Source organism: Hippopotamus amphibius, chromosome 5 (genome assembly GCF_030028045.1).
Source record: "Hippopotamus amphibius kiboko isolate mHipAmp2 chromosome 5, mHipAmp2.hap2, whole genome shotgun sequence".
Lineage (NCBI taxonomy): Eukaryota > Metazoa > Chordata > Mammalia > Artiodactyla > Hippopotamidae > Hippopotamus > Hippopotamus amphibius.
The window spans coordinates 111,924,893-112,050,263 of record NC_080190.1 but is presented as its reverse complement, the minus strand read 5'-3'; the positions used below and the strand labels follow the sequence as shown (position 1 = coordinate 112,050,263).

Below are 125,371 nucleotides of genomic sequence, written 5' to 3'. Positions count from 1 at the left end.
ATTTACTAATTCCTATTTTCTAATTGTTTCTGCTATTTTTGTTAATTCTCTCATCCTAATTTCCTTGGCATTTGTTTCAAACATTTTGAACTTAATGCTTAGTTTGTTTTCTCATTCTCTCATATATAATAAAGGCTATGAATTTGCTTAAGATGGATAGCTGCATCTCATAAAATGTTACTCCAACCTTTCTTTAAAGAGTAGTCTGCAATCATAACTTTTTTCCCATTGGCTATTTATTTTTTATTTTTTGTAATTTTTAAAATTTATTTATTTTATTGGCTGTGTTGGGTGTTTGTTGCTGTGCGTGGGCTTTTAGTTGCAGTGAGTGGGGGGCTACTCTTCGTTGTGGTGCACAGGCTCCTCATTGCCGTGGCTTCTCTTGTTGTAGAGCGCGGGCTCTAGGTGCTTGGGCTTCAGTAGTTGGAGCACATGGGCTTGATAATTGTGGCTCACGGGCTCTAAAGCACAGGCTCAACAGTTGTGGTGCACAGGCTTAGTTGCTCCAAGGCATGTGGGATCTTCCTGGAGCAGGGATTGAACCCATGTCCCCTGCATTGGCAGGCAGATTCTCAACCAATGCGCCACCTAGGAAGCCCTGGCTATTTATTTTGATGTTTAAAAACTTCAGTAAGTACTTCTGAGTATATACCTAGGGGAGTTAATGATGCATTACATGGTTTAACTTTTTGAAGAACCACTGAGCTATTTTCTACAGTAGCTGCACCATTTTATATCTCCACCTGCAACGTTGAGTTGTAATTTTTACACATCCTGATTAATATGTTAGTGTCCATCTTTTTTATTATTAGCTATCCTAGGGGGTGCGAAGTATCTTCTTGTATGTTTTTTGAAAAATAAATATTTATTGGCTTCGTTTGGTCTTCATCGCTGTACATGGGCTTTTTCTAGTTGCGGTGAGCAGGGGCTACTCTTCCTTGCAGCTCAGGGGCTCTAGAGCACAGGCTCAGTAGTTGTGGCACACAGGCTTAGTTGCATGTGGGATCTTCCCAGACCAGGGCTTGAACCTGTGTCCCCTGCATTGACAGGTGGATTCTTAACCACTTTGCCACCAGGGAAGTCCCTCTTATTGTGGTTTTGATTAGCATTTCCACAATGCCTCATGACTCGAGCAGATTTTCAGGTATTGCTGGTCATTTGTACATCTTTGGAGAAATGTTTGTTCAGAGACAGCTATTATTTTTCATGAGAACACCAAGAACCTAGTTCAGCAACAACAATCTTGAACCCAGCTTTCCTGCCTTCCCATTCAGTATTCTTCCCTGCAAATAGGAGATTAGATGATGTGTAGACATCTAGTTAGGTTCAGACAAATCTTTTATTTCAATATTAAGACATAAAACTTAAGAATCCAGTGGAATACAATTGAGGTACCACCTTTACACAAGAGAGCTTGATTCAACTCAACATTTGTTGAATGCCTACCATGTTTAAAGTGCCCTGCTACAGACTGGGAGAGAATGAGATCAACATCCCCTCAAAATATGAATTCTCTCCTTTATTCCTGTTGTCTTAAATCCAGTTTTTAGAGGATAAGGCAAAAATTGCCACTAAGAGAACAGAAACATAGTTGCATTTAAGAACAGTTGCATAAATTGTGGTTTCATTAGCTCTTGGCTTTCTGTAACTTTAGTATTGCCATTCCACCAAAGTACCTACATGGATTCAGCTCTTTAGGAGTATAGGTTTTCACTGAAGAGTTCTTTCGGTATTTCAGGATGGAATGGTACTTTATCAGGTAGATCATCCTCTTGCCCGTAACACAGAAACTTTTTTTTTTTGGCCGTGCTGCACAGCTTGAGAGATCCCAGTTCTGTGTCCAGGGACTGAACCCAAGGCTGGGCAGTGGAAGTGCCAATCCCTAACCACTGGACTGCCAGGGAGTTCCCTCAAACTGTCTGTTAATATGATGTTGCAGAGAAACCAAACTGCTGGAGGCACAATGCTTAAACCTTGTCTACTTTAAACAAAGTAACACAGATGATGTCTTACATTGTAAGATAGCAATTTTATAAAACCCATTTGAATCACAACTTTGATGCAGCTTTCTTAAATATGGTTTTGAGACATGCCATGCTACTGGCATGATTACTGGCTACACCAGAAAGCTACTCTAATTCCTTTAATTATATATCTTCCTGACCTGGCCTGGCCACTCACCTTTATTCAGTAGGTTTGGCTCAAAGACATTTATTGACTGTTGCAAAACATTTAAAGAAAAGCATCTCCCACCACTGAGGCTATTCAAAAGAACATTTATTATAAGCTCTGAAGTCAGTTCCAGAAACATTTTTGAGCAACAATAGCCCTAAGTGAAGGATGATGTTCATTTGGATAGAAATGTTATCTACTTTAAAAGGCATTTATTATTTTATAAGCACATCTCATGAATTAACTCCCTACCTCAATTCCAACATTTCAGTATTTTGTATATTGTTTATTTCAATTCTCTGAACAAACATGACTTCCTTTTCTGGGTGTAGCATTCATTGATTATTTCTAGAATCTAAGCACCATGTTTGTCATTTGAACCTATGATCTGGATCTAGAATCTCACCGTAAATTGGCTTGTGACCTTGGACTACCATAACTTTTGTCTTGGATCCTCATGAAAACAAAAAACAAATATCAAAAAGGAACATACTGGTTGTTTCAAATGGCAGCTGTAAGAAACTAAGGAAACGTGCATTTTCAAAAATCGCTAAATGAAATTATGGAAAGACAAAAATTGTCGTTGATGGTCTGAAGGGAATGTACTTTACAATTCAAAATTATACTTGAGATGGATGCACAGACACTTGAAGTTTTCTACAGCAGGAATGACACTATACTGATTCAAAAGGAAATCATATTTGATAACTGTGCATCAAAGTTTAATACGCCTATAGTTAAAATTCTACTGATGTATTAAAAAAAATCCTAACAGTGGATCTGGGCCCGTTGGTATGCATAGGCAGAATTGCAAGCTTTACTTCATGATGTAAAAGAAGGCTCAAATTAAAAGATTTTAGACGCCTGGTTGCATAAAAAGTCAAGAAATTTGAATTTTTCTTATCATATGCTGTCATCTTATACATCCTTAGCATATAAATATATATCTAGATAAATATAATACAACATTTTTGTATTAAAAATTATGGTAAGCATCTAGTACTATAAAGGAAACAATATTCTACAGGGCATTAAAAAAAAGTCTTCTGTTTTTAGCTAAAGAAATATGGAGTAAAGAAATTACATATGTACCTAATTTAGGATAAATTACTAATTAGAGCATAAATGAAAACTGAGTTTTGGGTTGACCTGGCACTGCATATACTGGTATGAAAATAACACATAAATTTCCCGTTGTGTCATAAAGTCGATGACCATGGCTAAAATTGAATTTTCTTTATACAGCAGGCAATAGAAAACAAGGATTCTACACCTAGTTAATACATTTAGTACTGATGTGTAATATTTAATGCCTAATCAAAAGTAACAAAAGCTGAAATTAATAGGCTGTTATTTAAAAGATGCAGCAAGAAAGTCATTTTTTCTCATTTATAATTCTTCTAATCTGATCATCTGTAATGTTACAATCTGATTTAAGCAACATCCACAAACACAATCTTGTTTGTTCATTAAAAAATGTAAACATTACCCTACTGATGTGCAGTTTCCTAATTTCCTAGATGTGAAATTAAGACCCAGTCACTTGCTCAAGATCACATAGCATATTAGCACAAGATTTTAAACTTTTTAACTCTCGGTTTGGTGCTGTGATATACCAAAATACTTCTAGACTAATAAATATTTGTTTAAGCCAACAAACCATTAGGTATAATATTTAAGAGTTTATCCTAATAGGAATATAAAGACTTAGTACAAATATGACTTGGAATTAAATCAGAGTTATATACTGCAAATAAAACACCATATATAAAATCAATGGCACCTACTGATTTCCAGATCTCATGTGTTTTACCAAACTTAGATATAACTAAACAGAAGCTCAATTTAGCAGTGCTAAGTCTAAATATATCCAAGCTTTGTTGATTTGTATGGAGTTTCCTCTACAAAGATAGGAATTACTAAACACTCTTCAATCTTCAACAGCAATTTTATATTATTTCTTAGAACACCTGCACTAATTTGAAAGAATAATTGATAAATTTAGCAAAACGACTTACAGCTGACAGCTCCATACATAGCAAGATGTCTCTCAATGTATTTCTTTTAACATGAGCTGAATTTACTACTTATAGTAAATTGTATTCCTCATTATGAACAGCTTTTCAAAAGGAGATTGTTATCTGCCAATAATAATTGCATGAAAGATAAGCAATCTAAAAAGCATAAAATAATCTAGACAATACAAAAATGAAATATTAACGGAATAAAACAGGATTTTGTGGTACTATTTTCTCTGCAGAAAAAAATGTTGGGTAGATTTGCACATAATTTGAAAAGTAAACTAATTATCAAGTGTCAGAAACTGTTAAGGTTTCAATACTATATAAAATCATCTCTTAAATTTAACAAAATAAAAATTCCTGCTATTCAATCATATGGCAAGATGTCCTGAAGCCAACAGTTTCATACATCCTCAGAAAAAGAGAAAATTAAGGCTAAAAAGATCAAACACCAAGTGTTCATCAAACCTTTCAGTCAATAGTCTTTATTAACATGCAAGTATCATTTGCCGCAAGATATACAGGTTTTCCTAATCTTTCAGTTCTATTTCAATAAACTTAAGGTAACTTCTGGACCTATCATAAAGTAACCTACTAAAATGGGTCAAAGTTAAACTGTATTCTAGCTATCACTCTGACCTTTAAGATCACTGCTTAAGTTTATAATTGGTATTATTTGTCACCAAGTAGCAGAATATAATTCTTGTACTTGATAATTCTATACTAAAATATGTAATAGTATGTCTTAAGAAGTTACTAAAATATATGCAATTAACATTTATATTTAATTGCTTTCAGTAAGCTGGAAAGTACAATGTTAGGTCTTCTAAGAGGAAAAATTACTTTTATAGATCTTGGCTGTTTATGGTTTTTGCAGGTTCCAGAAAAACTGGTCCATATTAAACCAGTCTTAAAGAAGTAAGCTGAAGACTTAAATTTATAGACCCTATAATAACAGCTTTGTTTTACTACTTAGAGACAATAAGAAACCCAACTCTAGTTCTTCTTTTTCCATGACTAAGCAGAGATGCTCTGTTATAGTTCTTCAAATTTTTTTTGTCTTAGTATAAAAGCTGAATGACCTCTGTCATAAGTTTGAGTTCAGTAGAAGACCCAGATTATGGATATCATATCTCTTGGGACATACTTTAATTAATAGAAGATAATTAATATACTATACCAAAGTGCATTATTAGAGTTGCACTGCATCTCTCCACGTTTTTCATATTTAATAACATTTCAGTTGAATGGAGGAAGACTGGAATTGTCACAGAAGTCTTGCTTAGGATCTAGATAAAAGTTCATAGTGAGTCTTTTTAAAACATTTAAATAATGAGAAGTGTAATCACAACAAGGGACTATGTAAGAATGAATACTGCAAAGGAAACTTTATATATAGTCAATTAAAGTACAGTACTTTGGATTGGCTGAAATGCACAATGCACATGAAACCAAAGTCATGTAGTTTCCTTGTTGACCATGTGGCTACAGTTCAAAAAGTCTCTACTCCAAAAGCTGTACCTAGTAATCTTCCAAAATTGATTTTAAATAAAGTTCTTAAATTGTAGCAATAAACAAAAAGACAAGATACACTTAAACAATACTGCAGTTTATCAAAAGACGCATAAGAAATTTCAACTCTCATGTCTTTGACAGTTATAAAAATCAATATTTTGGCTAAGTTATAAACATGTTTATACTGCAATTTATTTGCAATTATATGCAATTGCATAACTCTAGTAATGCTAATGACAGCTATAAGATCATAATAGGTTTTTAAAAAAACACTAAAAACATAAAAATATGTAGCCCCATTATTTACCTGTAGAATGTGTTGAATTTATGCCTAAATTTCAGCATTCACTATATCACCACTGCTCTAATTTAAAAAATCACATTCAAAGGATAAGGCAAAACCACCTACGAATTGGCATATTTGTTTATTTCTCAATTTGTGAAAATGTCCTTAATTTGTTGATGTAGCAAACAAATTTCAACTCTGATTGCTATGCAAAAGAACAGAAGATAATCTGCTTTGCAACGAACTTTAAAGTTCAATTGCACACAGGCAACATGCTATATATGAAAAAATTACTAACTGAACTACAGGTATTAAATACTGAAAAAAGTTAACAGTTTATTATAATTTATTTTATTTAACAATCTAGGAAGTTCGCAGCCATCAGCAGTTCCAGTGCAATTTCAGGTGCAATTGGGAATTCAGGAATCTCCGTGGAGCTGTTAGTGTAGCGAACCTTGTAGGTAAAATACATGCATACTTTTGATAGCACATGTGAAGGGATCTCTCTAAAATTGACTTCATTGGTTTCGTTCTCAGCAAACTGACCTGGAAAAGAAAAGGAATTTGTTTGTGATATGTGGGCTGAACTGTGTTCCTCCAAAATTCATATGTTTAAATCCTAACTCCCAATACTTCAGAATGTGTCTATATTTGGAGATAGATAATAAAGGCCCCAATCCAATATAACTGGTATCCTTATCAGAAGAGATTAGGTTGTAGACACAAAGGTAAGACAACATGAAGATGCAGGGAGAAGACAGTTGTCTACAAGACAAGGAAAAAGACCTCAGAAGAAACCAACCCTGCCAACACCCTGATCTCAAATTTCCACCCTCCAGAATTGTGAGAAAATAAACCTCGGTTTAAATCATACAGTCAATAGTTTTTGTTATAGCAGCCCTAGCAAACTAACATAATGTGAAAGGGACAAACCCAACTAGCATCAAACGAAATATGCAGCTCTGATTTCTGAATAGAAACATAAAAAAAATCTTATTAAGAAGATTCAGTCTAGGGAATCAAGTACCTACGGATCATCAGGAGTCCTGTGCCATGTTGCCATGTAAATATAAATAATAAGCAAAACACTATTTAAAAAAAACCTTTTCAGGCTTCCCTCGCTGTGCAGTGGTTAAGAATCTGCCTGCCAATGCAGGGGACACAGGTTCGAGCCCTAGTCCAGGAAGATCCCACATGCCACGGAGCAACTAAGCCCGTGTGCCATAGCTACCGAACCTGCACTCTAGAGCCTGTGTGCCACAACTAAGGAGCCCATGCTCTGCAACTACTGAAGCCTGCGTGCCTAGAACCTGCATACCACAACAAAGAGTAGCCCCTGCTCGCCACAACTACAGAAAGCCCGTACACAGCAACGAAGAACCAACAGAGTCAATAAATAAAAATAAATAAATAAATTTATTAAAAAAAATCTTTTCAAGAAAGTAGTTTTAAAAATATGATCATGTTAATGAGACCTCATAAGCTACTTCCCTTTGTTTAATAACTGTTCAAGAACTATTTTTTAGTGATCTCTCAGAACTTCTTTAGCTATATAGTTTCTTTACTATTGGGATAAAATATTTTTTTGGTACTAGCACTAGCACTGTGCACTGAATATAAAATGCAGAAAAAGTACCTTCTGAGAACGCAGTACTTTAAGAGTTTTCTAATAATTGTCTTTTGGTTGTGGGTAGGATGGGATGCAGAGAAAGGAGAGAAGGATTCAGCAAATAATTTGTGGCAATGAGGTAAATTTTTATTTGCCAATAACTAAAACCCTTTCTTGAATATATGTATGAAATATTACCAACAGGCACCTCTTAAAGCCTTTGACAACCAGACAAAAACTGGTGTTTTTTGTTTCTTTTTTTTTTAAAGTGAAATTCATATAACAAGTGGGAATGCAAACTGGTACAGCCACTATGGAGAACAGTATGGAGGTTCCTTAAAAAACTAAAAATAGAGTTACCACATGATCCAGCAATCCCACTCCTGGGCATATAACCACACAAATCTATAATTCAAAAAGATACATGCTCCCTTATGTTCACAGCAGCACTGTTTACAACAGCCAAGACATGGAACCAACCTAAATGTCTACTGACAGATGAACAGATAAAGATGTGGTACATATATACAATGGGATATTACTCAGCGATAAAAAAAAGAATAAAATAATGCCATTTGTAGTAACATGGATGGACCTAGAGACTGTCATACTGAGTGAGCTAAGTCAGACAGAGAAAGACAAATATCATACGATATTCCTTATATGTGGAATCTAAAAAAAAAGGGTACAAATGAACTTATTTACAAAACAGAAGTAGAGTCATGGGTGTAGAAAACAAACTTATGGTTACCAGTGGGGGAAAGACAGGGTGGGATGAATTGCGAGATTGGGACTGATATATACACACTACTATGTATAAAATAGATAACTAATGAGAACCTACTGTATAGCACAGGGAACTCTACTCAGTGCTCTTTGGTCACCTAAATGGGAAGGAAATCTAAAACAGAGTGCATAGATATATGTATACATATAACTGATTCGCTCTGCTGTACAGCAAGAAACTAACACAACATTGTAAAGCAACTATACTCCAATAAAAACTAATAATAATAAAAAAAGAAATTCATATAACATAAAAGTCACCATCTTAAGATGTACAATTCGGTGTATGTTCACAATGCTGAGCAACCATCCCCTCTATCTGGTTCCAAAACATTTTCGCCACCCCAAATAAAGCCTTGTACCCTTTAAGCAATTATTCCCCATCTTCCCCCACACCCCAGCCTCTGGAAAACACCAATCTACTTTCTGTCTCTATGTCTTTTTTTTTTTGGCGGCACTGCTCAGCTTACAGGATCTGTTCCCCGACTAGGGATTGAACCCAGGTCACAGCAGTGAAAGAACCAAATCCTTAACCACCAGACCACCGGGGAACTTACTGCCTCTACAGATTTATGTATTCTGGGTACTTCATTCAATTGGAATTAAACAACATGTGTGTCTGGCTTCTTTCACCTTAGCATGATGTTTTGAAGGTGCATCAACCTTGTAGCACGTATCAGGACTTCTTTCCTTTTCCTGCAAACAGTAGTTTGGTGCTGAAAGTTTGAGGCTTTAAAGATAAAACTTTAAAGGAGGGACTTCCCTGGTGGCACAGTGGTTAACAATCTGCCTGCCAAATACAGGGGACATGGGTTCCATCCCTGGTGCGGGAAGATCCCACATGCCGTGGAGCAACTAAGCCTGTGTGCCACAGCTACTGAGCTCGTGTGCCGCAACTACTGAAGCCCATGCGCCTAGAGCCCGGCTCCACAACAAGAGAAGCCACTGCATTGAGAAGCCTGTGTACCACAACAAAGAGTAGCCCCTGTTCGCTGCAACCAGAGAATGTCTGTGCGCAGCAACAAAGACCCAATGCAGCCAATAAATAAGATAAATTTATAAAAACATAAATAAATAAATTAATTAATTAAAGGAGATCAGGCTTTGTAAAAAAATCCTTTAATCTCAATTTTCAATTAAAATTTTGTTGGCATCTGATTTTTCCCCTGAAGTACATCCTAGCTCTGTCCAGTAGAAAAGTCTAAAAGCAATTCAGTACTGCCAGGAGCAATGAGTACTGCTGGCACCCAGAGGGGGGTCTCTAAGTACCATTTTCCACTAAAAAACAAACAAACAAATAAAAAAAACCAACAACAAAAAGCACCCCCCAAACCCCTGCGCTCTTTAAAAAATAGCTGTTTTCAGTACTGAGGAATAACATACAAAATGAACCTGAGAAATTTTGTTATTACAGAAAGTAGTATAACTATTTAACACTAATAAAGCCAGGTCAAAAGGACATAGGAGCCAACCTGATGTTCTCCTTCTGGCATAAAAACGGAGCAAGTTGAGCAATGGTAAGAATGACTGCACCAGACTGAAAAATATCCAATAAAAAGTATACATGCAAAAAAACAAACAAAACAAACACTCTTTACCATTGGAGGATGCTGGAGAACCAATTCATTACTCTGAAAAATTACATGTAAAGGGGAAAAAAATCAAGCATTCATCTTTTCTTTCCTGTACAGACTGTATTTCAGGGTAACCAAAGAGTTCTTTATAGGAAGATTCTAACTAATAAATGCAGACAAAATTACAGAATAAGAAAATCTCTTTTATAATTCCAAATGAAGTAAATCGCAGCAATAATCACAGCAAATGCTGAAAGTAAATATTATATGAAAGTCTGACTGGGGAATTGCTCATAGACAAATCAGCTTGAACCCACTCTGGAACCCACTCATCAGTCTTGACATTGCTAAAAGATGTGATATAACAGGAATACAAGAGTTCTACCTATAAAGTATTCTTGCTAGAAAGATAAACTGGATTCTTTTCAAGCCTCTAGAGTTCTAATTATGAGTTTATAAGCTGAAACATGACTTAGGTCTAACCTGGACGTGGACATTAAATAACTTTGTTTCTAGGGAAATTGATGGTCTGAAAAAAAAAAGGGGGCGGGGTTGCAGGGGGACTGTCATAGCTTTGCAAGTCAAATGACCTAATGTCAGGAATTTCCTTGAAATACTCTTTTTAAAAAGTTAGGATAATAGACAAAAACAAGATTGGCAAAATGTTGATAAATATTGAAGCTGGTTGATGGGTACAGGGAAGGTGTGCTATGCTATTCTCTCCACCTCTATGTGTTCCAAAATCTCCATAGTAATAAATATAGAAAAGGAATTTGCAAAGGATTCCAAATAGCCAAAACAATTTTGAAAAAGAAAAGCAAAGTTGGGGGTCTCATACTTCCCAATTTCAAAACTTACTACAAAGCTATACAAATCAAAATAGTGTGATATTGGTATAAGGATAGATATATAGATCAATGGAAAAGAACTGAGAGCCCAGAAATAAACCTATACACCTATGGTCAACTGATTATCAACAAGGATGCCAAGAACATTCAATGGAGAAAAGTATGGTCTCTTTGATAAATAGTACTGGGATGTCCACATGCAAAAGGATGAAGTTGATTCACACTACATACAAAAATTAACTTAAAATCAAGGACCTAAATGTAAGAGCTTAAACCACAGAACTCTTATAAGAAAACATAAAGGTAAATCTTCATGACATTGAATTTAGCAATGGATTTTTAGACAGGACTCCAAAAATCAGAAACAATGAAAGGGAAAATAAATTGGGACTTCATCAAAATAAAGAACTTTGAGCATCAAAAGACACTATCAAGAAAAAACACAACCTACGGAATGAAGAAAATATTTGCAAATCATATATCTCACAAGGGTCTAGTGTCCAGAATTTATAAAGAACTCTTATAACTTCATAACAAAAAGTCAATTAAAAAATGGGCAACAAAACTGAATAGATATTTCTCAAAAGAAGATATACAAATGACCAGCAAACACATGAAGATATGTTCAACATCATTAGTCATTAGGGAATTGCTAATCAAAATGACAATAAGATACTACTTCACACCCACTAAGATGGCTAGAATCAGAAAAACGGAAAATAAATGTCAGAGAGGATGTGGAGAAACTGGAACTCTCATACACTGCTGGTAGAAACATAAAATGGTTCAGCCACTGTGCAAACAGTTCAGCATTTCCTCCAAAAGTTAAACATAAATGGAATTACCTGATGCTCCAGAAAGTCCAATCCTCAAGAAAAATTTTCTTGAGGTAAAATGTTAAGAGTAGATAGATATGTGGGAGGCGGTAACTTTTAAACTTTACATGTAACCAGGAGCACAAATCACCAGAGTCCTTCTGTGGTGAACTGACCATGGAAACTAACATAGGGAAATGATCCTTCCTATTACAAAATAATCAATTAGGTCTTATTGAAACTATAGTAAATAACTGAAAACGGGAAATAGCAGAAGCCATTTTTTTCCCCAGTGCAACATAACCAGGCAATAATTAATGTTAGAAGTTACTGTCTCTCAATATTGCAAGTCATTTAATTCAACTTAAAAACACATTCATCAAACAATAAAAAGGTGAAGATACATTAAGAGGGAATAAAGAAATGTACCTACCTGGGCCACTCAACATGGCTTTTATTGTTCCTGATGTTAGCGCATGTTCTCTTTTTACAATAAATTCATGACCATCTGAAGATATCAATTTGACATACATGGCATCAGGGCCCTCACAGCCACCATAGGTTTTCTCTTCTCCATCTAAAGCAAAGTAAGTAGTAAAATAATTTTTGAATCATGAAATTTACTAAAAATAAACAGGTTTACCAAGGTTAATATCTGAATAACTCAGAGCAGAAACATTTCTGCAGAGAAAAAGCTACCAAGATTTTAAAGTTTTTAACTCCTTTTTTTATTATTCTCTAAATATTTTCCAATACTAGAATAAACTTTACATTCAAGGATGTTTATTTTAAATTTTTGGCCAAATGGCTTGTGGGATCTTAGTTCCCCAACCAGGGATTGAACCTGGGCCATGGCAGTGAAAGTGCTGAGTCCTAACCACTGGACCACCAGGAAACTCCAAAGATGTTTACTTTAGATGAAAATTTACCACTACTTTTCATGGAAGTAGCAACAATTTGTGAACACAGCAGCATATTCAAATTTGAAGACTAAAAGAAAATATTCAAATAGTAAAAAACTTTAATTCTATCACTGGAAATACTTATTTTTAAAATAAGATGCACAGTGTTAATGAATAAATGTTTATATGCCACATGAGCTCAACTTCTGACAAGTCACATATTCTAAAAGACAAAGCTTTCTTTACTCAGCATTTTATTCTTGATCCATAAAAAACGATCAAAACATTTTACTGCCCAGTTTAAATTATTGCATGAATATTGAAGTAATGCCTATAGACAAATACCAATCTTTAAAAATTCAAAGTAGACGTGAGGTAGCTACCAGCTATCCCCACTGCCGTCATGCTGGGTTCAGCCACAGGAATTGGCTCAACGTAACTTTCTGAGGGAGTATGTATTTTTATACATCCCTTTAAAATCTTTTCTCACATATATGACTTCACAATTTTGTACTGACGGAATTTTAATTTTTATGGCTACCAATATCTGAAAGAAAATATCTTAAGACTTATTCTAAAAACTTAGGAAGACAGCAAGGAGAAATACAGAGGATGAAGCTGAAGTACTATTCAGTTACAAACGTTACAAATTTACTGATTCATTTGTTAATAATTTAGAAATCCCTAAAACCGAGATTAATAAATATCAGTCACTTATGTACTACTGCTGCCAAAAATGTTTAATCTGAATCTAATCAGGAGGAAATACTCAGACAAATCTAAATTTAAATGAGTCATGAAAGACCTCACTTCTCACCCAATTCCAAAAATAGGGAACTGTTTAAAGGAGACAGAGTTAAATTAATGCAATAGTAATCATTGATTAGACTCTGGATTTAAAAATAATAAACCCCACTGTAAAGAACACTATTGAAAAAACTGAAATTTTGAATATGGACTGAATTAGGAGATGCACGCTTAAGTATTTAGGTATGGAGTATTACATGTACAACAAAATAAACAGTACAGAAAAAAGCATATGTGTGTGTGTTTTCGTGTGTATATGTGGGTATATAAACACATACATACCTACAAACACAGGAAAAGCAAATACAGTTAATTGGTGAAGGCTATAGTGTATTATTCTTGCAATTTTTCATAATAAAAAGCTGGGGGACTCAAAAATGCAAGTAACTTCCAAATTACAGACTATTCAAGCGTACAGATTTTTAGCAGTTTTTGCCAACCTCTGAGAACAAAACTAAAAATAATTATCAATTATTTAAATTTATACTTCCAGTATTCTCGTTTTTTTTTTTCTTTCTTTCCCCCCAAGCAAAACCACTTTCTATGTCTGTTGGGAGAGTTTCTAGTTTCTTAAGGTACAATTACTTACTAGCAATCACAAATTAAATTTTGCATAATAATGCTACTGATCTGCCTTTCAGAAACATATAGTAAACATAAGCTGTTGATTTAAACAACTAATTTCAGTCTACTCTACTTTCTTACTTGCATTCACTGACTTTGAAGGCCTATCTTTGAGAAGAAAGCTTCAACTAAATGAACTACAAAATGACTTTTATATAACTTACCCATTATGTTCTTATGAAATTCTACTTTGCGTCCACAGGAACTTTAGTAGTTTCCTAAAAATATAACAATGCTATATTGAGATTAATGCCAGAATAACATGTCTTCACCCATTATTATTTAATATGTCCTTGGTGTTACAAGTGCAAGGACTCTCTCTGCTGTGCAGTTTTCCCACTACAATATGGAACAGTATCAAGTTTCTGAACATCTGAGAGAAGATGATCACCTCTAAGGACAGTAAAGTCTAAATACAGATTTGTCCCCTGCCTTTTTAAGGTAACTATTCTGGCAACAGTTTAAAAATACAGATGTTGTTCCTTAGGAGCTGAACTGAACTTGAAGGAGACCCTTGGCCTTAATCATCTCTGTATACCATATCTACTAGATACTGATAGACACAAAAGCAAGTATCTGTTAAATGAATAACAACATGATAAATCCAAGGACGTGAAGTAGCTTTCATGAGAATAAAAAAGATAAGGCTTGCCCTCTTCTTTTTTTTTTTAATAAATTTATTTATTTATTGGCTGTGTTGGGTCTTCGTTGCTGCACACGGGCTGGCTACTTTGCCGTGCGCTGGCTCCTCATTGCCATGGCTTCTCTCGTGGAGCATGGGCTTTAGGTCCATGGGCTTCAATAGTTGCAGCATGTGGGCTCAGTAGTTGTGGCTCACGGGCTCTAAAGCACAGGCTCAACAGTTACGGTGCACAGGCTTAGTTGCTCCATGGCATGTGGGATCTTCCTGGAGCAGCGACTGAACTCGTGTCCCCTGTACTGGCACGCAGATTCTTAACCACTGTGCCACCTAGGAAGCCCTGCCCTCTTCTTATGTAAGTGTGCACACCTACAATACATTTTACTGTTCCATCCCTTCTGCACAGAGGCTACCAAAGTTTTGAGATTTAACAATAAAGTGGTAAAAAAAAAAAATTAATTTTTGAGAAATCTTAAATTTTACAAAAGAAATGATTGCTAAAGGAAAAGAGCTCATGTTTTCAGTATTTGTATTTTAACAGCATTTCTTCAAAGGAGGATTTTATTTATCCCAGTATTATTTTTTATGTCATTATCAGGAAAACAGCATATCCTAATTATCCTATTCTCTAAGAAATTCCTGACCAATAAACCTATGTAATCCCTCATCTTAAAAAATGATATCATTGATGTATAGAGAGGCTGAATGATTTGTTCCAGGTGTTGACTGAGTGGGAGTAAAAATTAAATCTGTTAGTCTAGAACACTCTCCAAACATGGAGGAAGATATTTAAAGTAACATGTCTGATGTGAGAGAAGGGAAGCAGGGGCAATGTAACATTACTACCAACCATTTGAGGGCCCAATGTGTGTAAACAATGCATTGAATGCCTTGCATACATTATCTTATTTTAAAACAACACTTCCACAGGGGAATTATTTCCATTTCAGAGATGAGGAAACACTAAGAGGCCGCTACCTGCTCAAGGCTTCAACGGTTTAAGTGGCAACGTGGGAATGAGAATTTAAACCTGGGTAGGTTTGTTTTAGAGCCCATGCTCCCTTCCATTTTTCCATACCGCCATGGTAATAAATTCTGGCTCCTGTCAAAACTTCTTTTCCACTACTGCTGAGAGGTGCTGATATAAATCCTTAGATAGTTATCTAAAATTTAAAAACAGTACTATGTCATTTTAGGGTAATAGTAGTAGGCCATTAAAAAATTTATCAGCCATTATTACTTTCTTCTGTTCATACTGCTTTGTACTCATTCTAAAACACAAAAAAAGGAAAAAATGCTAGAAAAGCTAGAAGAGGAAGAATTTCAAGTGCCAACTTTTCTCTGGAAAATCTCCAGAGAAAAACATTTAGGACGTTTATTTAACTAGTAGTAGCTAAGCAACCATGAAAAGCCACACCTTAGAAACCCTTTGGGTAGCAGCAGTTTTTCTACAGACTTCTTAATATAGTCCATCATTTATACAAGGGTTAAGGTTGGGTGGGGGAGGGAGCTCCCTGTCACTAACAAAGAAAGAGTAAATCAACATTAAGAGTAAACCCCGATTCCTAGGTAGAAGTTAAACATACCTGAAATATGATTAAATTTGGACTTAACCCACAAATAATCTATATAAATCTAAGTTTAGGGTCACAAAATCTCAGTGTGAACATCTGAACATCTACTCCATAACTGAACTGAGTTCTGGAAATACGCATTAGGTAGGTAAAAGGAAGTGGTTGAACAGTGGCTTGAGAATAGTTCTAGGCAGAAGATATGAACAAAGGCTTGATGTCATTGTGCTTTTAGAGTGTTATATATAAACATTACTTTTTTATAGTTTTTTATTTTTTTGGTAACAAATAGTTAGAAATTCTAGGTGAGCCTAGGGCCTACAGTGAAATCAGTTTTTTAACCTAGGATCATTGAACACCAAAAAGATCTCTGAACAGCGCATCCCATTTCTGATTTGTAATGTTACCTTTATCATATACTATATTACTACATGGATTTCTAGACTGTATTCTGTTCTGTCAGTCTGTTTATACCTGACCAATGTCCCCACTGTTTTAATTACAATAGTGTGATAAACATGTTTTTGCTAAAGAGCTTGGCAAGTCCCCATTGTGTTACTATGCATTTCTTGTTAGGTCTCCTTTTAGGTACTTTACAGTTCCCATTATGAATGGGATCTGTTTTTTCTATTATACTTTCTGAAAGGCTACTGCTGGTGTTTTAAAGAAAACCTTTTATATTCAGTAAGCTGATCTTGAATTCCATCATCTTCAGAGAACTCTCTTATTAGTTCTGACAGTTTTTCAGCTGACTTGCTTGGATTACCTAAGTAGATGAGAGCAACAGCCTCAAATCTATTCTTTGTATCTTTTTACATTGGCTATTTACCTGGAAAAAATAAGGTTAGATGTCTAACTGACATCACTCACAAAAATACACTACAAATTAAAGAACCAAATGTAAAAAACCCCCCACTGAACTCTAGAAAAATAGTAGAAGAAAAAATACAAATAGCTCATAGACCTGCATAAAAATGCTTAATTCCAACGGTAATAATAAAACTAAAACATTAAAACTTGCTAAGAATTAAGTTTTGGAGGAGAGGAGAAAACAAAAAACAGTACATTCAGACTTATGAAATATTATGGGGCAGTGAAAAGGAATAAGTTAAACCTATGTATATAATAACATGGAAATACACCAAGATAAACTGTTAATCTTTTAAAATGCAGATTAGAATGACAGATATAGTTTGATGTCATTTATGTAAAATAAGTGGCTTCTCACCTATTAACCTCGTGTTTTCTGAGGCAAAAATACACACACACACACACACACACACACACACACACACACACACAGAGAAAAATAACCCTGAATAGCCAAAACAATTTTGAGAAAGAAGAACAAAGCTGGAGGTACCATGCTCCCTGATTTCAAACTACTATTACAAGCTACAGTAATCAAAACAGTATATAAAAACAATCACATACTGGGACGGGGAGGGTGGGGGGGACTCAAGGGAGGGTGGGGGGGAGTTGAGGGAGGGAGGGAATATGGGGATATGTGTATAAAAACAGATGATTGAACTTGGTGTACCCCCCAAAAAAATAATAAATAAAACAACAACAACAACAAAAAAAATCACATAGATCAATGGAACAGAATAGAGAGCCCAGAGATGAGCCCACACTTATATAGTCAATTAATCTATGACAAAGAGGCAAGAATATTCAGCGGGAAAAAAGCCTCTTCAATAAATGGTATTGGGAAAACTGGACAGGTACATGCAAAAGAATCAAACTGAAATACTTTCTCACACCATATACAAAAAATAAACTCAAAAATGGATTAAATACTTAAATGTAAGACCTAAAATAAAAATCCTAGCAGAAAACATAGGCAGTATATTCTTTGACAATGATCTTAGTATTTTGGGGGATATGTCTCCTCAGGCAAGGGAAACAAAAGCAAAAATAAACAAGTGGGACTATATCAAACTAAATAAAAAACTTCTGCACAGCAAACGAAACTATCAACATAATTAAAGGGCCACCTATTGAATGGGAGAAGATGTTTGCAAACAATATGTCAGATAAGGGGTTAATAACCAAAATATACATAGAACTCAGACAACTCAACATCAAAAAAACCCAAACAACCCAATTAAAAAATGAGCATAGGACCTGAACAGACATTTTCCCAAAGAAGACACAGAGATAGCCAACAAATACACAAAACGATGCTCAACATCATTAATCACCAGGGAAATGCAAATTGAAACCACAATGAGATACCACCTCAGACCTGTCAGAATGACTATCATCATTTCTGGCGAGGATGTGGAGAAAGGGGAACCCTCAAGCAGTGTGGGTGGGACTGTAAATTGGTGCAGCCACAGCAAGTAAGTTCCTCAAAAAATTAAAAATAGCACTACCATAGATCAGACATTCAAGTTCTATGTATTTTTTGTAAAGACAACAAAAAACACTAATTCAAAAAGATACACACACCCCTATGTTCATTGTAGCATTATTTACAATAGTCAAGACATGGAAGCAACCTAAGTGCCCAATGATAGATGAATGGATAAGGATATGATACACACAAACACACAATACAGTATTACTCATACAATGGAATATTAGCAATAAAAAAGAACAAAATCTTACCATTTGTGACAACATGGGTATTATGCTAAGTGAAATAAGACAGTGAAAGAAAAAACTGCATGATTTCACTTATATATGGAATCTAAAAAACAAAATGAATAAACAAACATAACAAAACAGAACCACACTCACAGATGCAGGAGAACAAACCAGTGGTTGCCACAGGGGTGGGGGGAAATGAGTGAAATAGGCAAGGGAGATTAAGAGGTACAAACTTCCAGTTAGGAGTCACAGAGTCATGGGGATGAAACCTACAGCATGAGGAATATAGTCAATAATATTGTAATACCTTTGTATAGTGACAGATGGCACTAGACTTATTGTGATCATTTCGTAATGTACAGAAGTACCAATCAAATCACTATGCTGTGCATCTGGAATTAACTTAGTGTTGTAGGTCAACTATACTTCAATTTTTTTTAATCTTTTTTTTAAGATTTTTAAAAAATTATTTATTTTTAGGGGTGCACAGCCTTCCCGTTGTGGTGGCTTCTCTTGTTGTGGAGCACGGGCTCTAGGCATGTGGGCTTCAGTAGTTGCAGCACACAGGCTCAGTAGTTGTGGTGCATGGGCTTAGTTGCTCCGCAGCATATGGGATATTCCTGGCCCAGGGATGGAGCCGGTGTCCTCTGCACTGGCAGGCGGACTCCCAACCACTGTGCCACCAGGGAAGCCCTCAATTTTTTATAAAGCATAAAAATACATGTTTGAAAGTACAAATAACTAGAAAACTTATTTAAAACCGATTTTTAAAAAGAAACAAATAAGTATGTGGAACTAAACCACTCATGAAGGAAAACAATGGTCAGTCAGCCTGATGATTTGTTTTTAATTAACAATATGTAAGAATATGATTAATTTGGAAAACAAAGTAAATTACCTTAACCAAGAATTATCTAACATTTAGGCCTATTCGAAGAGGCAAGAAGAGAGGATACGGCCATTAATACAGATTGAGAGAAGTTACACAATTCCAGTTTGTAATAAATAAGTCATCAGAATATCTTGCCTAGAATGTGCTTATAGTGTCGCTTAATTTATATCTCTCAGGATGAGAAAAAATTCTCATTCTGGCTTATTCAACTTATAAAAACGCTCCTATAGTACTTATTTCTTGTGTAGGCAGTCTTAATAGTTCTGGCAAAGTAACTCAGCATCATCAGAAGCCCACATTTGAATTTCTACTCTCCGCCATTGCTATCTTGAGACCCAGATAGGTTAAGTGATAAGACTTCTGTTTCTTCATCCCCCAAATAAGGAAACTGGACTAAATTGTGTCTAAAGTCCCTTCCAGCTCTACCATTTCATGACTGAACCCATCTGAAATTCAACCTCCCTCTACAACAAATGCCTCTAATTCCCAATTCCCCATCTTTATTAAGCAGAGTTGCTCCCAAACAGCACAGAACTCAAGAGCTCCAGAGTGCTGTGTGTTCCAACTGAGGCTGTCTTGTCTGCCTCACCCTGTAACCTACCTAATCTCCCTCTTAGACAGTGATCTATAAACTCCTTTGTTTTGGTCTAAAAAGTATGGGCAAATACTTCGTTATATAGTGTGTACCTAATTACAGATTTTTATATGCTATAAAATAATTAAAAAGAATCTTTAAATGATGGGCTGAAAATAAAAAACAAATAAGAAACAAACCCTGACCTTGCTTCATCCCACTGTGAGGAGTTCCTGAGGACTGGCACCATGCAAGCCTCACCGTCCTTACACCTTTCACTCCCTGCCCTCTCCTCTGATGTAGCTACTCACCCAAATCCCAACCCTGGCCAAACCCGATTCTCCACCTAGCTCAGGCCTCAACCAAAGAGCTGAACTGGCTGAAGAAAAGTCATGGCCATTTTGACTGGTCTCAATTTTACATTTATGGCCACACATTTTAAACAGGTACTTGGTGTTGTAGTGATCCTCCTACCTAGTAAACTGTCTTTCCTACTCTGAGAAAATTTATAGCATTCCTAAATCTTCAACACTCCTCTCCTCCTTACTCTGACAACTTCACTTATTTCACCAAGAACACAGAAACAAATCACTTCAACTGCCTTGTCTTTTCCACCTTCATCCTACCTGCATCTATATACCATATACTCTGTCCACCTTCCTGCTTCAAAAGTTGAATAAAAATCATCCTTCCTATCCAAGGCCAACCTTTCCACTTAAGCACAGTGATCCTAGGGCTTTGTCCTGCCACAATTCCCATCAACACATCAAAATGCTGTGACATCATCACTACCATCCACTTCTCCGTAACCCACACTAAATCAGACTTTTTAGACTAGTCCATTCAAAGTGCTCTTGTCAAATTTCAACTACTTTACTTGGTCAGTGGGTCAATTTTTAATCCTCATCTTACTCTTAGGGTTTCATAGTTAACTCCGCTGTCTTTTCTGAAATATTTTCTTCCCTTAATACTACAGATGTCGCACCATCCTGGCCTTTCTGCTTCCATCACTGTTTGCTCCTCCTCTGACCGGAGTGCTCCCAGCCATCTGCCCTTTTCTCCATTAATACTCTTTACTTGATGTCCTCTGGTCCAGTTTTAAAATCACCTATAAAATATGACTCCAAGATTATCTCCCTAGCCTGACTTCTCCCCTGAGCAACAGTAGTTTGCCTACTGCAAACATTCTGAGCTCCATAAAGTTATCAACCTCAGTACACTCTATACAGAACTCCTGCTTTCTTCCTCAGAAACTAGTGCACCCACCCCAGTCTTCGTCTTTCCAATAAATGGTGCCACTGTTCACCCAGATGCCCGGGCAAAACAGGTGACTCCTCCAAATTTTTGTTTTGTCCTGGGGTGAAGGTAAGACCCATTTGGCTCCATCTTCAAATTGCATTCCAAATCAGACCACTTCTCACTGACTGCCAACTCTGCATCTTTAGTTCAAGCTCGTTCATCGCAACTACTACAAGCCTCCTTAGGAGCTGGTTTCTTCACTTTCCTCCAACTCAGTCAGTTTGCAACTCAGCAACTAGTCATCAAAAGCATAAGCCAGATATTACTCCCTTGCACAAAAGCCTCTAATGGCTTCTCATTACAGAAGAACGAGAAGTATAAAGTTTCATCTTATTTACTCCTTGCTAACCACTCTGACCTCATTTCCCATCACTCTTCCTTCATTATGCTCCAGCCACACTGGCCTTCGAAGTATTGTAACAGGTCAAGTTCATTACTCTCTGAAAAACTGTTCCTTCAGATCTTCATTATTTTGGCCTCCAGGCAAAGCATTAACTCCTTAGAGAGGTAGGTCTTCCTTGATCACTTCCCTTTCAAAATGAGATACCCCACCCGAGTCCCTCTAAATCTAACTCTAATCTAACTATAGTCGCTTCACATTTATCACCACCTGAAACTATCTGCTTACTTAATGTACAGCCTCTTCTTCCTCAAGCTCCATGAGAGCAGGCCTCACTTAGTGGCCTACCATACAGGAGATGCTCAATAAATAGTTGAGTGAATGGCACTATGGTTTTCTCAATCACCAAGGCTTGAAATTTCGAACATCACCGGATGAGTTTTCCTGATCTTATTTAATAACGGAACAGTAAACATTTAGGACAGGTTAGCTGAAATGTATTAACATTACCAGTATAAATACAAAGATCTTCCAGATTATTTTCTACTACTGAAAAAAATCTACCAAAAAACCCCAAACAAGCAATTTATAAGATATAAGTATTACTTTGGAATTTGACATATAGGGCTGACTATAACTTCTGACTACAAACTACTGCCTAATTATATTACAGAATTACCATAATGTAATGACACTAGCATCTTCCATTTGAAATAAATTTTTATATATATATATTGGAATGGTAGATAGTTATTAGGTAAATCTTATACTTAAGGAAAAAAAGGACAGTCATTTAAAAATTAAATATGAAGCCATAATCATCACTGGCAAAAAGCACTTAACACCCACGGTGACAGGGACATAGCTGTCTCCTTGCCATTGTATCTCAAATGAATGAATCCACGTGTGAACCGTGATACTTCAACATCATGAATTATATCACAGTTATAATGTAAACGAGATCCGAGACGTATCATTTTAGTCCACTGAACAAAAAAGGAAACTATTTGGGGATCGAAAAGCGAATCTCGCAGTTTGAAAATGAGGTTTTAAAACTCTAAAGGATTTCGGTGGTTTTCTGCACTGAAGGCGATGCAGAGTAGAAATGCTCGCACTAATAATTCGAACTCCATAGCTATACTAGAGGTTCCATAAGAGAAACTTAATGGCCACTGTACTTGACACCAGGTACCTCCTTTCAGATGAGGCTGGGAGGCAGATGCACGACAGCCCCAAACCACCAAGTCGAACACAGATCACTCAACAAGTTGTCCCGAAGGTAAACTTCTCAGGGTCCCACAACCAGAAAGAGCGAGGACCCTCTTCTATGACTAGGGACTGACTCCAAGAAAAGGACGAATGTGAGTGCACCCGGGGAAAGCAAAAAGGAAAAGCGACAGTGCTGCCATGCTCCTAACTCCACCCTCCCCGCGCTCAACCCCGAGGAGGCCCAGTCTCACCGGCCGCCGCCCCTCCTTCCACCCTTTTCCAAGCCCACCGAGCGGCGCCAGGAAAGGTCCCGCCGCCCTCCTCTCCCCTCCCCCAAACCAGGGGCCGAAGAGGCCGGGGAAGGTTAAGAGCTTCCGTTCCTTCCCCGCCCAAATGGGAAGGGGTGGGAAGTGGGATGGCGAGCGCGCCCAGTAGAAGCCTCCCCCGCCCCCCACGCGGGCCCGGAGCTCCGTTCCCACCCCAGCCCGAGACTCACTCGTCAGCCCCACAGCAACCGCAGACACGCACCAGGTCCCCGCGCACCGCCACAGCCCCTACAGCAGGGCCGCCCCCCCACCCCCAGCTGCCTGCCGCCGTGGGTTCCGGGGCAGTTGGAGGAATCACTTCCGCTGGGTCAGGGACGCTTCCTACGCGCGGGAGATTAGTACCTGCTGAGGCGGGGATGCGCTGTGTCGGTCTCCCGCCCGGCGTCTACAGGAAGTGCGCAGAGCCCCCTCCCTTCTCCCACAGAGCAAGCCTGCAAGGACGACGGTCCCTGGAAAGTCTCAACCAATCCTATTCTGGGTCTTGGGATTCCCAGCATGCAGCGCCGACCCTGATCTGATTTCCGCGGAGACAGCATCCTCAAAGAGGTGCTGGGAGGGGAGGGGACGGGGTCCGAGGCGGCATTGCATGCTGGGATTTGTAGTTTTTATGGCGGGTACTGTCGTGTTTGGCCGAGGCAGCACTGCACCCTGGCACTTGTAGTTTCTCACGCTGAGAGTTAAGAACCTGGTAATTTTGGAGGTTGTCCCTGCTTCTCGTTTGAGGGTACGCATAAAGGTCGGAGCTTATCTGCAGAGGAAAGATTGGAAAGTGGGAGTGCGGTTTCTATGCTAACAAGATCGTGCTCTTTATGAAGCGTATTGTCTTTAGTGAGAAGTTGCAGAGCTTGTTGAAGAGCATCTCAGCAGCTCGCGAAATCGCTGGCCTCATTTCCTCTCTTCCCGGTACCTTTCAGTGTTTACTGAAAACTAACCACGCCCCCCACCCCCACTCTGGGGCCATTTCCTCACCTCTTGTCCCCCTCCCAGCCACAGGGTCGCTCAGCTTCTGGATTCTGAAATCACTCATAGAAACTCCTGGCACCAGTGCTCAATTCTGACACCATCTTTGTCACTATACGCCCCCTCTGTCCCTCCTTCCTCTCTCTCCCGCTTTCTCCCCGGCGCGCTTTCCCCCCACCCCCCATACGCCTATCATTTTTACAGATCTTACCGCCACTTAAGGTGGGGTTCTGTCTTGATAAGCCCAGTGCAAGTTGCAAATATCGTAAGTCGAAAATGCGTTTACTAGACCTAACATATTCAACGTCCTTTAGCCTAGCTTACCTTAGAATGTGCTCAGAATGTGCTAATGCTTACATTAGCCTGCAGTTGGGCAGAAATCGTCTAATGTAAAGCTTATTTTATAATAAAGTGTTGATTATCTCAGGTAATTTATTGATTACTATACTGAAGATGAAAAACAGAACGATTGTATGAGTGTATTGGTTGTTTACGCTCCTGTTTGGGTGGCTGATTAGGAGCTGCAACACCGGGGAGAGAGTTTCATACTGCATACTGGTAGCCCAGGAAAAGATTAAAATGTCAAATTGTGTATGGTTTCTACTGAATGCCTGTAGCTTTGGCACCGTCGTAAAGTCAATAAATTTTAAGTCCAACTATCGTTAAGTCACAGCCGTCTTTACTTGCTTTCCTGTGGTGAAATTTAGGCACCCTTCCAGGAAGGGTGAAACAGCTAAATAAAGTTCACCCTCTGTTTACCGGACTGTGGCATGAAAGGAATGTAGGGCCAAGACTCACCATTGCAAGTTGCTCAACTAGGACTGTTGTGTAATGATGTCCACAAAAGGAAAACAGATACAGGCGATCCAAAGTTTGTTGACCTAATTAGTGACTTTTGCCTGAAAGACATTTTTAGTTCATTTGGCAGATAAAAGGTGTTGCAAATGCAATACCGGCCAGACTGTCCTGGATTAATTTTTCAAAGCCTTTGCAAATATTTTTAAAGTTTTTTGGTTGTAATAGCTCAGAATAGAACTTGGTGGGGAGAAGAGGCAATGGGTGAGAAGAGGAGGATGTGGGCCCATTTTCAATTCTACTTTTCCTCCTTTACTTCAGAAGTGTTGTTTTCTCCCCTTAAAACTTCCCCTTTTCCTCATTGCATTATCACCTTCTAAAAGGATCACTATGTTAGTTGCCTAGAGAATGATAGAATTTTCCAGGTGAGGATACTGAGGCTAGCTAATGCCAGATTTAGGGCTAGAATCTAGTCTAGGACTTGTTAAAAAAAAAAAAAACCCTCAAAATTTTACTTAAAAATTTTAAAATTATGTAATCAATATAATACATGCATATAAAAATGCAGAAATTGCAGATAAATGTTTTTTAATACCCTTTTACATAGATTATACTGTATATATATGGTTCTTTATACTTAACAAACCTCAATAAACCACACTTCTGTGACCAAAATCTCAACAAGCATCATTTTTAACGTCTGTATATAATTACATTGTCTAAATGTACCAAGATTCACTTATTTCCTTAAATGTTGGACATTGACCTTATTTCCATTTTTAAATCACTTTATGTAATACTGTGTTCAGTATCTGCAGAAGTCTTTTACCATGTTTCTATTTCTTTAGAATATGAACATTTTAAAAGATCTTGACAATGTGTTGACAAATTCTTTTCCCCGAAGATTGTCCTAGTTTATTTTAGAAATCAGTAATGCACAGAGAAGTATTTAGGGTTCTTATCAAAATACCAGCTTTACCAAAAGTCTTTTCTTTTTTCCATCACACCATTCTGCCCTTAAGCTCATGTTAAAGGAGGTGAAGGCAGCTGGTGGGTGAGGAGGAAAGACAGCTTAAAAACAAATAAAAATTACATACAATAATGGAGTTCATGCATTCTACAATTTTTCCATCAGTCTCCATCTTTAAAGGGACTCTCTCTGATGATATGAATGGGGAATCAAGGCTTATTTTGTAAACAGCCTTAGTATTATTCTAAAATCCCACTCAAGTAGTATATATTGAAAAAAATGTAAACTCTGAGAATTGGGGAATCATTTGAACTATGAATGACAATTTCATATAATTCCATAGCACAGAGTTTTCAGAATGTTATCTCATTTTAGCTATTTAGAAACCTTGAGTAGACCCAATATTATTATTTCCAATTGCTTACATTTTCTGTAGGAAAATATTAAGCTTAACAGAAGATAAAAATTCAGGTTCTCTCAATGTATTGTTGAAGTAATACAAAGAGGCCATTAGACTGAGATGGCTCTGATGCCTTGCTAGTTTAGTGAGCAACCCAAAAGCTAAGCCAGATTCAATTCTTGTAAATACCTCAAGGTATTTACAACCAATCACAAAGAGACAACTAGATTTTCTCAAATCAATAGCATAAGCTATAACCAGGGACTTCCCTGGTGCTCCAGTGGATAAGACTCTGCGCTTCCACTGCAGGGGGACCGGGTTCGATCCCTGGTCGCAGAACTAAGATTCAACCTGCCTCACAGTGCGGCATAAGCTATAACCAATCAAATAATTTCCTTGCTTTGCATGTGCATCTTCTCTATAAAAACTTTGCTCCTAGCTCTTGTCAGTGGAGTGCTTCTTACCACTTCCAGTTTGGTGCTGTCTGATTTGAATAAATTTTTGCTCAAATAAAAATTTTAGCATGCCTCAGTTTATCTTTCTAAAACTGTTAAAGAAAAACACTATATGAATAGAAAAATTTAAATATATATCCATACAAAAATGGCTTATTGATATTATTTGTAATATGAATTTTAAACTAAAACAAGAGTTTTTAAAAAGTGAGTAGAAGATAATTTAAAGTGAAGTTACAATAGCCAAGACATGGAAGCAACCTAAATGTCCATCAACAGATGAATGGCTAAAGAAGATGTGGTATGTATATACAATGGAATATAACTCAGCCATAAAAAAGAAGAAAATAATGCCATTTGCAGCAACATGGATGCAACTAGAGATTATCATACTAAGTGAATGTCAGAAGGAAAAAGCCAAATACCAGATGATATCATTTATTCATGGAATCTAAAATATGGCACAAATGAACCTATCTATGAAACATAGAGACACAAAAAACAGATGTGTGGTTGTCAAGGGGCAGAAGGAGGGAGAGGAATAGACTGGGAGTTTGGGGTTAGTAGGTACAAGCTATTACACCTAGAATGGGTAAAAAACAAGGTCCTACTGTATAGCACAGGGAAGTATAATCTCCAGGGATAAATCATAATGGAAAAGAATATAACAAAAGAATGTATATATGTGTGTAACTGCGTCACTGCTATACAGCAGAAATTAGCACATTGTAAATCAACTATCCTTCAATAAACAAACAAGCAAACAGAAAGTGAAGTTATCCATAAAGAAATAGTATAATTTTATCCTTCTGGATACCTAGAAAAATGTAGACAGGATCCGGAGTTTGGAAGGTGATACTATTTTTGACTATGCTAGTAACATTTTGAGTCATAAACATGGTTCCAAAATAGCAAACAAAATCGTGTCTTTACTAGTTGGGTGCTCATCCCTTAATACTCAGCTGAACCTAAAGCCTTTGGAGATTCAGAGGCCAAATTAATCATTCTGTCTCTTGGGCTTCTGCAGCATTTTGTAAATTGGTATATTTCAATTATACTACAGCATTATATTTTAGCTGTTTCCCTCACTATGTAAGCAGTGTGGATTTCCAAATTTATTCAGTATCTTTGTATTCTCTGCTTCCAACCTAGTCCTAGCAATAGGCTAGGCGCTCAATATCCCTTTACCAAATAATGAATGATCGCGTAAACGGATGAGAATGGTTTCCGAAGACAAATTTGACAAATATCAACATTATATGAAAGAGTTCCACTTATTTTATACCAACTTATTGGTTGGATTAAATTACCATTCATTTTTGTTCAAACGTGTCTGTATTATTCCTCTGTGCCAACAGGTTAGAAACATTTTCCGCAAAGAAAATGGTATTTTGGGCACAGAAAATGACGCCCACGAGAATGAAAGGTTTAACCCTGGCTTCTAGGCTTTGTGCTTCGTGCATAGCTCTCCCCTCTGTCCTTCCATACTATTATAAAGAGCGCCAGACTCCGACATGGGAAAATAGCGCACACGCTGGGCATTTGCGGATCGCCGCAGCGAGGGTCAGGTCGGGTTCTGAGCACAGCGCGTACGGAACGCGCGTGGCTGGGCGGGTTGCAGGCCGGCAGTACATTCTGCGCACGCGCGGGCGGCCAATGCGGCAGGCGGACCGCCTGGGGATGGCGCATGCGCGGCGCGTTCCCGCCGAGGTCTCATGAAGAGCTGCACCTGAGAGTGCCGGGTTGCCGCCGCGGTGCCGTCGCGGTTTCTTGTCACGCGCGGGATGATGCTTCTGGCGCTGGGCGGCCTGTGGGCGGCCGGACTGCGGCTTGGCGGGAAGAGGACAGCGCCGTGGGCGGCCACCGCGTTCCGAGGCCCTTGGGCGGCCGTCTCCGGCGCGGCCTCCTGTAGAGTCTCCACGGGGCGAGTCCTCGGCGGGGGCGCGGGGCTGTCGGCAGCCGCGCGGCTACTTCCCTGTCGGGTGCGAGCGCAGGTTGGCAGGCAGAGGGCTCGCGGACCCGAGTAAGGGTGGGGGTAGGAGTAGCATCCGGCCTGCAGAGCCCCTGCTTTCCCACAGCTGCTTCCCGGCCTGCCCGGCGGCTCTCGTGCGGAAGGAGCCGACCTCGGTCTCGGGAACAGGCGGGTGCTCCCGGGGTTCACAGCACCCGCGAGTCTAGCAGTGTCTCTTGAAAAGTGGTTATTTTCTGGGCGGTTCCAGTTACTTTACAGATGGTTGAAAATCCAGCGGGCTTGTGAGGACCCCACCTTTTTTTTCCCCTATACTTGAGCTCAAGCTCGGAAGGTTAGTTTGCAACGAAATTAGATGTACCACGTGGAAACCGAACTGAAAGAACTCGGAGATCCACTTTGAGTTCTGTTTCTTAGTAGGTGGCTCTATTTTTAGGAATTCCTTTGCTCCCTGGAAAAAAGGGATGGAGACGTTAATCCTTCTCGTTTTAATCTGAATAAATTGTCTCCTAATCCTGCCCTGTAAAATATTAGGGTTAGCAAACCTGTTTGAAACTTGGAGGAAAGGCCAGCGTGGCAATTGGAATCTAATTAAATTTCAGTATAAAGTAATTAGACGTGCCTTTTACGTCTTGAAGACTGTGTGTTGTGAAAGTCATTTTCAGAAGTTCGGGGAACTCTTTTGCTCCTGTGCAGCTTGGTGTAGGAGTTCAAGTAAAGTATTTTAGTTACCAGGAGCAAGGAATGGATACAAGGCCCTTGGGGGAGAGGGTCATTAAACAGTCTGAATTTGCAGTATTTTACTTACATAATTAAAATTAATTTTTAAAAAAAGCTAATGCATTTAAATTTTTGACAGTTGATCGAGAGTGATATGGAATAGAAGAAATTATTCCACTAACTTTTTACTTGTTTAAGGTCACACTTTAGCTAAAATGCTTCTAGCTGGGATGACAACCTAGGTCTTCAAACTCCCAATTCAGTGTCTACTTGTGAGTGGAATTAAGGAAAGCAATTGTGTTACTCAGTTTGATTTCTTTAGCTCTGTAGATTATTTGGAAGAATTCCTTAAATCACCCCGTGTGATAAGCTCTTTTACTTTTTATTATATTTTTCAAAATAAACTTAAAAAAAAGTAAAAGTTGGTCTAAGATGCAATTTATTATGTACTTACTTTACAATGGTCTCTGTTTCAATAGATACCTGTTTGTTGGGAAAGATGTGTTCGATGTTTACATACACAACTTGAAAAATCAGAAGATGGAAGGCTGATTTATACCGGGAATCTGGCCCGAACAGTATTTGGTGGGTAATCAGAAGTGAGGATATTTCCTTTTTTTCCCCTTTTTAGTTATAAAAAAGGTTCGTAGCATATGATACCTATTATTTTAGCATCTCATAATTGCAGGACAGAAGGAAAAATTATAATTTTTTTCTTGTGGTCTGTTGATAAGAGATTTAGAGGTTGAGACCCTTGCATTTTTAGATTTTTAAAAAGATTTTTGAAAACTTATGACTTTGTGGTCTTATGGCTGGGCACTAAAGAGTCCATCCTTTGGTCACCTCTTGGTATGTTTAGCAACAAAACACACACAAAAAATACGTTTATGTAGTGTTTGAATATGCAGAGAAAAAAAAATATGGGCGAATACCTCTTAGGAGTAGTTACTTTCGGTAAGTAGACATTTACTCTATATCTTTTTAGATTTGGCAGTTAAAATGAGCACGTAATACTTTTATAATTCAAAGATAGATTTGTTTTACATTTTTTTAGGTCATCTTAGAATTTTCAGCAAACGTATTTATTTAGTGGCTTTTCCAGGTGGTAGGGAGTTATGGAGAAGAGAGAGGCAGTATATTAAATAGCTACAAGTTTAAAGCTTTTTCCTTAGGTCATAATTCAGTATTTAGTATGGAATAATTTAGTAGGGAAAGTTAGAAGAACTTAGGTATGTGATTTGTTCAAGTTCCCGAGGCTGTGTTTCATTTTAATCTTAAAAAAGTATAACCTGAAATATCTGGAGGATTACTTTATAGCCAAGTTGGCCACAAGATTTCAGTGCCCCATTTACATGTGTGTTTTTGATCATGCTGGTGTTAACAGATGGTCTAAAATTTAATCTGGAAATCTGTAAGTTCTCAAGAGTGTGTGACATTAAAGTAGATGTTTTTAGATATCTAGGATAGAATAGATTAGAATAGAATGGATTCTAAAATGTTTAGAATACAATTTTAGCTGTTTAAAACACTTTGGTAATAAGGACTGAATATAATCACTATTGAGTGGAGTTCTGAAGTTGTTGGAATAATCAGTTTTGGATGGTAGAAATTTCTTCAGAAGTGACAACATGAGTAGGCCTGTGTCTCATCTCTGGATTGAGCCTCAGATGCCTGGATTGATGCCCTTGAGATGTGTTAACCATGACCCCCATGGTACCATTTCTTGAAATGAAGGGAAGGCTTAATCAAATTATTTTTTTTCATGTTCCCACTTGACTCAGTTCTGAAGAGAAGAGAATGAAAATAGGAATTAATTTTAGTGTGGGTACAATATAATATCTGTGGAAGAACAGAGCTACTCATGGTATTCAAAGTTCTGGAACTATAACTTGAGGAAGAATTTAATGTTTGCGTTCCTTCAGTATTATAATAGAAAGCCAGTATACTTATCAGGGATTAATATTTTTTCTGTGTAAAACTGAGCGAGAGACATTAACATAACGGTACCATTTAAACTACCAAATTGGGTCCTAGTTTAAAGACATTTGACGGGACTTTTAGTTGACAGTTTTTGTTAATTTCAGCAACAAATAATTACTGATGTTATAGTATTCTCATTTGAAGATGAGTAGAATTTGAACATGAAGACGTGTGAAAGAAGGGCATCCCAGGCACAAAAGAAGTATGAGCAAAGGCATGAGGATGGGAAAGCCCAGAATATGGTTAGAAAACAGCCATTACTTCAATCCGGGTGTATGTATGTATTAGTTTCCTAGGGCTCTTATAATACATTTCCACAAATTTGGTGGCTTAAAACAACAGGAATTTATTCTCACAGTTCTGAAGGCTGGAAGTCTGAAATCAAGGTGTTGGCATAGCTGTGCTGTCTGAAGGCTCTAGGGAAGAACTCTTGTCTCTTCCAGCTTCTGGTGGCTCCCAGCAATCCTTTGTGTTCCCTTGGCTTGTAGCTGCATAACTCGAGTCTCTAGCTCCTACTTCACATGGCCTTCTTTGTGTCTCTGCTTGTCCTGTTCTGTCCTTTTAAGGATACTCTCATTGGATGTAGGGCCCACCCTAATCCCATATGATCTCATCTCAACTTTTGTCTGCAAAGACCCTATTCCCAAATAAGGTCACATTCTGAAGTTCTGAGTGGACGTGAATTTTGAGGGGACACTATTCAACCTACTATAGTGTGAAAGAGTAATAGGGAAAAAAGAGGTAGTTGGAAGGGCTGCAGAGGCTTTTATGTAGAAGGCAACTTTGTCCCCATTGAATGCCATGTGTACTGATGTCATGGCAACTACCTGTGGGAGGAAGGAGTTATTTTTAAATTACCGGTGCAGGGGCTTCCTAGGTGGCGCAGTGGTTAAGAATCCGCCTGCCAATGCAGAGGTCATGGGTTCGATCCCAGCTCCAGGAAGATCCCACATGCCGCGGAGCAACTAAGCCCGTGTGCCAAAAAAGAAAAAAAAAAAAAAAAACAAAAAACCAAAAAAAAAAAATAAATTACCGGTGCAGGATAATTAAGCCCTCAACCAACAGAGATGTATGAGAGTGTCTGCTTTGTTATAGCCTCACCAACAGAGTATGATGTCAGATTTTTAGTTTTTGACAGTTTTGGGGAAAAACAGTTATCTCACTTGGTTTTAATTGAATGTTTCCTATGATTGAAACTTAGCATCATTTCATCTGCTGAGAGGCCATGTGTATTTTTGTTTCATTGAACTGTCTGCTTGTATTTCTGGGATGTTTGTTTATTGCATTGTTGATATTTTTCTTCTCATATGCTAGAAACCTTTTGTGTATTGCAGATACTAACCCTTTGTGATATAAGTTGCAACTATTTTTCTCATTTGTCTCTTTATTTTGTTTACGGTATTTATGTCCATGTACATTTTAGAAAGGTGATCAGATTTATCAGCTTTCCCCTTGATTGCCTCTGTATTTTGAGTCATAATTGGAAAAGTTTTCCTGTTCTCAGATTATAAAGGACTTCACAGGTATTTTCTTCTTATGTGTCTCTTATTTTATACACTTAAACCTCTGAATTATTTGGAATTTTCCTGGTATATGGTATGAGGGATCAGTTGAATTTTCTCTGAATCCATTTGTCCCAACACCACTTATTTTAGATTGTATCTTTATTCTCTACTGAATTTCCATATGCAGTTAGGTTTGTTTCTAGATTTTCTGTTTTTTTTCATTGATCTGTTTATATACTGAACCAGTACCACAGTATTTTAATTGTAGAATCTTATATTTTAGTATCTGGCCCTCCCCCCTTTTTTGTGTCATTTCTCCAAATTCACTTTAAAAACAACTCATCTAGGATCTCCACTTGTCTGTTTTCCAAACAGATGATATTTGATCATGTTAAAATTGTACATTCAAACTAAGAAAATTTACATTTTAAGTTATTTATTTATTTATTGTGGTAAAAGTTACCATTTTGACCATTTTTAAGTATGCAGTTCAGAAGTCACTGGTTTTTTAGTCTTTCTAAGAGAAAGTAAGTAAAAATATCTCCCTATTTTAACTTGAATGTTTTTCCTTGGTAAAGAAGTTGATTACCAGGACTTCCCTGCTGGTCCAATGGTAAAGAATCCGTCCTGCAATGCAGGGGACACGGATTTCATCCCTGGTCAGGGAACTGAGATCCCACATGCCGCAGGGCAACTAAGCCCATGCGCCACAACTTCTGAGCTCAGGCGCCTCAACTAGAGAGCCTGCGTGCTGCAAACTACAGAGTCCACACGCTCTGGAACCCGTACGCCACAACTACAGAGCCCACACAGCACAACTAGAGAGAAGCCCACGTGCTGCAATGAAGAGCCTGCGCACCACAACGAAAGATCCTGCATGCCACAGCTAAGACCCGATGCAGCCAAAAAGAGAAAAAAAAAGTTGATTACCTTTCCCATGTGTTTCTTAACTGCTGGTGGTGTTTGTTGTTTGTTTTTTAATTTGCTGTTTTAATGCTGGGCACTTAGCCTGAAAAAGTTAGCCCCATATTTGAACATTTTATGTTAGATCTGTGGAAGTGCTTGTTAATAGAGAGTTTTATTTGATTATATGCTGACTGAATTAACTTTTATAGAATTCATAAGGATTTTTGAGTAATACTAAACCTTTCATTAGGAACTGAGATAGAAGCCAGTCAACCCTAAAGCAGACTTCCCACCTGGAGAGGCACTGCATTGTAATGGCCAACAGCCTGGAGCCTAGAGTCAGATTGCCTGGGTTTGAATCCCAACACAGCTACTTGGTAGCTATGTGACCTTGAGCAAGTGCCTCATATTTCCTCATCTTTTAAATGGGAGTGATGATGGTGATAATTATACATCAGTCTCATAGGGCTTTTTTGTAGATTTCATGAGTGACATATGTAAAATGCTTGAAATAGACCTTGGAATATAATAAGCACTATAAGAGTTGAAAGTGTTAATCCTCTCCCGTTTTTTTTCTTATTTAGGTGTGAAGTGTTTTTCTTACTCTACAAGTCTGATCAGCCTTGCATTTCTACCATACATTTTTGCACAAAATAATATTATATTTGGGAGTCTGCCTTTGCAGATCTTATTTTATGGCATCATAGGAAGCTTTACAGTGATCACTCCAGCACTGCTTCACTTTCTTACAAAAGGCTACGTCATTCGGTTGTACCATGAGGCCACGACAGACACTTACAAAGCCATTACTTATAATGTTGTGCTTTTGGAAACAAGTACAGTATTTCACCAGGATGACGTGAAGATTCCAAACAGCACACATGTGTTTACCACATTTTATGCTAAAACAAAATCACTGTTTGTTAATCCAGCGCTCTTTCCAAACCCTGAAGACTATAACCATCTAATGGGTTATGACAAACCATTCACCTTTGATGTGGAAGAAGCCAGTGAAAAGAAACAGCTTAAAGAAGAGAAATGAGTCTGTCATTTTTATGTTTGTGCTTAAATGTGATTTATATCCCAATATATAATAATCGCCGTTACTTTGATGTTTGTTAGTGACTGATTGTTAAAAAAATAATTTGAAATTGTATCAAACAGAACTTTTAATTTCCAAAGAATTAGTGTTCCTTTGTAATAAAAGTTATGTTTGAAAAACAAAACATAATACTCTACCATTTGTGTTAAAAGGGTGTGAAAATACATGTATATGCTGACTATGCATGGTTACTATTATATAATAAGTGTGATTGCCTTTCATCTGGGGACTGGATGTCAGAAGCAAATGGGAAAGTTATTTTTCCTTTGTTTCTAAGGGTATAGATATTACCTTTTCCCACATTAAAAACTTAAAAAATTTTGTAAGTTATGGGAAACTGTTAAACTACTTCCTTTGGCTCAGAGCACAGGTTTTTGCCTGTCTTCTCTGGCATGGCTGCCCATATTAAAGATCTCCATGTCCAGTAGGGTGTGGTTAGCTCTAGGGGAAACGGTGACCTAAGTAGTGTCATGTTTAGTGGTTTCGTTAGTCCTGCCGTGTGCCCTCTCCTCTGGTACACCCTATCACAGTGGGAAAATCGTGTGTACCACATAGATGGATAGTACCTTTTATAAAATAAAAGTCTCCATGCTAACATTATCAAGTGTTGGCATTTTAAGATTTTTACCTCTAGTTGTAGAAAGAAAGTTGGTTCTTGTGAAGGATCTTCAGCCAGGAGCAGAAGGCCTCAAATCATGCTATTTAGTAGATACTGATTAAGTGCCTAGAGGGTGTCAGATGCTGGGCTAGTTGCCAGAGTCACAGTTATGAACAAAACACCCAGTCTGTAGAGAGCTGCCTAACATCTCCTATCACCTGCCACGATGATTAATCTTTATGGCTTGCCTGTGTATGAGGGAGGTGGATGGAGAAGCAGCAGGGACATCACTAGTTCTTAGGGGAAAGATCATTAAAGTCTAAAGCTGCTAGAAGTTTATAGGAGACAGCTTAAGGTAGAACAGTGCTCATCTTTCTAAAACCTAGAGCCTGCCCTCTGCTAGGATTAGACAGCTCGTGGTCTTAGTAGAGGGTGGGCTCTATTCTCAGAAAGATGAACAAGCTGCCACCATCTCTGTCCTCAGTTTGGGCCTCTGCCTGTCTGCTCTTCTGTCCTCTGTCACCTATTCCTGTTGCTATCTTAGCAGCTAATGTGATTTACATCTTTCTATAAAAAGATTCCATAATCAAATACTCATTATCAAATGTTAGATAAATATTAGAAGGAAACTATTAACATTTTAAAGTTTTCTCTCAAAGGTCACTTTTCTCATAAATTGTTTTGAATACATCATATCTCTTTAAATGTCCTGTATCTATGTAACCATTTTGTCACCCGTGGAGTGGAGTGAAAAACCTGTTTTTATGAGTAACAGAATAATTCCTCAGAAGACAACTTGATTGTTGAGAGAGAAAAAAGGCTTAAAAGACTACATGAGAAAGATGACTTCTCAAAGGCATGATCTGGAGTGAGACCAAGATGTAGAAAAGGATCAGCATGAGTAGGATACCCATAATGATACATCACTGAAATAAGTCTGCAGGAACAACTCAGGTCAAGGTAAGGAGACATATATACTCGTCCTTCCATGCCACTTTACTACCCTCTTCCCAGGCAGAGTAATCTTGGAAAGATCGGGAAGGTGATGAGTCTCCCTGTATCTATGGGAAGGATATTGAGTCAGTTTTATTTGAGTCTCAAAAGGCAGGGGGATCCCATTGGACATCTGGGTTACATCAGATAGTATACCCTTTGACAATAAGATATAATCCTTTTTTTCAATGTAGATTACGTCATACTGAAAGACTTCAGCTTTTGGAAGCAAAAGTAACAAAACAGTCATCAGGTATGAATGACAGCCTTAGCTTGGACACATTTGTTAAAATTATATTCTGATTTTTTCAGAAAGACATGATTCTATTGTCCAGATTCATTGTTTCATCTAGACCACTTGCCCTTTACTTTTACTTGGAACCAAATCCCAGACATCATAACATTTCTTTTTTAAAATTTAATTTTATAATTCTATAAGATAAAGACTTAAAAAAATAACAATACCATCATAATACCTAAGCTGCCCCTGACCCCAATGTTACCAAATATCCAGTATACTCGAATTTCCAATTGTTTCATAATTTCCCCCCCACATTTTGTTTGAATTAAGATCTAAGTAAAGTTCCCACCTTATTCACACCTGTTTTTGAAAATTCTTTTAAGACTTCTAATCTATGGGCCCTTCTATTTCTTTCACTTTGCTCTTGTTTTAGGTGGAGCCACGTGACTTGTGGGATCTTAGTTCTCCAACCAAGGATCAAACCCAGGCCTGGCAGCAGAAGCTCGGAATCCTGACCACTGGACTGCCAGGGAATTCCCTCTTTCACTTTGGTTTTTTTTGCCCCCTTGTAAATCATCTGTTGAAGAAACTGAGGTTTTTGTCCTATACATGTTTTCATGGTCTAGATTTTCTGATTATATCCCTAAGGTGTAGTTTAACATGTTTGTCTGTCTACTCTATTTGCTGCTGTCTCTCTACTGTATTTGAGGTTTGATTATTTTGGACAAGACTCACTCATAGCTGATGTTGTTTGTATTAGTTATCTATTGTTGCATAACAAGTTCCCCCTAAAACTTAAGAGATTTGAAACATTAACATATGTTTATAATATTGCACAGTGTCTGTGGGTCAGGTATTTGGGAATGGCTTTGCTGAGTGTGTGTGACATAGGTTCTCAAGGGGTTGCAGTCAAGATATCAGCCGGTGCTCCTGTCATTTGAAGGCTGGGCTGGGGCAGGAGGAACTGCTTCCAGGATCACTCACTCACAGGACTGACAAATTGGTGCTGGCCTTTTTGGGAGGAGGCCTTGGTTTCTTACCACGTGGATCTCTCTTTAGAGCTACTTGTTTTCCCTAGAGCAGTTGATCCAGGGGAGCAAGGTAGAGGGCAAAATGTCTTTTGGGATCTATCTTGGAAGTTGCACACTGTCACTGAGCAATGTTTTCTTAGTTACACAGTCACCCTTATTCATTGTTGGAGGGGGCTACACAAAGATTTGCATAGTGAGAAGGATCACTGGGAGCCATCCTGGAGGTTGGCTGCCACCCTGTTCTTCCATCGAGAAGTATACAGTGTCTCTCTGTCTCTCTCTTTGTGATGTTAGCAACCACTGATGCTCAGTGCCCAAGCTCACTAATTCTTTAGGTGTTGCAAAATGGTTTCTTTCTGTACTATTTGGGTACCAGTATAGAAAAGTCAGGATAAATGCTTGATTCTTTCCCTTTATCAGTTTTCAAAATAGAGTTGGTTTCCTAGCATCATCTTCTGATGAGACGTTAAAAAAATTATTATGAGCTTATGGATTTGAATGTATTTGATGTATTTCAATTCACTGTCGTTACTATCTAATTAACGATCGTAATAGTCTACAGGTAGGCTGAATGTTCATGTCTGGAAGCAGTGAATGTTACGTTAAGTGGCAAAAGGGATTTTATAGATGGGTCTTGAGTTGGGAAGATTATCCTGGATTATCCAAATGGTTCCTGTGTAATCACAGAGTCCTTATAAGAGGGAGGCAGGAGATCAGAGGAGAAAGCGATATATGATGGAAGCAGAGATGACAAATTCTTCCCCTGGAGTCTCCAGAATAACTAGGTATGCTGACTCCTTGCTTTTAGCCCATTGAAACTGATTTCGGACTTCTGACCTCCAGTACTGTAAGAGAATTCATTTATATTGTTGTTGTTGTTTAATTGTGTTTTGTTTATTTTTTTTTGCCGCAGAGCCTGGCTTGTGGGATCTTAGTTCCCTGACCAGGGATTGAAACTGGGCCCTTATGGTGAAAGTGCGGAGTACCCCTTTTAGTGGGAAATGGTATATATATACCATTATATATATATATTTTAAATTACAAGTAGTGTTTTATTTATTTTATTTTATTATTGTCTGCACTGGGTCTTCATTGCTGCATGCGGGCTTTCTCTAGTTGCAGTGAGCGGGGGCTACTTTTTGCTGTGGTGCGCTGGCCTTTCAGTGCAGTGGCTTCTCTTGTTTCGGAGCATGGGATCTAGGCACCCAGGCTTCAGTGGTTGCGGCAAGCAGGCTCAGTAGTTGTGGCTCATTGGCTCTAGCGCGCAGGCTCAGTAGTTGTGGCACATGGACTCTGTTGTTCCGAGGCATGTGGGATCTTCTCGGACCAGGGATCGAACCTGTGTCCCCTGTTTTGTCAAGTGGATTCTTAACCACTATGCCACCAGGAAAGTTCGGGGAAATGATATTTTGTGACTACTATAAGTGTTCATGGATTTCCCCCCACTTTAAAAATATATTTTTAAATTCTGGAAAAAACATATAAAGTTTACCATCTTAACCAATTTTTTTTTTTTTGGCTGCACCGGGCAACTTGTGGAATCTTAGTTCCCTGACCAGACCCATGCCCCCTGCAGTGGAAGCACAGAGTCCTAACCACTGGACCACCAGGGAATTCTCCTTCTTAACCGGTTTTAAGTGTACGGTTCAGTAGTGTTAACTATATTTACGTTGCTGTGCAGCAGATCTCTAGAACTTTGTCATCTTGCCAACCTGAAGCAATACCCACTGAGCAACTCCGCATTTCCCCAGCCCACCCCCCACCCCATGGATTTTTACCTTTAAAAAAATGGGAAAGTAGTACAGTTCTTCAGTAAAACCTTTCACAAGTATGAGTTTTTTCCTATAAACTTGTAGATTTTAAGGCCCCGACTCCATGCCATTTTTGGCTACTAATCCCAGACCATGTCCTTTAAAGAATTTTGGGTAGCAAAGCACGTCAAGCGTTAGCCGTTTTTCAAGAACAGGGGGAGCGTTTTGGAATGAAATACATTCCACACACAAAATAATGGCCCTTTCAAGGTATTCCCTGGACCTGTAGTTTGCTAAAGTGAGTGCATTCTCAAGCCTGCTGAGACCCCCCGCCCATGATGCAGATCTACAGCTAGTGTCCTGTGTCTGGGGTCTCATCCAGCCAGGCTCTACCCTTGAGCAGATCCTGTTGCTGAGCAGAAACACTTTGCCTGAGCCTGTTCAGTTCAGAGCTTTAGGTCCTGCTCTCTGGGCCATGAGAATTGTTTTATAAAGAACTTGTGGGAGGGAATTCCCTGACAGTCTAGTGGTTAGGACTCCAAACTTCCAAGCCCAGAGGCATGGCTGTAAATAAATAAAGAAAGAATAGGAGGTGCTTAGGGTCTAAAAAAAAAACAGAGAGAGAGAAAGAGAGAATTTGTGGGAGAGATAGCAACTCAGAGGGATAAGGAGTACCAGTCTTCTGATTTTCTAAAGAAGAGCTACAGACTGGTTTTGTTACTATTGACTGGAAAGTACCTGGTTTTGTTTTCAAAGCACTGCGCTCCCATTTGTATCACGTGTTTGAAAAGGGTACATTCTAAATCATTTTCCTCTCCTCTTGCAGGAAGTGCTCAGATATTAAACACACACGTTCAAAAGAGGAAACAGTTTAATAGGAACTCAGAAATCATGTGACTGATGACTAAGTTTTTTCTACTTACTAAAAGAGAAGAGTCTGATGATTAGTTACTGATTTTCCTTGCCTTTTTAAAGTTTTGGAGATATTGAATCATGTTCCCATTAATGCTTTTTTCTACCCTGTTTTCTTCTATATTTACTGAACCTGGGGAGAAACTTTGGGTCTGCAACTCCTCTGACACAAGTGTTTGGTACAACTACTGTGGTAAGTACAAGGGCAAAAGCAGGTATTCGTAATGTCAGCTGTTCCAAGGGTAAGTTTTCACAAGAACTTCTGCTGTCACTGGGACACAGGAAACGACCGTGTGTTCTGGCTGCTGGGGAGGCTGCTGGCAGAAAAGTGATGTCTGGTTCCTGCCCTGTGTGGATTTTCTCGATCCATCACAGACCTCACAGGTCTCTGAACTGTGTTGCAGTTGACCTCCAAGTGCTTCTGTCCTTTCCTGTGGTCACCTATCTCTACCTCGAACCCAGTTTCAGATTCTTTCCAGTTTTGGCAGAACTTTTCTGCTTCTGAGATTTTGCCCCAGCCCCAAGACTGACTGGTTCTTCTTGAGAAGGTAGAACAGTCCTAGCTGCTTCTTGGAATTGATTATAGCTCCAGGCTGTAATTTTTTTTTTTCAGCACCGTGTTCGGTGTATAACAGGTGCTTTGTAAGTGTGTCAGGCTGTGGTTTTTGAAGGCTCTAGGAATTACCTCCTTAATTGGATGTAAGGCTGATTCTGTCAGTTGCTAGCTGTGTGACCTTGAGCAAAGTCTTAGCCTCTCTGTGCTTTAGCTTTTTTATCTGTAAAGTGAAAGTGATTTTTGAACCCATTTTACAAGGATTGTTTTGAGGTAAAATTTTAGCACAGAGCCACGTAGAAACAATAATATTGACTACTTAAAAAAAAAAACCAGCCACGCAGGAATGCTATTTACTAGTTGGATCACTGTTGTTTTCTCTTGTTTTGTTTAGTTTCCCTTGTTTCTTTACAAATATCTGCTGGTCAGAAAGCATAGCTTTAGGGCTTGACTACTGTTTTGGTTTGGTGCTTGGCATTGTGTTGCTCACCAGGAGTTGGTTGGCCTTTTCTACCCACTATGATATCAGGAAGACTTAAGGGGGTGCTCCCGAAAATACTAGCCAGCTGAAATTCTCATGGGAAAAAAGGATTTATGGTCTAATCATTTGGGGGAGATTTACAAAGGCACTTTGAGTCCTGAGAAGTTCTGCAATAAAGAAACCTATTCAATCCCCCAATTTTCAGTTTTATTTTTTGAGTGTGTGTTTACAATCCTGCAAATACACTCTGGTAAATGTTAATATCAAGTTACTTGTGGGGAATTAGGGTAATTGCCAGATATGGGAACAGGACCTAAATATATGACCAGTCTCAGACTGGTGGCTTTTTTTCTGTTTGTGATTGTGCTGAATTCTCTGAAAATTCCTCAGCCTGCAAGGTCAGTTTACACTCCCCTGTCCCAGGACCTCCTCAGTGCACTCAGCCCACTTCTCTCCTCTCCTTTGGCCTTCTGCTTCACGCATTGATTATGCCACCTTCTCTGTGCTGTGTTTCATATGGCTTTTATTTATATAACACTTCATATTATTATTTAGCTTTTAATCTTCTAGTAACACTAACTCAATTTGTATTTTGATTTGATTTTGGGGGAGGGATCTTACCTGTTTCTGTCCAATGCTAAGAAATTCTGTGGTCCTTTCCTGCTGCCCCATATCCAGGGGAAGGGGTGGAGGAAAGAGCAAGCACAATGGCCTTGAGGTGGGAACATAGCTGGAGATGGAGGGATAGCAAGGAGGCCAGTGTGGCTGCAATGGAGTGAGTGCAGGGAAAGTAGTAGGAGATGATGTCATAGATGGGAATGGGGAGGGGGTGAGGGCCATGTAAGTCAGGGGACGACTTTATCTTTTACTGTGAGCAAAGCTTGGTCTGACTCCTGAGTTGATAATAATCTGTAAGGCAGCAAAGGTGGAAGCAGGCAACCTGTTGGGAGGCCGTTGCAATAATCCAGGTGAGCGAGACAATGGTGACTTGGACCAGAGGGGGAGCAGTGGAGGTGATGAAGAGGGGTCAGGTTCTGGAAGTATTCTGAAGATGATGCCGACAGGACTTGCTGACTGATTGGATGTGTGGTTGCAGCATGGTCCTCCCAGCTAAGTGAGTGTATCTTGTTATCTGGAGTGTCCCCGCAACTCCAAGCAGGCCAGCCTCTTTACTGGCCTTTATTTATACTTCTATTGATATATATGTGTACTGCTCTCTAACCTGAAATATTCTTGTCCATCTTTCTGTTTTACAGAAAACTTTGAGGTCCATCAAAAGTCCTACCTCCCTTACAGAGCCTAGTCAAGTCCTTTGGATTTAATTCAGTTTAATAAATCTTTAATAGGCATTAGGTTCAGTTATTATGCTGAGGAGTACTGAGAATGCAAAGGTTATGATAAGAGATAGCTGGTATCTTCAAGGAACTTCTGGCTTTTGTCTTACTTATGTGTAGTAGGAGGGATAACTGTATATATCACCAGGATTCATCTGTTTATTCTACAAACTCAGCATGGCCACTGGGAAGTCTAATAGCCATTTGGAGCTAGGACTCTTGACTTATACTCCTTTCCAAATCTGTTTCTTCCTAAATCTTCCCCATCTCATCATCCACCTGATTCCTTAGCCCCAAACCAGGGGTATCCTTAATTATTTCTTTCCCATATTTTTTACATTGAATTTGTCAATGCTTAGGTTTTCATTATCTCCAGAATATATTCTAAAGCCAACTAATTTTATTTTTGGCCACATCAAGTGGCTTGTGGGATCTTAGTTCCCTGACCAGAGATTGAGCCCAGGCCACCGCAGTGGCCTAGAAAGCACAAAAAGCACCAAGTCCGAATCACTGGACCAGTAGGGAATTTCCCAACTACTTTTTTTTAAATTTAATTTTTATTTTATATTGGAGTATAGTTGATTTACAATGTTGTGTTAGTTTCAGGTATGCAGCAAAGTGATTCAGTTGTACGTATACAAATAGCCATTCTTTTTCAGATTCTTTTTCCATCTGGGTTACTACAGAATGTTAAGTGTCGTCCCCTGTGCTGTACAGCAGGTCCTGTTGGTTGTCTGTTTTAAAGAGGTATTTTTTTTATTTTTTTTTATTATTTTTATTTTTTTGGCACACGGGCTTAGTTGCTCCGTGGCATGTGGGATCTTCCTGGAGCTGGGATCGAACCCGTGACCTCTGCATTGTCAGGCGGATTCTTAACCACTGCACCACCTAGGAAGCTGGTTGTCTGTTTTATATGTAGCAGTGTGCATATGTTAATCCCAAGGTCCTAATTTATCCCTTCCCCCTCCCCCCCGCCCCCCACTTTCCCCTCTGCCCCCCACTTTCCCCCCTTGATGTGCATGTGTTTGTTCTCTATATCTGTGTCTCTATTTCTGCCTTGCAAACCGGTTGATCTGCACCATTTTTCTATATTCCACATATATGCTTTAGTATACAATATTTGTTTTTCTCTTTATGACTCACTGCACTCTGTATGACAGTCTCTAGGTCCATCAACGTCTCTGCAAATGTCCCAATTTCGTTCCTTTTTACGGCGGAGTAATATTCCATTGTATATATGTACCACATCTTCTTTATCCATTCCTCTGTCAATGGACATTTAGGTTGCTTCCATATCTTCACTATTGTAAATAGTTAAAGCCAACTACTTTTCACTGTCCTCTGCTCACCACTCATGCCACCCTCATCTCTTTTCTGGCCTCTGCAACATCCTCTTAAACGGTCCTCTCTCCACTTTAATTCTTGCCCCCATACCATCAGTTCTCAGCATGGAGACCAGAGAGATCTTTTAAAAATGTAAATAAGTTATATAATGTTATTCTGATAACTTAAACCTCCCCAGTGGCTTTTCACTACAATTAGAGTGAAATCCCAACTTTGTACCAAGGCCTCCAAGACCCCTCAGGATGGCCTCTGCCTGCCTGTCTGATTCCTGTGATTCCCACCCTCCCTCATTATTTTCCATTTGCACTGACATATATTGTTATTATGGTTATTGTTTGAATTACCAACATAACAAGTATAAAATTTACCCTTTTAATGATTTTTAAGTGTACAGTTTTTAAGTGTACAATGTATTAAGTACATTCACACTGCTTTGCAACTATCACCATTATCCATTTTCACAATTTTTCATCATCCCAAACAGAAACTCTGTACCCATTAAACAATAACTCCTCATTTCTTCCTTCCCCTAGACCCTGGTAACCTCTACTCTCTGTCTCTGTGACTTTGCCTGTTATATGTATCTCATATAACAGTCTTTGTGTATATATGTGTGTGTTTGTTTTTGTTGCTTGAACATGTCAAAGTCATTGTCACCTCTGAGTCTGCATTCCTGGTTACAATGTCCACAGGATTGGTTGCTCTCTGTCACTAACTTACTGGATTCTGAAGCTGAGGTATCTCTACCCACTGCCAGCCCTAACTCCTCCATCCCCACCACACACTCAGTGTTTCTCTCATGGCCCTGTTTGACTTCTTTACTAGAGTGTACATTTATCAAGAGCCGGGACCTTGCCTGTCTTGTTCATTGTTTCTCTAGTGCCTAGAGCAATATTTGGTGCTAAGCAGAAGTGAATAGACATGTTTATTATCTACAGTGTGCTGTGTGCCACAGACATGAAAAATGAATGAGACATGCTTCCTGCCCTCAAGGCTTGCTGTATTTTTATGAAGAAGATTGACACGTAAGCAAATAATTGTAGTAAACATTTTGAATGACCACTGAAGGATGATCAAGTACTGTGAATTATCATTCACATACATTTGTGGCTGTTGGGCTGAGGAGGTGTGGAGGAGTCAAGGAAGGCTTAACAGAATTATTGATATTTGAGTACATTTTGAAGGCAGAGAAGGAGTTTCTAGACTGATGGGGACAAGGGCATTCCTGTCAGAAGGAACTGTGTAATTATGTAATGGAAATTCTGTTAAAGAGGTAAAATAAAGTGCTGTGATGGTTCAACTACAGCCAATGCTTCCTCCCTTGATCTCCAGTAGCACTTAATGCCAACACTCAGAGTGGCACTGGTTTCATTTCCTGTGCCAACTGCAGTTGCTTGGAATGTTGGGTGAAGGAAGATTTGGAGGCAGAGCTCAGTGGGAGAAAGTGCTGTGATGGATTAGCAACACTGATGTGTGCAGTTGCAGGGGAAACCAGAGGCTCTTGGTCTGTGCTTTTGCTGAACCTGCTCACTACTTTCTGTATTTAATAAACCAAATGGATTTCTGGGCTCTCTGTACAGTTCCATTGGTCTATATGGCTGCCTTTTTGCTACTACCATACTGTTTTGATTACTCTAGCTTTGCAATATAGTTCAAAATCAGGAAGTGTGATGCTTCCAGTTTTATTCCTCTTTCTCGAGATTTTCTTGCCTATTTGTCATCTTTTGTGGTTCCATATGAATTTTAGAGTTGTTTTTTCTAATACTGTAAAAAATGCCATTGAGATTTTGATTGAACTGTATTGAATCTCTAGATTGCTTTGGATAATATGGACATTTTGATAAACTTAATTCTTCCAGTCAATGAACATAAGATATTTTTCCATTTGTTTGTGTCTTGTTTAATTTCTTTCATCAATGTTTTGTAGTTTTCAGCATACACATGTTTCACCTCCTTAGGTAAGTTTAATCCTAAGTATTTTATTCTTTTGGTGCTATTATAAATGGGACTGTTTTCCTAATTTCCTTTTCATATAGTTCATTTTTATTGAATAGAAATACAAGTGATTTTTCTGTATTTTTATTTTGTGTCCTGTAACTTTACTGAATTTTTTTGATTAGTTCTGACAGTTTTTAATGGAATTTTTAGTGTTTTCTAGATATAAAATTGTCATCTAAAAACAAAATTTAAATTCTTCCTTTCTGATTTGGATTCCTTTTATTTATTTTTCTTATCTAATTCATCTGGCTAGGACTTCCAGTACTGTGTTGAGAGTGGGTATCCTTTCCTTGCTTCTGATCTTAGGGGAAAAACTTTCAGTTTTTCACCGTTGGGCATGATGTTAACTATGGACTTTTCATATATGGCCTTCATTATGCTAAGGCCATTTCCTCTAATTCTAGTTTAAGAGTTTCTATCATGAAAGGGTGTTGAATTTTGTCATCTATTGAGATGCTCATGTGATTTTTAAATTTTTTTTGGCTGCACCATGTGGCATGTGGCATCTTAGTTTCCTGACTAGGGATCGAAACTGCATTTGAAGGGTGGAGTCTTAACCACTGGACTACCAGGGAAATCCGGTCATGTGATTTTTATTCTTCATTCTATTAATGTGGCATATCACATTGATTGATTTTTGTATTGTACCCCAGGGGTAAATGCCTCTTAGTCATGGTGTATCATCCTCTTAATGTGCTGTTGAATTCAGTTTGTTAATATTTTATGAGGATTTTTGCATCTAAATTCATCAGGGATATTGGCTTATAGTTTTCTTTTCCTGTGGAGTCTTTGTTTGGCTTTACTATTAGGGTAATGCTAGCCTCATAAAAAGAGTTTGGAAGTGTGCCCTCCTCTTCATTTTTTGGGAAGAGTGTGAGAAGGATTGACGTTAATTCTGACTTAAATATTTGGTGGAATTCTGTGCAGCCATCTGGCCCCGGACTTTTCTTTGGGAAATTTTTGATTACTGATTCAATCTCCTTACTAGTTATAAGACTGTTCAGAGTTTCTTTCTTTAGTCCTCTGGGGATTTCCTTGGAAAATTTGGGGCTCTGAATGCATGAACCAACCTCTTCCCTTCTGAGTGAAGTTGAGGGGTAGAGTGTCTCTTCCTAATTATGCTATGCCAGGAGCAGTGTCTCTTGTGAGAGGTGTCCCCAGCCTCACTACTGACTTGGTGAGTCTGGATTTACATTCTCCTGGATGCAAGAAACTTTCCGTTGGTTTCTGATTTCTCACAAAGAGAATTTGTCTGTAAATTGTTGCTGAATTGGTGTGTTTGTCAGGGGAAGGAGGACTTTTTACTCTATTATCTGCCTGACTTCACTCCTCTGGGGAGGGAGATATTTTTAACTACTCTCAATTTTTCTCATTATAAAAACTTGATGCTAATGGTAGTTTTGGGGGACTGATATTCAGAATACTCTGCTTATTGGAAACAATGTATAATAATTTATTGACATTTTCTTTATTCCATTTAGATAACTTGAAATTCCCTATTTCAGTAAGTGCTGAGCCCTGTATAACATTGAAGGGAAGCCGTGGAAATCTGTATATTTACTACATTCCAAGTAAGTCCAAAGTTTTGTTTTTGTAGATCAATTAAAAGGGTTCCAGAAATATCAGTGATAATTGATGGTGTTCTAAATGTACGTGTATTCATTTTCTGTTGCTGTGTAACAAATTATCACAATCTCAGTGGCTTAAAACAGTACATATTCTTTATTTCAGAGTCTTTGTGTGCCAGTAGTCTGGGCATGGCTTAGCTGTGTCAGCTTCAGGAGGTCTCTCACAAGGCTGCAATCAAGGTGTTGGTTTCCTCTGAAGGCCCAGCTAGGGAAGGACCCACTTCTAAGCTCATGCGGTTGTTGACAGTGTTCAGTTTCTGTCTGGCTGTTGGCCAGCCCTCAGTTCTTTGCCCTCTGGGCCTTTTCAACATGGCTTCTTGTTTCATCAAAGTTAGCAAGGGACAGTTAGCTAACAAGGTAGAAGTCACAGTCTTATGTCACCTAATGATGAAAGTGCCACCCTATCACCTTAGCTGCATTCTCTTTGTTAGAAGCAATTCACTAGGCTAGCTCATACTTGTGAGGAGGGATTACATAATGGTATGGTGAAAATGGAAATAATTTGAAATTTCTAACCATCTACTAGGTATATCTTTTGTCAATCATTAGCTATTTAGCTGATAAGTAAAATTGGGTTTCCACGAGTCAAAGATTTGTGTCTGAGCAAGCCAGGACTTTTTTTTTTTCCTAAAGGTGACCTTTCTAGAAAAAAAAATATGATGATAATGATGATGATGTGAAAAAAGGCAATGATTTCTGTTTCATTTTGTGTTATTTCCTCTTTTTCCTCGCTATGATTTTACTTGCCATCATCTTAGTAAAAGTTAATTGAGTGCTGGTGATAGCACGGGGCTGGATCTGCGTGTCTGTGAAAACACACAAAACTTTCATTCTCTCCTGCCAGGCAGCTGTTGCCTGCAAGGACCCCAGGAAACTGCAGTTGTAATAATCGCCACCACTATCATTTACATCCTAGCTTATCTTTGGAGCTTATACTTTAAAATGTGCTTTTACATAAATAAGCTGAAGAAATATTTCCCCCTGATTTTAGCTCTCCAGCTTACAGGAAAAATGGTAGTTGAGAATCCAGAAATGATAGACAATAAACTTGTGTTTTAATTTTCCTGAATCTGATTGTTCACGCTGTATCTTGACACTTTGTTTCTGCATTCATTTATTCATTAAAAAATACTTAGTAAATATATAGTTTATTTCAAGTATTATGCTAGGTACTATGAATTCATTGATAAATAAGACATTCTCTTGACCTTCAAGAATCTCTCAGTGCAATAGGAGAGACAGGTGTGTAGATAATATAGTATGATAAGTGAAATGATAGCAGTAAGGCTTAGTGGTAGCACAGGGGAAAGAATAATGAACTATTTGCTCCACTTTCTTGGCCAAAGGTGAAAGAAATAATCTAAACTTATTTTTTAAACTGAAGGATAGTTGATTTACAATATTATATTAATTTCAGGTATATGACATAGTGTTTCAGTATTTTATACTCCATTTAAAGTTGTTACAAAAAAAGGGCTATATTTCCCTGTGCTTGTATGGTATATCCTTGTTGCTTATTTTATACATAGTAGTTTGTAGCTCTTAATCCTCTAAAATAATCTAAATTTTTGCTCAGCAAAGGCTGTACAGTTTCTTCCTCTTTTCTCAGGTTTTGTTTTCTGGTCTATGTGGTGTGCTTTACCTCCAGGTGTTTGCAAAAGTGATTATTTACATAACGAATGACCTCATTTTCAAGTGAGCCCCTTGTCCTTACACACAGGAAGCAGGCCTTCCAGACCCAAGTAATGATAACACAACACAGTTTCACTTAGGGTTCTCTGAAAAGCATATACCAAGAAGGAATTAGACATACAAGGGATTTTTTGGGGGGAAATGCTTGTGAACAATAAAGGAAAGAGGAAGCCAGAGCAGGCAGGGAGAGGACGCAGACTGAGGTGTTGGTCTGATACCTTTGAAATGAGAGAGAGAGAGGACTTCCCTGGTGGCTCAGTGGTTAAGAATCTGCCTGCCAATGCAGGGGACATGGGTTCGACTCCTGGTGCAGGAAGATCCTACATGCTGCAGAGCAACTAAGCCCGTATCCCACAACTACTGAGCCTGAGCTCTAGAGCCCATGAGCCACAACTACTGAGCACTTGAGCCAAAACTACTGAAGCCCACGCTCCTAGAGTCTATGCTCCACAGCAAGAGAAGCCACCACAATGAGAAGCCCATGCATCACAACAAAGAGTAGCCCCCGCTTGCTGCAACTAGAGAAAGCCTGTGCACAGCAACGAAGACTCAACGCAGCCAAAAATAAATAAAAATTAAAAAAAAAAAGAGAAATGAGAGAGAAGGAAGGAGAATTTGGTAGGATGGTCGTCAGACCAAAATGCATCCCTGAGCAAAATGACACCCTCAGCCCAGTCAATCAGGAGCCTTAGAGCAAAGTTTGCCTGTCACATGTGTCCCATGACAGGCAGGATTAGGCTGGCTCTGGTGTCCTTGTGGTGTGCCGTCATTACAGGAGCAGACTGTAAGAGTCTGGCCTCTGGATGAGTGCTGAGATGTATCTGAAAGTGCAGTAGCTGGAGGCTGTGTGCCCACTGCTCTCCTCCCTGCAGATTCTTTGGAAGGGAGTTTTGAGCAGCATACCTCCATGGCCACCACAAATACCTTAATCATTTACTAAATATGACATTTATATAACATTATATTAATTCAGTAATGAAAGAATAATTTGGGCATGTTTTTTATAATGGTTTGCTGTTATGAGCTAAGTTTCCCTAGAATATACTAGAACATCTGTATAAAATGTAGGCCACATTCATAGAAATCAACCTTAATTTTGTAGCCCTATCTCTGCTTAAATTCAGTAAGAGCTATAAGCGCAATCTTGAACCAAAAATAGGCTGGGGATGGAAATGATTTGAGACTTCATAGCCTTGCTAAAAAATTATGTCACTATTAACTAATTGACAAATACAGCTGGATCATAAGCCTTCCTCAAAGTTATTTCCGGAAGTTCCCAAAGTTGTCTTAGTGTTATGGAGTCCAAGCTCGCTCTGCTTGCTGCACGATAGGTCAATGAATCGGAGACGAGGTGTTGAGGTAAGGAATACGACTTTATTTGGAAAGCCGGCAGACCAAGAAGATGGCAGATTCGTGTCTGTCAGAAAACCATCTTGCCTGAGTTAGAATTCAGGCTTCTTTTATACTGAAAAGGGAAGGGGGTGTTGTTGGTTATTGCAGGCTTCCTGGTGCCAGAATCCTTTGTTCTTGCAGCTGTCCATGTAGGTCAGGTCCTGATGTTCCTGTAAACCTCCAACAAGGCAAATGTTATTCTTTGTTCTGCAACTTTAATGAATGGAAAAGTGTTATTCCTTTAAAGGTCAGAGGTTCGAGAATGGGCTATCCTGTATATTTAAGGCTGTAAAGAAACATTCTAAACTTGTAGCCAAAGCAATAGAATACAAAGGTTAATGTAAAACAGATCTAACATGGAGTCCAATTTAGCTCTTCCCTGTAATATTAGGTGAGCTCAAAAGCAGTCTTCTTCGCTAAACCTCCAAGAGCCACCATGTTTCTTGTGTCTCACGCCAGCACTCACATTGATATTTCTGGCTTGCTGAACCTCGCAAAGTGGTACCTCACTTCGACCGTTGTTCACGTGCCTAACACAACCACAGTGATATCTAAGGGCAAGAAGCTTCTCAGGATGTAAAGTGTTGAAATGTCAAAGCAGCACTTCCTTTCTTGGAATCATTGAAGCCTGGAATCATAGTGTGTTCCACACAGAAATGGAAGAAGGTTCTTTGTTCTGCATTATCATTGGATGCCACGCTACCATGTGCCTGTATTGCAAGGCAATCCCTTGTGAAAACAGCTCTTCAACTTCTATACACATTCCTGGTTTGTGAGAGGTTCAGGTCCAAGTCCATGGCGTGGGCCATGGGGCCACTGTTTGAAACAAACAGTATGATGTTCTGCTCTACACTTTACCCTGAAAGTAGAGAGGTGGAGACAAATAAGGAAGTTTGGTGGTACTTTAGGCTCAGAGTAACAAGGGCCTGCATTGAGATAGTGGTAATGGGGATGAAAGGGAGGCTAGTAGGATTGACCAGGATTAGGAATTCTAATGCTGATTTGGTGATGAGGAAATCAACTTTGGATCTGTTTGGTTTAATATGTGACATTTGAGTAGAGATATTGAATGTGCACAGGGGACAGATGCTCAAAAGAAAAGTTGAGACCAAAGATGATGATTTGGGAGTTATTACCCTACGTGGTATTTAAAGCTGGGGAGAGTGTGCAGTGTGAAAACTGAGAAGAACTGAGGCTTGAATCATAAGAAAGATGAGTCAATGAGCTGGACTGGGGAGAGGAATCAGAACGGTTGGAGGACAAGAAGAGAGTGGTAGCACCAACACCAAAGGAAGAACAGGGTTTTGAGGAAGGAGCTGGCAGTTCTGTTCTGCATAGCCAAGTTCAAGGTAAAGGTGGAAAAAAAATTTTTTAAATTTTCATTGTAGCTACAGGGAGTCATGGTGACCTTATTAGGAAAATATTTTCCATGAGGTAGTGGTTACAATAATTGTTTTCATTATAAAAAGATTGTGCGTCTTGTCCAGTTGGGGCAACTGAATAACTTAGGAGAGTTGAGCAACATGCATCTCTTCCTGGAATTTTCCATGTTCATTGGTAGTAAGGAGATCATGAGGAAATAATAAATAGTTCATCTGTTTAATTTTTAATCAAGAGGTTAAATTTTGTTCTCCAAGAAATCTTTCATCAAAACTACTAAAAAATGGGCATGAGTTGATTATTGTTACTTCCTTTCCCCTCCCTTTTTTTTTTGAATTTCCTAGTGGAACTGTGACTACAGCTGACAATTTTATATTTTCGTTAGATACTTTCCTCAAAAATATAAGTTCTTTTGTTTTTAGGCATAGCATACATAATTCTGACTGTGGAACATTCTATTTGTTTATAATCGCCTAGTGGCCCTCTCAGAACTTCAGTTTTCTCATCTACAAAACAAGATAATAATATCCATACTATAGATAGTTGTGATGATTAAATGAAATAATGAAGGAAAAGCACACGGCATATTTTAAGTATACAGTAAATTTTAGTTATTAAATATTTATTAAAAAGTACCTTATTCGAGGCTCTAACGAAATTTTTTTCTTTTTAAGGAAGAGATATAAAAAGCTTATCTTTCAATATCTATGTATCTTTTAAGTCCGTGAATTTCCCAGCTCGCAAAGAAGTTGTTTGCCGAGGATCTGATGATGATTATTCTTTTTGCAGAGCTCTGAAGGGAGGTAAGCATTCAATTCATATTACCCTCAGAATAGAATATAATACCATATAAGAATGCTATGAAAATTAAATACATGAAAAATGTGAGGTTCATTTTCTGATAATAATTCTTTATTTCCATCCAAAGTTTTTCTTTCAGCAGCTTAAACCATCCAGTATGTTACTGGATTATTATTAAGATGACACTTATTTGGGTGTCTTTGAAGGGATATTAAAATTTTTACCTTGTTCAGATTAATATTGTACATTTACCCTTCATTCTGGTTCTCTTTTTCTAAACATTGCATTTATTATTTTTCATAAAAACACAGCAGATTTTCTATGCAGTTACGCTGGTTCCTTCGATGTCTTTTCTCCCCTTTTTTTCACCCTGGAATTATTCACAGAATCATAAAATTTCAAAGTTCAGGAATTAAAGGTCACTTATTGCAAACCTGTAAATTCTTCCTTAATAATTTTTAAACTAGTATTTTAAATAGTTTAAAAAATTCTATATATCATATTATCACATTACCAAAAATTGGAAAATGTAAACAATTAAAAAGTCACAGAGTCATATTTCTAGGAACATTTTGGGGTATTTTGTTCTCATTTTTAAATTCTTGCATATTGTTATGCAGTAGTAAGTATATTTTACTATAATTATTTTCTTTTTAAAAATTAATGTACTTAATTATTTGAGCAGATATTCCATGTGATTTAAAAATCAGAGTATAAATGTTACACAGTGAAACATCTCCCTTAGTGGGTATGCCCTGGTTTACTTAACCATTTTCCTGTTGGACATTTAAGTTCCTTCTGATATTTTACTATTATAAATAATATTGTAATGCATATATAAATATTCTCATATTTTAGATTTGAATATTCCCATGTTTGGAAGAAGAAGTTACACGTTAACTCCCAGGGAGATTTCTGAGCTTAAATGGTTTGAATATATTTGTGGTTTTGTTTACATAAGGCCAAATTGCTTTTCTGAAGGATGGTATCAATTTATACATTGTATCACCAGCAATGTGTATGTGTGGTAGTTTTAATCTCTGTCTTGTTAACATTGGGCATTATCATTTAAAAAAAAAGTTTAAAAAAAACTTTATTAGGTAAAAACTTAGGTCTAGTTGTTTTTTATTAACATTTTAAAAATTACTATTGCAGTTGAATGCTTTCCCCTATAATTATTTACCATTAACCAGTGCCCTTTCTTGTTTAAAAAAAGATTCAGGTCATTTACATGCATACATTAATTTGAGCAACATAACATAAATTAGATATAGGTGGGACAAAAATGGAAAATAGGGTTAGGGAATCAGTGGAATGAGAGTAATATAAAAATTCTTAACAGAAAGACTTATACTTGCTTTGACAGGGACATCAATTTGATTATACATTTTCTAGCAGTCATTTAAAAAAAAAAAGTTCCTGGGAATTCCCTGGCAATCTGGTAGTTAGGACTCTGAGCTTTCACTGCTGAGGGCCCAGGTGTGATCCCTGATTGGGATCCTAAGATCCCACAAGCTGTGCAGTGTGGCCAAAAAAAAAAAGTTTCTAAGTTAGTCAGTCTGCTTGCTACGCGAATGAAGCTTCAGAATGTGTCTCCCAGCCAACCATCTCTCCTCCTCTCTAACTTGTCTGCCACCTGCAAGCCACATACACATTGTGGAGCTGGCATTGCTTATGAGTCTGGGCTTAGAGTCATAAAGACCTGAGTCTGTGTCCCAGCTTTTTCACCTACCAGCAATATTACCTTGGGTGTTATTTAACCTCTATCAACCTCGTTTTCTTCATCTGGGAAATGGGGACAGTGAAACCTATTTTACATGGTTTTAAGGATTAAATTAGAGTATGTGTGTTAGAAAGCTTAGTACAGTGCTCAGCGTGAAAATTCAAGAATTATGGTGGTTAAATATTAAATATTCGTATGCATAATAGGATCCTTCTTTTGTTCCTGACTTTATAGTCCTGTCATTTTTACAAATGAGGAAATCGATGTCTGTAGTGGTTCAGTAATGCGCCCTTGGTCATTTGGAGATCTGGTAACAGAGTAGTCTCCTGACTCTTAAGAACTACTCTTCCACTGGACCATACTTTCTTTCTCTTTGAAAGAAATCCTTGGGACTTCCGTGGCATCCAGTGGTTAGGGCTCCATTCTTCCACTGCAAGGGGCACAGGTTCAATCCCTGGTCTGGGAACTAATATCCCACAAGCCACATAGTGCGATCAAATTGAAAACAAAACAAAACAAAACAAAAACAACAACAAAAAAGTGAAAGAAATCCTCTTGGCAGACTAGTTTTGTTTAAAAAGTGTCCATTTCTCTCCTATAACAGTTTTACAATTATTTCACTTAATCTCTGTGGGATTATGTTGACATTTATGTGAATTTTCAAGGTTTCACTTTCTTGAGATCTAAGAGGTATCAGACTCAATCCAGCCTGCCTGCTTCTTTCCACCTCCCCTCCCTTCCTTCCACAAACATCTGTTGAACCTAATCTGAGCAAGTCCTGATTTAGGTTGTGGTGATTCAAAGCTGAATAATAGGTTCTCCCTCTTCAGAAGGTCACTCTGTTCTGGGAAAAATAGTCATGGGAACAAATGTTACAACGAGATGTCATAAACACTAATAGATTATATGCTTAGTTTTAAACACATAGTTACCAATTTACTGTGACAGGAGGACTCAGATAAGGCTTCAGAGAGTATTTTATTAGAGTCTTGAATCTGATAACAGCAGAGAGTGAGGAAAAAGGACATTCCCTGAGAGGAAACAGCATATGCAAACATAACCAGCCATGAAAGAATATGGTTGATTTGGAGAGTAGCTTTTTTGCAGCTGGAGCAGAATGTGTTTGTGAGGAATTGCTGGAGATGAGCCTAGAAAAGGGGGCAGGAGCCAACATGTAAGTCATGCATAAAATATTGGCCCGCATCTTGTTGTTAGTGGGTAGGGATGACCCACCGAGATTTCCAGTTTTGCAGATAACTAGTGTCCCTATGGAAGTGTTACCGACCAGAGTTCTTGGCTTTCCCCAATCAATAGAAATTGATAAGAGGCCAGACAGGAAATTCAGGCAAGGCTTTATTGGGGCCCCTGCTATAGCTGGAGGGAGCCAAAACAAGTAACACATTCTCTTGCTCACCCCCTCCCCGGGAGGGATAACCTGGTTCCTTGTATGGGGTGAGGGTAGGGGCAGGTCCAGGGGGTCTGCCAGAAGGGTGGCTTAGGTGGTTTCCCTTTGGTGGTGTTGAGTGCAGGGGGCATGCACAATTCCCTCTTTTTGCTCCCAACACCTTGCTTTTGCTCCCAGCTCTTCAGAAGTGGCAGTTTGGGGTCTTTTGGCCTTTTGTATCTTGTCCATATTTTGCCCCAACTGTGCATGCACGCAGTTATTTTTAGTCCTTTATAGTTTCTTTGTGCTTTGGTGCTGGAGGAGATGTTTATCCAGGTGCAAGGAATGCAGCAAAGGGTCCTGGGTCCCAGCCTGTCTCAGAAGGAGGTGGGAGTTGGCTGAGGCAAGCAACTTGAGTCAAAGGAAATGCAGCTGGGAGGCTGTGTGAGGGACCATGAGGGCAGCCCTGGGAGTAAAGAGGAGGAGACAAAAGAGAGCGTGTTGGGAGACAAGACTGTCAGGATGTGCTGACTGATTTGATGTGTCAGGCAAACATTAGATAAATCAAGAACTGCTCCAGGGCCATTGACTGGATGGATGTAAGTGCCATTATCGGAAATGATGTGTGCAAAAGGAAGGGGCAGATTTTTAAAGAGAAGGATAATGAGTTCTGGTTTGGCATGTTGGGCTCAAGGTAATTTGGGAACATTCAAATAAACATGTCTGTCTGGCAGCTGAGTATATGGGCCTAGAGCTCAGGACATTCTGATTTAGGAAGCATCGATGCTATCAACCGTCCCTTGAAAATTTGGGAATCACATGAGTAAGGAACATATGTGCCGACTTTTACAATAATTTTCCTTTTTGTTGTTCTTACAAAGGTCATACATTTTTAGGATATGATATTTAGAAAATATGGGCAAGTAAAACTAAAATAAAAATTACACGTATACACACACATTTATATCTTCATTTCTTTCAAAAACACATTTCTGAATAAATAAATGGACATTTCAAAGATATTTTAAACCTATTCTGTTAGCCCTGTTTTTGAGATTTTGCTAGGGTTGCTGTAACAAAGTACCAGAAACTGGGTGGCTTAGAACAACAGAAATTTATTGTCTAACAGTTCTGGAAGCTACAAGTCTGAGATCAAGGTGTTGGGCTCCCAGTGAAGGCTCTCGGGAAGAATTTGCTCCAGACCTCTGTCCTAGCCTCTGGTGGGCCCAGGAGACTCACCTTGTAGATGGCCATCTTCTTCCTGTGTCCCCTCACGTGGTCTTCCCTCTATGCATGTCAGTCTGCATGTCCAAATTTCCTTTTTTTGTAAGGAATAAGTCATATTCAATTAGGGCCCACCTTAATTACCTCATTTTAATTTGACCATCTGCAAAGGTCCTATTTCCAAATAAGGCCATGTTCACAGGTACTGGGGGGTTAGGACTTGAATATCTTTTTTGGGGGGACACTATGCAACCCATAACACCATCCAAGGCTTGGATCCTGCAGCCTGCATGGTTGCCAGGAGACTTGCACTGGACCACCAGTGAGCTGCGTGGATACCTTTGGGGAAGAGCAGAGAAGGGCCTAAGCTGAGGTTCTGTCTTCCTTTACTCTGACTCTGCCTTGGTTCTCTCTTGGCCTCTTTTTTTTTTCTTTTTTTCAGTTCATTTATATCATTCATTTTCTTTTAAATTATTTTTTTGTGGGGTACACCAAGTTCAATCATCTGTTTTTATACACATATCCCCATATTCCCTCCCTCCCTCAACTCCCCCCCCACCCTCCCTCTAGTCCCCCCCACCCTCCCCATCCCAGTCCTCTAAGGCATCTTCCATCCTCGAGTTGGATTCCCTTTATTATACAACAACTTCCCACTGGCTATCTGTTTTACAGTTGGTAGTATACATATGTCTGTGCTACTCTCTCGCTTAGTCTCAGCTTCCCCTTCACCCCCCGCCCCACCCAAACCTCGAGTTCTCCAGTCCATTCTCTGCATCTGCATCCTTGTTCTTGTCACTGAGTTCATCAGTACCATTTTTAGATTCCGTATATGTGAGTTAGCATACAATATTTGTCTTTCTCTTTCTGACTTACTTCACTCTGTATGACAGACTCTAGGTCTATCCACCTCATTACATATAGCTCCATCTCATCCCTTTTCATAGCTGAGTAATATTCCATTGTATATATATGCCACATCTTCTTTATCCATTCATTTGTTGATGGGCATTTAGGTTGCTTCCATGTCCTGGATATTGTAAATAGTGCTGCAATAAACATTATGGTACATGTTTCTTTTGGGATTATGGTTTTCTTTGGGTATATGCCCAGTAGTGGGATTACTGGATCATATGGTAGTTCTATTTGTAGTTTTTTAAGGAACCTCCAAATTGTTTTCCATAGTGGCTGTACCAACTTACATTCCCACCAACAGTGCAGGAGAGTTCCCTTTTCTCCACACCCTCTCCAACATTTGTTGTTCCCAGATTTTGTGATGATGGCCATTCTGATCGGTGTGAGGTGATACCTCATTGTGGCTTTGACTTGCATTTCTCTGATGATTAGTGATGTTGAGCATCTTTTCATGTGTTTGTTGGCCATCTGTATGTCTTCTTTGGAGAAATGTCTGTTTAGGTCTTCCGCCCATTTGTGGATTGGGTTATTTGCTTTTTTGGTATTAAGCTGCATAAGCTGCTTGTATATTTTGGAGGTTAATCCTTTGTCCGTTGTTTCATAGGCAACTATTTTTTCCCATTCTGAGGGTTGCCTTCTAGTCTTGTTTATGGTTTCTTTCGCTGTGCAAAAGCTTTTAAGTTTCACGAGGTCCCATTTGTTTATTCTTGATTTTATTTCCATTATTCTAGGAGGTGGGTCAAAAAGGATCTTGCTTTGATGGATGTCCTAGAGTGTTCTGCCTATGTTTTCCTCTAGGAGTTTTATAGTGTCTGGCCTTACATGTAGGTCTTTAATCCCTTTGGAGTTTATTTTTGTGTATGGTGTTAGGAAGTGTTCTAATTTCATTCTTTGACATGTTGCTGTCCAATTTTCCCAGCACCACTTATTGAAGAGGCTGTCTTTTTTCCATTGTATATTCGCGCCTCCTTTGTCAAAGATAAGGTGCCCATATGTGTTTGGGCTTACTTCTGAGTTCTCTATTCTATTCCATTGATCTTCCTTTCTATTTTTGTGCCAGTACCATACTGTCTTGATCACTATGGCCTTGTAGTAGAGTTTGAAGTCAGGAAGCCTGATTCCACCAACTCCATTTTTCCTTCTCAAGATTGCTTTGGCTATTCGGGGTCTTTTGCATTTCCATGCAAATCGTAAGATTTCTTGCTCTAGTTCTGTGAAAAATGCCATTGGTAATTTGATCGGGATTGCATTGAATCTGTAAATTGCTTTGGGTAGTACAGTCATTTTCACGATGTTGATTCTTCCAATCCAGGAACATGGTATGTCCCTCCATCTGTTTATGTCGTCTTTGATTTCATTCAGCAATGTCTTAAAGTTTTCTGCATACAGATCTTTTGCCTCCTTAGGCAGGTTTATTCCTAGGTATTTGATTCTTTTGGTTGCAATGGTGAATGGGAGAGTTTCCTTAATTTCTCTTTCTGCTCTTCCGTTGTTAGTGTATAGGAATGCAAGAGATTTCTGTGCATTAATTTTGTATCCTGCTACTTTACTAAACTCATCAATTAGTGCTAGGAGTTTTCTGGTAGTCTTTAGAGTTTTCTATATATAGTATCATGTCATCTGCAAAGAGTGACAATTTTACTTCTTCTTTTCCAATTTGGATTCCTTTTATTTCTTTTTCTTCTCTGATTGCTATGGCTAAAACTTCCAAAACTATGTTGAATAATAATGGTGAGAGTGGACACCCTTGTCTTGTTCCTGTTCTTAGAGGGAATTCTTTCAGTTTTTCCCCATTTAGAATGATGTTGGCTTTTGGTTTCTCATATATGGCTTTTATTATATTGAGGTAATTTCCTTCTATGCCTATTTTCTGGAGAGCTTTTATCATAAATGGATGTTGAACTTTGTCAAAAGCTTTTTCTGCATCTATTGAGATTATCATATGGTTTTTATCCTTCAATTTGTTGATATGATGTATCATGTTGATTGATTTGCGTATATTGAAGAATCCTTGCATCCCAGGGATAAACCCCACTTGATCATGGTGTATGATTTTTTTAATGTGCTGTTGGAGTCTGTTAGCTAGTATTTTGTTGAGGATTTTTGCATCTATATTCATCAGGGATATTGGTCTGTAATGTTCTTTTGTTGTGACATCTTTGCCTGGTTTTGGTATCAGGGTGATGGTGGCCTTGTAGGATGAGTTTGGGAGTGTTCCTCCTTCTGCAATGTTTTGGAAGAGTTTGAGAAGGATAGGTGTTAACTCTTCTCTAAATGTTTGATAGAATTTGCCTGTGAATCCATCTGGTCCTGGGCTTTTGTGTGTTGGGAGATTTTTAATCACTGCCTCAATTTCCGTACTTGTGACTGGTCTGTTCATAGTTTCTATTTCTTCGTGGTTCAGTCTTGGAAGATTGTATTTTTCTAAGAATGTATCTATTTCTTCCAGGTTATCCAATTTATTGGCATAGAGTTGCTTGTAGTAGTCTCTCATGATCTTTTGTATTTCTGAGGTGTCCGTTGTGACTTCTCCTTTTTCATTTCTAATTCTGTTGATTTGCATCTTCTCCCTTTTTTTCTTGATGAGTCTGGCTAATGGTTTATCAATTTTGTTAATCTTCTCAAAGAACCAGCTTTTAGTTTTATTAATTTTTGCTATTGCTTCCTTCCTTTCTTTTTCATTTATTTCTGCTCTGATCTTTATGATTTCTTTCCTTCTGCTCACTTTGGGGTTTATTTGTTCTTCTTTCTCTAGTTGTTTTAGGTGTAAGGTTAGGTTGTTTATTCGATAATTTTCTTGTTTCTTAAGGTAGGACTGTATTGCTATAAACTTCCCTCTTAGAACTGCTTTTGCTGCGTCCCATAGGTTTTGGGTTGTTGTGTTTTCATTGTTGTTTGTTTCTACATATTTTTTGATTTCCTCTTTTATTTCTTTAGTGATTTCTTGGTTGTTTAAGAGTGAATTGTTTAGCCTCCATGTGTTTGTATTTTTTGCAGTTTTTTTCCTGTAATTGATATCTAGTCTCATGGCATTGTGGTCTGAGAAGATGCTTGATATGATTTCAGTTTTCTTGAATTTGCTGAGGTTTGATTTGTGACCCAAGATGTGATCTATCCTGGGAAATGTTCTGTGTGCACTTGAGAAGAAGGTGTATTCTGTAGCTTTTGGATGGAATGTCCTATAAATATCGATTAAGTCGAGATGGTCTAATGTGTCATTTAAAGCTTGTGTGTCTTTATTTTCTGTTTGGATGATCTGTCCATTGATGTAAGTGGGGTGTTCAAGTCTCCCACTATTATTGTGTTACTGTCGATGTCCCCTTTTATAGCCATTAGCATTTGCCTTATGTATTGAGGTGCTCCTATATTGGGGGCATAGATATTTACCATTGTGATATGTTCTTCTTGGATGGATCCCTTGATCATTATGTAGTGCCCTTCCTTGTCTCTTTTAATAGTCTTTACTTTCAAGTCTAATTTGTCTGATACGAGTATTGCTACTCCAGCTTTCTTTTGACATCCATTTGCATGGAATATCTTTTTCCATCCCTTTACTTTCAGTCTACATGTATCCCTTGGTGTGAAGTGGGTTTCTTGTAGGCAGCATATAGAAGGGTCTTGTTTTTGTATCCATTCAGCCAGTCTGTGTCTTTTGGTTGGAGCATTTAATCCATTTACATTTAAGGTGATTATTGACATGTGTGTTCCAATTACCATTTTCTTAATTGTTTTGGGTTTGTATTTGTAGGTGTTTTCCTTTTCTTGTGTGTCCTACTTAGAGAAGTTCCTTTAGCACTTGTTGTAAGGCTGGTTTGGTGGTGCTGAATTCTCTTAACTTTTGCTTGTCTGGAAAGCTTTTGATTTCTCCCTCAAATCTGAATGAGATTCTTGCTGGGTAGAGTATTCTTGGCTGTAGGTTTCTCTCTTTCAGGACTTTCAGTATCTCCTGCCATTCCCTTCTGGCCTGCAGAGTTTCTGTAGAAAGGTCAGCTGTTATCCTTATGGGTTTTCCCTTATATGTTATTTGTTGCTTTTCTCTTTCTGCTTTTAATATTTTTTCTTTGTGTTTAATTGTCATTAGTTTGATTAATATGTGCCTTGGTGTATTTCTCCTTGGGTTTATTCTGTATGGGACTCTCTGTGCTTCTTGGACTTGATTAATTATTTCCTTTCCCATGTTGGGGAAGTTTTCCACTATAACCTCTTCAAATATTTTCTCAGACCCTTTCTTGTTTTCTTCTTCTTCTGGGATGCCTATACTTCAAATGTTGGTACGCTTAATGTTATCACTGAGGTCTCTGAGACTGTCTTCTATTCTTTTTATTCTTTTTTCTTTTTCTTGCTCTGTGGCAGTTATTTCCCCCATTCTATCTTCCAACTCACTTATTCGTTCTTCTGCCTCAGTCATGCTGGTTATAGCATCTAGAGTATTTTTAATTTCAGTTATTTTGTTATCCATTGCTATTTATTTTTCTGAGTTCTTATGAACTGTTTCTTGTACTTTCTCTATTTTGTTATCAAGATTTTGTATCATTTTTACTATCATTACTCTGAATTCTTTTTCAGGCATTTTTCCTATTTCCTTCTCATTTATTTGGTCTTGTGGGTTTTTTTCCTATTCCTTTGCCTGCATGATGTTTCTTTGTTTCCTCATGGTTGTCCAAACTTTTGGGGTTGCTTGTCCTGGCGATAGAGGTGTTTATAGAAGACTGTCCAAGCCTCAGACTAATGTCCAAGTATTGGATTAAACAAATACTAAGTCTAGGAAACACCTACATGTATAAGACACACAATTACTGAATCCATTAGGACATAAGGCTCTGGAAAGACCTGACAGAACCCCAGTGTGCTATCAGATATTCAAAGAGAAGCCCAACAGAAATTGACAACTGAAACAGAACAAATCAGAGACAAAAGCAAAAGCAAACAAACAAACAAATAACACCTTACACATACAAAGACTAATCCAGGGAGATTTTGTAAGTTAGGATCAAATATAGAAAAGAGCTAGAGTACCACCAGACAGAATGGAGATTCTCAGAATGAAATTAGACAATTGTACTAAGAACTAAGATAAAGACAAAAACCTAATATTAAATACCAAGGCGGTGCGTCATCTGGAGAATAGAGCAAGGAGTCTGAGCAGATCGATAGTGTTGCTTATAAGTATGTTAAGATAAAATAAACTAAAAATGGATGGAAGAAAGGGGAATAGAAGAGCATAGTGTGATTGGAAATATGGAAATAAAAAGAAAGGAATAGAAATGTATAAAAGATAGGGATGAAAGGAAAGTATGAGAGATATATCGTCCCTACTACCAAAAACTTAGCTAGATATAGAAGTATATAAAAAGGCAAAAAAATAAAAATAGAATAAAAAAATCATTAAAAAATTATGTTATAAAACTTGTAGATCCCTTAGGACTAAGATCGTAATTAATAAAGGAAAAAAAAAAAGAGAGAGAAAAAAAAAATCCAGAACTGATCCCAGAATGGACCAGTTCAATAGGATTGATACTAATATTTCTGTTTCCTTAGAGTCTCAGCTGTAAGTGTCCTTCTACTCACCTTGGGTTTTTTTGCATTATTCTGTGACCAGCAGAGCTTCCTTTATTGTTCGTCTGTAAGCCTCGATGTGTGGGGAGGGAGAGGGTACAATAGTGGCTCCTTCCCCTGGGAGTGAGTGAGCAGTGGCGCACTGTTGTTTCAGTCGGGCTTGGAGATGCCTGTTGCAGAGGGATGCCAGTGGCTCAGGTGTAAACAGAAAGTCTTAGACTTGGGCCTCTCTCGGGTTTTTTTTTTTCTCGGCAGCCTCCCGGCTGCCAGCGTTCCAGGAGGTTTTAATCTAGCCCTGCCCGAATGCCTGAGGGTACTTGTTATCCCTGAGCGCCTTAAGTGGCCCACAGGGTGTCTCTCCACTGCCTGTTGCAGAGGTACCGAAAGAGAGAGAGAGGCTGTGTGCATGGCTCCTCCCCCCCCCCCCCCCCCCGCCCCCGCGCCCGTGAGCCTGCAGCCTCCAGCCGCCATCATGGCCGGGCAGCTCTCAGGGGCAGGCACTCCTCACCACGGACCTCTTCCCTCCTGTCCTCTCTGTCCTTCACCTTACTAACAATGTTTCTCAGCCTGAACCAGCTCTCCGGTTCCCACGCTCCCACTCCTGGACCCTCTGTTCAGCTGTGGATCAACGTCTGGGTCTGGGAAGGCTGAGCTGTGGTGCGGACCCTCCGTATGTTTCTCACTCCCTCCCATCTGCCACAGCTCCGCCGCTTCACCCTCTTTGAGCCATCGTAGATGCCTCCCTACGGGTCATGTTGGGCTCCTTGCGGTCCTTTCTGGTGTCCGAGGCCATCTGCTGGTGTTCAGCTGGTTCTCTGTGGGAATTATTGCGTCCTTCGGTGCATTCCCAATGCATCTGTGGAGAGGGATGCATTCCACGTCCCTCTACTTCGCCGCCATCTTTTTCTCTCCTCTCTTGGCTTCTTCAAGAAGCCTCAAGCTAACTTCTCATAAGAAGGGAATGGGAGATATGACCAAAACATAAGATTTTCAAGAAAGCCAAAACAGTTGAAAAGGAGGGCTGCCCCACAGAAGAGGTTAGAGCTCCTCCTTCCCACCTGGCCTGGTAAACATTTGGGCAGTTTCCCAGAATAGAAATCTGGGAGTTACTCTTGATTTCTTCCTCAAACTGAAGTTTCATCCATCTCTTTGCCTCCCTTCTTCAAAGTTGACAGGGTTTGCTTCACAACAGGGCCCCATACTCAGAAGGGTTTCACATTTTGGGTTTACTATCCTGGGATCACCATCTTGCGATTCTTAGTCATTTTATCTCTGAGTGTGTGTTTTGTAGACTAAATGTAATGGGACAATGGGGCACAGGCCCACCTCCCCCGGGGCAGGTTCTTGGCTTCCTGCTGCTCACTCTCCTGTCGGCACCCTGGGCCCTGCCTGGCACCGCCTCCTCTCACCCCATCCAGTGGCACCTGCTGCCCTCTGCCCTGGTGGAGGCCTGGAGCAGGGAGGGTCACGGTCAGGCGTGATGTCCTGCAGTGCCTGGGGTGGTGTCTGACAGTGACCGTCCCACCTGGGCTGGCAGCACCATGGTGCTGTTTAGCGGGTGACTAGGTGAGGGCCGGGTGGCCTCTTCCCACAGCAGGTAGCTTGTGGAGGTATTGCACGGAGGTTGTAAAACCTTTGAGGGTCACTTGTGGGTCTGCAGGCCTGTGGCAAAGAAAGACGCCCGATTTGACTTCCCCGCCCCCTCTGATATATGAGGCATTTGGCAGCATGTGGGACGGGGACCCTCGTCAGGCAGCTCTCAGGCCCAAGCTTTGCATAGGTCTCCCTTTGCATCAGATTCTTCCATGCCCGGGGGGCCTTCTCCTCCTCCTTCCAAACTTCCTGAATGTGGCTTGTGTCAGTTTCTTCTGACCAGCTTTAGGAACCTTCTGGTGATGAGCCTCGAAATATAAATTGTGAAACTTCAGTGATTCTGCCTCGGAGTTAAATGCTCTGATATTTGTGTTTACAATTGGCATGGTACAATATAAAGGGGAATGGTAAAATTCTGCTAATAATTAAAAATTTTGTTTTATTTTGAATATGTTAAATAGCAAATAAAAATATGGCAGTGACTGTAATTAGCACTGCTGTGTGGTATATTTGTAAGTTGCTAAGAGAGTAGATCCTAGAAGCTCTTATCACAAGGAAAAAAACCACTTTTTTCTTTCTTTCTATATCCCTCCCTCCCTCCCTCCCTCCCTCTCTCTCTCTCTCTTTCTTTCTTTCTTTCTGGTTTTATGAGGTGATGGATTACTGTGATAATCATTTTGCAGTGTATGTAAGTCAAGTTATGCTGTACACCTTAAACTTCTGTGCTGTATGTCAATTATATCTCAATAAAATTGAAAGAAAAAAATTTGAAAAAATCATGGCAAGTCGAGAGAGAGAGAGAGAGTCTATGGAAGAAAGGAAAAAGCTTTATATTTTATTAGCTTTAATGGATGTTTCCCCTGCTTTCTGAATAAATGGCCCCCCATTTTCATTTTGTGCTTACCCTTGCAAATTATGTAGCTGGTCTTGGAGCCAAGTATACAGGGACCAGTTAGTACCAAGAGCTGGAAATTCAGAAGTGCCCAAAGCAAAACCCCTGTCCTCATGGAGCTTGTCAGCCACTGGAGGAAGCAAGATGATAACTAGATCATGAAAGAAGATAAAGATGAAAATGAAATAAAGTTCAGTTTACGATAAGTGCTCTCAAGGAAAGCAGCAGGGTAACGAGATAGAGCATGATGGAGAGCTGACCTGAGCTGGAGGTCACGGGAAGCATTTACCTCCCCTTCTCTTCACCACTATCACTGCCTCCTGGGCTCTAAGTGGTCTCCCCGACTTTCAGTGCCCCCCTTAAATCCAGCTGCCGTACAGTCATGTGACTCATCTCTCTAAACAAAATCTGACCATTTCACATCCTTGGATGTTTCCCTATCACTTCCATTCTCTTAGTGTGGAACTTGAGTGCATCCACGCTTACTTCTTTGAATTTACTTCTTAGTACTCCTGCTGCTTCTTTGCTCTAATAACACTGAGCTCCTTGCAGGCATGTGTGTAAGCTATATTGATTTTCACCTTCCTGCCCTTGCTCCTCTTTTTCCAGCCACCTGGAATGTACCCCCTGCCTTCCTTCCCATCTTTTATGACAGTTCTACTGTCACAATAACAATAATACTAATGTCAAATGATAATATTAATAACATTGTAATTATTATTCACAAGATGCCATGAGAGGGGGGTCTAGAAAGGAGTAACATTTAATTATGATAAATAACGTTTGAATGTTAATAACATTTAATGAGTGCTATGTTCCAGGCATTGTTCTGAGCACTCAGCATGTATTAACTGATATAGCCCTGGTGGACATAGAATGTCACCTGCCATATCAGTAAAAAAAGAATGTTGTTGTGGCCATCAAGCCATCAGCCACTGCAGCCACCCCCGTCCACCACCCCCACTGCCCTTTCCCTGCCGCGGTAGACTGTGAGGGGATTCAGGATGGAGAAAACAGAATACTGGCCCTAGATAGTTAAGGTGCACATCAAAGGAATGATTCAGTGAGCCCAGACTCTTGCATCTTCCCATATATAGAAAAGTGCTAAATTCATGAACTTGAGATGTCTGGTTTCTCTTTAATTAACAGTGATCTTTTGATGTTCTGACTACCTCGGGTTTTTTTTTTTGCAAAAACTCCTATATATCCTGGCTCCTCCCTTACCTCTTTGGAGCAGTCCCTCAGAGCTATCTGAAAGGCTGTTTCCTGGGCTTAAGTCCTCAGTATGTGCACTGAATAATTCTCAACTATAATTTGTGCATTTTTTTCAGCTGACACCCTCATACTAATCCTACGAGGTAGGTGTTATTATCCATTGTCATTTCACTGAGGCACAGAGTAGTTAAGGTCACACACTGAGTAAGTGGAAGAGCTGGGGTTCAAATTCAAGTTCAGGCCCCAGAGCCATTACTCTTTTTTTTTTTTTTAATAAATTTATTTATTTATTTAGGCTGTGTTGCGTCTTCTTTGCTGTGCGCAGGCTTTCTCTAGTTGTGGAGAGTGGGGGCTACTCTTCGTTGTGGTGTGCAGGCTTCTTGTTTTGGTGGCTTCTCTTGTTGTGGAGCACGGGCTCTAGGCGCACAGGCTTCAGTAGTTGTGGCACATGGTCTCAATAGTTATGGCTTGCGGGCTCTAGAGCACAGGCTCAGTAGTTGTGGTACACAGGCTTAGTTGCTCCGTGGTGTGTGGGATTTTCCTGGACCAGGGCTTAAACCCGTGTCCCCTGCATTGGCAGGTGAATTCTTAACCACTGCGCCACCTGGGAAGCCCAAACCATCACTCTTAACAAAATGCTATCCTGCCTTTATCCTTTTCATTGCACATCGTATTTGGAATGGTTTCTTTGCATGTCTATGTCCCCAAGAATCTTTGAGGGAAAGGATGGTATTGTACTAACCTTTGTCTCCACAGTCCCTCGTACAGAGTAGGCTTTCGATAAATATTTGTTGAAGTATTAAATTTGAATTGGATTATCCTTGAATGAAAGCTCATAAGATCATGAATTTATGATCACTTTACTAACATCAAGAACCATTATCTCGATGTATTAGCAATCGTAATAATAATACTCCCAGAAGCAAATAAATAAATGCTTATTTGTGAGAAAAGAAGGAATAGATGCAGACATAATCTATTCATTTGCTGGTAAGGATTGTCTTTAGCCAACTCAGAGAACAATAATCATTATAATTTGCATTTGACTATTTATATTACTTTAAAAAAGATTTCTGGTCACTATTGCTTTTGTTAGAGATTCAAAACATTTCTCTTTCTATCCCTGCCCTGTAAGTTTACTCTTTTGTTTTTTCTGACTGGGTCAGTGGAGTGTGGTTTTTCCTGCATTTCTGACTCTGTGTCCTACAGCTTCCTCAGGGCCAGGCCCACGACTATGCATTTCAACAGTGACTACGTACCTAGGCTTCTCACTGGTGGGATTGGAAGGAGCTTTGGTATCCTGGCTGCCTCCCAAATCTCTCCTCCAGCTTTAGGAAGATTTTTCTTAATCATTCCCTGCTAAGAGGCAGCAACAATAAACATGCACATGTATAACTTGGGATGAAGCATATTAACACTAGCTTGTTCATCATTCATTCATTGCTGAGACCCGTGGGCCTTACAAGTTTGTATCTGCTAAGAGATGAGATACAGGCTGATGCTGAGAGGGGCTCAGGGTGGCAGAGGAGAATCGTAGTCAGGGTATAAGATTCATTATTTCTCTACAATTTTGCTTACGATTGCTTCTGCCAGTAGTAAAATTGTAAGAGGTGCACCCTGTACTATAAACAAACAGACAAACAAAATCACCTAATTTGTCCAATAACTTTTTGTATTTTGTATTTTGGTTGCAGAGACTGTGAATACAACAGTACCATTCTCCTTCAAGGGAATACGATTTGCCAAGGTATTGTTCAAGTCATTTTGTACTTCCTCAACATTTTGCAGTAACAGATGTGTTAAGAATTTGAAACAAGCAGTTCACAACTTCTAAAAATATTGATTCAAGATTAAGATGTTCAAGGTTTTTTTTCACTTTTTGGTTTTGGATATTTTGTTATTTCTTCTTTCTGTAGAATATGGAAAAATAGAAAACTTACACCAAAGAAAGCCCTTTTTAAATTTTATTTTTTCTTTCCAACATATATTGCTAAAAGTAATGCAAACACTCATTGTTAATATGTTGAATGATCTTTGGGTGAAAGCACTATGACTATTGCGTATAACTCAGTAACTGCCTCCATGAATAATAATGATGTGATCTTAGATATTTGCATTAGAAATGCAATGAAATTTTGCATGTTTCACTTTTGGTAACTATTTAAAAATAAACATTAATAATGCATATTCTTTACCTATTTTGTTACAAATTATATCTAATGTTTGAAGATTTCACAGGCTAGGCTAGAAAACTAAGAAAGTAAAAACCAATTCAATTTAAATGGCTTTCTCCTAGCAAGACAAAATTTTTATGAAAGTCTTACAAAATAGAAGCATCTAACATTTTATATTTCTTGTATTTCTTATTATTCATTTTAGGGCCGGTACAGTTGTATTCTAGAAGCCATCACTGGAAACACTGAAGAAAGGCTCTTTTGCTTGAACTTTACCATCATACACTACCCTGATTTCAATTAGAATAAAGCAAGTATATCTTTTTATTTTTTGAAGGTTTTATTCTTCACTTAAAACCTTTTTTGCACAGTGTATTAGTTTGCTAGCACTGCCATAGCAAATACCACAGACCGGGTGGCCTAAACAACAAATTTATTTTTCACAATTCCAGAGGCTAGAAATCTGAGATCAAAGTGTCAGCAGATTTGGTTCCTTTTGAGGCCTCTCTCTGTGGCTCGTATATGGCCTCTTCTCCGTGTCTTCACATTATCTTCCCTCTGTGCGTGTGTCCTAATCTCCTCTTCTTATAAGGACACCAGTCATATTGGTTTAGGGCCCACCCAAGGGACATCATTTTACCTTAATTAGTTGTTTAAAGACCCTGTCTCCAAATCCAGTCACATTAAGAGGTACTGGGGGTTAGGGCTTCAGTATGTGAATTTTGAGGGTTCACAGTTCAGCCCATAGCACACAGGTAATACAGTCTCTTCAGTCGGTCGACTCCTCTCCATTTCCTGCCTCTTCTCTGGGGCAGGTTGCCAGCATTGCTCCCTTGGACTCCTCTGCTGCCTCCTGACTGATTGTCCTGCACCTGGTCAGGTGCTTCAGGTAAGTTATCCTCCACAAAGGCAGTTTCAATAATACTTTCAAAATACAGGTCCCGTCATGTCACCACAATGCAAATGGAACAAAACAAAATGAAAACAAACAAGGCCCTTCCTATGGCTTTTGATTCCTTTTGGGATAAAGTTGGAATCTTTTGGAGGGTCTGCCAGGCCCTGCCTACCCTTTCCCTCTCCGCCCCCTTTCCCACCACCCTCCCCTTGCTCTCTGTGTTCCAGAACGTGCTATACTCTCTCCTACTCCAGAACCTTCACCCACACAGTTCCCTCTGCCTCACCTCCACGCCTCCACTCTGCTGACCCTTACCCCTTATCAGTAATAGGTGTGGATATTCACTGGCTCAGGCTTCCAGTCTCATGTGCTTTTCTTGGTCCCTTAGATCCCTTTCCTCCACCCACCTTTACCTCATCCAGGCAGGGCCAGCTTTCTTTGTGATATGCTTTTGTCGACCTGGGTCCCTTCCTTCCAATTCTTAACACTTGTTTTGTTATTATATCAATCGTGCATCACCAGACTAAGCTCCATGAGCCCAGGCAGGGTAGTCAGCTCAGTTTTGCTCACCACTGTTGGCCCAACATCTAGTGTAGCACTTCGGCTTGAATTTGCTCTGAATCCATATTTATTTATTTATTTATAAATTTATTTATTTATTTGTTGGCTGCCTTGGGTCTCTGTTTCTGCGTGGGCTTTCTCTAGTTGTGGTGAGCGGGGGCTACTCTTTGTGGTGCATGGGCTTCTCTTTGCGGTGGCTTCTCTTGTTTCAGAGCACGGGCTCTAGGCGCAGGCTTCAGTAGTTATGGCACATGGGCTCAGTAGTTGTGGTGCACGGATTGAGTTGCTCCACAGCATGTGGGATCTTCTGGGACCAGGGCTCGAACCCATGTCCCCTGCATTGGCAGGCAGGTTCTCAACCACCGCACCACTAGAGAAGTCCTAAATCCATATTTGTTGAATGGACAAACGAACATTTTCTTGTAAAATGTTCAAATAATACATTAACTATTAACTATAGAAAGCAATATCCATGCAATCATCCAACTAATATTTATTCAGCACCTGCTATATGTCAGGCCCTGTCCTAGATGCTGGGGATGCCGCATTTAACAACCCAGGCAAGAAATATCCCTGTTCTCACTGAGTTTATATTTTCATGGGAAAAGACTGGCAACTAAATTACTTTAGAAGCAAGCATGCTAAGTGCCATGAAGAACAATGAAGCAGGCAAGGGGAGAGGGACCAGGGTGGAGGGTGGTGATGGGTGAATTTTCAGATGGGGTGGTCAGGACAGGCCCCGCTGAGAAGATGATATTTGAAAGAGTTGAAGGAGCAGGCCATGTGGCTTTGTGGGAGTAAAGGCATTGTAGTTGAGAGAACAGTTGATGTCAAGGCCCAGGGGTCAGAGTGTGTTCTTCCTTGAGGAAGAACAGGAAGCTGTTCAAATGAAGTGAGTGCGGGGAGATGAGGTCAGAGAGGTGTGTGCATTAGGGATGGGTAGACATGTGTTGTAGAGTTTGATAGGCCATTGTTAGGATTTTGGCTGTTGCTCTGAATGACATGGAAAACTCCTGGAGGGTTCTATGTGGGAGAATGACATCAGCTCACGTTTTTAAAAGGTTTATTCTGGCAGCCATCTGCTTAGACATGGGAAAAAAACTCGGGAGCTTTTTGTGATCATCTAGGTAGTGAAAGAAGGAAGGAGGAAGTAGGGAGACTTTTGAAGTAATCCAGATAAAAGATGATGGAGGAGGTGGTGAGAAGTGACCTATGCTGGATATATTCTGAAAGTAGAGACAACTTCAAAAATACTTTTGTTGATGGGTTGGATGTAGGATTTGAGACAGAGGAGTCACGGATGATTCCAACTTTTTTGCTTGAGTAAATGGAAGGATAGAGTTGCCATTACTTGAGATGGGGAAGTCAGGGAGGAGCATGTTTTATAAATTTATTTATTTATTATTTATTATTTTATTGTCTGTGTTGGGTCTTTTTTTTTTTGCTGTGCGCGGGCTTTCTTTTTAGTTGCGGTGAGTGGGGGCTACTCTTCGTTGTGGTGCGTGGGCTCCTCGTTGCCGTGGCATCTCTTGTTGCATGGGCTCTAGGAGCGTGGGCTTCAGTAGTTGCAGCACATGGGCTCAATAGTTGTGGCTCACGGGCTCTAAAGCGCAGGCTCAATCATTGTGGCTCACGGGCTTAGTTGCTCCACAGCATGTGGGATCTTCCTGGAGCAGGGATCGAACCAGTGTCCCCTGCATTGGCAGGCGGATTCTCAACCACTGTGCCACCTAGGAAGCCCGAGGAGCATGTTTTAGAGGGGGAAACCAAGAACTTCGTTTTGGACATGTTGAGATATCATTAGACATCCAAGTGGAGACTTTAGAAAGACAGTGGATAAATGAGTTTGAAGTTCAGGAGAGAGTTCTGGTCTGGAGACTGGCATTTGGAAGTTGACAACATGTAGAGAGGAGTGTTGATAGAGAAAATAAGAGGTCCACAGATTGAGCCCTGGGGCTCTCCCTCATGGGGGTGGGGGTGGGGGAGAAGATTTAGGAGGAGCCAGCAAAAGAGAGGGAGTGGTGATGGAGGTAAGAGGAAAATCTGGAATGCTGGCCTATTGGAAGCCAGGTGAAGAAACTATTTCAATGATTCTGATCTGCTGATCTGTTAAGTAAGATGAAGACTTGAGTGTTGACTTTTGGATTTTGCATTGTGGAGGTCTGTGATTTGATAATGTCACCAATAGAGTCCTCTGAATTTTCCAAGCATCGATTCCAACCATGTGCCACCCAGATTGGGGGGGAGGGGTCATTTATTAAGCTCTCTGCAATGCCCTGTGTAATCCCCACTCACTAAGGTTTGAGGTAGGAGGGCAGGTCCTTACCCACTTCTGTTTCACCCCTTAAGGGGAGGGGTTTGGGGATGCGGGTCACAGCACAATTTTCTCTAAAAACACTTCTGCAAATCTTCCCTTTTAAGATCCTCCTTTGCATGAAAGTTCCCTTGACCTTTTTTTAATACTTGATGTAAATATTTTTCACTAATTGATGTAAATACCTTGTATACTTAATGTAAATTTTTTAATATACTTCATGTATGATAGCTCATTCTGTAACTCTTGAACTTTTTAAATTAAGGGTTCCTTTCTCTTTTCATTTTGTATCATTAAATCTGAAAGGTGCTGTGACAGACTTTGATGGGACTTTTTTTTAAATATTTTTTTATTTATTTGGTTGCACCCTGTCTTAGTTGTGGCATGCAAGCTCCTGGTTGTGCAACCAGGGCTCCTTAGCTGTGGCATGAGAACTCTTAGTTGAGGCATGCATGTGGGGTATAGTTCTCTGACCAGGGATTGAACCTGGGCCCCCTGCATTGGGAGCACGGAGTCTTACCCACTGGACCACCAGGAAAGTTCCCTTTTGAACTCCTGAGGGGGTTCCAGAGCTGTGGAATGGGTTATCAGACACTCCCCATTCCCTAATGTTCTGGTGTAGCCACAGCCCTAGCTCCAGGAATGGATCCTGATTTGCTAGATAAGCCCATGTGGGAGATTCTCTAGGGAATTATTGGTCCAGTTGGGCACATGACTGAAGTTGGCTCAATCAGATTTCAGGGAAGAACTAAAGTTTCTCGGCTGCCTCACTGGATATAAACAAGGAGGATGTTGCTTCCATGTCCGCTGACAATCATCTGATGACTGTAAGGGAGACCAGACTTTGGATGAAGCCAATGTTGTGGACAGAGGAATAGAGAATTAGAAAGAGCTAGGACTTCCTAGGTGGCGCAGTGGGTAAGAATCCGTCCGTCAATGCAGGAGACACAGGTTCGAGCCCTGCCCCAGGAAGATACCACATGCTGCGGAGCAGCTAAGCCCGTGCACCACAACTATTGAGCCTGTGCTCTAGAGCCCGTGAGCCACCACTACTGAGCCCATGTGCTGCAACTACTGAAGCCCACGTGCCTAGAGCCCGTGCTCTGCAACAAGAAAGGCCACTACAATGAGAAGCCCATGCACCACAACAAAGAGTAGCCCCCGCTCGCTGCAACTAGAGAAAGCCCGTGTGCAGCAATGAAGACCCAACACAGCCAATTAAATAAATAAATAAACAAACAAATAAATAAATTTAAAAAAAAAAAGAAAGAGCTTGAAGCTCTGCAGACACTGTTGAGTCACTGAGTCAGCTAAGCCAGACCCTGCCATACCTTTGAACAGTGCTGTTATTGGTTTAGTGAATGGAGTCAGGACTCTATTACTTGCAGCTGAAAGCATTCCAGTCGATTTGCAGCTACATGGTCTGACTCATCCCAAAAGTCAGGCTATTTCAGATTCTGGCCCTCCCTTTGTTCCCTTCTGACTTTTTCCATTGCTTTTTTTGTTTTTTTAATTTAATTTTTAAAATTAATTTTTAAAAATTGAGGTGGCATTGATTTATAACATTATATATTTCACGTGTACAACAGTGTATGTCTACTTCTGTATACCCTACAGGCTTGCTCACCACCAAAGATTTAGTTTCCACTTGCCCCCATGTGGTTGACCCCCTTTACCGTTTCACCCACTCCCACCCCTCCTCCTCTGCTAACCACTGCTCTGCTCTCTGTATCTACAGTCTGTTTTTGTTCCTTCCGTTGCTTTAACCCTTCCATTGCCGATACTTGTGGGGCCAACTTATCAACTAGGCATAGTGGGCACAATGCTTAGGGCCCTCAAAAATGTTTTAAAATTTTAATTTCTCTTAAAATCAGAATTTTAAAAATGAATATAATAACAATGAATGTATAATAATGAATCTAGTCGGGGTTATATTCATCTTTATGCCAAGGCAGTTATAAAATATACTTTTTAATATATGTATTTTTTATGCAGAATGGGGGGCCCATGAAAACAAAAGTGCTAGGACCCAAGAGAGTTGTAATATGGCACTGGTGCTTGGTTACTACATTCTCTGCTAATAGTAACTTTTGGGAACGTTTGCTAATATCATAAGGTTGCTAGGTGAATAGACTTCTTCAATATTTATTTTTTGCCTATTGTTTTCCAGGCACTGTGCTAGGCCTTGAAGATACGGGGGTAAACAAGACCAACAAGAATAGACAGAGTGTTTGATGTAGTAGGAAAATTGAATAACAAAACAAGTGATTATTGTCAAATATGATGGAGGGTCGTTGTTGGAGGGGAAGTATGGAGTGGTGGGGCAAGAGACAAGAGGAGAATTGAATCTAGTCTAGAGGATCAGAAAAGGTCTCCTGGAGGCTTTTCCTCCATGTCCTGGAAAAGTGACATGGAGGCTGAGAGATGGAGGGTGTTTAAAATTAATCAAATGAAGTGCTCTATTCCAGGCACAGGAAAGAGCAGGTGCCAGGTTTCGAGGTGAGAGAGATTCGGCATATTCAAGATGTTGGGAACGTCTAATGATGACTAGCTAACAGTTCCTGGTGCTTATCATGCCAGATGGTGGCCACTTTTCTAGGCATTTTGCAAGTGGTAAAGCAGTTAATCCTCACAGCAAACTAAGAGATACTAGTACCATCCCCATTTTACAGATGAAGAAGATAGAGCAGAAGCACAGAAAATTAAAGTAGCTTATTCAAGGTTATACACCTAGTTAGTGGCAGAGCTGGGGCTGAGTCCTGAGAGTCTGGCTCCAGGCTTAGGTTTCTCCTCTTGTTTTCAAGTCTAGCTGGGAGATACACGGTGTGAGAAAGAGTTGTTGGAGGTGAGGCAGGGGACAGTGCTGCACTGCTGGACCGTCCTACTCCTGACCCCCATCCCTGAGTTCTTCCTTGACCTCCTTGTTTATCTCACCACATCCATCACATCCTCTCTCCTGGACCATTGCAATCACCCTCTTAGTCGACATCTACTCTTCTACTCTTGTCTCTCGTTTCCCAAACCCTCCAATGGCCCATCTAATCATTCTTAGAGTGAAACATTTCCATTTGGACCATAAGACCTGACATCTTCTGGTCACCAAAGTCCACCCTTCCAACTTCTTGGCCTGCTTCTCTCAGCATCTTTCATTTGGTTCTGGCCACACACTCTCCTTCCTTTTCCTCCAAATTGTTTAACATGTTTTTATCTCAGATCTTTGCAATCATCCTTCCCTGAGCATGGAATGTCTTCCAGATATTTACATAACTTATTCATTTTTTTCCATTCAATTTTCTGTTCAAATATAACTTCTTCAGGGAGTCCTTCCCTGATCAGTCTCTATAAAATAGAACTCACTTCCTGCCATCTTTTCCAGCTTACACAATATATCTACTTATTTGTCCATTGTGTGATTCTGCCACTAAAATGTACTCCCTGAGGGCAGGAATTTTGTTTATTGTTCTCTGCCCTGGGATTATAAAACCCAGTAAAGCAGGAGCACTTGTGTCTTGCCCCAGTCTCTGTTTCCTAGGCTAAGACAAACACAGGAGGTATCATCTTTCAAGCTCTATGAAAGTCACATGCTAAGATCCATGCGGCTGAAAACTAGGAGCCTGAGTTTCTGATGTTGTTATGGAATTGGATGTTGTACCAGCTCTAGACTGCCACTCCTGTCTTCTGGTTTTGAGGGAAAATATACCCCTATGCAGTGAAGCCACCTTAGTTGGGTTCCTCTTACATGCAGCTAAACACAGTCTTAACATATGCAGCACTGCTTATTATAGGGCATAAGGAGAAGAATTCAAAGACCACTGAGTTTTCAAGTTTGCGTGACAAGGGAGAATCCCGAAACATAAACAGGACAGTCTAACACAGGAGGTAATTTTAACAAACTAGTGAAGGACTTTGTTTTATATATATATATATAGCTTCTCATTAGCTGTCTTTCAATCTGATTTACAAATGCTGGGGAACCATCTTGATTTTACTGACAGCTCATCTACGAGCCTCTCTTGCTGAGTGGATGATGACTTTGGAGAGAAATGTCCAGAGAAAGGACTTTGAATTGTAATGTCTTAGTGAGATCACCATGTTCTGGGAGCACAACTCTCTGTTTTAGAGATGAAAAAAACCCTCAATTTTTTCAGTAAATCAGACTTCATCCATATTAGTTGGGATGCAAGTTTGGCTCCTGGGACGAAGACCCTATATAACGGAGATTTAAATCGGATCAAAGCTTATTTCTCTCTCATCTAGGATTGATATGGCACCTTGAGGACCCAGGTACCATCTAGCTGGCTCTGGTCTGAATGGTCCAAATGGCTCTTCACTATGTCTGTGACCCAGATAGCACCTTTTCATTAACAACATCATTTAAGACAATTTTATAAAGTTATCAGACATCACTCTTTTAATTCTTGTTTATTACTGCTCCTTCATTGCCCATAAAGAGTAAATGACTTATAAAAATATTGCTTAGATATTGACTTTTTATTCTTTCTCTTGGAGTCATTTTAGGGTTTTCAGCATATTTGTTCTTTGAATTTTTTCATTGTATTCTATAGTCTCCTAACTGGGTTAGTTGGTCTCAGATTTCAATTCATCCCATATGTCTCACTATTAAGAAAAAGAAAAGTTTATGAAGCTGAACTTTTCCCTGCACCTGAACTATTTTATGATCTCATATTTCTCCTACTAACCTTTTCCCTTTCCCCCTTCAAATAATTGGTTTCACTTTTCAACAAATTCCTCAGTTGAGCTTTATAAGAATTATTCCCGGGGATTTCCATGTTGCCTGTGAAAGAGTAAATTTCATTTGTGGAGTTATAAAGTAATTTGTAGCTGTTACATTGTGCTAGCTTTCTGAAGTTATTTTAAAAGGACACCCTTGGTTCTTCTTAATTTTCATCTCTTCTCCAGTGAATAAGTATAACTGTTTTTAGAAGCTTCTTTTTCTTTTTTTGGAGAACAACACATTTAGTTTTATTTCAATCAAATCACAACACTTTCTTTTCCAACTGTTGCAAAGTGCATCTACAATTTTCTATTACAGATCCACTTTTAAAAGATTTTGTGACATTACAGCAAGCCTCTTTTTTTTCTTCAAACAGAGGAATATTCCCAAATTCTTCCTTCAAGTAAAAATAAAAACTCCATTCCAGTAAATGGCAATACACGAAATTACAGTAAACCAGACACTTGAAAAGATAGCCAAGAAGTCTTCCAACAGTTTATTAGAAAGAATGTAGACATTAAAAAAAAATCCCCACTGTCATGAACATAAATTGAGGTTTTCAGCCCAAGTACAAGCTGAATCAAAAAAAAAAAAAAAAAAAAGAAAGAAAGAAATAAAAAAGCGAATAGTGTATTAACATTTTTTTTCACTCATTTGCCATACAGACAGTGCAAATACAAATTTGGTCTAAATGTACAGACTCTCAAGCAACAATGTACAGCCTTTCTTCGTCCTCCATGCTAAGAGATGTGAAAGTTTAAGGGTCAAACAATACCAAATGTACAGGCTTCAAAACCATCTAAGTTCTGGCATTCACTAGTTTTAGCTAAGATACATCTGGAACACTGACAAGCAATCACTTATATACAATAATGTGAAGTAAATTTTTTGAAAACTAAAACTTCAGTGGAACAATCCTGAAGGATATACCAGAGGAACATGTTGCCAGTTTAAAGTATCAACCAATTTGTTTCAGCCACTTTGGGTCCATGTTCTAAAACTTAAAATTTAGTGTCTTTCCCTAAGCCAAGAAGCTTCCTATCATGTCAGTACCTATGTTATGAGGTGAAGGAGACTTAGGTGAAATGTTTTTATTTTTCACAACTGCTTTATCAATTGCCTAGGACCTCAGCAGCATCATGGAAATCTGGGAAATGTTCATGCATGAGGTTATTGCCGTAGCTGACTTAAAAGTGCCCCATACAATGGTACATGTCAACGCTTAGTGGAGCCTTTAAAAAAAAAAACCACACAGGTTGAAAAATGGGCTAAAGGAGGCAAATACAGCATCTGCCTCTAGAGCTATCAACTCAGGAATTCTCTCAATTATGAAATCTTGCAGAGAAATTACTGTTCCTTCTCAAAACGCAGCGATGACGACATTCCTTACTCCAGGTCTGGCATTTTTTCATCAACACTGTCTTGTGATCCTCAGAGAAACGATCAAAATTAGACATGTCTTCATCTGAATCATGTCCCCAGTCTTTCCGATTAGTGAAGTCCACACTAAGCCCTGCCCTTTCTTTTGTTAACCTTGGCCACGACTGGCTGGATCCTCCTTTTCCTAAACAACATAAAATGGATCTGTCCATTCTTTTGTGTGTGTGTGTGTGTGTGTGTGTGTGTGTGTGTGTCCATTCTTTTATGCTTGGAATCATTTGGATCAATACAGTGAAAAAGATTAATTTCATTTAAATGTTTAAAATGATCACTTCCTCCAAGACAACTGGATGTAAGTTTGGATTTTTCAAAATTCACATTAACGTCTTCAGTGTCTGCAACACAAAATTCAATAAAGACATAGTCCCTTTGGTGCACGGCTTTGCAAGAAGCAGGCTGCCACGTTTGGGGGTGGGGGAATCCTTCCAGAATTCTAATATGTCACTTGACAATAATACACGCGTTCTTCTCACGGCTTCTTTTCCATCATCACCTGACTGTAGTGTTTTTTATTTATCCATTTAGACGTCTGGGTTAACACACGCACCGCAAATGTTGGACCTCCCACCCCCGGGCAAGAACGATTTCCACCCAAGGGGAAAAGCAGAGGGTGCCGAGAGCGGGGGAGGGGGAAGGATGGCTTCCCCGCAGTCCGGGCGAGGCCTCGGCCTGCCTCCCGTGTGACCTTCCCTCGGGGTCAGAAGCTTCTTCTTGATCTACAAACATAATTCAAGGAAATACCGAAAGTAGCACTTCTTTTACTTTGATGAGTTTACGGCAGCGTCATAAATGTATTATGGGAAACCCCACAGTTTGCGGAAGTAACTTTTGCCTCACCGTTGATTCCTTTAGGAATTAAGAAAAGACCATGACCATAGTGGTTTACTTGTGTGGCCCTGGGCAGCTGAGGCTAAGAGATTTACATTGGTTGCTGTGCCTCATAAAGAGAGCTGGGGTGGCCAATTTTCAAATGAGCCAGAAGCCCGGATTAACGAAAGCCAGGAGAGACCTAGCAGGTGGTTATTCTATCCAAGGTTGATCCCCTGAGATCAGAAGATTCAGGTCAGTCTCTCAAGTGCTGCTGCAGAGCTGCATTAATGTAAACCTTTCCTGATTTTACTTTAAGATGAGCACATGGAAGGTTTTAGATGACCTGTTTGCTATATTTAATTTAAATTTGTTTTCCATGGGGTGTTGTCAACTTTCAAAAAACAACAGGTGGAAGGTTCTGTAAAGCAATTCTGTAAGTAAAAAAATTTTTTCTTTTTACAATTAGAATTTCTCTTTAGATGAAAAAATTGTTTGTTGTCTTAATTGCAAAGTAATGCATCTCATTGTAACAATTTCACACAGTTCATAAATGCAATAGGCAACAAGTAGAACTTCTCTTTTCGTTTCTTTCTCTACACTGCTTCCCCAAAACTATCTTTACAATTTAGTATGTAACTTTTCAGACTTTTGTTTCATATGTATGTCACACTATCCGTGCCATTATTATATACATGTATATAAATATGCCCATTTTTAAACATGAAATTACTGTATATTGTTTTTTATTTTGAATCTGGGAAATAGTTCCAAGTCAGAACATATAGATCTATCTCATTTTTAATGATTGCATAAATTTCTATTGGTTGGATATACTGTAATTTAATTACCATTTCCTTAGAGAATCTGTAGTATAGGATATACTATAGATGTAAAATATAGCACTAAACACTATACAAACTATTGTCTCATTTAATTCTCACAAACCTCCAAAAGGTAGATATTATTATTGTTTTCATTTTATAGGTGAGGGAACTAAGTTTAGTGAAGTTAAGTAACTTGCCTAGAGTTACACAGTTAGTAAGTGGAAGATCTAGGATTTAATCTCTGTATTGTAAATCTCCAAAATCTGTGTTATGTTGCCTATCATTTTGGTGGGATTATGGGTATTTTAGATTTTGGTTTTTGGCCATGCCTTGTGGCCTGTGGGATCTCAGTTCTGTGCCAGGGATTGAACCTGGGCCATGGGATTCAATTAGAAATAATCATTATGGGTAATGTTCAAAGTAAATCATGGTGCCATTAATACACATTATATACAATTTTAAAAGAATGAGATAGATGTAGATGTACATGTACTAATATGGATAAATATTGGTACATCTACATTAACATGTACATTAGTACATGTACATTTAACTCAATAATATTAGGAATATTATTGAGTTAAAAAAGTTAAGCTGCAAAATTCATCCTAAAATTCATATGGCTTATCAAGGGACTCTGAATAGCCAAAACAGTTTTGAAAAAGAATGAAGTTGGAGGACTCACACTTTCTTATTTCAAAACATATTACAAAGCTATAGTAATAAAAACAGTGTAGTACTGGCATAAGGACAGATAAATAAACCAATGGAACAGAATAGAGAGCCCAGAAATAAATCTTTGTCTACATGGTCAAATGACCTTCAACAAGGTTGTCAAGACCACTTAATGGGGAAAGAACAGGATATCCACATGTACAAGAGTGGACTCTTACCTTACACCATAGACAAAAATTAATTCAAAATAGATTAAAGAACCAAATTAAAACCTAAAACTATAAAACTTCCAGAAGGAAACAGGGGCAAAGCTTCATGACTTTGGATTTGGCAATGATCTTTTGGATAAGATCCCAAAAGCATAAGCAACAGAAGCAATAATAGACAAATGGAACTACAACAACCATAAAAACTGTTGTGCACAAAAAGATACAATCAACAGAGTGAAAAGGCATCCTACGGATGGGAGAAACTATTTGCAAGTTATATATCTGGTAAGGGGTTAATAGCAAGAATTTACAAAGAACTCCTACAACTCAACAACAAACAATCCAATAGACTGATTAAAAAATGGGCAAAGGATTTTATTTCATAGACATGTCTCCAAAGATGATATACAAATGGCCAAGAAGCATATGAAAAGCAGCTCAACATCATTACATCAGAGAAATGCAAGTCAAAACCGCAACAAGAGGGAATTCCCTGGTGGTCCAGTGGTTAGACTCTACACTTTCACTGCCGAGGACCCTGGTTTGATCCCTGGTCCTGCAAGCTGCGTGGTGTGGCCAAAAAAGAAAAAGAAAAAAGAAAAACCCCAATGAGATAATACCTCACACCAATGAGGATGGCTACTATCAGAAAACCCCCAAAATAGCAAGTGTTATTTGTGAAGTTATTTGTGGATGTGAAGAAATTGGAAACTTACTGCACCATTGTTGGGATTGTGAAATGATACAACTACAATGGAAAAAGTAAGGGGGTTCCTAAAAAAGTTAAAAATAGAACTACCATGTAATCCAGCAATCCCACTTCTGGGTATCTATTCAAAAGAATTGAAAGCAGGATCTCAAAGAAGTATTTGCACACCTATATTCATAGCAACATTATTCATAATAGCCAAGAAGGGGAAGCAACTCAAATGTCCATCAGCAGATGAATGGATAAACAAAATGTGGTGTGTACGTACAAGGAAATATGATTCAGCCTTAAAAAGGAAGGAAATCCTGCCAAATGCTATAACACGAAAGAATCTGGAGGATGTGCTATGTGAAATAAACCAGTCACAAAAAGACAAATACTGTATGATTCCATTTATATGAGGTATCTAAAGCAATCAAAACCCAGAAAGTTGAGTGGTGGTTACCAGGAGTTTGGCAAAGGGAAAAGGAGAGTTGTTTAACATGTAGAGTTTGTGATGTGTAAGATGAAGAAAGTTCTGGAGATCTGTTTCACAACAATGTGAATATACTCAATTGTATACTTAAAAGTAGTTAAGATAGTAAATTTTATGTGTTTTATACCACAAGAAATTTTTTTGTAAAAACATTAAAAATTCCGTTGGTTATAAATGTGTAGGGAAATGGAAAAATAGTAAAACTAATATTTAGTATACTGTAATTTAAAACACTGGAAACACTGAGTGTTAAAGTGTTTTACCTCTTTGTAGAAAAATAGTTGACCTGCAGATAGACATGTACAGTATGATACATTGAGAAAAGCAAAAGAAAAAAATCAAAATCTACCAAAGTATATAGTGTACCTTCTACAGGGACATATATTCATATATAAAGATAGTAGATAAAAATTGGAAGGATATACACAACATTGATCACACTAGTTATCCTTGGGCAAGGGAAAATGGGTCCACATTGTGGGTGATGGTTAAAAGGGTGCTTCAAGTTTTTAATGAATCAATTCATGAATTATTTATATAAAAATAGCCTCTAAACATATAAAATGATGTTCATTCTCATAAGAAAAACTGAAATTGAAACTGCATTGAGATACTGTTTCTCCTTCTTCAGGTTGGCAAACATTCAGAAGCTTGACAATATATTCTGCGGGTGAGGTTAGAAGGAAATGTTGATGCTTAGAAGGCAAATGGTACCAAGCTTACAAAGGGGAATTTGGCAATATCTACAAACCCAGCCATCTACCTCTGGAAATTCAGCATGAACATATGCCTCCAACAATACAAGGATAAATGCACAAGGTGATTCATTGCAGCATTATTTGTAATTGCAAATAATGCTGGAAACTACCTCTGTGGCCAAACCATTTGAATAAATGTTGGAAGACTGGCTGAAAAAAAAATGTTGGTATATACTCATGATGGAGTTCTATGAGAGAGATCTCTATGAACAGATAGGAAGTGATTTCTAGAGTATATTAAGTGAAAAAAAGCAGGTTGAAAAAGCATATGTAGAGTATGCTGCCTTTGTGTAAGAGAGAAGAAGAAATTTTTAAAAATGCATGTATCTGCTTATTTTCACAAACCCAAATCTAGTAAAGTTGTTTACCTACAAAGAGTATGTATAGAGGAGGTACGGAAACCATAGAGGTAGGAGTAACATTTCTCTGACTACACTTTTTAATATAATTTTGATTTTTAGAGTTATGTTAATGCTCTAGGTATTTTAAAATGAAAATAAATCAACAGGGCTGAAGAATAAAAACGCTAAACTTGAATGTAAATAGAAGCATATAAACCCAACTATATCTTAGAATGAACATCATGACCACTTTGAAAAAGAACTAAGTAACTTCTGAATATAGTAATTTGGTTATGTATCCCGTCTAAAGAAAAGAAAAATAAATGCAAACAAATCTTGAGTTCTTCTTAGTCGTTTTTTCCACAGCAGTGTGGAAATAGCAGTCCTAAAGCTACTTGATGTATTATAGGATTGAGCAAAGGAATAAATACATGCATTCACTGGGAGCTAGGCTCCCCACAATATAAGGAAGGAGATATAAATACGGACCTTGGGAAGGTAAGGAAGAACCATGTAAAACTGTACTGGAATTGGTATTGGTTAAACTAGTGATTTCTAACATCTTTCCTAACTCTTTTCATTGAAGGGGCCTAGGAGCAAGGACACTCCAGCACAAATTTAGCGCATAGGATACTATTCCCTACTAACCCACTCATAGGAACTGGTGCTCTTTAGGCAATGGCTGACTCAGGCTTGGGGTAGGGAATGTCCAAGATCAGCCCAAATCATCATATTTTTCCAGAGAGTAAGGAACTGCTAAAAAGGAAAAAAAGATGGTGGCATGTCAAAAACACTCAAAAGCCAGCTTGAAATGTTCACTGTCCAAAACCTGGTCACTTAGTGCATCAAAATACATAAAAACAGTAATAGATTATTATCTATTGAAAAAAATGAAGAGTCCTTAGAGGTATGTAAGTAAAAAAAAGAATAAATACATAGAAGAGAAGGGAGTGTTCTTTCTTACAGTAGAACGCCAGCTAGTAATGGAGTTAGAAGGAATAATGGAGTTACAAAATCACCATTTTTTAATCATCACAGTAAAGTTTTATTCAGGCAAGAATCATCAGTAAAAAAAAAAAAAAATCATCAATGGTTGCTAGATCTAGGGAGGGAAAGTTTGAAGAGAAACGAAGCATTTACCCAAAGTCTCCCCCGCAGTTACTTATTAATTACAACAGGAAAAATAATAACTGTTCAGTGGAGAAACCAGAAAACACCTTCACAAAGCAGACACAATTAACGTCACCAATAAAATGTAAATGGACATCGTGTGCTTCCAGATGGGACTCCTTGAAAAGGACACAGTGCCCTTCAGGTAGCATTGCAGGCAAAATGCACTGAACTTATCATGGAGGACACAGTAAAGAAACACAGATTATTGTATAAAATAACTGTTTTCTTCCAAAATGCCCATGTTGGGGCTTCCTAGGTGGCGCAGTGGTTAAGAATCCGCCTGCCAATGCAGAGGACGTGGGTTCGATCCCTACTCTAGGAAGATCCTACATGCCACAGAGCAACTAAGCCCGTGTGCCAAAAAAATAAAATAAAAAAATAAACAAAATGCCCATGTCATGAAAGACAAAGAAAGGCTGAGACATAGCAACTAAATGAAATAAGTAATCCTGCATTGGATCCTGGCCCAGACAAAAATTGTTTATAGAGGAAATTATTAGGACAATTAATGAGATGCAACATGGGCTACATATTAAATTCAAATTCCTTGTTAAATTTCTTGATTTTAATAACTGTACTATAGTTGGGTAAGAGAAGGTTACCAGAGGTGGGGGTGGAGGGTTAGAAATGGGTGAAGGGGGTCAAAAGGTAAAAAATAATAATAATAAAATAGAAATATATATACACACATATATGTGTGTATATATATTTCATATATATATGAAAATGGAAATGGAAAAAAACAAAAGCAGCCTAGAGGTCCAGGCCCTGATTTTCACTCTAAAGCACTGAAAATTTCCATCTTTGAATACTTTATAAAAGAAAACATGAAATAGGGAAGTTAAAGGAGATAACGTTTCTGGTAAACCTACCATGTTTCAGGTTCTCTCATCTTACCTAAGTGCTATACTCTTGTTGGAACACACTGGGGCTCTTGTGTAAAGGAGCAGAATTTTGAGTGAGTCCAACTCTCAAATTCTATCAGTTTAACTAGAAAGTTATAATGCCAACACCCATTTATTTCTTTTTTTCAAATTAATTAAAAAAATTTTTATTTACAGATCATTTAAAATAAGTTTTTAAATAATTTCAAGTTTTAGTTTTAAATTTACAGGAAATGTGCAGGAATGGTTAAACTCTTGTATACCTAGATTAACCAATTTTTAATATTTTGCTCATTTGCTTTATAATTCTCTCTGCATATATTATGTGTGTGTGTACATATATAAAATATGTTTGTACATATATATTTTTTCTTCTAAACCACTCATGAGTAGATTATATACATCATGCTTCTTTACCCTTTACAAGCAAGGATATTCTCTTTGTTATAGATAAATAATATTCCATTGTATATATACACATATATGTGTGTGTGTATCTATCTCTCATCTATCTATCTATCTATCTATCTATCTATCTATCTATCTATCTATATCTATCTATCTATCCATCATCTATCTATCTTGCATCTTCTTTATCTATTCATTCATTGACAGACACGTAGGTTGTTTCCATGTCTTGACTATTATAAATAGTGCTGTCATGAACATTGGGGTTCATATATCTTTTCAAGTTTTTGTTTTCTTCGGATAAATACCCGGAAGTGAAGTTGCTGGATCATACGGTAGTTCTATTTTTAATTTTTTGAGGACCTTCCATACTGTTTTCTGTAGTGGCTGTACCAATTTACATTCCCATCAACAGGACACAAGGATTCCCTTTTTTCTACATTCTCTCCAACATACCTGTTATTTCTTGTCCTTGTGGTAATAGCCCTTCTAACAGGTCTGAGGTGATATCTCATTGTGCTTTTGATTTGCTTTTCCCTGTTAACTGATGGTGTTGAGCATCTTTTCATGTACATACTGACAATCTGTATGTCTTCTATAGAAAAATGTCAATTCAGATCTTCTGCCCATTTTTCAATTGGATTGTTTGTTTTTCAGGTCTGTTTTTATGTCAATGGCCTTTGGCTGTCACCAATCACTACTGCTTCTACTACTGTGTCAGCTCCAGGGTCTGGCCAGTCCCTGTCAGCCACTGGGTGGGCTTCAGATCATGACTGGGTCATGACCAGGTGGGCAGAGTTCTCCATACTGGACTAGTCCAGGTGCACAGAGCCCTCACTCTAATTGGTTTGCTGATGGAAGCCAGGAAACCTTGGTCCCAGACCTGAATCTATCACAGATCTGACCTCAGACTTTACTATCCTCACAGACTTTACTCTCCTCACCTGTCAAGTGAGAGGTTTGGACTGGATCATCTCTAAAAGGCCGTTGCTTGATGAAACAGGAAAACCTAAAATATGATTTACCCTCTTAAAGAATTGTATTATTTCTAATTTATCTTGGGTGTTATATGTTCTTAGAACATAGGGAGCTTATATAATGTGAGTCAAAAATTAGAGATGAACCCAAATCCTCACTTTCCATTTTAAATTTTTATTCATAGAGAATAGTGGAGTATTAAGAATGTAAAAGAAATCCTTCAGGTTGACAACCCACTGAGTACAAGACAGCTGAAGTGTATGAGACAGGAGCCATTTCTTCTTCTTTTTGTTAAAAGTAAGTTAATGTGATTAATTCATGACTGTTTAAGTGGGATAATTTGCTCAGAGGGGGAAAAATGGTCATCTTTGAAGTTTTGAAGGGGAATTATAAGGCAATGTGAGTCTGTGAGCATCTCAGCTTCTGATCGTCCCTGATCAAGCTCTTATGTGCTTTGCCCTCTACCCAGACACACCTCTTCATCTCTCTTAGAAGAGTACTGTCTGATGATCTTTGTTCCCTAATAACTGTGAGCAGGAACAGACGTGATTCTCCGTTCATTCAAAATATCTGTCCTGAGTTCCATTCCATACCAGGTGCTCTGCATGCAGGATACAAATAGAAAACACTTCCCTTCACAGGCTTGTCAGTCCAGAAATTAGAGGATAAAAAGTGAACCAAGCAAAGATCCAATGGGAAAGAGTGGCTTCCTGCTCTAACACTACCTAAGAATAAAAATCTCTCAGGGAACAACAGATGAAAATGAAAACAAAAACACAAAGGCTACCAAAAAATACCAATGACAAGAATAAAGAGATTGTTCTCTCTCCTTATAGCGTGGTAACTCAAAATCGAACGTGGACACTTGCATTTCTAGGTCTACTGTTTAAAAAAAAAAACTTCAGAAAGTGTTATCCAAGTATGAATAAATTAATGAGGAACTTCAAAAGCCTTTAGCTGTAAGGTATTATTACTGTGTCAGTCAGAGTCCCAGCAGAAAACATGACACATTTAAATTAGGATAATTTAAGGATCATTTAGTAAAGAAACTGTTTACAGGGGCCCAGGTATGGGGAAACCATAAAGATTAGTGCAGGACCCCAGGGCTAGAAGCAGAGCAGCTCCATTATTGCTTTAGGTCGAGGGTAGGGGACCCTGTACAGGAACTGGGAGGTAGAGGGCCTATGTGACGGAAGCTGAGATCCCCTACCTCCTTTATGCAGCTATACCAGCCAGAAGTAACCCCACAGGGAGGGACTGCACTCTGCTACCTCCCTCAGATCTCCTGCTGGGCTCCCCGCTGGCTGAACCCAATGGAACCAGAAGGTGAGGAAGCAAGCTGTCTTCATCCTTACAGGTCAGCAAGTTGGGCACAGGAGCAGGGCAGAGAAGGGAGGGGTGAGTGGAAGATGTCCAGAACAACTCCATGGCAGGAACTTGAATGTCAGTGTTAACAAGACATCAGATCACTTTCCCAGCCAACGTTTGACAAAATCCTAGACTCGATCATTTAATGGTTACTGAATGTGGATGACAGATCACCAAAACTTTTGCCATGTATTAGGGACACCTTTTCGAAGTTACTAAGGCAGTGTAATGTAAACAAAAAGGATGTTCTGCATGTGAGGAAAACCACTTCCTTACTAACAACAAACAGGAAGTTGTCCTGAATGTACTTTTTGGTACTGTATGAACAATAATAGAGACCAGGAAAGCCTTATGAGAAAGTCAGGCTACTCTTGGAGCAGGCTCTGCTAAATCGTGAGGGCAAATTAGGAGTTTGCCTTCATCATCCTTCCCCTTTTCTTTCAGCAACCCCACATCTCCTTTCCTACATGGCTGTGTGTTTGTTGTTTGTTAGAACTTTTTATCTTCATGGCCTTTTGGGGGGTGTGTGCATATTTCCTGATCCACTCATCCTCTGGGGATTTTCTATATGAAAAGATTTTGTTCTAATTTAATGGAAGAACCAGTTCCCTGTACCAGTTCCTGTCCTTAATGAGCCCCCTGGAACAACAGCACAGAATCAGAGGGTTCAAACAACATCATTTAACTTCTTTTTGTTTGTTTTGAGATAAGCATGGTTATTTTTTCCATTTTAAGGAGTAACTACTATCTATGACCATGCATTCTATTTTTATTTTATTTTTAAAATTTTATTTAAGTATAGTTGATTTACAATATTGTGTTAATTTCTGCTGTACAGCAAAGTGACTTGGTTACACACACATATATATTCTTTTTCATATTCTTTTCCATTATGTTTGTCACAGGCTATGGAATATAGTTCGCTGTGCTATACAGTACAACCTTGTTGCTAATCCGTCCTATATACGATAGTTTACTTCTCCTAATCCCAAACTCCCAGTCCTTCCCTCCCCTCTGCTGCTTTCCCTCTTGGCAACCACAAGTCTGTTCTCTCTATATATGAATCTGTTTTTGTTTTGTAGATATGTTGATTTGTATTGTATTTTAGATTCCACATATAAGTGATATCATATGGTCTTTGTCTTTCTCTTTCTGACTTACTTTGCTTAGTGTGATAATCTCTAGGTCTATCCATGTTGCTGCAAATGGCATTATTTCTTTTTTTATAGCTCAGTAATATTCCATTGTATACATGTACCACATCTTCTTTATCCATTCATCTGTCAGTGGACTTTTCGGTTGTTTCCATGTCTTGGCTATTGTAAATAATGCTGCTATGAATACAGGTTTTTTTTTTTTTTGTAAATATTTATTTATTCATTTATTTGGCTGCATCAGGTCTTAGTTGTGGTACTTGGGATCTTCATTGCGGCATGCAGGATCTTTCATTGCAGTGCGAGGGCGTCTCTCTAGTTGTGGCGCGCAGGCTCCAGGGTGCACGGGCTTCCCTAGCTGCAGTGTGAGGACTCTCTAGCTGTGGCATGCTACCTTAGTTGCCCGTGGCATGTGGGATCTTAGTTCCCCAACCAGAGATTGAAACCGCATCCCCTGCATTGGAAGGCAGATTCTTAACCACTGGGCAACCAGGGAAGACCCTATCTATTTTTTTTTTAATATTTTTTTAAAAAATTAATACTTTATTGGCTGCGTTGGGTCTTCGTTTCTGCACACAGGTTTTCTCTAGTTGCTGAGAGCGGGGGTTACTCTTCGTTGCAGTGCGCAGGCTCCTCATTGTAGTGGCTTCTCTTGTTGTGGAGCACGGGCCTTAGGCGTGTGGGCTTCAATAGTTGTGGCACATGCACTCAGTAGTTGTGGCTCACAGGCTCCAGAGCACAGGCTCAATAGTTGTGGCGCACGGGCTTAGTTGCTCCGTGGCATGTGGAATCTTTCCAGAGCAGGGCTCGAACCCATGTCCCCTGCATTGGCAGGCGGATTCTTTACCACTGAGCCACCTAGGAATTCCATCCCTATCTTTTTGAATTATAGTTTTGTTTGGGTATATGCCCAGGAGTGGGATTGCTGGATCATATGGCAACTCTATTCAGTTTTCTGAGGAAACTCCAAACTGTTTTTCATAGTGGATGCACCAATATACATTCCCACCAACAGTGTAAGAGGGGTCCGTTTTCTCCACACCTTCTCCAGTATTTATTTGTAGACTTTTTAATGATGGCCATCTGACTGGTGTGAGGTGGTACCTCATTGTAGTTTTGATTTTGACCACATGTTCTAAAACACCCACTATTGCTAGTATATCATGGCTTAAACTAAATCTAGATATTAGTTGTAATTTACTATGAGACTTCTTTACACAAAGAGGCATAGCAGAGCCTGCCCCTAACACTGTGCTTCTGACTCCATGACTTATAGTTGAGTGCAGAGGCTGACCAGAAGCCTTTCTCTGCTGGAAACAGTAGAGAGGCTCATTGTGGAGTGACTGAAGGATGCAAGAAGATCTCAGTGGATCAAATTGCTTGCCTCATTTTGAAATTTGGGTAAAGCATAGTGCCCAGTAACACAATCTTTGTCCACAAGACACAAGAGAAAATCTATTCTGCTACCCGAGTCCAGTGACAGGCCACTGGTAAATAAATTCTGGGAGTACTGGTCAGGTCTGGCTGTGCATCCTGCAGCCACTAACTGTGTGACTTATGCCTCCATTTTCAACTCTAAAATACAGCTGAGAATAATATTTACCAGCTCAGGTGATGGTGAAGATACCAACACGATGCATGTAGAGTGCCAGTGTCTCAGATGCAGTAATCGCTTCACAAATGTTGGCTATGAGGATGGTAATACTGATCAGGATAATGCAATCAACCAATATATCCGTCTGAGCCAAGTCCAGGTTGTTTTAAATCTCAGGCATGTTTCCCATTTGCTCCCTTTCTTCTGTTCTCCCTTTCTTCTACCTAGGCCAGGCTTAGTTAGCTTTCTCTGCTTAACTGGTCGTCCTGCTTCTAGGCTTGTCCCCCTTAGCCGTCTGTCACTCTGCAGCCTCAGGTTCTTTGTCCTCACCCCTTCCCACCTGCCACATCTCTCCATAGAGCTCTACTTCTCCACCTCTCTAACCACTTTCCTAGGTCTTTTTCTTGCTTGCTTGCTTGCAAAAGACAGCAGGCATGCAGAAAAATGTATAAAATCTGTACACAGTTTAAGGAATGATCATAAACTACTCGCTGGTTAAGAAATTCAACATGGCTGCTCTCCAGAACCCACCCCACGCCTGTGGGCCCTTCCTTGGTTACAAAACCAGTCCTCTCTCCAAGAAGTAACCACAATCCTGATTTCTGCAATAATGTTTTTGCTTTTCTTTTTGCTTTATCACCTATATATGATAAATCACTAGATGATATATCTCTTTATTGAATCCAAGAAGTTCTCTTTTTTATACTTGAGCGTATCTGAAGTGGAGATGTGCTCATGATGACAACTTGTCAAGGTTTAACTGGCAGCACTTTTTTTCTTTCCTAGAAGAAGAAATATAAAATATAAACACAATAATATAAAATAATGGTGTGTTTTACAATCAGTGGCACCTTAGATTTGATGTGGATTAGTTTTGCTTGGTTTTGAACCATATGAATGAAATTATACTGTATGTGTTCTTTTGCTGCTGTCTTTTTTTTTTTTTTTTTTTTTGGGTCAATAGGATGTTTGTGAGACTCTTTCACTTTGTTGCTGCAAGCAGTTGTGGCTTGTTCATGTTGTCTGCTACGAAGAACAATGCTGGCATGAACAGTCTTGTGTGTGTGCCCTGGGCTCACAGGGGTTGCAACAGTAGGAAAAGGCACTGTAATTTCTCTCTCAACTACTGCAATTTTTTTTTTTATTCTTTGTTGGCCACTCCACATTGCTTATGGGGTCTTAGTCCCCCAACCAGGGGTTGAACTCCGGCCATGGCGGTGAAAGCTTGGAGTCCTAACCACTGGACCTCCAGGGAATTCCCTCAACTACTGGAATATTATCCAAACACCAAGCCTAACCTTCATGCCAACGCGAGCAATGTGTTTGAAACACAAATCCGATCATCTTATTCTCCTGCTTAGAACATTTTAATGGTTTCCCACTGTTCCTAGACTAAAGATCGACATCTCTGATATGGCTTTCAAGCCCTTCAAACCCAGTGCCAGCTCCCACCATCATTCTTATACATTTTCCCTCTATACTCTACAGCTACAGTGGTCTTCTTTCAGTTTTTTCAACAAGCCTCCCTCAGGCCACTCCTACTCACCACACCCCAGCTGGTTAAGTCCACCCATCCACCACTCTAAGCTCTCACTTCAACTCTTCAGTTAAGCCCACCTCCTCCTCTGCATAGGTCATGACCCTTTACTGTGTCTCCTTGGAGAAATCTTCTTTTTAGAACATGTATTAGATAGAATATGGATCTGCTGCTGAAACAGAGATTCTGGTGACATTACTATGATAGAGTTTATTTCTTGCTCACAATACAGCGTGTACCTAAGTAGATGAGGACTTGCCTAGAGGCTCTGTGCTGTCAGGAACCCAGGATCCTTCTGCCTTGTTGTGTTGACGTCCGTAGATTGTTGCCTACCAGCCTGCTCTAAGATGATTCACCACCATCTCATATTCCAGCCAGTGGAAGGGAGAAGGAGGGACGGGAGGGCACAATCGCTCCTTTTAGGGGCATGACTCAGGAGTTGCAGTTATTACTTTCACTCACCTCTCGCTGATCAGAACTTGGTCACGTGGCCGCACCTTGCTGTAAGGAAAGCTGGGAAAAGTAGCCTTTCTTTTGGCTGCCACGTGCCTGGCAATGAACCTGATCTGTTCTTATAGATGGAGTGAATGGATATGGGGACATCTAGTGGCCCCTGTGGCATAACACCCAGCCCAGACTGCAATGCTACATTAATTAGTGTGATTACTTGATTGATGACTATCCCACCAGACTGTAATCTCTACAAGAGCAGGGACCATATCTATTTTTGCTCACCACTGTGTCCTTATCATCTATCCCCATATAGTAATAATAAATACTTGTTGAATGCATGCATGAATGAAGAGATTGGGTCTCTGACTACCTCTTGCTATTTCAGGTGTCACGCTTGACACTCCAGCCAGACCAAACCACTTGTGGTTGCCTTAATTCATTCTCTATAAATTTTTTTTTGTGTGGCTAATCTGGTAAGCAAAACACAGTCATCTCACTGTTTACATTTCTTTGATTTTGAGATTACACACATTTTCACATATTTCCATTAATACTTCTTGTTTTGAGATTTGATATGACCAATTCTAATAACATCCTTTGCAGTGCACTAAGAGCTTAACACAGTAGATTTTAGTCAAATTTAGGCAGCATAGTCAGGCACTTGCTTGATGAGGAGTAAAATATCAATATAATGCTTGGATTAGGGCTTTCATGCAATTCTACCCGAATGCTATTTCTCAAACCTGAGCTTTCCACAAGAGTTGAGAAGCAAAGAGTTAAAGGTTACATTCCTCACTTAGAATCTGGAAGGTTGGTGTGACGTTGTGATTTATAATAAGAAATCTATATTTGGTCTTCCTCTCATTTCTGGCACAGAGCTCCTAAAACCCTTGGTATTTCCTAAGTGTTAAGAGCAATTAAGGGGGCTTCCCTGGTGGTGCAGTGGTTAAGAATCCGCCTGCCAGTACAGGAGACACGGTTTCAAGCCCTGGTCCAGGAAGACCCCACATGCTGAGGAGCAGTTAAGCCCGTGGGCCATAACTACTGAGCCTGTGCTCCAGGGCCTGCAAGCCCCAACGATTGAGCCCACGTGCCATGACTACTGAAGCCCACACGCCTGGAGCCCGTGCAGCCTGTGCTCCGCAACAAGAGGCCACTGCAATGAGGCCTGCGCACCACAACGAGCAGTAGCCCCCACTCGCCACAACTAGTGAAAGCCCATGCGCAGCAACGGAGACCCATGGCAGCCAATAAATAATAAATTAATTAATTAAAAAAGGGGGAATTAAGGTGTCTTGATACTCTTAACAAGCCCCTTTCAATCACACTTGATTTTATGTTAATGAGGTGACTTCTGGAAAGGACCTAAGGTTAGAGCTGGTTGCCAGGGGAATTAACCATGTGATTGGAGGGTTGAAACTTTCAGTCCCACCCCCTGACCTCCAGGGAAGGGAGAGGGGCATGAGGTTGGCCAATGGCCAATGATTTAATCAGTCACGTCTGGGTAAATAAGCTGCCATAGAAATGCCAAAGGAAGGGATTCAGAGAGCTTCCAGGTTGGTGAGCCAGGATGTGTCTACATTCTGGGTCCCACACTCCATGGGGACAGAAGCTCCTGCAAAGGGGACCTCACCCTGTGTATCTCTTCATCTGGCTGTTCATTAATACCCTTTAATATCTGTTGTTATAAACTGGTAATCTGGTAAGTAGACTGGTTTCCTGAGTTCTGTGGGCCACTCCAGCGAATTAATCAAAGCTGAGGTGGAGCACGGGAACTTCTGATTTACAGCCAGTTGATCAGAAGCACAGATGACAAGTTGGACTTAACACTCACCTCTGAAGTGGGTGAGTCTGGTGGGACTTCGCTACTAACCTGTGGAGTCTGATGCTATCTCCAGGTAGATAGAATCAGAATTGAGTGAAATCGCTGGAACACCTGGTCAGTGTCCTCTGCGAATTAAGTTCATTTCTTGATGGTGTGGAGAAAACACACACGTTGGAGATGGTATTTTAAATTGCTATTTAAGGGAATATCCATGAGTTTCAGCAGTCAGTAAAGCTTACTGTTGTATTGATAACTGAATAAGTCTAATTAAGACGTGGTGTGAGTGATGGCCCACTCGCCCATAATAACCCAACCACACCACCCACTACTAGATAGCGTTGTTTTACTTTTCATATATTAAGAGATAATAAAAGTATAAAAAATATAAAATACTGTATTTAACATGGACACACGGAATGAAACTGTAGGAAAAAATGGAAATATGCAAAGGTGGTGGGGTTTAGATTTTATTACTATTTTAACATTTTTTTCTTAATAGTGTTGCTAATGAAGCTAAATCACAGTACCATCACCATCACCAAAACACAACCATCACCACCAATTCTGTTAGCAATATCCTTTTAAAAATACACAAGACCTGGGTATTCCCTGGCAGTCCAGTGGTTGGGACTCTGGCGCTTTCAGGGTCGGGGCCTGGGTTTGATCCCAGGTTGGGGAACTAAGATCCCTCAAGCCACGTGGTACTGCAAAACAAAAACAAAAACACAAGACATGTAAGATATTATGGGTAATAGAGAAAAGAAGAGGGGCTGTTCTAAATATAAGCATGAATGTGGCCGATGTGCGGAAAACACATTTTCCTGTATAAGAGTCAATTATAATTCTGAAAGCCAAGAGAGGAAGCAATAATTCTGGGGAAGGGAAGTGAAGGGCTTCTATTTTCTTCGTGTTCTCAGGCAGGCCAGATATTGACATTGCTGCTGATGAGAACAGCATACTTTCAGCCAGAAAGTACGTTAAGTGCCAGGCTTCTATGCACCGCTACCCAGCACAGCTCCAGCGGTGGGGAACTCAGCGGTTTTGTTCCTGGTATAAGTTGGGCACCACTGAGAATGACCTCTCAACAAATTGTTCAGTGGCGGCTCAGAAATGCATTTGACTACGGATGCCCCAGTGCACGCATGTTTCCCACTAGTCATGTAGTTTAGGAAGCTTCTCTCTCGTGGTGCTGAAATCCTTAGCAGGGTTCAATTTTACTCACTTCTTGATTCAAATGCCTGCGTTTTCAGGTTCAACTACTGTCTGAGTGAAGTTTACTCATGTAGATGTTTAGAGAGGCTGATTGTGCAAAAAAGTAAAAAGAAAAAGACAAGGACTGGTAATATGGTTGGGGAGAGAAGATTATTTCAGAGAAGGGAGGGAGATTTTGAACAATTTTGGCCAATAGAAGAATACCATGTGAGCACGTGCATGTGAGTGTCTGTGTGGGGAGGGGCGGCCCCTACCAGGGCTGGGATTGGTGGGGGTAGCAGATAAGAGAGGCTAAGAAAAGAAAGTAGACTTGTGACATAACTAGCTCCGTTACAATTTTTTTTGAGAACTTTTATTGAGATATAATTGACATACAATAAACTGCATATATTTAAAGTGTACAATTTGATGTTTTTTTTCTTATTAGTAATGTATATATGGCAATCCCAATCTCCCAATTCATGCTCTACCGCCCCGACCTGGCTTTCCCCACTTGGTGTCCATATGTTTGTTCTCTACATCTGTGTCTCTATTTCTGCCTTGCAAACCGGTAGTTCTGTATCCATTACACTTTTATAAAAGCACTGGTGGCAGCCCTGCATAAGCAGATGTACCTGGAAGGCTGTAACTAGCTTCCTCCAACTTAGCCCAGTTTGCCCTGACTAGGCTGATCCATTTCTGACACTTCCTTTCCTGGGCTGATGGAGGCCCACCCCTCTGGTATCAGACAGGAGAAGGGCTAAAAAGACAAAGGAAGGGGAAGATGCTCAGAGTTTATAGGCAGTAGGACCTGGAAACCAGGCACTCCTTTTGGGACATAGTTGAAGAATCAAGCCCAACTACAGAAGGAAACAGAGGTCAGTGGTGGAGCGTGGTAACCAGAGTTTGGTGATGGCAGGGGCTCCGGATGCTACTAGAAACACACCTAGAAGGTGAGGCACCTGGGAGTGATGGGAACTTGACTCATGTGATACTTCCCTGACATCAATTGCATCAACAGGAGCGGTTGCAAATTGAGATCCTGAAAGGGGCCAGATAGAGCCCGCTGAGTATAAGATAATAGGGGAGGGTGTGATTATGGCCGATAGAAGCACACAAAGGCAATTTAAATTTACTGTAGGGGAACAAAATTTGCCACTCCAAAATGTCTCGTTGATATGTAGTTTATTTCAAGCTGAAAACAATCAATGCCCAAAGGACTCAGAAAAAAAACTTTGACTTTCCCCCTCACTGCCTGAGCAATGTGGAGAGAGGACCTGTTCCAGGAAGGGAACCCTCACCACAGATAACTGTACGTCTGAACTAGGTGTGTGGACAGGGAGGCACCCAGCAAAGTCTGTTAAAATTCCTCTCTGTGTCCCACTGTCTCTGCCTGGCTCAGCAAACATTTGTTTACCGAACATTTGCTTTTCCATCCTTATGGTGTATAATGCAGCTCACACCTTTATTTCTTTGGGAAATCTTGGGCAAAATCCACATTCCATGAATAGGCAGTTCACAAAAGTGGAGACCTCAATGGCAAATAAGCACAGGAAAGAGTGCTCTCCATCATTAGGAAAATGCAAATTGAAACCAGAATAAGGTACCACAGCTCCACAAGAATGGTTATTACAATGAAAAAGCCTGAAAATAACAAGTGTTGGGGGAAGATGTGGAGCAATTGGAATTCTCATATTGCTGGTGGGAAAGTATATTGTGGGAACGCATTTAAAGCTAAGTATGTATAATTTATAACCCTGCAGTTCTACTCTACTCCTTGGTATAGACTCAACACGAATTAATGTTTAGTTCACCAAAAGACATGTAAAAGAATGTTCACTGCAGCTTTATGATAGTCCCAAACTGGAAGTAATCCAATTTTCACCAACCGCTGAATGAAAGCATGATTTATGGTGTGCTGTGTATGTGTATAAATATGTATTTTTCATACAATGGAGTTCTTACACAGCAATAAGAACCAAACTACTGCTACTTGCAACATCATAGATGTATCTCACAGACATAAAAGTGAGTGAAAGAAGTAAGACAAAAAACAGTACACACTGTATTATTCCATTATACAACATTCAAGAGCAAACGGGATAGCTAATCTATAGTGATACAAGTCAGAATAATGGGTTTCTTTTCTTTCTTTTTTTTTTTTTTTTTTGGTGAGGGAGTGTTAACCACAGTGTATGAAAAAGGTGTTGGAAATGTTCTGTATTTCAATCTGGGTAGTAGCTATAAGGAGGTAAACATATTTTAAAATATTTGATCTGTATAATTAAGATATGTGCCCTTTACAATATCTAAATTATAGCAATAAAGCATTTAAAAAATTCTCCATTACTCATAATACATTCTTAATTGGATTTATGTCTGTGTTTTGATTAGGTATTTCTGAGACTGAGCAGATGTAGCCTAATAAGACACAGTCACATGTGAGTTTTATATATAAGTAATTATAATAAAACTACCTTTGCAGGCTTATCCCTAGCATTTCCCAGCATATACATTCCATTCCAGCCAAATCAGATTACTCATCTTCCTCGAACATCCTGTCCTTCTCACTTGTTTGCCTTTGCTCATATTCCCTTTAAATTAATTTTTCATAAGTTACATCACATTTTAAATGAACCCAAAGAACTTCCTTTTGAAGGGAATCAAATCTTGTCAGACCTTTTGCTAAATGAAGAATCTCAAATTCTCACTATACCATTTTCAGAAAAACCCAGATTTTCATATATTGAGCTTGTACAAAATGAGAATCATGTGATCCAAAAATATTCATGAATAACTAGTAAAAGTTATTAGCAATAATAAAAACAGCTAAAAGCAATAATTCTGAGAGGCAGTGTAAGGTCGAGGAACAGGCATAGATTTTGATGTCAGATGAACATGATTTTGATTAGTTTTTGCCACTTACCAAATGTGAATTCATCTAAGGTCAATCAGGTTCTCTTGGATAAATAGCCTCCAAAAATCACTAATAGTAATGGGTCTATGTCTCCTTCCAACTTTTCTGTCGGTTTACAATGATAGCAAATTTTAGACCAATTTTAGACAAATTTTAGACCAGTCACGTGGAGACATTTATTAATAAGTGGGCAAAAAGAGTCATTCATAGATTCTGTGTTCTGCACCCTTTGTTCTTTTAGGTCTTCCAATAGCATCTTGCGGTCAATGTGACAACAGCCTAAGGACAGGATCCAGCTCATTGGCTAACTGAAGTCAATGACCAAACATCTTCTGAATTGGTGGCTAAATTTAGGACTAGTCATTCAGGAATCATGCACCATTTCTAAGGGTATGGATACCAGGGCTTGTTGGATTTCTATGCCCTGGTCATGCATAGATGGAAAAGCTTGTGAACTAGTTCTTGAACCACTAGTTTCACCACTGAAAAACCATTTATAACCCCGCTTTGCTAGTAAGTTGCATTCTGTAATTGATCAGAGAAAATGACAGCAGAAGCTCTGAGAGTCTCTATATTGTCTGATAGTGTCTATACTGTAGGGTATCCTTTTGCTGCTATGTGAGCTTACCACCCTGAGTTCATATGCTTAATACAGCAATCCCTTGCTTCTTGGGTGTAGTGAAAATGAACACACATACTTTACCCCTTTTATGCTGAAGCATTTGAAAGTGAATTATAGACAAAACAACAGTGTTGGTAAGCTACTTTTTCTCTCAGAACTTGGGACCCTGAGATGGGTATCATATTTTCTTTCTCATCACTTCTACCATCCCAAACATCTGATGGGCTCTGATAGCGTGCAAGGCTCTGGATAGGTGCTACACACAATATAAAGATTAGGAATAGAGGAACTTGAACATTTGTAACCTCTTGGCCAGGGTAACATTCTTGTTTTATATTGTGCTGTGTAACACTGTGTTAAGAGAGTTCCAATCTCTGCCTTCACACCTAATTTTGACAGAAAGAGCAGTATAGATACATGAGTTATAATACTAAAGTATAATTTTCAAAAGGTTAAGAGACATGGATTTTATATAAATGTAAAATAAATGTGTTAGAGATTTTATTCAACTCATAAATTAATGAGAGAACAAGTTAGATATAACCAGTTTAAAGGGAATTTGAAGAAGAGACGTGTAGGTAATCAGGAATGAACTTACTGCTAGATCCAAAGCTGCCTAATATCCTATAGGCCAATAAAACGAAATATTTAGGGGTCATCCTTTCTATAGGGTGGAAATCAATTGTATCTCTTTTGGCAAAATTCGTTTGCATTGCTGCAGACGAGAACATATGCCTTATTACGTCTTAACTTCTATTTCTAGAGCGTCGAAAGATAGCCAAGTCAGTAGATAGACAACCACACAGAGTCAATAATCTGGGGAGGGTCTATATAGTGTTTAAAAATATGCCCACAGCGCAAGACCTAAATAGACACTTCTCCAAAGAAGACATGCAGATGGCCAACAAACACATGAAAAGATGCTCAACATCACTAATCATCAGAGAAATGCAAGTCAAAGCCACAATGAGGTATCACCTCACACCAGTCAGAATGGCCATCATCACAAAATCTAGAAACAACAAATATTGGAGAGGGTGTGGAGGAAAGGGGACTCTCTTGCACTCTTGGTGAGAATGCAAGTTGGTACAGCCACTGTGGAAAACAGTTTGGAGGGTCCTTAAAATACTAAAAATAGAACTACCATATGATCCAGTAATCCCACTCCTGGGCATATACCCAGAGAAAACCATAATCCCAAAAGAAACATGTACCATAATGTTTATTGCAGCACTATTTACAATAGCCAGGACATGGAAGCAACCGAAATGCCCATCAACAAATGAATGGATAAAGGAGATGTGGCATATATATACAATGGAATATTGCTCAGCTATAAAAAGGAATGAGATGGAGCTATATGTAATGAGGTGGATAGACCTAGAGTCTGTCATACAGAGTGAAGTAAGCCAGAAAGAGAAAAACAAATATTGTATGCTAACTCATATATATGGAATCTAAAAAAAAAATTGATACTGATGAACCCAGTGACAAGACAAGAATAAGGATGCAGATGCAGAGAATGGACTGAAGGACACGAGGTTGGGGGGTGGGTGGGGGGTGAAGGGGAAGCTGGAACGAAGTGAGAGAGTAGCATAGACATATTTACACTACCAACTGTAAAATGGATAGCCAGTGGGAAGTTGCTGTATAACAAAGGGAGATCAACTCGATGATGGATGATGCCTTAGAGGGCCAGTATGGGGAGGGTGGGGGGAATTTGAGGGAGGGAGGGAATATGGTGATATGTGTATAAATACAGCTAATTGACTTTGGTGTACCTCAAAAACTGGTACAAGACTGTAAAGCAATTATATTCCAATTAAAAAAATATGCCCACGGAAGTAAGGAGAATTCATTTTATCAACCTTGAGCTTTCTGAACATGGAGAGTGCAAACAAGGAGTGCAACTCCACAAAGAAGTCAGGGGAAGAATATTTGAGTTGCAAATTCAAACTTACATCAGTAGAAGCCGAAGAGGGACAGGTGGCCTCTGGTGAACCATGTGTACCAGGAAACTCGGCAAAGGGGACCAAAAGAAAAAGATCTATAAAAAATAATAGAGCTCACTGTCCACGAAAAATGCCACGATGTTGTGACGATGTGAAACCTCAGAAGAAGATACCGATTCCTCCTTTACCTTCTATCCTGCCCCCTGTCAACCTGATTCACAGGGACGTTGTGCGCGCTTGGTGCCAGCAATTAAAACTGAGCACCAAAGGCCCGAAACTAGATGGGTATAAACGCCTCTGCGAACATGCTTACCCTCATCAAAAAAACATTCCTGCCACAGCAGAGGAGGCCAGGATCCTATCACCATCTAGGAGAAAATCAGAGATGGACAAGGTGGGACTACGTCTGGAACGTTCTGATAAAAAGGTGTCTTCTGAAGCGGCTGCTCCGCCTGAGGAGGGAGCATCCGCACTGGAAGGGTCTCCTGCTCCTGAGGGAGTCGTCTCAACTTTTGCCCCTGACCCAGATGCTGTGTTTGCCTCCTGGAGCAGAATGACAGCCACGGCTGTGAAGATGGAATCAGGGCAATCACGAGAGACCTGTGGGGTCCGGTGGTGCGTGGTCCATGGGAAACGTCTTCCTGCTAACGTAGAGGGCTGGGTTCATTTACAATTTCATGCTGGACAGGCTTGGGTGCCTGAAAAACGAAGGAGGGTGTCTGCACTCTTCTTGCTACCGGCCAGCAATTTTCCACCCCCACACCTGGAGGACAACATGCTGTGCCCTGAGTGTGTACCCAGGGATAAAGTATTAACGAAAAGCCTGCAGTGAGATCACAATCCCAGTAAAAGGGGTACAGCTCTGATTATATTAATGATCGAGAAGTGACTGCAATCAGCTCCATGGTGCCATTTGACAGCTGCACGCCGGGCTGCTCTGCACTCGCCATGCTTCTTGCTTACAGGGTGCACAGCTTGCAGGGCTGCATGAACAAAAGCCTGTACACGGACCGGAAAGGAAATTGGAAGAGGCTGTCTCCAAAGATTCCCAGCCCTAGGGGAGCAGAGGAGAAAGGAGATGGGGACATTTTAAAAATACTAATTAATGGTTGGAATTAATTTACTTGAAAGTGCCTCAAGTAAATTTCTACATTGGGCAAGATGGGGCTTACAGGCAAAAGTTGAAATTTGGCCATGTACACCTTAACCAAGTATTCAAACTTATCCTCACTAGAAATGGTACAAGCAGAAATGTGTTTCCTGATGTGATACAGTATATCACTGATAATATTCTTGCCCAAAAGAATCATTCACAAGGAAGCAATCAGTCCTGATTATGCCTCTTGTCTCAGCATAATGAAGTGAGCTTACATTGTTTTGGGTGTCAGTTACTTAGATGCACCCGTATGTAAATATTCACAGAACTGTGCACTTAAGATGTCTGTATTTTACTTATACGTAAGTTATCTATAATTTTTTTAAGTGTCCTGGATAGAATGATAAATTATAGTGCCTCTAGTAAAAAAGGCAACTGGAAAATTTTGAAATGAAGGCTTTTAAAATAAAATACTCAATTGTGTATGTGAAATGATCCTTTTGCAATATGTCAGATATAACACTGCTCAAAACCCTCCCATGGATCCCATTCAGAGGGAAAATCAAAGTCCTTGTAATGACCTCCAAGGCTCTTACCTAAAGCGCCTTCTACCCCATGCCCGTTCATCTCTGGCCTCATCTCCAGCACCCTGCCTTTGCTGTTCCTTGACCATGCCTTACACGCTCTTACCTTAGGGCTTTGTCACTGGCTGGAATGCTCTTTCCCCACATGTCAATGTGGTAAACTTTATCTTTTAAGTCTTTGAATGACACTTTGTCAAAAAGGCATACTCTGACCCCCTATTTAAAATCACAAGCTGTTTCTCCACCCCTACAAGCATCCTGGGTCCCTCTTATCCCGATTTCTATGTTTCATAACACTTATCTCTTAATAGATTATGTTAATTTGTAATTTATTGTTTTCCCCTGACAGTATAAAAGGATTTCTGTCAGTTCTGTGCACATAGGTATCACAATCTCCTAGAACAGCCTGACACATAGTTGGCGCTCAATAAAGGTTTATTCAGTGAATGATGAAAAAAAAAATATGCCCACAGATTCTTTGATACTCTTTGCTTTAAGAGATGGAGCTTAATTCCTCTCCCTTTGAGTGTGGACTGGATTTGATGACCCACTTCTAACCAACAATATGGTAGAAGTGATAGTGTGTGATTTCTGAGATCAGGACATAAAAGACATTGTAGCTTCCTTCTTCCTCTTCCTCTTCTTTTCCCCTCTCCTCTTTCTTGTCCTCCACCTCCTCTTCCTCTTCTTTCTCTTCCCCCTCCTCCTCCTCCTTCTTCACAGCATTATTTAGATATAATTTTATAATTCACACATTATACAATCAACCTATTTAATGTATCCAGTTCAGCGGTTTTTAGTATATCCAAAGAACTGTGCAATCATTATCACAATTTTAGAACATTTTCATCGCTCCCTAAAAAGAAATCCTGTACCTATTAGCAGTCACTCCCCATTTCCTTCCAACCTTCCCAGCCCCAGGCAACAACTAATCTACTTCTTGTTTCCATGGATTTGCTTATCTTGGACGTTTCACGTAACTGGAGTCATAATACTTCTCTTACGTAGCTGCAGCTTCTACCTTGTTCTCTCCCTCTCAGATCACTCTCTCTGGGAGAAGCCAGTCACCACGCTGTAAAGATGCTGAAGCAGCTGTATACACAGCTGTATGAGCCATCTCGGAAAATGATCTTCTGCTCTGGTCAAGCTTCCAGATAACCAAAGCCCTGGCTGGCATCTTGCCTGCAGCCTCATGAGAGCTGGTTCTGAACCAGAACTACTCAGGTAAGCCTTTCTTGGATTCCTGAATCACAGGGAAAAAAAAAAAGTTGTTTTAAGCTGCTACATTTTGGGGTCAAGTAGTCTGCTACACTAGAATTCCACTGAAATGACATCCAGGAATCTCTTTTGACAATATATAAGCCTTTTGACCATATATATAAGCCTCTTTTGACCATATATAAGCCATAGGCAATATTTTTTCCTTGACACTGGAAACAGATTCCTTAATTTTGGGGGAGTCATAATATACATGTTTTTAAAAGCTAAATTTTATAATCTCTTTACAATCACAACACATTTCTTAGGAAACTGCTCTTTTATTTAAGGTTAAGTAAATGATTAGTTTACCTTGTTTAACTTTTAATAAATGGCTTTCTGGACAAGTTGGCTATTTGTAAATGTAAGGTTGATGTAGTTTTAGTCAAACATCACTGTATTAAGAAGAATTTTGGGGAAATTATAATTTTGTTGAGTATAAAAAGAAAAACCAGCCAGGAATGTGTATTGGCTGAACCCAGGATGATTTTGGAAATCTGAACCATCTATGTGGCCCTCTGACATTTTGTGACAACACATGCTCATGGCTGCAGAAGAAAATAAAGGATACATTTATGTATTCCGTATAGAGGGAGTGTGGTTTCAAGTAAAGAGCACAGACTTGGGAGCCAGGTTCCCTGGGGTTTGAAGCTCCGCTGTGCCACCTACAAGCTGTGTGACCCGGGGCAAGTTATTTAACCTCTTTTGCCTTGGTCCCACCTGCAAGATAGTTATGATACTCAAAGTGCCAAATCATCTGGTTTTTATGAAGATCAAACCAGTTGATGTATGGTAGGCAGAATGGCCTCCCAAAGATGTTCACGCTCTACTGCTTGGAGCCTATGAGTAAGTTATGTTACATGGCAAAAGGGACTTTGCAGTTATAGTCCAGGTGATAGACCTTAAAACAAGGGAAATTATCCTGGCTTGTCCCCGTGGGTCTCATTAAATCACAGAAGCCTGTAAAAGCAGAGGACCTTCTCTGGCTGGAGGCAGAAGAGATGTAGCAGATCAAGGATTCAGAGGGACCCCAAGCCAGGGAAAGATTTCTGCATCATTGCTAACCCAGAGACATAGGGGACCACATGCAAGAACTGGAGAGAGGCCCCAAGAAGCTCGAAGGTGATGCTGGCTGACAGCTAGCAAGGAAACAGGGATCTGAGGATGCTTGGAAGTGGATTCTGCTCTCTACCCCCACCCCCAAGAGCTTGCAGGTGGAGCTCAGGCTGGTTGACAACCTGATTTGGGCCTTGTGAGACCCAGAGAAGGGAGCCTGTTGAGTCTGCTGGACTCCTGACTTACAGGACTGAGGGAATAAATATGTGTTGCTTGAGCAATGGGCTTCTTTGTGTTAAGCCACTGGAATTTGGGGACTACTTGTAACTGCCTCCTAGCTTATCCTAACTAATGTATCAGTTCTGTAGATACAAATATTTACAAATTGGGAGAAAATAGTTTAAGCCCCCAAATGCCCTCTACTTTTTTTCTCCTATAAAAACATTACAATGAAAACAAAAACAAATGCAAATGGAAGTGGGTGGGAAAGGTTTTTGTCAGAAATACATGGAAATCAGTCAGTACATAGTCATTATTTTCATTCATTAAGCATATATTGAATATCTGCAAAAAATATATTGGGCTCTGGCAGCACTGAATACAGAGATATATTGTGTAGTCCCTACTTTTGATGAGCTTGTGGCTGGGTGGGGAGGCATAGAGGCAAGGCGAAACTGAAGTCTATACTATGTTTAGAGATGAGAGACTGGCATCACTCACGTGGTGAATTTTGTGATCCAGGTCATGTGGTATCAACATTTAGAGAAGAGAAACTATTCAGGGTTGGGGCTGTTAGCAGATTCAGGGATGTACATGAGGAAGATTCTCTTGATTCCTCCTTGTCAACTCTACTTCTTTCTCCTCTCTCTCCCATGTTTTTGTTTATTTCTGGGTTCAATATTGTCATCATATCATCTCTTAAAGGAACTTGGAGATTATCTACTTACAGATGAGGAAGCAAAACCAGAGTTTTGTACAGTGAAAAATATTGATCATTTGGTGGCCATTAATAGAACAATATTATGTGAATAATAATATAATTATTGATTAATAATTATAAAAATTAATTTTATTGGTGATATCAGTCCAATAAATCACCTGTTTCTTAAATATTTTCCATCCTGAAAGATGGCGGAGCCTGGGTGCTTGTGTGTCATGCATTCACAAGCTTGCTTAGTAGATGCCTATAAAATTCTTTATCATGGCCATTTCAAAACTTTCCATTCTCCTCCATCCTGACCCAAACCACATTCTGTGACTTGAAGTCACCAGGGGTCAAAGGAAGAAACAGATAATTCTCTCAAACCACCTTTGAGAGTTTAATAAGAGGATTTTTTATAAAGCTATGTGCAAGATTTAAGAAAACTAATGGCGGATAGTGCGGTATCTCAGAGGCAGTGAGAGCTGTTACCACCTTAGTTCTAAAGGTAAAGCAGGGGGAATGGTTACCAGAGTATTGAGGGGGTAGTTACATGGTGAGGCAGCCTGGCAATATCTGTGGCCTTGGGTACAAGTACATAGCCAACTTGTGGTACCTGGCAGGGAGGGAGCTGGAGAAAACATAACCAGCTTCAATCTACTCCATCCCTTCATTTCCTGTCAAGGTCTCACATTGGCTAATCTCATCCTGATGTGGAGACAAGGGTCTTATTGACTGAGTTCATACAGTTCATCCTCCCAGGCTCAGAGTAGGGTAGAGAAGGTTTGGAGTTCAAACAAGATATCCAGTATACCTTCTCTTGACCCAAATAGAGATATTTTCTATTTTTCTGAAAAGATTAAGCCTTCCAAAGTTTAGATGTTTCCAATTCTTTTTTCAAGTCTTTGGATATTTATCCATCCTTTTTCTCTTTCACTCCTATCCCACAGAAGGGGTTCCTGTTTTTCAAGGTTAAAGTCATTCTCTTCATCTCACCTCCACCCCCTCTTCCATGGTGTGGGAGATGGGAGGGTAAAGAGTTGCTGCAGAAATTCTCAGTGCTCTTCCATTAACTCCTAACACTCAGAAGAGAATGCCAGAATGTAAAACAGACACCATCACTGGGATAAGTTGGGTTCCTTCTAATTTTTGTTAAACAGCAAGTCATCAACATGCTTTATTCTCCCTCTTATCTTAAATTATCTATGTCCCTCGTCGAAAATACCATGACGTAAGACTAGGATTGATGGACTCCAACAATGATTTAAAGGAGAGTGGTGACCTGTACTTTAGAGCAGTCTTTGGCCATGTTAGAATGGATGAAAGGCCATTGAGATTAGAGGTGGGTGGTTGAGTCTACTGTGCTCACCCAGAGGAAGGCCATAGCAGTGGGGGTGAAGTGAGGGGCAGAACGTGGAGACTGCAAGGAGGCATCAGGACAAACATAAGGGAAGTGGGGGTGAAGGACAGGAATGAGTGCAGGATGACTTGTGGTGTTTTCAGCTGGGTGACTAAGTGGATAATGCTTTGAATTAGTCATCAGCCAGAGAGTAGGTTGCTTTGAGCTGCAGGGAACAAAAAGCCCAAGTAACAGTGGCTTAAGCCAGTGTTTGCCAACCAATGTGCCTGGCACAATAGTGTGCAGCAGGTGTGTTCCAGGGGCTCTGAGATATCGACCCAATTAGATCTTGGGGCAACCCAGTGAGAGCCTGGGGTGACCTGGAGCCCCTGCAGACAGTTACCTCTAGCCAGGAGCATCCTCATCTGCTTACCCAAGTATGTTGTAAGAATATCACTTTTAATATGTGCTATGAAATAAAAAAACTTTGGGACTGGCTTAACCATAAACCACATAAATTCTGGTTGAAGTTAGATCCAGGATTGGTTAATTCAGCAGCAAAACACAGTTGTCAGGAGCCCAGATGATATCCGTCTTTCCATTCCACCTTCCTCAGTATGTTAGCTGTCATCTTCACGCTTGTTCCCAGATGATCCCTGGATACAGGTCATTTCTTCCCATCATGTCCCTTGATGTGGGCTTTTTTAATATTCTTCCTAATGGAATTCTGGCAGGAATCTATCTTTGTCGCCGCCCCCACCCCCCGCCCCGCCCAGTGGAAGGAAATATTTCTCAGAAGCTCCCCGTGAGACTTTGCTGTATGTCTCCTTGGCCAGAACAAGGTCACACGTCCACTGCCAGGCTAGTCCTGATGAAGGGGAATGAGAGCACTGTGACCTGCTTACCCAAGCCAGATGTGCAGCCACATCTTCCCCTGGTGCTGAGCTGTCAGGATCATCTCCACATTACAAATCAGATTCTTGTCCTCCCGCTTTCAAACCTGTCAGTGCTTTTCCGTTTACCTGAGCCGAAAATTTTGATCTGGCATCTGCTGTTTCTGGAATCTCTTCCACCACCACTCGTCATTCTCAGGGTTTACTCATGGTGAGCCTTTGAATGTGCTTCTGAAGAACCATGCTCTCTCTACCTTTCGGTGCATGCAAGGTATTCCTGCTGTCTACTGTCCTACTCGGACTATTCCTATTCCTATCGTTCTGTTGTCGGAAACATTTTTTTACTCCTCTTTGCTTCTCTCTGTCTTTTCTCAGCCTTCAGGTCTTGGCTTAAAATTCACTACCCCTGGACATCCTGACCCCCAATTTGGTTGTTATATTACAACACTTTTCACTCTTAAACCATCTTTGCTTGTTGAGCACCTAGAGAGTGAGCTCTTTGAGAGGAGGAAACTGTTTTTTTTTCTCCCTACTTTTGAATCTCAGTTTCTTGCACTGAGGTGCTCCATAAATAGTTGTTGCAAGACAGACCAACTGAATGAATAAACCCGAGTCCCTCCTTGACCCTTGAGCACCTTCCAGGCTCACCTCTGTCTTCACTTTAAGAACTTAGCAGCGGATGTTGGAACTTACAACCAACTTTACTTCAGGTGACTCAAGCAGATAATCGTACACCAGTGTTTTTTGCAGCACTATTCATGACAGCCAAAAGGGGGAAACAACCTGTGTCCATCAACAGATGAATGGGTAAACAAAATGTGGTGTTTTGTAATAATTTGCATACAATGAAATATTATTCAACCATAAAGAGGAATGGAATCCTGAGATGTTCCTTTGAATACATGGATAAACCTTAAAAATAATCTGCTAAATAAAATAAGCTGGACACAAAAGGACAAATAATGCATAATTTCACTTACCTGAGGTACTTGGAGTAATTATATTCATAGATACAGAAAGTAGAACAGAGGTTGCTAGAGGCTGTGGGAAATAGGAAGGAAGAGTTATTATTTAATAGTTATTGTTAAAGGGTTTCTGTTTGGAGTGATGAAAAAGTTTTGGAAATAGAAGGTAGTGACGGTTGTACAACGTTGTGAGTATAAGCAATGCCATTGAAGTGCATACTTTTTTATTTTTTTGGCACATGGGCTTAGTTGCTCTGCAGCATATGGGATCTTCCTGGAGCTGGGATTGAACCCATGACCTCTGCATTGGCAGGTGGATTCTTAACCACTGCGCCACCTAGGAAGCCCCTGAAGTGCATACTTTTTAAAAATTTTATTTTTATTTTTTTAAAGATTTATTTTATTATTTATTTATTTTAATTTTGGCTGCATTGGGTCTTTGTTGCTGCGCACAGGCTTTCTCTAGTTTTGGAGTGCGGGGGCTGCTCTTTGCTGTGGTGCACCGGTTTCTCATTGAGGTGGCTTCTCTTGTTGCAGAGCATGGGCTCTAGGCGTGCAGGCTTCAGTAGCTGTGGCACATGAGCTCAGTAGTTGTGGCTCATGGGCTCTAGAGTGCAGTCAGTAGTTGTGGCGCACAGGCTTAGTTGCTCTGTGAGTGTGGGATCTTCCCGGCCCAGGGATCAAACCCGTGCCCCCTGCATTGGCAGGAGGATTCTTAACCACTGTGCCACCAGGGAAGCCCTGAAGTGTATACTTAAAAAATGGTTAGAATGGCAAATTTTATATTATATATATTTTACCACAATAAAAAAATTTTTTTTTAGGTACTGAATTACTTGGAAAACAATCCCCTTTCCCAGTCTCTTTCCTGCTCCTAATACAACTCATTCTTAATTCCTTTTCAGGTTTTGAGTCCTTCTGCTTTTTAAAAAAGCCCTGATTACTGTTTTATCTAGGAATTCTCCTTTTCAAAGGCACATAGAGAGCTCAGCATGCCAGGCATGTTTTACATGCTGTCCCTGACGCTGGAAGCAGGATGATCATTTCTCTCTGCTATGCTAGACTTTTTAAGAATATAAATGGGTCCACGGTCAGAGAATTTTATTACTGGGTTGAATGCTTCTCATCTCCCCCACTTCGACATCTTAATAGGAATGAAAGTGTAAAGAAGATACAGAAAAATGGATAGTGAAAGTCTGTATCCTATTACTCAGGTAAAACCTTACTTGTGAATTTTCAACTTTGCTGGTATTTCCAAAGTGCTCTCTAAAATAGCTGTACCAGTTTATACTCTCACCAGCAAGATATGAGAGCTGTTGTGTTCCACATCTTTGCCAATAATCTGATATTAACAGAGCATTGTCTGGGGTTAGGGTAGGGTGAGGGAGGTGATTGGCATTTTGTGTGTCCTGTGTTATTTATTTATTTAAAATTTTGAAGTACAGCATGTTCACAACAAATGTCTCATATCGGAGATAGACCTTTTGGTGAATGACCATGCAGTGAGGATGCCCATTTTACCATCACTCAAGCTCAAAGTTTATGCTTTTTGCTGACTTTATGGGGAACAAATAAGTCTCATTGTGGTTTTGTTTTCTTTTCCTAATTTCTAGTGAGGTTGATCATCCAATTTACATTTAGATTTACTCTTTTGTAAATTGATACCAGTAGCTAACACTTCTCGAATGCTTCCTGTGTGCCAGATATTCTTCTAGGTGCTTTACTGTATCAACTCACTTGATCCTCACAGTGGTCCTATGTGGAATGCTATTATCATCTCCACTTTATGGATGAGTAAACTGAGGTAGTTACATGACTAGTCACTTCCCATAGTCACATAGTTAGTCAGCGGTGAAGCCAGAACTGCAATCTAGACAGTCTGATTTGACGTTTGGGTTCATAGTCACTATGCTGTTACTGGATAACTTCATGTACTAGTTATCTATTACTGCATAATTACTAGTTACCTATTATTGCATAATGATAGGTAACTCCTAGATACAGCAGGTTAAAATAGCAAACATTTATTAACTCATAATCTCTGAGTGTCAGAAATCTGGGAGTGGCTTAGCTAGGTTGTTCTGTTGGTCTCTCATGAAGTTGCAGTCAAGATGTCAGCTGGGACTGTGGTCATCTGAAGATTTGGCTGGGGCTGGAGAACTTGCTTTCAAGATGAGTCACTCATATGGCTATTGGATGGAGACCTCCATTCCTTGCCACAAGGACCATTCCCTAGGGCTGGTTGAATGTCCTCATAACATGGTGGTTAGCATCTTCCAGATCAAGTAATCCAAGAGAGAGCAAAGAGAAAGTCGTGATGCCTTTTATGACATGAAAATCACACATAGAAAGGTGATTGTGGGAAGTATCACAGAATTCAGTGTGGCCTTAGCATAATGTGGGCGTGGGGAGAGCAGATATGCATTTGTATTTCATGTGGGGTGCAGTGTGGAGAAAAGAAGCATGAAGTAAAGCTGAAGAATAGGTAGAATCCAGGGTTTTTTTTTTTTTTTTTTTTTTTTTTAACAATTTTATTTTATTATCCGTGGAATGAATAATGGCCCTTAAACTATATATTTAGTTTTCTAAGAATCTAGCACTGGTTGCTTTTAATTATCCATTCTTCTCCTCTTTCACAATAGCAAAATTAGTAGAGTTTTTAGCTGGCGACATGGCTGCTGATATTAGAAACAAACCCTGGAAGAGGTAGAATCCAGGGTTTTTAAGCCTCATACCTTACACTATGGAATCTGTACTTTAACCTGTTGGCATTGGAGAAGTATTGAGAGATTCAAGTAAAGCAGGGAAGTAACATGAACAGACTATTGTGTTAAAAGATCTCCCTGGAGGCAGAATCGGGTGAAGGCAAAAAACTGGGGGCAAGTGGACCAGCAGCTCCAGTCTAGGCAAGCAGTCTAGGTTACAGTCCGGGTGAAAGGACGGAGGCTTAATGGAAACAGGGGACGGTGAGGAGCGCCCAGATGTAGCTGACACTCAGGAGCAGACGTGGCAGAATTTGAGACCATTTGGATCTGGTGGTGGTGAGGGAGGTGGAGACGTTGCGGTGGGTTCGGAGGCCAGTGCCTTGGCACTCAGGTGAGCTATGACAGTACCAATGGGGTGGCACAGGCTGAGGAAGGGCTTGGTGAGGGAGAGACAGTACCTTCAGTTCTGGGCCTGCTGAGGTGGCATTTCCTGGAGCAGAAGCAGGAGACATGTGGGGATTAGGGGTGGAGCCATCATGGTCCAATGTGGCTGCGGCCACGGGGTCCCCGAGATTCCTTCTGGGAGAGAGGAGCCTGAGGTGAGTGTTTGAAGGAGCAGAGGGAGACCTGGGAAGATAAGTATCACTAAGTGAGGAGAGGGGTAACGAGGGTGTCGCTGGTGACCTTACAAGAGAGCAGTTTCACCCAAGTGCTGTAAGGCAGAAACCAGAAGGAAAGATACATGAAAAATGATTGGGGACCAGTGTTCATGATCTTCTATACAGAGACTAAAAGGACAGAGATGCTGAGTGGTCAATAATGTGATTATTCACAACACATCACAGCTGACAATTTCCTTTAACTTGTTTTAGGTCGTGCTCTGGGATGAGAGGCTGACTCACGTTTAGCGTCTTCCCCGTTTTGTTGCAAAATCAGCTGATTTTGTTTCTCCTGTCTCATGATTCTTCTGAGAGAACAGTTTTGTGCATCTTTATTCATAATGTATTTTATACCCTAAAACAGAAATTTTGCTGTGGAAATTCCCTACCCTTAATGAACTGCTGGATTTTCATGAGACTGCGTTTTGGGGAAAACATTCAATAATACAATTCTTGAATGATAAACACAAAATGTAGTGAATAAAACATAATTAAGGAGACAACTTTACTTCTCCTGTATGACAGATTAAATCCCTAGAGCATGACATGATTTCATTAAGAAAAAGGCCTCCTAACTCTCTGGTCCACTGTTGTATAGCAGGTCTAATCTAATGCCTCACACTCAATAAATATTTGTCAATGAATTAAAGATATCACTCATCTGGTATCAATCACATGTTGCTTTGCATGTAAAGTGAACATGTTTAATAAGTACAGGGATATAATGTACGACATAGGGAATATAGTCAATAATGTAATAATGGTGTGGTAACAGATGGTAACTAGACGTCTTGTGGTGTCATTTTTAATGTATAAAAACATCAAATCACTATGTTGTACAATTGAAACTTATATAATATTGTAAGTCAATTATACTTCAATTAAAAAAATAAATCAAATGAATATGTTTAAATCTCACTCCAAATGAGGATGTTTCTTAAATGACTATGTTTAAAACTCTATCACTAGGAACTGCCTTGGTGGCACAGTGGTTAAGAATCCACCTGCCAGTGCAGGGGACACAGGCTCGATCCCTAATCCAGGAGGATCCCACATGCCGAGGAGCAACTAAGTCTGTGTGCCACAACTATTGAGCACCTGTGCCTAGAGCCCATGCTCTGCAACAAGAGAAGCCACCGCAATGAGAACCCCGCTCACTGCAACTAGAGAAAGCCTTCATGCAGCAATGAAGACCCAATACAGCCAATAAATAAAGAAATAAATATTAAAAAAAAACCCAAAACTCTATCACCAGATTTTTTGTATCCCTGAAGTCAGGATCTCTAAATTATATCCCCTTGCATCCCAGATCTGGAATTTGGTAGGTTCAAGAAGGCTTCTTGAATTGCGGAGCAAATCACATTAGCAATAAAATGGTAGCACCTAAATGTATATTTATAGCTATTACTAACTAAAAACTTCCTGCTGGTTTTTTGTGGACCCCCTTTATTAGGATAAGGATGCTCTGTTTTGGTCCTGGAGCACCAAACTTAAAAAAATTCTGAACGATTGTTGGAAATTCCTTGGCAGTCCAGTGGTTAGGACATAGAGCTTTCACTGCCAGGGCCTGGGTTCGATCCCTGGTGGGGGAACCAAGATCCCGCAAGCTGCATGGCATGGCCAAAAAAAAAAAAATTATGAATGATTGTTGAGTTTTATCAAATGATCTATCTCTAGATAATCATGTATTTTCTCCTTTAATTTATTAATACGGTAAATGACACTGACTGTTCAACTAATGCTAAACTGATTTTATTCACATACTACAACTATCTTGGTCATGAGAGTCTTTTTGTTTTGTTTTGAGTGAGTTTTTGTGTTGTGCAGTGCTGGATTCAGTTTGCTAGTATTTTTATTTTTTTTTTGCTAGTATTTTTAAACCAACTTTATTGAGAAATAATTTACATAAAATCCACCCATTTTAAGGATGTAGTTTGAGGAGTTTGGATTAAATATATACATTTGTGTAACCAATACTACAATCAAGACAGAAAATATTTCCTTTACTCCCCAACAGTTTCCTTGTTTTCTTTCTGGTCAGTGTCTTGCCACCGTGGGTCTGGGAATCCTATGTTTTGTTTTCTGTCATTATGAGACCTTCCTTTTCTAGATCTTATACAAGTGATTATATAGACTGTGTTCTTTCACTCTGTATAATGCTTTTGAGTCATTCATATTAAGTATATCAAAAGTTTTTTTTTTTTTTGATGAGTGGTATTTCCTCATAAAGATATACAGGCATACTTTGTTTTATTGTACTTCACCTTATTGCACTCTGCAGATATTGCACTTTTTACAAACTGAAGTTTTGTAGCAACCCTGCGTTGGGCAAGTCTGTTGGCGCCATTTTCCCAACAGCATTTGCTCACTTTGTGTCTCTGTATCACATTTTGGTAATTCTTGCAGTATTTCTAAGTTTTCATTACGATTTCTATTTGTTATGATGATCTGTGATCAGTGGTCTTTGATGTTACTGTTGGAATTGTTTGGGATGCCATGAACCATGCGATATACCACAGTGAACTTAATTGATAAAGGTTGTGTGTGTTCTGACTGTTTCACTGACCAGCTGTTCCCTTATCTCTCTCCTTCTCCTCAGGCCTCCCTATTCTCTGTGACACAACAATGTTGAAATGAAGCCAGTTAGTAACCCTACAGGGACTTCCCTGGTGGCGCAGTGGTTAAGAATCCACCTGCCAATGCAGGGGACATGGGATTGAGCCCTGGTCTGGGAAGATCCCACATGCCACGGAGCAACTAAGCCCTCGAGACACAACTACTGAGCCTGAGCTCTAAAGTTCGTGAGCCACAACTACTGAAGCCTGTGGGCTTAGAGCCTGTGCTCCGCAACAAGAGAAGCCACTACAGTGAGAATTCCACACACTACAATGAAGAGTAGCCCCCACTCGCCACAGCTAGAGAAAGCCCAAGCCCAGCAATGAAGACCCAATGCAGCCAATAAATAAATAATAAATAAATAACCCTACAGTGGCCTCTAAGTGTTCAAGTGAAAGAAATAGCTGCATGTCTCTCACTTTAAATCAAAAGCTAGAAATGTTTAAGCTTAGTGAGGAAGGCATATTGCAAACCAAGATAGACCAAAAGCTATGTTGTTGCCCCAAAGAGTCAAGTTGCAAATGCAAAGGGAAAGTTCTTGAAGGAAACTAAAATTGCTACTCCAGTGAACACATGATAAGAATGTGAAACAGCCTTATTACTGATATAGAGAAAGTCTTAGTGGTCTAGATAGAAGGTCAAGTCGGCTATAACCATTCCCTTAAGCAAAAGCCTAATCCAGAGCAAGACCCTAACTCTCTTCATTTCTATGAAGGCTGAGAGAGGTGAGGAGGCTGCAGAAGAAGTTTGAAGCTGGCAGAAGCTGGTTCATGATGTTTAAGGAAAGAAGCCATCTCCATGACATGAAAGTGCAAGGTGAAGCAGCGAGTGCTGCTGTAGAAGCTGCAGGAAGTGACCCGAAAGATCTAGCTAAGATAACTAATGAAGGTGGCTAAACAACAGATTTTCAGTGTAGATGAAACGGCCTTACTTGGAAGAAGAGGTCACATAGGACTTGCATAGCTAGAGAGGAAAAGTCAGTGCCTACCTTCAAAGCTTCAAAGGACAGGCTGACTCTCTTGTTAGGGGCTAACGCAGCTGGTGACTTTAAGGTGAAACCAATGCTCATTACCATTATGAAAATCCATAATCCTGAAGAATTACGCTCAATCTACTCTGCCTGTGCTCTATATAAATGGAACAACATAGCCTGGATGACAGCACATCTGTTTACAACATGGTTTACTTGAATACTTTAAGCCCACTGTTGAGAACTACTGCTCAGAAAAGAACAATTCCTTTTAAAATATTACTGCTCATTGACAATGCACATGGTCACCCAAGAGCTCTAATAGAGATGCACAGTGAGATTTATGTTGTTTTCATACCTGCTAACAAAATACCCATTCTGTGGCCCATGGATCAAGGAGTAATTTTGACTTTCTACTCTTATTTAAGAAATTCATTTTGTAAAGTTATAACAGGTATAGATAGAGATTCCTCTGGTGCATCTGGGTAAAGAAAATTGAAAATCTTCTGGAATGAACTTGCCATTCTAGATACCATTAAGCATATTCGTCAGGACTTCCTAGGTGGCGCAGTCGTTAAGAATCTGCCTGCCAATGCAGGGGACACAGGTTCGATCCCTGCTCCAGGAAGATCCCACGTGCTGCGAAGCAACTAAGCCCGTGAGCCACAACTATTGACCCTGCATGCCACAACTACTGAAGCCTATGTGCCTATAGCCCAGGCTCTGCAACAAGAGAGGCCACTGCAATGAGAAGCCCATGCACCACAATGAAGAGTAGCCCCCGCTCACGGCAACTAGAGAAAGCCCATGTGCAGCAATGAAGACCCAATGCAGCCAATAAATAAATAAATAAGTAAATAAAAATTAAGAAAAAAGAATATTTGTGATTCACGGGAAGAGGTCAAAATATCAACATCAACAGGAGTTTGGAAGAAACTGGGTCCCACACTCATGGATGACTTTGAGGGGCTCAAGACTTCAGCAGAGGAAGTAACTGCAGATGTGATAGAAATGACAAGAGAACTAGAACTAGAAATGGAGTCTGAAAATGTGACTGAATTGCTGCAATCTCATGATAAAAATTTAACATATGAGGATTTGCTTCTTGTGGATAAGCAAAGAAAATGGTTTCTTGAGATGGAAACTACTCCTGGTAAAGATGCTGTGAAAATTGTTGAAATGAGAACAAAGGGTTTAGAATATGACGTGAACTTAGTTGATATAGCAGTGGCAGGGTTTAAGAGAATTGACTGTAATTTTTAAAGAAGTTCTACTGTGGGTTAAATGCTTATCAAACATCATTGCATGCTACAGAAAGTTGTTAGTGAAAGGAGGAGTCAATCAATGTGTCAAACTTCACTGTTGTCTTATTTTAAGAGATTCCTCACCACCCCCAACCCCGCCCCCACCAAGCTTTAGGAACCACCACCCTGATCAGTCAGTAGCGGTCAACATTGAGGCCAGACACTCCCCCAGCCAAAAGATGAGGACTTGCTAAAGACTCGGAGGGTAGCACTATTTAGCAATGTTATTTTTAAATTAAGAGATGTATATTGCTTTTTTAGATGCAATGCTACTGAACACTCACTAGACTACTACTACTATAGTGTAAACATAACTTTTACATAAGCTAGGAAACCAAAGAAGTCGTGTGATTTGCTTTATAGTGGTGGTCTGAAGCTGAACCCATGATATCTCTACTGCATGCCTGTACCACAATTTTTTATTCAGTGAAGGCGATCAGAGTATGCCACTTCAGAATATGCCACTTTGGCATAAGGATTATTTTGATCTGAAGGTAATTGAGAAACAGCAGATGTGGAAAGAGCTCTCTGCCCTCCTCCTATCTGCCTAAAAGCAGGGCATACATTTCGCTTTGTGAAGGTGTTTTCTCTGCTCTTTCCCATATCGATAAGGGGAAGACAATCTTTATTACTGGAGACGGAAATTTGGCATCAAGATGGGTCTTTACAATAAATCTTACTAAAATGACTTTTCTCTTCTATTAGTTTCCCCATGTGCTTACCTTCTCACAATTCACCTCCCCTAGAAGCCCAAAGCCTCTTTCCTATGTCTTGCCACTTCCTCACAATTTATCACTTTGTTAAGATGGTATATATAATCCTTAAATTCTAAACACCCCTTTGAGTTAATCATCACTGAGTTCTCTTGTGTGTATATGCATTGCACACATGAATAAACTCTGTTTTTTCCTCCTGCTAATCTGTTATTGGTTTAATTTGCATGTCCTCAGGCACTGAATCTAAGAAGACAGAGGAAAAGTGTGTTTCCTCCCCTATACCATTTACCTTTTGACAGACACTTGCATTGTTTTAGGCTTAAGCTATTATGAATAAAGCTGCTATGAATATTTATGAACATATGTTTATGTGAACAAATCATTTCTCTTGAGTAAATGCCTAGGAGTAGAGTTACTGGGTCATATGATTAGTATGTATTTAACTTAAAAAAAAAAACACCAAATCTGTCAAAATGTTTTCTGAATTAGTTATGCCTTACATTCTCACCAGCAGTGTGTAAGAGGTCCAGTTACTTCACATCCTCTCTTTAACACTTGATACTACCAGTCTTTAGTTTTAGCCATTGCTGGGTGTGCAGTGGTTTCTCATAGTGGTTTTAACTTGCAGTGATGTTGAGCATCTTTTCATGTGCTCCTTGGTCATTCATGTATCTTCTTTAATGAATGGTCTTTTCAGTCTTTTGCTTATTTAAGAAATTGGGTGATTTATTTTCTTGTTACTGATTTTTAAGAATTCTTTAGATATTCTAGGTACAAGTTCTTTGTCCTCTAAGTATATTGTCAATATTTTCTCTATGTGACTTTTTCTTTTAATGATCTCCTCTGAAGAGCATAAGTTTTTAGTTTTCATGAAGTCCAATGTATTATTTTAAAGAATTGTTCATTGTTTTGGCTTTCCCAAGGTCCTGAAAATGTTCTCCAATGTTTTCTTCTAGAAGTTTTATCATTTTAGGTTTTGGTCTGGGATTTATTTCAAACTAAAGGTATGAAGTGGACATTTTGTGGCTCACATATGTCAGAAGTGTTGTTGCCAACCTTGCATCCATAGGGTATGGATGTTAGGGGGACAGCAGCCTGACCAGCAGGGGACAGTGACATTCCTTGCTTGTGACCAACAAGAGTCTGTGTGGTGTTCCTTTAGCATCAAATGAATGTCCATTGCCTTATCAACCATTCTCCTAATTCTTTTAACCTCCATCAGTCAACAGTCAATTCAGGGGGCTGAAGGGGAAGCTGAGACGAAGCGAGAGAGTAGCACAGACATATATATACTACCAACTGTAAAAGAGATAGCCAGTGGGAATTTGTTGTATAACAAAGGGAGTTCAACTCGAGGATGGAAGATGCCTTAGAGGACTGGGACGGGGAGGGTGGGGGGGACTCGAGGGAGGGTGGGGGGGGAGTCGAGGGAGGGAGGGAATACAGGGATATGTGTATAAAAACAGATGATTGAACTTGGTGTACCCCCCCCCAAATAATAAATAAATAAAATTTAAAAAATAATTTAAAAAAAAGTCAATTCATTCATTTATTGAAAAACAAATGAATAATTTCATTAGGGGCTGTGAAGTGAAAATTTTTAATGAATCCTGTTATTCCTTTTATATTTATTAGCTGGCATTCTTCTATAAAATAGAGCCATTTGGCTCTCCTAAAATACATTTTATACTCGAAAGTCAAGGTAAATGCTTAGTTCCTTCCCGTTACCAATTTTCTCGGTAAGAATTCAGTTTAATAGCTTCTTTAGATGGTGACAAAGAGTTCCTCCTAACCACCCCCCCCCAGCTTTACCTTTTTTCAATATAATGGAATTTTTGGTTTTAGTATAGTCAATGTGTGTCATTCAACTATAATCATTATTCTTTTCGATGCTTATATTATCACTATTAGGCCATCAAGATCCCCTTCAACTTACTCTTGTGTCTGTCTGTTATGATTCCATTAATCTTTGAAAGTTTCCGTGGTTTCAAGCCCTACAAAAATGTCACAGGTTCCCTTTGTATCCTCCCTGTCCTTCCTCTGAATCAGTTCTTTCTCCAAGGAGTCCTGATTTCTTTTCATGGGAAATGGTACTAGAGACCAAAACCACGATACAAGTTGTTTTTATTTTCTTGCCAGTTTATGGATGCATTTAAAAAAATTAAAAATATTTTATATACAACATTTCATATTGTTTTTCAGTTTGTTTTTAGCAGGAGTGTTGTTCTGGGTACTAGTGCCCCATATTGCCAGAAATGAAAATTTCCTTACTGAATATCCAGTGTCAAGCATTTTACTACACAAATTATTTATTCTTACATCAGGGAATTATGGTAGGACTCTTATTACTATGCTCATTTTAAAGATGACAAAATGAGACTGAGAGACTAAGTGACTTACCTGGCTTTGGAGCCAGGCATTTGGACTTGGGAACATGGGCTTGTTGCCACCATGCTATGATACTGTCCAGCTACTCAAAAGTACTACTCACAGGAGGCTTGGCAGGAGGTAAATTACATGGCATTGATTGCCTCCCAAGAACTTTTTTTTTTTGAGAAGAAAATCTTATGAAATATGCAGAAACAGGGTTAGAAGAAACAGATAAAGATGTTTCTGTAGAATTGGAAAATTGTTCCAAATAGTCCTCCTTCTTTCAGTATTTTATACTGCCAAAGGAATTAACGCTTCTGTTGTCACACTCCAACCAATCTTCCTCTGGCCCCTCTCAAAACTGAACCCACCTGACTCCAGAATGTCGTGTTATTTAAAAAAAGTTGATATATACAAAAGATTACTGATGTAATTTCTCAAGCATAACAATATAATGAATACTGTATACCCACCACCCAATCCAAGAACTAGGATATTACCAAAAACTTATATCTATGTTTTCCTATCCTGATCCCCTACCTCTCATCCCCAGGCCCAGCCTTTTTTTAAATGTTATTATTATTTTTTTTATTGAAGTATAGTTGATTTACAATGTTGTGCCAATCTCTGCGATACAGCAAAGTGACTCAGTTATACACAGATGTTCTTTTTTTTTAAATATTCTTTTCCATTATGGTTTATCACAGGATGTTGAATCTAGTTCCCTGTGTTATAGAGTAGGACCTTGTTTTTTATCCATCCTATATATAATAGTTCACACCTGCTAATCCCAAACTCCCAGTCCTTTCCTTCCCCACCCCCCAACCCTTGGCAACCACAAGTCTGTTCTCTGAGAGTCTGTTTCTGTTTTGTAGATGGGTTCATTTGTGCCCATATTTTGGATTCCACATATAAGTGATATCATATGGTATTTGTCTTTCTCTTTCTGACTTACTTCACTTAGTATGATAGTCTCTAGTTGCATCCATGTTGCTGCAAATGCCCAGGCCCACCTTTTTAAGTGAAGTCTGTTTTCATCTGTAGTGTATGTCTACGAACCCTATTGTTCATCTTTGCTTGTTTTGTGCATTGTATAAATGATACATAATCTTCTGTCACTTGCCTTTCCCTCCTCAACACTGTGTTTCTAATATTTATCCATATTATGTGTAGCAGTGGTTTGTTTTCTCTGCCGTATCATGTTGCATTGTGTGGGTATATACAATTTATTGACCTATGTTTCTGTTGGTAACTACTTGGGTTGTAGCCAGTTTTTTGCTCTTGTAGGCACTGCTCTGATCTTATATGTGTCTCTGGTACACAAGTGCCAAGTGCAAGCATTTCTCTGGGATGTACAGCCAGAAATGCAATTACTGGGTTGAAAGATATGTGAGAGTTCAATTTGGCAAGATAATGCCAAACAATTTTCTGAAGTGGTTGTGTCAGTTTACACATTACCAGCCATTGATTCACAATATCTCTAATAGGTGATCTTATCAAACTTTTAAATTTTGCTAAACTTACAGGTATAAAATTGCATCTTGTTGAAATGCTGGTTTGCTTTTCCATCAGACCTAATGAAATGGGCATTTCCACCATATTTTTATAGGCTATATATGTTTCCTCTTCTGTGAAAAGCCTGCTTCTTTTTTTTTTTTATTTTTTTATTTATTTTATTTTATTTTTTGGGGGGTACACCAAGTTCAATCATCTGTTTTTATACACATATCCCCGTCTTCCCTCCCTTCCTTGACTGCCCCCCCGCGAGTCCCCCCCACCCTCCCCGCCCCAGTCCTCTAAGGCATCTTCCATCCTCGAGTTGAACTCCCTTTGTTATACAACAAATTCCCACTGGCTATCTATTTTACAGTTGGTAGTATATATATGTCTGTGCTACTCTCTCGCTTTGTCTCAGTTTCTCCTTCACCCCCCGCCCCCTCCCATACCTCGAGTTCTCCAGTCCATTCTCTGTATCTGCATCCTTGTTCTTGTCACTGAGTTCATCAGTACCATTTTTAGACTCCATATATGTGAGTTAGCATACAATATTTGTCCTTCTCTTTCTGACTTACTTCACTCTGTATGACAGATTGTAGTTCTATCCACCTCATTACATATAGCTCCATCTCATCCCTTTTTATAGCTGAGTAATATTCCATTGTGTATATATGCCACATCTTCTTTATCCATTCATTTGTTGATGGGCATTTCGGTTGCTTCCATGTCCTGGCTATTGTAAATAGTGCTGCAATAAACATTATGGTACAAGTTTCTTTTGGAATTATGGTTTTCTTTGGGTATATGCCCAGTAGTGGGATTATTGGATCATATGGTAGTTCTATTTGTAGTTTTTTAAGGAACCTCCAAATTGTTTTCCATAGTGGCTGTACCAACTTACAGTCCCACCAACAGTGCAGGAGAGTTCCCTTTTCTCCACACCCTCTCCAACATTTGTTGTTTCCAGATTTTGTGATGATGGCCATTCTGACTGGTGTGAGGTGATACCTCATTGTGGCTTTGACTTGCATTTCTCTGATGATGAGTGATGTTGAGCATCTTTTCATGTGTTTGTTGGCCATCTGTATGTCTTCTTTGGAGAAATGTCTGTTTAGGTCTTCTGCCCATTTGTGGATTGGGTTATTTGCTTTTTTGGTATGAAGCTGCATGAGCTGCTTGTATATTTTGGAGGTTAATCCTTTGTCCGTTGTTTCATAGGCAATTATTTTTTCCCATTCTGAGGGTTGCCTTTTAGTCTTGTTTATGGTTTCTTTCGCTGTGCAAAAGCTTGCAGGTCATCTACGAATGGTTTAGCACCAGGTTCCCATGAATGTGCGGTGCATGACGGGCGAGGGGGCAGCCGCCTTTCCGGCCGCGCCCCGTGTCCCAGGACGAAGCCTGCTTCTTGAAATTTATTTTTTCTATGACTATTTTTAACTGGTGCATAATAATCCACCATATGGTTAAGATATAATTCAATCAGTTCTCTGATTAATATTTTCCCAATATTTTGCATTATAAATTAAACTGACATGATAATCCTTTGTGTACATCCAAGATTATATCTTTCAAATGAATCTGAAAAGTGGAGCTGGCTGAGGTGGCAGATACGCTCATTTTGAAAAGGTTTTGGTACACACTAACAAATTACCTT

At 39.5% G+C, this 125,371-nt stretch overlaps 4 protein-coding genes and 1 pseudogene across 8 annotated transcripts; 3 read left to right on the top strand and 2 right to left on the bottom strand.

Moving 5' to 3' along the window:
• Nucleotides 1-5,781: 5,781 nt before the first annotated feature.
• ELOC (elongin C) lies at nucleotides 5,782-23,912 on the bottom strand. Of its 4 annotated transcripts, none has more exons than XM_057735316.1 (4): nucleotides 23,748-23,912; nucleotides 14,124-14,177; nucleotides 12,060-12,203; nucleotides 5,782-6,540 (listed from the first exon to the last, which is right to left on the bottom strand). In XM_057735316.1, exons 2-4 carry the CDS (start codon nucleotides 14,125-14,127, stop codon nucleotides 6,350-6,352), a joined length of 339 nt encoding a protein of 112 aa, XP_057591299.1. In that variant the 5' UTR covers nucleotides 14,128-14,177; nucleotides 23,748-23,912; the 3' UTR covers nucleotides 5,782-6,349. The 4 variants fall into 4 exon arrangements, with proteins under 4 accessions (XP_057591299.1, XP_057591298.1, XP_057591300.1 ...); XM_057735315.1 differs by lacking the exon at nucleotides 23,748-23,912 and adding an exon at nucleotides 23,576-23,707; XM_057735317.1 differs by lacking the exon at nucleotides 23,748-23,912 and adding an exon at nucleotides 23,331-23,416.
• A 4,743-nt stretch (nucleotides 23,913-28,655) lies between these two features.
• On the top strand, nucleotides 28,656-35,692 carry TMEM70 (transmembrane protein 70). Of its 2 annotated transcripts, none has more exons than XM_057735314.1 (3): nucleotides 28,656-28,967; nucleotides 30,154-30,259; nucleotides 34,650-35,692. In XM_057735314.1, exons 1-3 carry the CDS (start codon nucleotides 28,770-28,772, stop codon nucleotides 35,105-35,107), a joined length of 762 nt encoding a protein of 253 aa, XP_057591297.1. In that variant the 5' UTR covers nucleotides 28,656-28,769; the 3' UTR covers nucleotides 35,108-35,692. The 2 variants fall into 2 exon arrangements, with proteins under 2 accessions (XP_057591297.1, XP_057591296.1); XM_057735313.1 differs by having other exon boundaries at nucleotides 28,656-28,979; nucleotides 34,650-35,691.
• Nucleotides 35,693-40,263: 4,571 nt separating this feature from the next.
• On the top strand, nucleotides 40,264-81,429 carry LY96 (lymphocyte antigen 96). Its single transcript, XM_057737086.1, has 6 exons — nucleotides 40,264-40,886; nucleotides 47,885-47,974; nucleotides 53,170-53,298; nucleotides 69,490-69,542; nucleotides 70,175-70,279; nucleotides 80,440-81,429. Exons 1-5 carry the CDS (start codon nucleotides 40,775-40,777, stop codon nucleotides 70,271-70,273), a joined length of 483 nt encoding a protein of 160 aa, XP_057593069.1. The 5' UTR covers nucleotides 40,264-40,774; the 3' UTR covers nucleotides 70,274-70,279; nucleotides 80,440-81,429.
• Nucleotides 79,861-93,578, bottom strand: LOC130854279 (prostaglandin E synthase 3-like; annotated as a pseudogene).
• A 9,125-nt stretch (nucleotides 93,579-102,703) lies between these two features.
• Nucleotides 102,704-103,603, top strand: LOC130854365 (developmental pluripotency-associated protein 4-like). The gene has a single exon (XM_057737084.1). It carries the CDS (start codon nucleotides 102,704-102,706, stop codon nucleotides 103,601-103,603), a length of 900 nt encoding a protein of 299 aa, XP_057593067.1.
• The last annotated feature ends 21,768 nt before the right edge of the window (nucleotides 103,604-125,371 follow it).

Coding starts and splice junctions, on each gene's coding strand:
- ELOC (XM_057735316.1), bottom strand. Junction 6,541..12,059: donor AGCCATGTTGAGTGGCCCAG/GTAGGTACATTT, acceptor TTTCTTTTCCAG/GTCAGTTTGCTGAGAACGAA.
- TMEM70 (XM_057735313.1), top strand. CDS start 28,770: ATGATGCTTCTGGCGCTGGGCGGCCTGTGGGCGGCCGGACTGCGGCTT. Junction 28,980..30,153: donor CCTGTCGGGTGCGAGCGCAG/GTTGGCAGGCAG, acceptor CTGTTTCAATAG/ATACCTGTTTGTTGGGAAAG. Junction 30,260..34,649: donor TCTGGCCCGAACAGTATTTG/GTGGGTAATCAG, acceptor TTTCTTATTTAG/GTGTGAAGTGTTTTTCTTAC.
- LY96 (XM_057737086.1), top strand. CDS start 40,775: ATGTTCCCATTAATGCTTTTTTCTACCCTGTTTTCTTCTATATTTACT. Junction 40,887..47,884: donor TGTTTGGTACAACTACTGTG/GTAAGTACAAGG, acceptor TATTCCATTTAG/ATAACTTGAAATTCCCTATT. Junction 69,543..70,174: donor AGGGAATACGATTTGCCAAG/GTATTGTTCAAG, acceptor TATTCATTTTAG/GGCCGGTACAGTTGTATTCT.
- LOC130854365 (XM_057737084.1), top strand. CDS start 102,704: ATGGAGAGTGCAAACAAGGAGTGCAACTCCACAAAGAAGTCAGGGGAA.